This window comes from Meriones unguiculatus, chromosome 5, assembly GCF_030254825.1.
Source record: "Meriones unguiculatus strain TT.TT164.6M chromosome 5, Bangor_MerUng_6.1, whole genome shotgun sequence".
NCBI lineage: Eukaryota > Metazoa > Chordata > Mammalia > Rodentia > Muridae > Meriones > Meriones unguiculatus.
This window is the reverse complement of record NC_083353.1, coordinates 42349212-42454658: the sequence shown is the minus strand read 5'-3', so window position 1 is coordinate 42454658 and position 105447 is coordinate 42349212. Positions and strand designations below refer to the sequence as shown.

The 105447-nt window shown below is 46.2% G+C and overlaps 2 protein-coding genes and 1 long non-coding RNA gene across 4 annotated transcripts; 2 read left to right on the top strand and 1 right to left on the bottom strand.

Moving 5' to 3' along the window:
* Positions 1–18768: 18768 nt before the first annotated feature.
* Positions 18769–72424, top strand: Rab7a (RAB7A, member RAS oncogene family). 2 transcript variants are annotated; one of them, XM_021638815.2, is made up of 6 exons: positions 18769–18967; positions 57927–57987; positions 60661–60787; positions 66410–66628; positions 67360–67488; positions 71009–72424. In XM_021638815.2, the coding sequence occupies exons 2-6, from the start codon at positions 57935–57937 to the stop codon at positions 71102–71104; spliced, it is 624 nt and encodes a 207-aa protein (XP_021494490.1). In that variant the 5' UTR covers positions 18769–18967; positions 57927–57934; the 3' UTR covers positions 71105–72424. The 2 variants fall into 2 exon arrangements, with proteins under 2 accessions (XP_021494490.1, XP_060239699.1); XM_060383716.1 differs by lacking the exon at positions 18769–18967 and adding an exon at positions 45188–45212.
* Positions 69405–77818, bottom strand: LOC132654220 (uncharacterized). Its single transcript, XR_009591874.1, has 5 exons — positions 77668–77818; positions 76157–76566; positions 74820–74994; positions 73821–73966; positions 69405–69742 (listed from the first exon to the last, which is right to left on the bottom strand). It is a non-coding gene; the product is annotated as an uncharacterized LOC132654220 (long non-coding RNA).
* Positions 77819–89136: 11318 nt separating this feature from the next.
* LOC110549562 (histone H1.10) lies at positions 89137–90323 on the top strand. Its single transcript, XM_021638792.2, has one exon. The coding sequence runs from the start codon at positions 89409–89411 to the stop codon at positions 89973–89975; it is 567 nt and encodes a 188-aa protein (XP_021494467.1). The 5' UTR covers positions 89137–89408; the 3' UTR covers positions 89976–90323.
* Positions 90324–105447: the final 15124 nt, after the last annotated feature.

The window sequence follows — 105447 nt, the reverse complement described above, 5'->3', positions numbered from 1 at the left end:
ATGCCCTTGAACTCACAGAGATCCATCTGCTTCTGTCCCTCCCCGCACCACACCAGGTGAGAATATAATACTTAATTAGCCTATGGGTGGGGGAAAATCTCCAGATACAACTGAAGGTCATTTGTTTAAAGCTAAGATCTTAGCATAGGGTGGGGTATTTCCAGAATATTCCCAGGTGTTTGATGAGTAGGTTTCTTCTTCTTCTTCTTTAAATGATTTATTTAATTTTATTTTATGTGCATCAGTGTGAAGGTGTCAGGTCCCTTGGAAATGGAGTTACATACAGTTGTGAGCTGCTATGTGGATGCTGGGAATTGAACTCAGGTCCTTTGGAAGAACAGACAGTGCTCTTAACCACTGATCCATCTCTCCAGCCCTGAGCAGGTTTCTTATCAGGAAAGAGACAGCCCCATAATTTTCCCTGAGGGCTATGTGTTGCTCCTTGGAGGTTTGAAGGTTCAGGTAGAGAGGGCACCCTGCTGGGAAAGGGAGGCTGCTGTTATTGACCTGAGCTCAGAAGCTATCCAGAAACATTAGACTTCGACCTTAACCAGCAGAGCCCCACAACTTTTATTTCACATTCCTGGAAATGGAACTCTGGGCGCCCTCCATGTTAGGTAGAACTATTTGTGCACACTTAGCCTGCTGTGTTTTCCGTTTCTTCCACAAGAACATAGATCCCAGTAGAGCAGGGATTTTTTAACGTTCTTATTCACTGAGGTCTCCTAACAGGTTCTACCTTGAGTTGTCTGTGCCTGCCAGGCAGTAATGTTCAAGCTATGCTTGCTGAATGGATACATGAAAGATGTGCACAAGCTAGATTGGACTAGAACCTTCAAGGCTCCACGGTCTTTCTAGGCAAAGGGTATCTGAGATGCTCACAGAGAGAATAAGACCGGCAACCCTCAGTCTGGTGAGGGTACAACCAGAGCAGGGATTCAGCCCACAGTGTGGACATAATGGATAAATGGAAGCAACTCTGTTATTTATGAATCGGAAGTGAAAGGCTGGAAGGAGGTAGGTGCAGAAGTCAGGTAAAGTAGAGTTAAGGGGATACGGGCTGTGCAAAATGCCGAAAGCAACCCACATTCAAGGTGTTCTTCACATTAGCTCTGAGCAGCAGGGGCAGCTCTGGGACCATGTTTCTGCCTTCTGGGGTGTTGGGTACTGAGTGTTGAAGGCTCAGGTGTCGAAGGTTTGGTCCCCAGCTGGTGAATCAGCAGAGGTGATTAGATAGCAGCTGGATTCAATGGGTTGCTCCTTTGGACAGTTCATTTTCAGGGGGTGTTGGGAATGAACACAAATGTCAGGTTGGTAGCAAGTGCTGCCTGGTTGGAGGGGTCACTGGGTGTGCGGGTTTGAAAGGTCACCTGTCTATGGTCTCTTCTGCTTCTTGCCAATCATTAGGTGAGCAGCCTTCTTCCACCCTACCCTTCCGCCATAATGTTCCAGCAGACTGTGGACTGAAACCTCCCAGGCTGTCAGCCAAATTTTATTCTTCTCCCTTCATTATATTTGTCTCAGGTACTTAGTTGAAGGTACTGGAAAGTGACTAGCACATAGGAATATGGCAGCCTAGTGACTCTGGAGTTGACACCATGTAGGCATGGGGCAGGAATTGTCATCCTCAGCCCATAAAAGCAGGAGTTGAGGTTAAAGGTCATGTTGAGGACTCTCGGAGGCAAGAGGTGGAAATCCTGTTTGAATTAGCATGTGTTTCTTGGCAGCCCAGGACAGAGCCCGAGAGCAAAGCTCAACCTGATGTTGCTGACTGTGGCCTTCAGTTCTGGGCAGCAAGATCTTTACAGGAGAGAAGAGAAGAAAGAGGTGTGTTCATAAACTGTTCACAGCAGCGCCCACAGAGGACTGCCGGATCAAACATGGGACGCACAGTTAAGCATGAGTCACAGATGGCTATGAATAAAGTTTTAGCACAAGCATTCACATTTGCTAATTCAGACAGCCCTGGTCCCAGGAGCTACCTCTAGAGAAGTTGGTCATAGGAAGGCTTTACCTCTCAGCCCCTCTTCCAATTCTGTGTAGTGGAAGTTTTGGTTCCTTTAAAAACTTAGTCACGTTATGTAGATCTGTTTTTGTTTTAATCTCAAGTGTGGGATATAGGACTGCCTTAGTTCGTCCACAGCTGATGACGGTCTTGTACAGGGGTGTGGTCCTTAGTCTAAATCTGAGGGTATAAATATGAGAGCCAGAGAGAGAAGGCGGCGACTGGGAGGGAACAGTGAGAACACTTGGAAAACGCCTCGAAGAAAGAAGAAAACAGCTTGCTGCGTTTGCTGGTTAACTGGGATGCTAGATATTCTGACAACTGAGATTGGTACTGCCCCAAAAAGAACAACCGGAAGAAGGAAGGAGGTCGACGTCCCTTGTTCCTTCTAACCTTCTCTCTCTCCTACCTAGGGTTGGGGGGTTGGGAGGTAGGTGGAGATTTTAGGAACCTCAAAGAAAGCAGAGTCTAAAAACAGGGCCTACATGCCAGGCATGGTATCTCACACCTGTGATCCCAGCACTTTGAGAGGCAGAAGCAGGTGGATCTCTGTGAGTTCGAGGCCAGCCTGATCTACATGGCGAGTCCAGGACAGACAAGGCTACACAGAGAAACCCTGTCTCAAAAAACCAGAAAACTAACAAACAAAAACCAGTGGAGTTCTTCAGTTTTCCCTGGGGAATTGTGTTAGTTAGAACACTGTAACAAATGCCTGACAAAATTTATGAAGAAAAGAGGATCATCTTTTGGCCTAAGATTATCTGCAGTTTCAAGAAAAAAAAAAAAAAAAAGGCTTATTTTGGCTGATGAGTTTGGAGGTTCTAAACCACGTGCCTGTCCACACATATACACTCCACAGCACAGGGACAGCACCCCCTCCCCACATGCACCTCCAGGCATATATGTACACATACACACTAGTAAATTAAACAAACAACCCCCTCACACACAGTTTGGAGGTTCCTGTCTGTGCTAATTAAGTTTTTGTCAACTTGACACCAGCTAGGGCCATCTGAGAAGAAGGCACTTCATGCCTTCATCAGATTGGCCCCTAGGCAAGTCTGTGGGGGTATTTTCTTAATTAATAAATGATACGGGAGGGCCCTACCCACTGTGGGCAGTTCCGCCCGGGGAAGTTGGTCCTGGGAAGTGTAAGAAAGTCTAATGTGAGCTTGAAGCACACCAGAGGACCAGAGTTAGTTTCCCAGCACCCACATCACTGTTCACAACCATTTCTAACTCCCGTCTTAAGGCATCTGAGGTCCTCTTCTGGCCTCCAAGAGTACCATGCATGCAATTAGTGCACAGACATGCATGCAGGGGGGGAAACATCCATACACATAAAATAAAAATTAAATTTCATTTAATTTAAAAAGAGCGCCAGGGCAGACACGGTGCACAAGCCTTTAATTCCAGCACCCAGGTGGCTGAGGCAGGCAGATCTCTGAGTTTGAGGACAACCTGGTCTAGAGAGGGAGTTTCAGGACAGGTTTTAAGCGCTGGGTCCTCGGGAGGTGATTAATTTGTTTATGAGGGCCCTACGTCATGAATGGGGTTAGTGGCCTTCAATAATTGCTCAGGGAGCCTGGTCATTCTTTTGCCTGTTTCTGCCAAGTGAGGATACAGCAAGAAGGCTCCATGTTGGAAGCAGAAAGCAACAGTCCTCAAGTAGACTCTATGCTGAGGCCTTGAACTTGGACTTCCCAACATCGGGAGTTTTAAGAAATAAACCTCTATTGATATACATTTCCTTATGTAAGGTGTTTTGTCTTGTGTGTTTAGTTTTGTTTGTTTGTTGCTATTTTAAGGACAGGGTCTTCTGTAGCACAGGCTTATCTTTGAACTCTATATAGCTGAGGATGAGGATGTTCTTGAACTTTTGATCCTCCTGCCTTTCCCACCTCCTGGATTGCAGGTGTGTGACACCACACTTGGTTACAGTTGAAATATCAAAACCAGGGGCTGGAGGGTAACTCAGTTTCTGTGGTGCTAAGGATCAAATCCTACGTCCCATTTCCTCAACAACTTAACATCCCCTTTCACTGGTTTGTTGTTGAACTCTTAACCCAATGTGTCCAATTGGTGCCGCCCTCTATGAGCATGGGAATAGTGGCCATGACCACTGGGCCTTGGTCAGATTAGTAGCTTCTTAATGAATGCATGAGCAAACCTTCATTTCCTTAGATCCCAGCAGACAATAGCCCCAAGCCACTGCTCATGCTTTCCCTTACCTGGCAACTGACAAGCTCCAGTCACTCCATGTTGTGGGATGGAGTGTGCTCTTCATGTTCACACACTCCCACCATGCTTTGGGTGGTAAAGGAGTGCAGAGGGTCAGGGAGTTCGGAATTGCAGCAAGACACAGAGTTGGCATGGAAGCTGGAGGAGGTAGCCAAAGATGAAGAGGAGGGTGCAGCTGGATTTGTGGACACAGCCTGCCAGAGACTCAGGACCGATAACCAACTGTCTAGGGAAGAATCCTGGTCAAAAATGGCTATGGTATTACAGTAATTCTCTCTCCTTTGGTTTTTCATTATTGTTTGTTGTTTGTTTACAGACAGACCAGCTTGCACTACAAAGAGAATCCCAGGACAATGAGGAGTGAGGACTGCACACAGAGACCTTGTCTCCAAAAACAAAACAAAACAAAACAAAATCAGGGCTAGGGTGTAGCTCGGTTGATAGAGCAATTGCTTGGATGCAGTATAAAACAGAGATGGTGCTGCATGGAAGGCAGTGGAAGCAGGAGGAGCCCCAGCTGGGACAAAACCAAACCTTAGAGGAAAAAGGAGGAAAGGGAGGTGGTGAAGACAGGCTCTGCTGTGCAAGTGACCTACGGGACATCTCTCATTGCCTTCTCCGTCTCTCTCTGTCTCTGCCTCTTCTCTGTCTCTCTTTCTATGCATACCTCATCTATACCTTCAGGGCTTCTTTCACATGTGGTATGAAGGCCATGACTTAGAACCTACTGTAGAATCTGGCTCTGCCCCTGTCTCCCAATTTCTTCTCCTCACTCACCTGCTCTGCTTCAACCACACTGGCTGCTGTTGTTCCCTGGACGATGATGCTCTCTCCACACAGAACTTTTGCTCTGTTGTTCTGGCTGCATGCAACACTTTCTGCTCACATTGGCTGGCTGTGTCAATTGGTCTTCCTCAAATGTCACCTCCTCAGAGAGAACTTTCGGGACACCCAAGCCTGGTATTACCTATCCTCCATCACTGTTCCTTAGCATTTGATTTGTTTATTGATAGGTTTTCTATATGTAGCCCAGACCAGCCTCCAACGTTCAGTGATCCTCTGGTGCCTGTTTCCTGATTTTTAGGATTATAGGCTATGCCTACCATTTCTGGCGGCATAACACCATTTAATCACCTTCATCTCACTAATCATTTAATGGATTTGTTTACATTCTTTATACTTGTGTAGGGGTGGGGGGGTATGTGCATATATAGAGAGGTCAGAGGTTAATGTATCTTCTTAAATTATTTCCACCTTTTTTTTTTTTTTGAGACAGGGTTTCTTTGTGTATTCACGAGTGCTGGGGCTAAAGGCGTGTGCCATCACTTGCAAGCAGTGTTTGTTTTCTCTATTTTGTAAGCTCTGGCTGACCTGGAACTCACTCTGTAGACCAGACTGGCCTTGAACTCACAGAGTGCTACCAGCCCCTGCCTCCCAAGCACTAGGATTAAAGGTGTGTGCTGCCACACCTGGACACTGTCTACCTAATTTTTTAAAAATAATAATTATTTTCCGTGTGTGAAAGTTTTGCTTGCGCGTGTGTAGGTACGTGTGCCATGTGCATGCAGTGCCCATGGAGGTTAGAAGAGAGCGTTGGTTCCTCTGCAACTTACTCCAGAGGAGCCAAAGTCAGAGGAGATGAAAAGCATCGTTCCCTCCCACCATCCTCCTAGTGTTAAGCATGTCACTGCCCTCAGCCACATCCAGCTTTGCTTCCTGGCCGCTGGTCTTACTGTCGTGTGGAGGCTGATGCTATGCCCAGCACTCGTGCAGAGACAGAGGCCTGCACCAACGTCCCACACCCCTACAACTGTGGAAAGTTTAATTCCAGCACTGCATCATAAGGGTCCTACTTCCCTGTCAAATTTTAATAGATCAACCAGATAACCACTTTTACTAGTTGCTAAAGCATGTGTTCATTCTACCCTGCCACAAGAAAGGTCTCACACACACACACACACACACACACACACACACAGTTGCACCCTGCTCTGTCACATACTATCTCTTGAAGATTTCAGTTTGCATATGAATATACATGGGCTTCCTTTGTTTTTTTTCTTAGTTTCAAAGTATTCAGTTGAATGACCAAACAATACCTGATCAATGATTGAAATCTGAGCAAAATTCTCACTATGTGTGTGCTTATTTAAACATGGTCTATTATATCAAGTGGTGGATGTCTTGGCAGCAAGGCCTTGTTTTTCCCTTTCCCTCAGGACCTACAAATGTGTAGCATGTATGTACTAGTGTTTTGGGGTATTCACCAGAGAAGATTGCTCAGACATGGGTTTAAAAAATCGTTATTAGCTGGCTAGTGACTACACAGGTGTTAAGGATCCCGGTGTAGCTCAGAGCCTTTCCCAAGCACGAAAACCATGTGGGATTTTAGTTTGGGCTTTAGTGTGCCCCCATAATAACTACCTCCTGCTGGGCGTGGTCTCTGCCACCTGGTAACAGCCTTCCTCATGCATCACAGAGAGGGCCGTGGTCTAGGACTCTGAGGGATATAAATACTAGAGCCCAGAAAGAGAAGGGGTGGCAGTTTGGAGAGACCAGAGACAGACAGTGTAGGGTGTGGGGGTTTAGAGAGATGCCCCATGGAGCAGCCGCTTGAAGGAGATAGACAGAGGAGACTGCTGGCTGCCTTTGATCTTGAAGGAAATTGGTAGAGCCCAAAAAAACCCATTGACCCTAAACAGCCGGGAGAAGTAAAGGGGTCTGTACCCCCTCTCTCCACTAATCTCTTTCTTACCTAGGATTAGAGGGTTGGTGGAAGGAAGGTAAGTCTTAAATTCCCCAGAGAAAATAAAGTCTAAAAACAAGTGCAACGGGCCTTTGTTTTAGTTTTGGCCAGTGGTGCTCTCTATATGCTGAGTTGTGTAGACTACATGGCACTCCCATGGTGGAGTCAGTTGTGCTAAGGTCTCAGAGCCTACTAAGGCCTGGGCTGTGTTACACAAGGTTCTCAATCAACAGTTTGCTGGAAGGACACTTTTTTTTTTTTTTTCGAGACAATGTTTCTTTGTGTGTATCCCTGGCTGTCCTGGAACTCCCTTTGTACAGTAGGCTGGCCTCAAACTCACAGAGTTCCTCCTGCCTCTGCCTCCCAAGGGCTGGGATTAAAGGGGTGCACCACCATGCCCAGCTGAAGGACACACTTCTATACATTCTCTGTAATTGTTTTCATCAAAGGCACTCCAACCCATCTACCCCATCTGTACCTCAGTCCAAACCATATGTCACATCCACATCTCACGGGGATGTTCCATCTCAGTGTTTCTATACTGGAGCTATTTCTGGTCTTGAACCTCTTTTTTTCTCTGGATTCTCCAGTTCCTTTAGTGGCATTCCAGAGAGCAGAATCATGACCCATCCCTGTGACAAGCTTTTTTTTTTTTCTTCTGTCTCCCCCGCCCCCTCTTTTTGGCAGTGCTGTGGATACGACCTAGAGCTTGGCAAATGTAAGATAAGTGTTCTAGCAATGAGCCACATTCCATAGCAAACTTTCTTAAATGGGTTGCATGGACCAGTGTTGCACTTTCCACTTGTCTCTCCCTATCCAAATCCCTCACTGACTCACTGGGTTTCTGAGTCTTCAGATTTACCTCTTGCAGGATATCTATTAGTCACGAGAGATTAGATTATATCACATTATATTTGTTTACTTTTGAGATAGAGTCTCATTATGTAATCTTGGCTGGCCTAGTTATGCAGGCCAGGCTGGCCTTGAACTCATGCAGCTTTACTTGCCTCTGCCTCCCAACTATTGGGATGAAAGGAGTGTGCCCCAAAGGCCAGCTTATTTTTATTTTTATTTTAGGCTCTCACTTGGTAGCTCAGGCTGATCTTGAGTTCAAGGTAATACTCATGCTTCATCCTCCTAAGTGCTAGATTATAGGCAAGAGCTACTGCAGGCCCCGGAAATGTACATGGGTATGTGCTAGGGTTCGAAACCAGGCCCTCAGCAATGCCAGGTAAGCGGGTTGTATTACTGAGCTACATTCAACTCTTACTAGAGAACTTCTAAAGTTGCTGTGATGACTGTCATTCCCCAACACCTGTGAGGCACAGTCCCACCTCAACCTGTTCTAGGAATTTTTATACAACTCTTCCCTTCCAGTATATAAGTCCTGTCCTGTTTGTCTGCTGGCAGACAAACCAGGCACCTGATGTGGTTTGGATATGGCTTGAGTGAATCCACCTAGAATCCTATGTAGGAGTCTTTTTCCTCAGCCTAGAGGTGAAGGAAAATGACAGAACCTTTGAGGGGGTATCTTAGCACAAATGTGTGGAGAGCTGCTTATTTGTCAAGATGCTTTGTTATTGAGAATTCAGGGAAAAACATGTTTTCACCCTGGCCTTCACCTTGAGACAGACATAAGAGGATGCTTCACCAAGTTCCTTTAAAACTTGTTTGTGTGACCTTGGACCATATCTGCTACAGAGGGATAGTTTAAGAAAACAAGTTTGTCAGTTCCATGAACTTCTTTCTTGTATTGATGTGACTTGTTTTTTGTTTTTCCTATAAAAAGGAATTGTGGTATAAACTGGTGGCTGCAGTCTTACTGATGGCCCTCTCCAGCTGATCCTGTGTGTAGTGTGAATGGCTTTAATTATTTCAGTCCTCACTCCCCACTCAGGTACTGTTTGACTCTGCCAGTGGGCTGTGGCAGTTTGTCGCCTGAACCCGGGACTTGAGATATGGGGAGGCAATGAAGTACATGTTGGTGTTGGTGAGCTCGGATCATAAACTGAAAAGAAAAGGGGCACAGTGAGTAAAACTCAAGAGTGAAAATAGGACATGGCAATAGTTTCTTTTTTTTTTTTTTTTTTGGTATGGTCTTTAATTAGAGACAATCTATCTGTGGCATGAGACAAAGAAAGTGAAACTTTCAGGGTTAGAGAGAAAGAGGAAAGACAAACAGGAGGCCTCGGGATAAATAAGACAAAACCATTGGCTCCTCCTGAAGAGTTCTGTCTCTCTTGATGACGTTGATGATGACTTAGATCCTGACAGGGCTGCAGAGCTGGAGGATTCTGAGAGAGAACCCTCTGATCCAGGCTATGAATGTTAAACAAACAAACATAAAACAAAACAAAAAACAAACAAACAAAAAAAACAGCCTTGGCAACAAGAAATGAAAAAAAGTTGGAATGGGGCTTGGAGGAAATAAACAGAAAAATTGGAAAATTAAATGAGGCTCAATGCCCTACTCCAGCTCCCTCATTGATTACAGGTGTGGACCCTCCTCCTGAGATGGCTGCAGTTGCTTTTAGCTCTAAAGACAAATGGGCCTTTTCCTTTGTCCACTTCAGGAGCAAGCTTCTTTACAACAAACTAGGCAGAACAGAGAAGATATAACTGAGTTTTATGGTTTTCCAGTTCTAGAGCAACCAGATGAACAGGGTAATATGGTGAGAGTTCACGCTCCTATGCCTTTTAAACAATTAAACAATTAAAAGAATTGAAAACTGCATGGTCCTACAACACCTTTTACTCAAGCTCTTGTTAGAGTCATTGTCTGCTGAGGCCCTCTGCCAGGGGACTGGAAGCAATTAGCAAGAGCATGTTTATCAGGAGGAGAACATTTATTATGGAAGTCAGAATTTGTGGAGCACTGTCAAGGAGTTCCCATAACTTATGACATGCTTGCTGGGGAGGAATCTACAGGGAAACAAGACAGCAATTGGATTTTGATGTGGTCATTTATGCTCAAGTAAATGCTGCTGCCCAAAAGGACTGGAATAAACTTCTGCAAAGACAGGTGGAATCTGTCAGGGACCTGCTGATTATTTCAAGATTTTGTAGCAAGATTAATGCAGGCATAAAGCAGACTTATAGGCAATGCAGCTTCTGGATTATTATTAGTAAAACAATTGGCTTATGAAAATGCTAACAGTGTCTGCCAAGCAGCTTTGAGGCCCTTTAGGAAGAAAGGAAATATTTATGACTTATATTAGGTTATGTTCTGACATTAGGGAGTCTTATACTCAAGGAGTGGCTATGGCCGCCATTCTACAAGGGAAGACTATTAAAGAGGTATTATATCAGCAACAGAAAGGCCTAAAGAATGGAGTATCTGGAAGTTGTTATGGTTGTGGGCAAATGAGACATTAAAGAAAAAATTGTCCTAATGCTAGTAAGAAAGAAGGGTGTCAAAAGGAATCTGATGTATGCCCAAGATATAAAAGAGGAAAGCATTGGGTTAATGAATGTAAGTCTAAAAAAGATGCTGCAGGAAAACTTAATGCAGGGAAATGGGAAAAGGAGCCAGTCCCAGGCCCCCAACAATGTTATGGGGCACTACAGAACTTCATCCTTCAGCAAGGAAATCCATTTAGGACCTCTGTAGAGCAATCACAGGTAACACAGGACTGGACCTCAGTTCCTCCACATACACAGTATTAATTCCTGAAATGGGGATGCAGACCCTACCTACAGGAGTTTATGATCAATTATCTAGAGGGACTGGAGGATTATTACTAGGAAGAAGTAATACGACTATGCAGGGAATTTTAGTAGCTTCTGGGGTAATTGATGCTGATTTTGAAGGAAGATAAAAATTATGACACATTCTCTAAATGGAATTTCTATAATAAAACAAGGTCAAAGATGAGCCCAATTAATATTGCTTCCCCAAGTTCAGGCAAAAAAAAAATGCAAGTAAGAAGGATAGGAAAGGAGATGTAGGTTTTGGATCCTGATACCTTTGGATACAAGCTATTGGTCCCAATTGATTTCATGTATGTTAAAATTAATGGAAAAAATTTACAGGGTTATTAGATACAGGAGCTGATGTCTCTGTCTTAACTGGTGATCAGTGGGCTATGCATTGGCCTAAACAATCCTCTATTACACAGTTACAAGGGATATGACAAAGCCAATGTCCTGAACAAAGTAGTGATGAATTAACTTGGAAAAATGAGGAAGGACATGAGGGAACTTTTAAACCTGGCCTTCCTGTTAATCTGTGGGGCAGAGATGTGTTGAGTAACATGGGAGTGTATCGTTACAGTCCTAGTATTGTAGTTACCAATCAGATGTTTAATCAAGGATATTTGCCAAATTCAGGATTAGAAAAATTCAGACAAGGCATAGCTCAGCCATTAATGCCTACCCCAAGAAATTTTTTTAAAAGGGTTGGGGAATTTTTAGGGGAGGTCACTGAATGGCCTGTACTCCATGCAGATCTGATAATGTGGAAAGCAGATATTCCTGTGCTGGTGAGAAAATTAAAGCCACTGGGAAGTTAGTACAGGAACAGCTTGATAGTGGCCATATTGCTCCATCAAACTCACCTTGGAACTCCCCTATTTTTGTTATAAAAAAGAAAGCAGGTCCACAAGGAGAGCAACAGAACCAAAAAAATCTGAGCACAGGGGTCTTTCCTGAGACTGATACCCCAAACAAGGACTATGCATGGAGATAACCTAAGACCCCTGCACAGATGTAGCCCATGGCAGCTCAGTATCCAAGTGGGTTCCTTTGTAGTAGGAACAGGGACTGCCTCTGACATGAACTGATTGGCCTGCTCTTTAATTACCTCCCCCTGAGGGGGAAGCAGCATTACCAGGCCACAGAAGAAGACAATGCAGCCACTACTGATGAGACCTAATTGACTAGGATCAGAAGGAAGGAAAAGAAGACCTCCCCTATCAGTGGACTTGGGGAGGGGCATACATTCAGAGGGTGGAGGAAGGGAGTGGTTGGGACAGGAGGAGGGAGGGAACCATAGGGGGGATACAAAGTGAATAAAGTGTAATTAATAAAGAATAAAAAAATGAAGATTAAATAAACACTTAAAAAGTCAAAAAAAAAAAAAAAGAAAGAAAGAAAGCAGGAAAATGGAGACTTTTATAAGATCTCAGAAAAGTAAATGAGACCATGGAGTTAATGGGGGCCTTGCAACCTGGACTACTTACCCCTTCTGTTATTCCCAAAGATACTTTAAAGATTATACTAGATTTAAAAGATTGTTTTTATACTATTCCTCTTGCTCCTCAAGACTGTAAAAGGTTTGCTTTTAGTGTACCATCAGTAAATTTTGAAGAACCTATGAAGAGGTATCATTGGCTTGTATTACCTCAAGGTATGTCAAAAATTTGTGGCTCAAGCTGTTGTTAAAGCGAGACAAGCATACCCTTCTGTATATATTGTTCACTATAAGGATATTTTATTGGCTCTTAAGAATGAAGGAATTTTATTGAGTGCTTTTGCACACTTACAACAAGCCTTGAAGGATCAAGGTTTAGTAGCTGCACCACAAAGGTGCAGACAGAGCCACCTTATTTGTATTTGGGACATAAATTATACCCTCAGACTATTATGCCTTAGAAAATTCAGTCAAGGAAAGACAACCTTAAAACCTTAAATGATTTTCAAAAGTTGTTAGGTGATATTAATTGGCTTAGACCTCATTTGAGACTTTAACTACAGGAGAACTAAAACCACTTTTTGACATTTTAAAAGGAGAGACTGATCCTTTGTCAAAAAGGGAATTTACCAAAGAAACTTTCGATGTTTTACAAAAGATAGAATTAGCTATTGAAAAACACCATATTCAATATATAGATTCTTCAAGAGAACAAGGTGTATATATTTTGGCTACTGTTCAAACTCCCACTGCTGTATTTCGGCAAGGAGGACCATTATTGTGGTTGCACCTGCCTGTGTCTCCTGTGAGAACTCTAATGCCGTATTATGAAGCAGTGACTAGTTTAGTTCAAATGGCTCACATAGAATCTCTCGCTAAGTATTTTGGTAGGGAGCCCTCCCTAACTGGATTTCCTTTTACCAAATGACAAGTAGGCAGGGACAGACTTTTGTTTTGCAAACATTACCAGCCTCAGCTCAAGTTGTAGACTTACAAGCTGTAGCTGCAGTCTTTAAAAATATGGCTTCTACCTCTTTCAGCTTGTACACTAATAGCTATTATATTGCTAAGGCTTTGCAAGTCCTAACATATATCGATACAGCTAATAAACAAATACAAGATCTATTTCAACAGATACAATAAAGTATCCAGAGCTGTGTGCAGCCTGGTTATATAGGGCATATTAGAGCTCATTCAAGACTTCCCGGACCTCTAACTTTAGGGAATGGTTTAGCAGATCAAGCCACATGCTTGGTTAGGTTAACTCATCAAGAATTAGCTCAACAATCTCATGCCTTACATCATCAAAATAGAGCTTAAGAAAGCAGTTTAATATTATCAGAGAAGCTGCTAGACAAATTGTAAGATTATGTTCTCCTTGTCCTGAACATTTTAATGTACCTCAATACAGGGTCAATCCTAAAGGTTTGACTCCTGATCATTTGTGGCAAATGTATGTAACTCATATTCTAGAATTTGGAAAACTAAAATATGTTCATGTAACAATTGATATGTTTTCAGGATTTATCAGGGCAACTCCCTTAGCAGGAGAAGCCACCAAACATGTTATAAGTCATTGCTTAAAATGTTTTGCTACAATTGGTATTCCTTCCATTATAAAGACTGATAATGGTAATAGTTCTGGACATAATGAATCAAGCTTTTCAGCATTTTTGTGCTCAAATGAATATGTCTTAAAACAGGTATTCCTCAAGGTCAAGGAATTGTGGAGCGTGCCCATGGATCTCTTAAGAACCAGTTACAAAAAATAAAAAGAGGGGAGTTTTATCCCCAAACACCACAGAATTATCTTAATCATGCTCTCTTTACTTTAAATTTTTTTGAATGTGGATTTACAAGGCCATTCTGCGACTGATCAATTGTGGTAACCTAATACCAAAGATAATTATGCTCAAGTGAAATGAAAAGATCTGATTATGAATATGGCAGGGCCCCAACCCTGTATTAATGTGGGGAAGAGGGCATGTTGTGTTTTTCCACAGGATGCTGAAGGAGCCAGGTGGATCCCAGAAAGGTTGATTCGATTTGTGGGAGGTGTTCCCCGGAAGGAGGATGTTCCTGCTGCTGACCATGGTGAATTCTGTCCTGATTGTGAATGGAGAGCTGTATGGGGCTTATGCTCCTGACTCACCTTTGTTTCATTCTGCTCCAAGAGAATGTTGTGTAAGGAAATCTTTTAGATACAATGTGACTGGACTTGATTGGTCTGGTAATCAGGACAATTCTCAGCCAAATCAGGAAGAATGGGAAAGAGGATTGACTATGGGACTTTGGTCTGATTCTGGTTTTCAGCAGACCTATATTTGGAAGCTTGCTGCAGAAACTTTCAGGAGGTCCTGTTGTTATGCCAGGATCAGAGATCACCAGGAGATGACTCGATGCAAGAGCAAGAGAGCTTTCTTACGTGAGCAATCAAACTCGGGACCCAAGTCTCACTGACGCAGCAGTAGAGAAGTGGGACCCCGAGCCCTGGATGAGCAGGGTTTTTAAAGGGAAAAACTGCAAACAGGGGGTTTCCATGACAGCAAGCAGGAGGTGGGGAGGGGTCATGCCTTGGCATTACAGGGTTGGGTAAAAGTCATAGGGGTGAGATGGCCTTCTAGCTGAAGCCTAACTTACAACTACATCTGGAACGTTGGGGAGAAATTTCCCAACTGATTCTCATTGATTGTTTCCAGGGAGATTGTCTCTATTTTCTATCAAGTATTTATCCTGTGATATTGCCTGGAGGCTGTTGCTAGGAGAGTTAACTTTGTTTTCTGCCAAGTGCACATTCTGTCATATTTTCTAGTACCTGAGTTCAGCTCCTGGTCAAGATGGCTCCTCATTTCAAAATGGAGTCACCCAGGCTAACTTAAACTCTTCACTTGTAACTGCCTTGTAAATCCTCCTTATGCTTTGTTGTTCGGAAATGTTGACATTTTTATGCAAAATTTAATGTTTCCTGCCATCAGCATAAACCAACAAACTATATTTCTAAGCTTTCAAATGGACAACAGGTTCTGGTTGTCCCACAGCCTTCTTTTATTATGGTTCCTGTGAATGTTTCTCAGGCTTGGATTCTGATAGGGGATTACAAATGCTAGAAGCAGACCTAAAAGAATGGTTGGGTTAATAATTGCAGGTATTATGGCCTTCATGGTCATCTTTTATGTCACTTTTATGGGGTGCTATTGGACTTGGCTTACTACTCTTATTAGGAGCATGTCTCCTATCAGTGATAATTAAAACCTTCATCAAGGCCTTCTGGAATGTTAAAGCTGATCTGCATAAGATTAAACTCCCATGGCTACCCTAGCGGAGGTTGGTAGTCAAAGATAGTAAGATCTCTCTGAGGAATATTCAACCTAAGACAGGGCATGAATGATGGAATTCAAGTACCAACAACGGGGAGGAATATATCAAGAGAGAAAACCTAAGACAGGCACACTCTTCTACTCCACAGCTCTGAAGCTGTGGTCTTTTAAAATATAAAAAAGGGAGACCTGTGGAGAGCTGCTTGTTTGTCAAGTTGCTTTGTTTTTCAGTATTCAGGGAAAAACATGTTTTCACCCTGGCCTTCACCTTGAGACAGACATAAGAGGATGTTTCACCAAGATCCTTAAAACTTGTTTGTGTGACCCTGGACCGGACCATATCTGCTACAGGGAGGTAGTTTAAGAAAACAAGCTTGGCAATTCCATGAACTTCTTTCTTATATTGATATGACTTGTTTTTGTTTTGCATATAAAAAGGAATTGTGGTATAAACTGGTGACTGCAGTCTTACTGATGGCCGTCTCCAGCTGATCCTATGTGTAGTATGAATGGCTTTAATTATTTCTGCCCTCACTCCCAACTCAGGTACTGTTTGTCTCTGCTGGTGGGTTCCAACACACAGGGATCCTATATTGACAATTTTAGAATTTTGGTTTCTTTAAAAAAGCACAAATATTATAAGGATGTGTTTTCACTTTAATCCCAAGAGTGGAGATATGGAGCTGCTTCAGACTATCTGCAGCAGCTGACTATTAGTCTCTTGCTCTAGCAGAGGTGTGGTTTTGGCAGCTGCAAAGAGCTTTTGCAATTGTGTGAATTCTGGGAACTTTTCATAGGGTATATGTGTGAAAGTAACTTTTATTTGCCTGCTTCAATTGTCTCTGAGGCTTACTGCCTCTGTCTGCTAACCTAGGCTTAGTCCTGGAAACTTCTAGTCTCTTTACCATCTAACCTGGGCCTAGGATGTTTTCAAGCTCTGAGACTTAATGCTTAATTAGCTCACCCTTAGTTGTTCTTTCTGAGCTCATATTTGGCTGGTTCAACTCAGCTGTTCTGTCTCAAACTCTGTTCACAGCTAACTTATTCAATCTGCCTTCTCTCTCAGCCTCTGAATTGCTCTGCTTGGCCTCAAACTAACTCCAGCAATCTAATCTTCTGGCACCTTCTCATTCTCTGGCTTGCTCTGTCTTCACCTGTGTCTAGCTTGTTCTCTCATTCAACCTCTCTCTGTGAAACACTCTCAGTATTACTGCCTCCTCTCATTCTCGGTGTTGCCCCCTTCCGTACCTTCCCTTTCCTCTCTGTTCTCATGAGAGTTGGGTGTATCCTAGTTTTTCAAATCGTTCTCTGATTCATCACTTTTCCTGCCACTCAATTAAACATCACTTTCACACATGGTGTGTCCTTCTCAAAACTTTACCTTCATTGCTGGTTGTAGTTTGTTGGTGGTCCTGCTCTAAAACTGTAAGGACTTTCTATGTCCACTCAGTTTTGAACAATGACATAGAGACTTACATTTACTTATAATAGCTTTAGACCTTAGCTTTCTTTTGTTCTCAATTAGCTCTTTTCTGTTGTTGTTTGATCGTTTTTTTTGGGTTTTTTGTTGTTGTTGTTTTTTGAGACCAGTGCCCTGGCTGCCCTGGACTCTTTGTAGACCAGGCTGGCCTCAAAGTCACAGAGCTCCACCAGCCTCTTCTGCCCAAGTGGTGGGATTAAAGGTATATGCCACCATGCCCAGCCCCAATTAGCTGTTATAACCTATGTTAACCCATTTATATTAATCTAAGTTCCTACACATGGTTTGTTACCTATGCTTCATTTCATATGTCCAACTTCCTCTGTGCCTCAGAGGCAAATCTTCTAATGCATAGCTCTTTTCCAGAGTTTCTGTCTCTTAGGAAGTCCTGCCTAGTCTCTCCTGCCTTTTCTATAGGCTATTTAGCTCTTTATTAAACCAATTAGAAAGTGTTGGAGAACAATGTTTACAAAATACTAATGCATAATAAAAATGACAATACCAAAGTTTGGCCTATATCCAGGTAAAGAAATCAGGAATTGAATAATACAAGGACAATCTTTACACAGAGCATAAAAAAAATCACTCCAACAAGAAACAAGAAGAATTTAGATTCAGGGATATCTCCCCTTTATCCTTTCTCTCCCATCTAGTGTTAAGGGGTGAAACTGATGGGATAAAGGGTGGGAAAAAGAGGAACCCGCAAGTAGCAAAGACCCACTACAAGCAAAGAAGAAACAGGAAGAAAGAAATTAGATTCAAGGATCTCCCCCTCCATCTGGTGATAGGGGATGAAATCGGGAGTTTGGAGTTGGGAGTGGATAAAGGGTGGGAAAAAGAATCATAAAATATCGAAGGTTGGCTACAGGATCCATTGATACTGGTCCTGCAGAATGAGTTAGTAGTCCCTTAGAAAGCAAATTATTAGAAAATTTACTAGAAAAATTCAGCGACAGAGCCTATAATCCTAGAATTCTGAAGGCTGGAAGCTAATTGGAGTTCAGGAATTTTTTGTTGTGGTGGTTTTAATTTTTCTCTGTGTAGCCTTGGCTGTCCTGGACTGGCTTTGTAGACCAGGCTGGCCTCGAACTTACAGAGATCTGCCTACCTCTGCTTCTCTGAGTACTGGGACTACAGGCATGCACCACCACACCCGGCTGAGTTTAGGAATTTTAGTTCAGGTCCAATCTCCAAAAAAGAAAACAAAAGAAATAGTAGGGCTGGTCCTTTGCTCTTAGGAGTGTATTTGATTCGTCTTTATAGGCTTTTTAAATTAAATGATTTTTAGACCTAGCTTTTCCATCCTTTTGCCTCTATGTCCTTAGGCCGAGTTTCATGCCTGTATCACACAATCAGCCTTTTGTGTCTCTCTTTTCAGTTCAGCAACCCTTTAGTTCTTCTCCGGTTTTTCTGGATCATGTACACTGCTCCGGTATTCAGTAGTTTAGTTCACCTCTGGGTCTCCACCACTGAGGACACTAACTGAGTATTTCTCTCCACCTTAGAGATTGCACCCAGTGGTATCAGAAGAATCTGGATCACACCCTGCCTGACACATGGCTGACTGACCAGTGTCATTGGGAGGGGCACACTCTCAGAAAGGCCAACTGACTATCTCTCTTTCAGCGTTCTTTATGTGAACGGGGTAGGGGTGTAAACGGGGACGACTGAATTAGCAGTTCTCGGCCCAATATGGCGCGCTCCATCTTCCGACAACTGTCAGAGATGGCAGCCCCTAAATGGAGACCGCCATCTTTACCCCTCTAGCCGCTGGGCCAGGGCCTGACGCGACCGGAACGTGACGCAAGGTGGAGGCGGGGCTCCTCCCACTCCAACCAGGGCGTCGAGAGTCTCGTGACAGGCACTTCCGCTCGGGGCGGCGGCGGTGGCGGAAGTAGGAGCAAGGCCGGAGCTTTGGCCATAAAGCCCGAGGCAGCGACGTTGGCTACGGTGTTTGGGGCTGGGCAGCTGCGAGGAGCTTGCTGGAGCCGGAGTCTGATCTCTCTTTCGCGGCCTGCGTTGTGTCTCCTCCTCGGCTGACCCCGCGGTGAGTGTTGGGCCCCGGCCGCCCTTCCTCCGCCCTAGCCGGGGCCTCCCGGCCTGGCGTCCTCGGCGAGCGCCGGGCCGGGCCAGGCGGGGCGGCGCCCGGCGGGCGGAGGTCGGAGAGCGCGGGGTGACCCGGTGGGTGGCGGGTACGGGGATCCTCGGGTTGGGCGCGTTCCCGGCGGCAGCCTGCTGGGTGGAAAGAGGTACTAGCCGGCCGCCGAGGCAGCGCTGCCGGGCGCGTCCTATGCCCCGGCGCGTCGCGGACACTGGGAGACAGGAGCTTTCGGGGTCTTGCACGGTAAATCCTAGTTCCGAAGTTCCAGGAGGAAGGTCCCCCTGACTGCCTTTCAAATAGCCTGGTGTCCTCCTTGTTCATAGCCGTGCGCGTGTTGAGAGTAACGTTGTGAAGGTTTGAGATTTCTCGTTTGCTGGGCTGCGTGGCAAGACCGCACAGGTTGCCCTGTTCTCAGAGCAGCCCTCCGAAGCATCGAAGCAGTGCCCACTTACAGAGAAATCGCAGAACAGAGAGGTTAAGTCACTCGACCAAGGTCACATCGCTGATAAGTTTTAGAAGGAGAGATTGAAGCAGTCTGAATCAGGCACTCCGACTACTTAGCACTCTACTGGCCTCTGGCCTCTTCTGCTCTAGATGCTCCCAAAACTTGCCACCTGTTATCTGTCCGTCAGCAACCCCCTCCACCTCCTGTCTAGTGATGTCATTTGAGAGCCTCTTGGCCCTACCTGAAAGCCAAGTTGCATTTGCAGTTGTGCCTTACAAGGCATTTTACGGTAGTGTAGTGTCACCGAATCAGAAGATCTTGAATTCTGCCAAGATACGTATTGGAGTTGAATAGTTTTCCTAGCCAGCTCTTTTCTTTGAGTCAGGTCTCCGAATATCTACCATGTGCACTTTCCTTTCTGCAAGAGCTGACAGGTGCCGATGTTGTTAGTTCTTCACTGTTGAAAATACTGTCTTTGGCTTCCCAAAGAATAAACTCCTGTTTCCTCCTTATGACTTCAGCAGCCGATTACTCGCATGATTGGGTTAATAAAATCTCCTGTTGGTATGTGTCTCTTCGAGCTTGACAAGATTGGTTCAGAATTGAATGTAAGAGCTGGAAAGCGAGTTATAGCTACTGGCCAAGCTAAAGTTTGGTGTTCAGAGCCCTGTGGTATCCTGGATTGTCTGTTGCTTACTTTGCTAACTAGCCTGATACACTTCTGGGCTGTAACCTTATGTAGGACAGCAGTGACTGGCACCTTCGTTCATGTATGTGTCAGGCATTACTGGGGCCTGACTCAGGGAGACAAACATGGATCCTGAATTGTAAAAGTGGTGAGTGTCACAGCCAGGGATTCTGTTTTGGAATGACTGGGCTATATAATGTGGGACTTCTGCAAAAAGTAATGTTTTGTTGTTGTTGTTTGTTTGTTTTTGTTTTTTAATCTCCTTGGATGAATTGGTCGTCCAGATGTGTAGTGTTCCAGCTAACAACTTGCAGTATTTGCTAATGTTTTGTGTGTGGTGTACAAATATGTATATGTGTGTAGGCTGGAGTGGGTATTGTGCTTGCCTTCATTGCCTAACTTTTTTTTGAGACAGCTCATCCACTCTAAGCAGGATAGCCAGTGAGCTCCACCCACCCACTCCCAGGCTGGTGTTAGCCCGACTGGCCTCTGCACCCAGCCTTTCCTTTTTCTTAATTTAAAGTGGTTCCTAGGGATCTGAACTCAAGTTTTCATACTTGCACAGCAACGGAGCCATCCTGAGCTCCCATTTTTTGTCGGCTTTAGGAACAGTTTTTATATGGTTTGCTCCTAAAAGAGGATCATCTTACAGTTATTACTGATCACTTCTTTTGGAGAGTAGCCATCTACACTAAACTTGATCCTTTTCCCCTTCCCCTCCCCCCCCTTGAGACAGTTTCTCTTTGTAACAGCCCTGGCTGTCCTGGGACTCTCTTTGTAGATCAGGCTGGCCTTGAACTCACAGTGATCCACCTGCCTCTGCTTGGGATTAAACCTCATCCCCTTTTTGTTGTGATATTTTTTGTCCTGCCTGCAGGAGAAATGGATGCCACTTGGTACAGTATACTGTAATGTGTGAGCAGAGGCACATTGACATGCTGGATTTTCCTTTTATAGCTGACAAGAAAGCTTTAATGTTGTTCCACCTAGACTTAGTGATGCATTCTTGATTTAAAAATCCGTGCCCTCTGTTTCCCAGGGCTTTCTGGTTTTCTGCTTTAAAGTTCCCAGGTTTTACACTGAAGGTAGACCTACAGCAGTGAACACAGGAGGGTGGGACTGAGAAGGCGCTCTAAAAATAGTTTTATTAGTGTAATCTTCCAGGTAGTTGTTGGAACCACATGGGTGACTTTTCTAGTTTTCTTTTTTTCGTGTCAGCTGTGCCTCATATTCAGAGGCCCTAACCGTATAAGAGAACAGTCCTTGTAGGAAAGGGTTTGTGAATCAGTTTCTGGCTCCACCACCAAGTGAGGCCAGAAAGGCTAGTCATTGGATTTGCTGTTACAAATTTGCTTTGTTTTCAAAGAGATCTGCACTAATAATACTTTTACTGTACATTTGTCAGTAACCGTTCAATGAAAATGTGGTACAGACCCAGACCCAAGTTTCTGTAGTTGCCTTCTGCATCTGTCCTCCTTAGGGTCTGACATCAATCTTTCATTTTTTTTTAAATGATGAATTATCTTAACTTTGCATCCAGGTTGGCAGAAGTGACTGAGATAGATGATGGCTTCTGGGGAATTAACTAGGAGATGGCCTCCCCATCTGAGCTCCTCTTGGAGCTGGGGTCTTCAGAAGGGTTCTGAAACGCCCTTATGTTGTGGCTCTTGCTTTCTGTTACATTTGGTCTTGCTATTGTATTCTCATTGTGTTACCAAGACCCTGTGCTGGCCTGTGTTCTTGCTCCTTGGTCTGAGTGCTGCACTGCCTGCAGTTGCTAAAAGATGTTTTGTAGAGTGTTTTCTTGCTTGTTGTCCTCATATTTTTCACCTTTTAGGGGACATTAAAGACTGGAGACAATTTGCGTTTGGCTTAAAGTTTAAATATAAAAACAAGCACAAAACCAGGATTTAAATAGTGATTGTGGGCAGTGATTTGTAAACCAAAGGTAAAACTGACATGATGGGTAAAATCAAAACAGGCTTTAGAAGTCTCCTGACCAGTTTCAGTTTTAGTAATGCAGACTCTGATTCCAAAACCAAATTTAAGAATAGCTACTTGCAAAGTGTTCCCTTAGGGAAGGAAGAAAGCTTGGGATTTGGCTCCATTGGTCACATGACATGCAGTATTAGCCGTTTTCATCTGCTTAAAGATGCAGTAATTAATGCACAGGGTGGGAGTCCAGCCAGAGCTCTGTTTTGGTGATGTCATCGCTGCTTTGGAGATCTGTTTGATCCTGTTGTCTGTCCTGGTCTCCTAGGATTGCCTGTGTTGGCATAGAGCAGATTTGAGGCTGCCTGAGGACCTGAACGATCTATAGGGACTGCACAGCCTGCCCTGCTTCTTTGTCAGCCTTACTGATGATGCTGCCAGGCAGCGTGAAGAAGAGTCTTGATGCTCCCCAGCATCAAGATGGCTTGATGTAAAGATGGCTTCTGCTAAGAGTTAACTCACTTCAGGAGCCCTGTAACAGTTAACTGTACATGAGCAAAGTGCACTATATACATATATGAAAATGTCATAAAAATGTGTGCTAATAAAAATTAAAATAGGTAACACCATTTGTTCTACTCTTGTATCAGTGTGATTTTAAAAATTGATTTCAGTTTAGTAAACTTTACTTTGAATTGAACACACAGTGACAAAGCTACTATAAATTCATCTTTAAAAACTTCAGCCTAGACTTTATGAAAAATAGTGGCCCCTTGCATGTGCACACACTCCCTTCTTTTGAAATAGGGTCTTCTGTAGTCCAGGCTGCCAAAAATGCTCTATACACTTGCAGATCTTGAGACCTTGAAGTAGCTCTAGGTCATCTTTACAGCTCCTAGTAGAACTGTTTCTAGGGTATGCCTTTTGAAAGGCAGAGACACATGGAGCTCTGAGTTTTGAGGCAAGCCTGGGCTAATAAGTGAGTTACAGGCAGGCCAAAACAACATAGTAAGACCCTGCTTTTAAAAAGAAAAAAAAAAAAGCAGGTCAGATGTGTTGGCATATACCTCTAACTGCAGCACGTGGATCTCTGTGAGTGAGGACAGCCTTTGTGATATATGAAGTTATGGCACCACACAACATGTATAGTATAAGATTGTAGAAGGGGAAGGGAAAAAGAATGGGGGGGTAAAGAAGAGGGGGTACACCAAGGAGAGAGAGAGGGAACCGATGAAGTGATAGAGAGTGAGATGGATGCAGGAGATGGCATAGGCCACAGGTTGTTAGGACCCTGAAGGTCCCTGAAGGTCCCTGAGGGCAGACCAGTTGAATTGCCCGCACACATAACATTCCTCCCTTTTTGTTTAATTAAAAAAATGATATATTTTAAAATTCCACACACTCAACAGATCTTGTATGAAGAGAGAAAGGGGAATGGGTAGGCTCACCGAGAGAGAAAGTCAGAGAGGGGTAGAGAAAGGGAGGCAGAGAGGAGTAAGAGAGGGGGCAGGACTTTTATCCAGGGCCCCTGGCAGGCACATGATGGCATCACAGGTTGCTAAGCAACCGAGAGGTAAGCTGCCTATATGCTAACAGCCTGGTCTAGGACAGCCAGAGTTACATAGACCCTGTCTAAGAAACAACAAGAACTTTGGTCTGATTCAGTGATTGTAGAAACCCTCCAACCCAGCATTTCCTACAGGTGCCTTCTAGTATTTGTTACTTTCAGTTCCAGGGAATGTAATTTTATGCTCACTTTCTTGAGATGGTTGTGACAAGTTATTGTGGCCCAGCTGGAATGGAGTGCCATTCTGCCTTTTCTATCATGCATGTGTTCCCTGAAGGCCTCAGTAGTTAATTCCTTATGCAAATACGTCTTTCTTCCATTAACTTAAAGTTACCTCTTTGTTTTTTCGATGAGTATTAAAATAATTAGCTTTTTTGAAAAAAGGTAGGAAGTAGAAAGAGTTAAGTGATTTGATACCTAATAGTTTTTTTTTTCCTTCAAGTATGTAACTTACTTTTTTATTTTTCGAGACAGAGTTTCTCTGTATGGCCTTGGCTGTCCTTGATAGAGATCTACCTGCCTCTGCCTCCTGAGTACGGGGATTAAAGGTGTGTCCAGTTACCACCTGCCCTGCATTATGCCCCACTTTTAAATAGACACATATTTGTATGGAAATAAATACACAAATAGATGAGCAGTTTAAAGAATTTTCACAAACTTAAAAGACTCTGTATGCCTCTTTCAAGCCATTATCTTCTTAACTGCTGCTGTTAACTCAAGAGTAGACTCTTTTTTTCATCTTTGTAAAGCTATTTATTGAACATCTCCTCCAGCCCTAGTCCCATCCCACTCCCACGCTCAGGACATGAAGCTAGCTGCAGCTGATTTCTAACACAGTGACTAATTTTGCTTAGTTTGGATTTCTTTGTATAAATGGAATGATCCACTGTGTAGTCATTCCTCTGTATCTGGTTTCCTTGATGTTTCTGAACCCTTGTGTAATGTGTGGTTTTAATTCCATTTTCATTGCACTATAATATTCCATTTTGTGACTATAATGTTTAAAATTAAGTAGAGGTGTTGGTGTGGTGTGCATCTATAGTCCCTGTTAATCCAGAAGCTGACGCAGGACAATCTCTTGAGTCCAAGGATTAAAGATCAGCCTGGATAACATAGGAAGACCTCTGTTTCAAAATATAAATGAATAAATGAAAAGTATAAAGGCTGGGTTTAGGTTATGTGGCTGCTTTTATGCTTTGAACCCAGTAGTTTAAATAGCTGCAGTATTTTCCCTTATGGTTCTGGAAGGTATGTACCTGAGCTGCAGATGAATAGAAACCTCTTCCTGCCCTTCACATTATTGTCCTCATTTGTGTGGTGTCCTGACCGCCTCCTTTTAGTCATGCTGAATGAGGGCCAACTCTAATGACCTCATCTAACCTGTAACCCCGTTAAAGATCCTACCCTGCAGAAAGTCCCATGCTTGCAGGGATTGAATGGGCAGTGATGGGGAGGGTTGGGGGTGGGTTACAATTAGGCTATCGGTTTCACTTTAATGGACAGGAACACTGCTCACAGAACTTCACTCTTTTGGCCCCCTTTTCCCAGAGACCTGTAGTGGGCAAGAGGTAGTTTTAGAGCAAAGCCTGCCCTAGTTTGAGACTACTAACAATACTACTTACCTGTGTTAGAGGTGACATCTGAGGAGTGCTTGATCAGTTGGCCAGGACCTGGGCTTGAGCTCGTTGCTCCTCAGAAAGGAAAACAAGTAATGTTCTGAGGTTAGAAAGCAGGATGACTTCAGTGTGGGGAGTGAAGAGAAGCTTTTCATGGCCACCATTGTGGCCTCTTTGCTTTTATGATCTTTGATCTTGGCCCATTTCTGTTAGGCTTAGCCCAAAGAGTCATCTGTGGAGCCCACAGCTCACCATAGCAGAGGGTGTTTGCATTCAGACTCTGGTGATCGTACATTGCTTCCTTAAAGTGCTGGAGTTCCTCGGGCACATGTTGGAAGCTAGGCTCTTGTTGTTCCCATTGGTGTTCAGTAGGTATTCGCTGGCATCAGACTCTCAGCTTTTTGGCTCAATGACTTTGAGCTTTGAACCTCAGATCTTAGTTTGAAGTATTCTATTGCTTTGCTTCTTTCCACATCTTAGCCCTCTTTAAAGCTTTAAAACTCTGTACCTGTAAAGCTGCTGTAAAACTTTCTTTTGGTAGCCTGTGAATAGTTTCTGGACCAGTAGTTAACTTGCTAGATTTTTATTGTCTACTATAAGAAAAAGATGCCAGCAGCTGTGGGGAATGTAAAATTAAGAGTTCTGAAGATTCAGGAAGTTGTAGACTCTTGGAAGGTGAGAGTCCTAACTATATATAGCTTAAAGAAAATGTTAAAGTTCTTTGATGACTAAAGTAGGGAGAGGGTTTCTTAGTGGATTTTTTGATAACTTTGACATGGAAGTGTGACTTTAGTGGGAAGGTAGGTATTGCAGCTTAGGGGTGCCAGTATTGTTAATGCCACCTTGTTAAATGCTGTACCAGGTAGACGTTTCTCTGTTAAACTTTATGCCTGTTGAAGAAGCTGGTATGTCCCAGTGCTGGGAGAGGAATGACTTTGTTGTGCTAATTTATTGTCATGTGGAACTTACAGCCTCACATGAGCTAGGCAAGCATGCTGCTACTGAACTATAATCCTACTCCAGAATTGCCTTTAAGAATAGCTTAAAATGGGAGGAATAGAGGTGATGGAAGAGACTTTATTTAATTTTCCTCTTCAACAAGCAGGGCATGTAGGTTCCTCTGAGGGGCTTATGGCCAGGCTGTCATTCATTGAGATGTATCTATTATATCTGGAGTTAGATTCAAAGCTTACCAGCTATCTGCTTTTTAGCCTGCCTGCCTAACCAAAAAGCAAAACAAGGCACTATCACCTTTGTCTCTTTTTTAGTCCTAGGTTTAAAAAGCTTAGAACAGCTTGGAGGTACAGCTACGAGTTAGAGATCAGCTGACTCCTCCCTTCCCATTCACCCCACCAACACCAAAAAAAAAAAAAAGTTGAATTGCTTTCTGAGGAACTGCTTTTTGGAAGTTGCCTTCCTCCCTTTCTGGAACAGTGTGTGACAGTCTGTACAGTCCATCTTTTAAGCTTCACAAATTCAAGTGAAACTTTTGACATGTCGCTTTATTCTTCCAGTGAGGAAGCAAGGAGGCCCTAAGTATTGTGAGCTACCACCTAGAGGGGCTGGGACTAGCACCTAGTCTCTGAGTTTGCAGAGAGAATAGCATCTTCAGTGAAGGTATGCCTTCCTTAATTTCATGCTTTGTGTTATTTAGAAGTCAGCATTATTTAGAAGTCAGATACAAGCTGTTCTGTATCTGTGGTGTGTAAATTTCCAGGTAGTGATCTTTGAAGCATTATCAGACTTACTTCACAGGTGAGGCTATGCTTGATGATAACCTCTGAATGGGTACAATAGCGCAGAGGTTCTTGGCTTGCCTCTAGGCTTTCTGTTGTTTTGTTTTGGGAGATGTTTGCCATGTTAGCACAAGAGTGGCCTTGAATTTGAGATACAGGCCCACCCTTTCCTGTACTTCCCTTCCCCATTTGTTCTTCAGGTAGAACCCAGAGCCTTCTGCATACTCAGCAAGTGGATGGGCCTGCATCTTCCCTATTCCTGAAGGAGCATTCATGTTATGGAAAAGAAGAAACAAACTGCTAAAGGCTCTTGAACCTTGAGGGAATTGTTCTAGGCCAGAAATGACACATCACTTCTGGCTCATTGGCTAGAATAAGTCACATCATAGAAGGCATCCTGAAGTGTGATCCTACTGTTATCCAGGAGGCCCAGGACTTGAAGCACTAGTGTCAGCCGAAATGGCTGAGGGAAACAAGTCCTCTTTAGAGATTCTTGTTCAAGGCAGGTAGTTAATTTAAAAGCTGAAAAGAGCTTAGTTCTGTAGTATATATGTGTGCGTTGTTTGAACCCAGGTTTCCCTGTGTGTCCCAAGCTTGGCAGTCCTCATGCTTCAGCTTCCTGAGTGTTAGGAGTACAGGTGCCCCCAGGCCTGGTTTGGAAGTTTAGCTCTGTTTCTGATGTGGCTATGCTGCCAGGCCTGGTTTGGAGTTTAGCTCTGTTTCTGACGTAGCCTGTAACTCCAGTTCCAGGGGATCTGACACCCTCTCTGGCCTCTGCTTGCACCAGGCATGGGTGTGGTACATGTGCATCCATATAGACAAACACCCATATATATAAATCAGTGTTTATCTTTTATCATTTATCCAATCATTTTCTTAAGATATGGTGGCTATACAACACTTAAAATTTCATTTTCATATGGGCAGTAGTGGCACATGCCCTTAATCCCAGCACTGGAGAGCCAGAGGCAGGCAGATCTCTGAATTCAAAGCCATCCTGGTCTACAGAGCAACTTCTAGTACAGCCAGAGTTATAGAGAGAAACCTTGTCTCAAAATACAAAACAAACCAATTTGTTTTCAAGCCAGGCAGTGGTAGCACACACCTTTGATCCTAGCACTTGGGAGGTGATCTCTGAGTTTGAGTTCAGCCTGGTCTACAAGTAAGTTCCAGGACAGCCAGGGCCACACAGAGAAACCCTGTCTCCAAAATAAACCAAAAGAACAAAAAAACAAAAAAAGGTTTTCAAAGGGCCTCAGGAAGGTTTGTATTTAACATTTATAGTTTGAGAATTGTGTTTAGATAGGTGACAGCTATCAATGTAAACATTTTTGCCCATTTAATAGGAAAAATGTTAAATGATATTTTAAGCTTTGAATTTTGATGGATTAAATGTAGTTTGAGATGTCACATAGTCTTAGGCATTTGAAAGTCTCAAGTTGGTGCTGTTTGGGGAGACTTACAGGTGTGGCCTTGCTGGAGGAAATACGGTCACTAGGATCTGGCTTTGAAACCTAAAGACTTCTGCTCTCTGTTTCCTGCTTGTGAGCTCTGTTGCTCCAGTTACTTTGCCTTACTGATGCCAAGCCTCCCTGCTTTGATGGTGATGGGATTTTATCCCTCTGCAACTGTAAGCCCAAACAAACCCTTAGATTAATTGCCTTGATCGTGGCATTTTAACCCAGCAATAGGAAAGTAACTATTTAAAAATATATATTAGTTATTTATTTTTGGTTGTGAGCCTAGCCTTTAACGGCTGAGCTGTCTCTCTAGCCCGCAATGTAAGTTATTTATGTTCTGTAAATTTGCTCTTATGGGCCAAAGCTCAAGTGAGCCCCTTTTCTCCTCCATCTGTAAATGGCTCAGCTAACAGAGTTTTGATTCTTTTCTTTCTTGGCTTGTTTTCTTGGTAAACTTTATCTGGTCATGTGTTTTTGTAGAACTAAGATTTTTCTGGGTCAGATCTACCAGTTTGTTTTCTTCTCTGGGTTTTATGTCATACTTAGCCCCTCTGTCTCTCTATAAAGACAAGGTGTTTGGTTTTTTTGTTTGTTTGTTTTTGTTTTTTTCCTCTCTTTTTTGTTTTTTTCAAGATTGGGTTTCTCTGTGTAGCCTTGGCAGTCCTGGACTAGACTGGCCTCACAGCGATTTGCCTGCCTCTGCCTCCCTGAGTGCGGAGATTAAAGGCATGTGCCACCATGCCCAGGTAAAACAGGGTTTCTTTGTGTAGCCTGGCTGTCCTGGAACTCAGTCTATAGACTAGGCTGCCCTTGAACTCTAGAGATCTGCCTGCCTCTGCCTTCAAGTGCTTGGATTAAAGGCATGCACTACCACTGCTCAGCTCTTTTAGCCCTTGGCCCATGGTTGATTTTTTTGGAAGGGGTCGGGAGGAGATGACCAGGATCTTCCTCCAGATCTCTGTTCAGTGCTTAATTGTATTGTCTGTTCCATCACAAGAATTATCACATGAATTCCCACCTACACATGGCTTCCCCATTCTCCCCTCCCCTTGCTTTCTGCTCACATGCCTTTTCTTCTGTCTTTGGGGCAATTTTCTTCTGCTTTATATAAGTCAAGCAGGGTTTTTTTTTTTTGTTTTGTTTTGTTCTTTTGTTCTTCGTAGAACTCCATTGAAATTGCTTCAAATACTTGTCATTTGTTTTAGTCCTTTAATCAGTTTGAGCAGCAGACTCAGTCATCTAGATATTGAGAGGAAGCTTTTTTTAAGGTTCCTCAAAGAGTGAAGGAGCTAAATACTTTCCCTGTTAATGTGTCTGGGACATTTGCTGTGTAGTTGCCCATTAGATACAGCTGTACAGTGTTAGAAGACCTGTTTTTAACCACCAGAAGCCCTGAATTTGCTGGGGCAGTGATGGACTACTGTCGAAGTGTTAGATTTAAATTATGCTCATGACGCTCCTAAGCATTTCCTGCTCTGCCTTTTTACCCATGTGTTGTAAGTGACGATTAATATTTACTAATAACTGTCTTTTAATAAAGCTGCTGTTAATCCTAAACAGCTGTATAACCAAATCACCACACAGAGACTGGGATTATTTAGTTAACCTAGAACACAATGCTGGGCAATAGTTATTCTCTCTTAAACCTTCAGGCCCTCATAGTTTCCTAACATTTAGATTATACTTGCTTTTTGTGATATATTAGGGGCACTCCATCTCTCCGTGCCCTTCCAAGGATCCTCCAGCTCTGCTCTTTTAGCTCTCCTCTCACCCTTTCTCCTCCCATGCATTTCCTGCCCTCTGGCTCCTCCCATCACTCAACATTGTGGCTAGTTACTTTATTTTGGCCTGTTTACACAAAATTGAGACAGGATGCTTAGAATAAGTATCACAATGCAATATCCAAATTGAAACGGGGGGGGGGGAGAAATCAGCCTTTGAATGAACAAGGGTAAGGTGTATACATTTCAGAAGAACACTGTACCAACACTCATGGCATTTGAAAACAGTCTTGGGAGGTGGCTCATCGGTCTGTAAAGTGCTTACTGTGCAAGCTGGAGGACCTGAGTTTGGATCCAAGATACCTACAGAAAAGCTAGGTATGGTGGCACACTCCCGTGACTCCAGCACAGGTAGGGAGGTATGGAGTTGAGGAGGCATAGGTAGATAGATCCCAGGGACTTGCTGGCCAGCAAGGGTAGCTGAAATGATGAGCCTCAGGCTCAGGGAGAGACTGTTTGAAATACAAGTTGGAGAGCAATGGAGAGGACACCTCTGTCAACCTCTGGCTTACACTTCTACTCACTCAGGAGCATGCACTCAACAACAACAAATTCACAAGTAGTTCATAATCTATGTTGTAGGTGGATTAGTTACTGTTTGCTAATTGTCTTTGAACTGAATTTCTTTATCACTCCTCTGGGGAGGTCTTAATGGTGGATTTTCTGTTTTATTAATGAAATTTTTAAAAATTTTATGTGTGTGGATATTTTACCTGTGTCTGTGAAGGATGCCTGTGCCTGGTTCCTTGAGGAGGCCTGAAGAAGGTGTACACTTGCCTGGAATTGGAGTTACAGATGGCTGTGAGCCACCATGTAGGTGCTGGGATTCAAACTCAGGTCCTTTGGAAGAGCAGCCAGTACCCTTAACTGCTGAGCTACCTCTTGTTTTGACGGATTGAGAGACAGTTAATTAGTCTACACAGAGAGTAGACCATTGGTCCAGTTTTTCTTTTCAGAACTTTTAAAGGAGTATTAGCTATCGGAATTGAGAAAAATGATTACCTTCTAAACAGGAAGACAGAGTTCATGGGTCAGGCAGGTCTTCCCATTTTTTATTGTTGTCCTTTGGAGGCTAAGCTGATCACCTATACCTGTCATGTGTGCTCTGTACCTACCCAGCTGTCCCTGCCAAATGGAACAGCTTTGTGCCTTGCAGTGAACTCACAAAGTTGTCTGAAGTTGCAGAGGACCCACAATCTGCTTGTTGACTCTGAAGGACGGAGCCTTCTGGTCAAGGGTTTTTTTGTTGCCTGTTTTGTTTGTTTGAGACAGGGTTTCTCTGTGTAGCCTTGGCTGTCCTGGACTTGCTTTGTAGACCAGATCTGCCTGCCTCTGCCTCTCAGGGAGTGATAGGATTACAGGCATACATCACCACTCCCAGCCTGGTCAAGGTTTTTAAAAGCCAATTAAGGTTTTAAAGTAGACCAGGCTAGAATGATTTCACTTACTTACTCTTCTTAGAATGAGAGAGAGAGCGAGAGCGCTGGACAGATGGCAGGTATAGTTAATTAGTAACTTGTTCAAACAGTGCTGGTCAGAAACTGAGCAGTGAGTTGGTTTTTTTCTGTTTCTCATTGCTGCTGTAGAGAACACTCGGGAAGTGAAAGTGTAGTCAACATGCAGGCAGCCTCAGGATGCATGATGCTGAGCACTGTGCTAGAGAAAGGCCTGTAGAGGTCAATTTTTCTGCACCAAAGAATTTATGTGAAAGAAGAACTTAATCAAGAAGGTCCATCAACAGAAGGATGATTTGAAGATATTATATGCTATGCTAAAAGTTAAGTTTTCAGTGGTGTTAGTATTACTAGTGGCTTTTTGTATCACTTTGTAGTTTGGGCTGCTGAACCCTTGGCTGTGTTCAAGGTAGACAAGCATTTACCACCAAGCTACAACCTCAGCTTCACCTTTGTGAACAGACAATTGCAGTATTCATTTTTTAAACTTTTATTTGGTGTTACTTAAAGCCTCTCTCTTCCATTAACCCCTCAACTCTAGGTTGGAGAGAGAAAGTTTGTAGGGAGAGGGGGCACAGACCCCATTTTCTCCTGGCTGTTGATCCAGGGTTGATGGGTTTTTTTAAGGGCTATACAAATCTCTGTCAACAGCAAATGTAGCCAGCAGTCTCCTCCAAGCCGCTGCTTCCTGAAGCATCTTTCTCTTGCTTGTTCCAAATCACCAGCCATATCAACTGTCTCTGGTCTCTCCAAACTGCTACATTCCATATGCCATCATTGCATGCCATACTGTCTCTTCTTTCTGGGCTTTCATATTTATATCCTAAGAGCCCTAGATCACGCCCCTCTCCATGCCCCACAAGAAAGGCCATTACCAGCTGGCAAAAGCCATACCCTGCACGAGACAATTAACAGCTGTGGACAAACTAAAGCCCAACTAAATTTCCATATTTGGGATTAAAACAAAAACATATTTACATAACATAACTGAGTTTACAAAAAAAAAAAAACCAAAACCTTCATTACAGACAATAATGTTGTTGTTGTGTTAGTTATTTTTTTTGTGATAGGGTCTCTGTGTAGTCCTGGATGTTCTGACCTTCCCTGTGTAGACCAGGCTGGTCCCAAAGTTACATAGATCCTCCTGCCTCTGCCTCGCTGAGGCTTGTGCTGCAATGCTTGGACAACAGTGATTATTTATTTTTATAGATGTAGCTGTACAGAAAGAATTCTCCCACTGCACAGACTACAAGGCATTTACTCAGAAGTGAAATTTCAAGGTAGATACAGTACAGATGCACAGTGGGTGCAGGCAAGATTGCCTAGACATCTTGGTTTGTTTGAGGTCTTTAATTGTGTGTGTGTGTGTGTGTGTGTGTGTGTGTGTGGTTTTTTGAGTGTTACAGAGTCCTGGCTGTCCTTGACTCCCCTTGTAGACCAGGCAGGCCTTGAACTCACAGAGATCTGCATGCCTCTGTCTTCTGAGTGCTGGGATTAAAGTCATGCACTACCACCTCCCGGCTTTAAATTTTTTTAAATTAATTCTTTTTTTTTTTTTTTTTTTTTGAGACATTTTTTCTCTGTGTAGCCTTGGATGTCCTGGACTTGATTTGTAGACCAGGCTGGCCTTGAACTCACAGAGATCCACCTGCCTCTGCCTCACCAAGTGCTGGGACTACAGGCGTGTGCCACATGCCCAGCAATCTTTAAAAAAAGTTTTATGTGTATGGGTGTTTTGACTGTGTGTATGGCTGTGCACATATGTGCAGTACATGCAAAGGCCAGAAGAGGGTATTGGACTCCCTGAAACCAGAGTTACAGATGGTTATTATCTGCCATGTTGGTGCTGAGACTTGAACCTGGTTCCTTTGGAAAAGCAGTTAGTGCTCTTAAATGTTAAGCAATCGCTCCAGCCACTTGATTTTTGTTTTTGTTTTGTTTTGTTTTTGTTTTTGAGAGGTAAGCTAGCCTGGCCCTTAACTTTATGTTTCAGTCTTACCACTAACTTCCAGCAATCCTCCTGCCTCAACTTCAGGAATACTGGTATTACAGGTTTGAGCTGCCTTGTCACAAAGGAAATCTTGAAAATAAACTCCTTGTCCTACTTCAACTGAGATTCTATTAAGAGACAGTGTTGAGCCAGGTATAGTGGCAGACCTTTAATTCCAGCACTGGGCTAGCAGAGAGGCAGGGGGATCTCTGTACATTTGAGGGCAGCCTGGTCTACAGAGTTAGTTCCAGGACAATATGGAGAGACCATGTCTCAGAAAGAAAAAAGGAAAGAAAGAAAAGAAAATGTAGAGCTATATCTAGTTATGGGTTTTTTAACCTGCAAAATGAGGGCTTTATAGTGTAATCACAGAGAGTACTGTACTGAAGTAATATGTAATACATTTCTTCACATATTACTCACATATGTGCACGTGCGCACACAAATTAAGAGTGTTGGCTAGTGATGCATTTAAGTTTACCTTATCTGAACTAGATATTGAGGTAGGTTGGAGATTTCTTTCCCATCTGGATTTTTTTTAACTGGGCAAATATATCCAGGGAAGGAAGAAGTGTTGGTTTCACTTTCTACTTTCGTTAATCGAAGAGTCCAGAGATGCCTTGTAGCTAGGCAGCCACCACGAGGCAGAAGTTTGTTCCTGAGTCTTTCCAGTTCTAAGAAAATATGGGATCTTACATATTCTGAATGGTATCTGCTCTTACAGCTCTACAGAGCCTGTCCAACATGGTCATTCATCATGGGGCGCTCCTACTTTGAGGATATTACCACTAACTGCAGAAATCAAAGAATTTATAGCATTACTGTGAACAATTGTATACCTGTTAACCAGATAACCTAGATGACTAGACAGATTCCTAGAACTACCAAACCTATAGCTGAATTACAAAGAAACAGGACATCAATTGAATCAGTTGTCTCCAGTCTCTTTTACAGCGTAAAGCCTTGGGCCTGGGAAGTGAAGTGAAGTAAAGAATTTACCTCAGTCAGGGCACTGTGCTTGTGTCTTTAATCCCAGTGCTCTGGAGGCTGAGACAGGTGGATCTTTCTTAGTTCGAGGACAGCAAGAGCTGCACAGAAAAACCAAAAAGAATTTACACCAGTCCTTCTCAAACTCTTAAAAGTCTTCAACACTTGGAACAGGAGACAGTGCTTTCTAGCTTACTCTGTGAGGCTAGCCTCACAAGGACACTACAGATGCAGAAGTCTTTAGCACAGTACTAGCAACCTTGATTCAGCAGTGTGCTACAGGGTTATAATGACCATGAGGGATTTAGGCCTGTGATGTAAAGGTGGCTCCAAATTCAAAATTATTCAGCCTAGTGAATTAATACCATTGGCAGAATCATCTTTAAAAATTTTAAATGATTTATTTTTTATTTTATGCCCATTTGTGTTTTGCCTGCATGTATCTCTCTGTGAGGGTGTCAGATTGCCCAGAACTTGAGTTACAGACAGTTGTGAGCTGCCATGTAGATGCTAGGAACTGAACCTGGGTCCTCAGGAAGAGCAGCCAGTGCTGTTAACTGCTGAGCTATCTCTGAGCATGGGGGAATCCTCTTATTGACATAGAAAATGTATTTGATAAAATTTATAATAAAGCTGGGTAGAGGTGGTGCGATCCTTTAATCTCAGCACTCAGGAGGCAGAGGCAGGCGATCTCTGAGTTCAAGGCCAACAGAATGAGTTCTAGGATAGAAAAAAAACCCCTGTCTTAAAACAAAACAAAACAAAAAACACACCTTAAAAATATATATAGCTTTAATGTCTTCAGAATAATAAAGACTATATATGAAAAACCCTTAGCATGTACTATTCATTGGCAAAGGACTTCCTCTAAGATGAACAAGACAAGGATGTCCAGGCTTTCTTTTATTCAGAAAAATCTACTACTGGAAATTGTAGGCACGGGGAACCACAGACACTCACACTTAAAAAGGCAAAATCATCTCTGCAGCTGACATGATCTTATTTGTAAAGAATCTAAGGATTTCTTCTTCTTCTTCTTCTTCTTCTTCTTCTTCTTCTTCTTCTTCTTCTTCTTCTTCTTCTTTTGTGTGTGTGCGGGCACACACACAGTTTTTTAAAAGAATTTTTTTTAATGTGTATAAGTGTTTGCTATATGTATGTGTAATGTGTATGTGCCTGGTGCTTGAGGAGGTCAGAAGAGGGTGTTGGATCACCAGAAAATGAAGTATCAGAGGGTTATGAGCCACCATTTGGTGTGCTGGGAACCAAACCCCTGCCCTCTGCAAGAGCAGCAAGTGCTTTTACCTCCGTTACCCCTCTTCACAGAAAAGAAATTGAAGAGGACTGTGATCAACTGCTGCAGGTAATCAACTAAAGGAAGGAGTGTTTGGTGTACAGTTTGAGAGTGGACAGCTTAGCATAGTGGGCAACACACAGCAGCAGGAGGGTAGAAGTGGCCACCGTGTATCTGTGACATTGAGAAGCAAAGATTGATGCATACTGGCAGTTAACTCTGGTTTTGCTTCAGACCTGGCCTGACTCCTGCCTGAGTTTGCTCTCATTTAGTGGGGCTTCCCAGTTTGGTTAAAAGGTAGCAAACACTAAGCCCAGCACTAGCCTGGCATGGTAACAGGTGCCTTTAATTCCAGCACTGAGGAGGCTCTGTGTTCCAGACAACCAGGGCCATCTGAAAAACAAACCAACTAACAAACAAATAAATAACCAGAAACAAACAAGTTCTCAGCAAACAGCCTCATAGACCCATCTAGAGGCATGATTCTATGGTGATTCTAGACTCTTTTAGATCGTGTCTCACTCTGTAGCCCTGGCTAGTTTGGAACTTGCTGTGTAGACTTGGCCGGCATTGAACAAAGATTATCTTCTGTCTCCTGAGTGCTCTGTCGATTTGTTTGCTTTGTTTTGTTTTTATCAGTCTCAGTGTAGTAGCCCTGCCTGGACTAGAGCTTACTCTGTAGACCAGGCTGGGCTCAGACTCAAGAGAACCCACTTGCCTCTGCCCCTGTGCCTCCTGCCCCTCTGTCTCTGCCTCTGCCTCAAGGCTTGTGTCACTAGGTCCAGCTTAATGGTAATTGTAGATCCTATTAAATTGACAAGATTAATCACTGCAATCAGAATGAAATTCACTGGAAGAGCATGTGGGAACCATCATTAGACTGCGAAAAGGGGAGGGAGGAAGGCTGAATGAAAGAAGACAACTTGTGTTCATTGATTAGTAAATTCACTGTCTTAGGGAGTCACAGCCCTACCCAAAGTAGCAGATTCATTGCAGTCCTTACAACAGCCCCAATTTCTTTTTTTTTTTAAACTTCTGTGTAGTCTTAGCAGTCCTGGAATTAACTCTGTAGACCAGGCTGTCCTCAAACTCACAGAGATCCACCTGCCTCTGCCTCCCGAGTCCTGGGATTAGAGGAGTGTGGTACCACCACCTGGTGGAACATTCCCAATTTTAGTTATCTACCTTTTTTGGGTATTGTGGTGTACACCTGTAACCTCAGCATTCGGCTAGCAGAGGCATAGGGATCTAGAATTCAAGGCCAGCCTGGGACTACAGCATAATAAATTTCTGTTTTAAAAAGAAAAGGAAATTATTACCTACCCAAAATTTATGTGGAATTCATGAAGTTCTGAATGTCTAAATTGTCTTGCCTTTTCAGAGTTAGGTTGTGGTGGGGTCACAGTTTGTGATTTTAAATTTTACATCAGAGTAAGCCAGACATCACAGAAAACCACACCTGAAATTCCAGTCCTCTGGAGGCTGAGGCAGGCAGATGACAAGTTCCAGACCAAGCCCTACCTACTTTCCTTAAACACAGTAAAACTTCCTCTCTGTAGAGCTGTTCTAGTCACAGCAGCCTAATGTTGGCACAAATTCAGATTTTGAAGTCCCCTCCTTTTTTAGTAAATTGATAATAGCAATAACATAGTAACAAACATATAATTGACATATTTTTAAAATTAATTTTTATTGTGATACAATGTATGTGGTGTAAAATTTGCCATTACACACACACACACACACACACACACACACACACATTTTTTGCTTATTTTGTGCCATTGAAGGCACATTTTTGGCTTGTGTATTCTGTATGCCGTGTGTGTGTGTGTGTGTGTGTGTGTGTGTATGGGTATGAGTGCTGCTGTGGGCCAGAGGCTCATGCTGAGTGTCTTTTATCATTGTCCACCTGATATGTTGAGAGGCAGTGTCTCAGAGCTTACGCTTGCTCAGTTAGTCTTGAGTTGCTAGCTTGCTGTAAAGGGTGTTTGCTTTCTGCTAGAATCACTGGCAGACGACCATGCCCAGCTGCTGCTCACATGAGTGTTGGAGACCCAGACTCACTTAGTCCTCATGCTTGCTTGGCACATGCTTATCTACCTCGCCAATTCTCTAGCAGAGTACACTTTTATTTTTATTTATTTTGGGGTTACCTTGGGCTAACTTTGAACTTAAACTCTTCCTGCCTCAGGTTCCCTGTCTTGACCTTACATGGCTCTGGGGTTGATATGACTGGGAATGGAAGAATGAAAAAAGGACAAAGAGATAAAAGCTGGGATCAGGGTGGAGGTGAACAATGAACTCTGATGGAACCACACCAACAACAGCCCGGAAGCTCACTTTTGAGTGAGGTTTAGCTAATCTTGACAGGTGGTCTCTCTAAGGAAGCAACTTTATACTGTAAAACATCTGGGAGAAGGAAACTTTTGGTCTGTACTTTTTACACACACTGTCAACATCCATACACAGACCAGAAGAAGGCTTTGCTATTTTCATGGGTGTAGGGCATTGGGGTCCTTGAGATGGCTGTGCTTGTGTCAGTACATGCATTCGGGACTTGAGCCATTCCTTACACATTCACACAAGGCATCCTCTGATCCCCACAGTCCCCTAGTGTTGAAATTACAGGTGTGTGCCAAACCCTGTTCATTGTATTCAATCTTAAGTGAACATATTCAGCACCATTAGGAACAATTTCATTGTTGTGCAGCCATCACAACTACCTATTTATAAAACTTGTCCATCATTAGCCAGGGGTTGTGCATGGCTGTGTTTCCAACAGTTAGGCCAAGACAGGAGAAAGGGAAATTGAGGCAACCTTGGGGTGCATGAGGACCTTGTCTCAGAAAAGAAGAGCAGAGCTTAGATTCCAAGAAGCCCACATAAAGTGTCAGATGGGTGTGGCAGCCTGCCTGCAAATCCAGCCTTGGAAGAGAGAGTCAGGATTCCAGTAGCAAAGCTGGCTCACAAGACTAGACCTATCTGGGAGCTCTGAGTTTGATTGAGAAGCCCTGCTTCATTGAATAAGGTAGAAGAGTAATCAAGATGACTCTTGGCACCAACTTTAGGCTTCCACACGAAAAGGTGCACACACCATACACAAAAAAGAAAAAGATCTTGAGCATCGTAGCACCCCATATTACTTGAAACCTCAAAAGGGTGCTTGTTTCGGGTTTCATATCTATCCAGGTGTGATAGCTGATTGCTGTGTCAACTTGATTAGACCTAGGATGCCCAGGCAATTAACTCAGAATTGTTTTGGCTGTCTGTGAGGGTGCTTATGAGGGAAGCCTTTGAATGGGCAGAAGGCTGAGGGAGAAAATAAGCATGCACTGAGTCTGTCTTGTCTCGTGGACTGCAGCTCTAGTTAAGCTAGTAGAGGGCCTGTCTAGAATGAACAAGGCCCCAAGGTTCTACTTAGCACCACACTAACTGGACTTGGTAGTGCATATATCTGTGATCCACTATTGAAGTGGAGATCAGAAATTTAATGTTACTCTTGGCAATGGAGTACATTTGAGGCCAGGCTAGGATATATGAGGAACTATCCCCAAAACAAAACAATGCTCTTTATATCATCTCTTGATCTGTTGTTTTGTTTTGTCTGGGGGAATCCTACATACTTGGCATTGATAAAGTCCCTTTTTCTTAGAGGCCTGTTTTGTCTGGAACATCCTTACATGGATCTTTTCTGTACTCTGTCCAAAAGCTGTGTTCATTCTCCTAACCAGGAGGAAATTCATTCAGTAGCCACACCACATCTTCTGTCTCCCTGGTGCTGCACCTTTTGTTTTCACTGTGGCACCCTGGCTGGCCTAGACTCCACCTCTCACTGCCTTTGCCTCCCAAGTACTTCACAGAGTATAATAGTCAACCTCACAGTTAAACTCTGTTAAAAATGGACTGGATTAGTGGGTGTCTCGATACTTTCTAGTTTAGTCCTTTGCTTAGAATAGCACTTCTATCCAGTTGAGAATTCAACATGCAGATCTTTTTTTATTTTCCTAATTTATATGTTTGTTTATTTTTATTGTATGAATGTTTGCCTGCATGTATGTCTGTTTGCCACGTGTACCTGGTCCCTGTGGAAATCAGAAAAGGGCACAGAGCTCCTGGAACAGGAGATATATATATATATATATATATATATATATATATATATATATATATGCAGCTGTAAGCTACTCTGGGTGCTGAGAATCAAACCCAGGTCCTCTGCAAAAGCAGCCAGTGCTCCTAACCTCTGAGCAATCTTTCCTGCCCTAATAGATAACTTGGTCGCTTGCAGCACTTGTTTTTTGTAGAGGGTCTCTTGATTGTACTGTTCATTATTTTGAAGTGTGTGTCTGTGTCTGTGTCTCCATGCATGTGGAGATCAAAGGTCAACTTTTTGGATTCTAGGACTGGAACTCAGATCCACAGGCTTGCACAGAAAACTTGATTATCTCCTGAGCCACCTTACTGGCTGTGCTTGTTATCTTAGAACTTCAACTGTGCTGAGATGGGTAACCTTAATTCTCAATTTAATCAGTTAGAATCAATTTAATCAGTTAGGAATGTGTCTGAGAGGGTGTTTCCAGAGGTTCCACTGAGGAGTGAAGGCCCTCCCTGAATGTGGACATCACTATCCCATGACCTAGAGTCCTAGATTAATGAAAGAGGAGAAGGTGGGGTTGAGCCCAGTAAACCACACAGTCTTGGGGGTCATGGTGTGATCAGATATTCTGCAGCAGTAGTGACAGACTTGAGATAAGACTAGTTTTAAACTGAGTTCATGTCACAGGTACACAGGAGGGCCTCTTCATTAACCTTCATGAACTTTCTCACTTGATTCCAGAAAGTAAACAGTTGGGAAGAGGAATAAAAAAGCCAGTCACAAAAGTAGGTTGCTTGAGGGCTATACACATGTTGCCTCCAGTTGTCCAGCTCTACAGTGTAAGGGACTTTTCATTCCCATCTGCCTCTCTGGCCTATACATTGTTCTTTCTGCCCAAGTGAGAAATGGGATGCCAGTGCTAATCGCTTAAGGAAAACAAATTTAAGAAAGTTAATTTCTCACCATTTTCTTCTTGAAAAACATGCAAGTTGAAATGATCTTGTTTTTTATTGTTGTTTGCAGGGATGAGATTAGTTTTGTTTTGTTTGAGAAAGATCTTTCTATACTGCTAGTGTGAAGGCTTTTTGACCTAGGCATGTTCCACTGTGCCAGGCTTCTGCAGTTGCTGTTTTTTGTTTTTGTACAGATAGAGCAAGTGATTTTTAAAATTGTTTATTTGTAAATGTTTTTCTTCTATGTATATATACTATTGCCAGAACTGGAACTGGAATTACAGATGGTTGTAAGCCATCATAAAAATTTTTTTGAGAGTTAGCAACTTACTAAAGGAAACAGAAAGCTCTGCTGCTCTTTCCTAATCTGTAAATATTCAGAGAGAAAAACACCTCCAGTCTGTGGCACATACCTGTAATCCTCAGCACTGGGGCAGAAGCAGGACAGGTGGGGTTCAAAATGCAAGACCAGCCTTGGCTATTTCGGGGACTGTGTCTCAAAACAAAATAGCATAAAACAAGGCAAGGAAGGGCACCAGCACTAATGGAAGCATGGTAGGTGTGAGGGTGGCCTGTAGAGAGCTGCCCTGGATTTAGGAAGTAGCTGCTGGGCGTGCCAGTCAGGAAGCATTGCTTATCTGTGCTTATTTATATGTCCACGGGAGTTCATAGACACAATGCCTTATGCTTTCTGTACATTTAGAAATGCAGTGTTAAGCCCAGGAAGGCCAAATTGTGCAGCCTCTGCTTGCACAGAATAACAAGTTTCAGAGCTCTCATTTGAGCCCTGGTCACTCAAATCCTAAGGCCTTAGTAAATTTTGTTCTACCAGAGCACCTCTGTACATCCTTGAACCTAAGTTCTGTGTTACACTTTTGGTATAGTTTGCTAATGTGCCTTAGGGTTTGGGGATGTGTGTGTTTATTACTTTAGGGACTGGTGTGAGACTCAGGGTCTTACAGGGAGTACCATGGAGTCCCATTTCCACTTTGATACTTAAAACGGTCATACTTAGAAATTTTTTATGCTTCAGACCTCTGCCCAGGGTGAAGCTATATTGTGTTCTTCTGACAAATGTCACACTTGGAGTTTAGTAGTCTTTACTTATCTTTTTATTTTATTTTATATTTTATTTTTTAGGCAGGGTTTTTCTGTATAGCCTTGGCTGTCGTGGAACTCACTTTGTAGACCATGCTCTTGAACTTAGGAGATCCTCCTGCCTCTGCCTCCCACATGTGGGGATTAAATGGGTATACCACCACTGTCCAGCTTACTTTTATTTTATTTTATTATATGTATGGCTGTTTTGCCTGCAATGTATATGCATCCCGTGTCTGCCTGGTGCCTTTGGAGACTGAAAGGGGGCTTTGGGTCCCTGAGAACTGGGGTTACAGGTGTTTGGGCACCACCATGTGGGTGCTGAGAACTGAATCGTCCTCTTCAGCTCCTCACTTCTAAGATCTCTGGGTCATGGCATAGGAGGTAGGGTTTTACAAGTTTGACTTTACATTTTCCATCATTTGCTACATTTGGGGTTTTTTTGGAGCTTTTGTTTTGAGACAGGAGCTCATGTAATCCATACTGTCCTCAGCTTTGCTGTGTAGCCTGAGTCTGACCTTTAATTCTTGATCCTTCTGACTCCATCTGCCTACCAGCTCTAGCTGTGTGACTATGTGTGCTACCATAGTCAGCCCTGATTTTGGAATTTTAAAACTTCCAAGTGCGAATATAGATTATTTTATACCTGACTGCTTTTACTTTCTAGGAAATAAACAATATTTTTTTTTTATAAGAAATGTAGTAGCTACATGAAGCACCTTAGTTTTTTAAACTTTTAGGCTTCTTTGGGTTTGAGGTCAAGCTGAATGTATCTTCCTGTATCTGGCTTATTTCATGTCACATAGTGTTCTCCGATTCAGCTATGTTTCTTCAGAGTACAGAATTTTTTAAAGGCTGAATGTTATTCTGTTGCAAACATAAACCACATCTTTTTCACCTGTTGAGGTATACCTAGTTTGATTTCCACATCTGGGTATTGCTGGAATGATAGGACATGCAAATGTTTGACATGCTCCTGTTATTTTCATGTGTACCTACTGATGGGATTTATAGATCATGATCTAGTTCTTTTTATTTTGTGGGGACATCACCTCCAAATGATCCCTATAATGGCTCTTAACAGAATGCCCCCATCCCCCTGAGGGGGGAGCAGCCTTACCAGGCACAGAGGAAGACAATGCAGCCAGTCCTGATGAGACCTGATAGGTTAGGGTCAGAGGGAAGAGGAGGAGGTCCTCCCCTATCAGTGGACTGTGGGAGGGGCATGGGAGGAGATGAGAGAGGAAGGGTGAAATTGGGCTATAGCTAAGATACAAAGTGAATAAACTGTAATTAATTTAAAAAATTAATTTAAAAACCAGATTGCCCCCAGCAGTGTACAAAGAGCTTGCTTTCTGTGCATACCATTGCCACTGCTTATTTTGATCTTTTGGTAACAGCCATTCCAACATGTGAGATGTTTCACTGTAGCTGTTATTTGAAATATTCTGAGTATCAATAATAGTGAGCATTTCTTACCAGCCATTGCTACCTGCTAGCTATTTTGTATATTTTTTTTTAAAAAAAGAATGTTCATTAATAGTATTAGTTGTATTAATGGAATTTGTGGAATTATTTTTGGTGTGATAAGCATATATATCAGATTCAGCCTCCTTTTCCCACCCTCCCCTATATCTTTCCCACCCCACCCCCCACATCTTTCCCAATCTCTAGAGACCATTATTCTACCTTGTGAAGGGTTTTCTTTAACCTCATGCACATGGTACATTTGTGTGTGTCTAACTTACTCACTTAATGTACTATCCTACATTCCACTTGTGTTGCAGCACATGACAGTTTTTATTCTTTATGGCTGGATAAATGTTGTATATATGGGGTTTTTAAATTTTTTATGTTTTGGTTTTTTGAGACAGGGTTTCTCTGTGTAGCCTTGGCTGTCCTGGACTCACTTTGTAGACCAGGCTAGCCTCAGACAGTGATCCGCCTGCCTCTGCCCTGAGTGCTGGGATTACAGGTGTGTGCCACCACACGCATTTTTGTATATATGTGTATTTCCCTCCTTTTTTTTTTTTCTGGCTTAAAAATGACTTCATGCATGTGTGCACCCTGTTGGAGGTCATCTTTCAGAGTCAGTTCTTTCTGTCTACATATGGGTTTTAAGAGTTGAACTCAGTTCAGCAGGCTTGCTCAGCAAGTGCCATCTCACAGGCCCCTCTTGGTGCGCACATTGTGTGTTTTAATTTTTTAAGACATTCTCAAGTCAGACTCTCTGTGTAGCGGAGGGCGGCCTGAGGCTCCTGCTTCTCTTTAATTGTGACCTTACGATTGTGCCACCTAGCTCCTGGGATTTCAGGTGTGTTCCAAGAGCCTCTCTCTCCATCCCATTTAATCAGTTTACCTCTTGGTGGACACCTGGCTGATCTCGTGTTGAACATGGGTGTGCGCGTGTCCGTGTGTGCTGGAGTGGTGAGGCCTTCTTTTGAGAAAGATTTGTTAGCTTCCCTGCTCGCTTTTACAAATGTTTTAAAATCATTTTTAAGGTGTGCGTGCGTGTGCACACAGGTGAGTGCAGTTGCTCACAGAGACCAAAGGTCTTGGGTCCCTTGGACTGTAATTAGATGTGGTTGTGAACTGCCTGATGTGAATGGTGGGAATTGAACCTGGGTTCTGAGTCATCTTTCCAAGCCCATCTTTGCCTACTTTTGATTGGGTTGTTTTTATTCTGAGTTGTTTTTATGTTTTGGCTCTTAATTCTTTTATTGAGTTATGTGGGTTGCATATCTAATTTTCTCATTCTAGGTTGATTTATTTTTCTGTTAATAGTTTCACATCTTGGATTTTTTTACTTGATAATAAGCTATTTGTGAACCATGTGATTGCCTTACAAAATAGCATAAAATTCCTTCAGAGGCTCTTCTCCTATTTGTCCAGACTGTGTGGACTGTGGTGACATTTTTAAGAATTCTAGAATTTTGGATTCTTTAAAATCCTGTAAGACTATGCTTTCATCTTAATCCCAGGTATGGGGATGTGGGGCTGCTTTGGACTGATCTCCAGACGTGTGGTTTTGCCAGCTGCAGATAATTTCTGAGATTGTGTGACATTTGAAATTCTGGGAACTTGTCAAAGGGTACGTAAATGCCAGGGTCCAGAAGGCAGCAGGGGTGGTGGCTGTGGTGTTTAGGCAGTTGGTTGTGGTTTGTTAGTAGCTACAGTCAAAGAAACGACAGTAAAGAAATGAGATTCAGAGATTTTCTAAATCTTCTCTTCTCTCCTCTCTATCCTTGCTTCTTTCCTATCTAGTGTTAGGGAGGGAAACGGGGTGGGGGTGGGAAATAAAGTGTGGGAAAAAGAAGAACCCACAAAGTAGCAAAGGTGAGCTGCATTGAGGCTTCTAGTCTGGCACTTGGTGTTACGCAGGGTTTTTAGGGCTGTTAACTGAAGCTTAGTCTTGGTGGATTCCAGACTTTCAGATAGTGTTTGGGTATCTGTGGTCTCCTGAGACAATGGTCAAAAAATATTTTTTTTCAAAGATTTATTTATTTATTATATACAGTGCTCTGCCTGCATGTATGCCTGCGTGCCAGAAGAGGGCATTAGATCACATTCTAGATGGTTGTGAGCCACCATGTCGTTGCAGTGAATTGAACTCAGTCATGGCTCTTAACCCCTTAGCCATCTCTGTATGTAGCCCAGGCCACAAATATTTTGAAATGTACAGTGTATTGTTCTCATGAAGAACTCAAATATCAGATATTACTAAGTGTTTGTCATTGAAAAGCCAAGACTAATGCTGTGCCTTTTCAAGAGCAGGAGAAATGGGTTAGGTACTGGGTAATGAAACAAGAAGTGATTATAGATAGGTTGAAATTTGAGGTGGCACGCTATCTAGTAATCTAAGTAAAATACCCTCAAATGTTTATTTCCACACTGTGCAGCAGAACTTTCTGACATGTTGGAACTGTCCATATCTGCCTTTTATTGCTGGTGGTAATTAAGCACTTTGAAAAAATGGAGTTAGTGTTGCTAAAGAAGTGTTTAATTTATTGAATTGATTTCATTAAATATAGCCAGCTGTGGCTAGTATTGACTATTGTAGATTCAAATCTTGGCCAGTGTTCCTCAAGCTTTTTCCATTTTCTTCCTTCCTACTTGTATCTCTAGACATTTTCCCACAGCATCTTCCCAGGTCCAGCAATCTACCTAGCAACATTCCCCAGCACCCAGTGAAGATGTTAATTCCATAGATGTACTAATGTGTATACTGTGCCTATCAGCTCTGAAGTCACTGGTCACTGACTAACACCCCTTAGGGGAAGCTTGATGGAGACTAATGGTGGGTGGTAGCACACTAAAGGCTAACCGGTGTCAGAGTGGCTGTTATTGTGACCATTAAGGCTCATCATATTTGTGACTGGGATAGTTCAGAACTTGAAGATAAGTTTTGGAGGAGCTGTAAAATTCTCTCAGTCCTCTTTTTTCTTTAAGTAACATTCTTATATCATCAATCTGGTTTTTGTTTGTTTTTTTGTTGTTATTGTTTGAGAAAGGGTCTCATTATGTACCCTGGCTGGCTTGAAGCTCACTATGTGGACCAGACTATCCTCACACTCACTGAGATCTGCCTGCCTCTGCCTCCTTGGTGCTGGGATTAGAGGCATGGGCTACCATACCTAGCAGTCTGTCCTATAGTGGATAACACTTGCATATAGAAGCAGATAATAGTGTGTACACACTTTTCATGAGACATAGTGTCTTGCATATAGAAGCAGATAATAGTGTGTACACATAGTGTCTTGCATATAGAAGCAGATAATAGTGTGTACACTTTTCATGAGACATAGTGACTTGCATATAGAAGCAGATAATAGTGTGTACACACTTTTCGGACACCTAGGACATTGGAAGTCTAGACTACCTTTCATGAAGAGTTGGAAGAACCAAGAGTGTTCCGCTTGGTTCCTGAGAGACTATTGCTGGAAGGATGTCATGTGGTGAAGGGTGGTCATGGTACCAAGCTGCCTTACAAAAGAAGGCAGTAGAAGAATAATAGGTAGTTTCAGCTCATTAGAAACTGTACAAGAGATGTTGGGCTGTTGTTGTGGATCTTAACTGATGACAGATTTAGATGAAATAATGTGTTTGTTGGGGATTGCTGGAGCATGTATGTGAGGAGTGCACACACAGAGACCAGAAGAGGACATTAGATGTCCTGCTCTCTCACTCTTTACCTTACTTCCATGACACAGGACCTCTCACTCCTGGAGCTAGGCTGATGTTCCCCACAGCACTGAGGTTATATTCCTGTGTGCCCACTCCTAGCATTTTATGTGGGCGCTAGGATCTAAACTCGGGTTTCATGCTTACAGGACAAGTGCTCCTACCTACTGAACCATTTCTTTGGCCTTGAGGTAAACGACTTTTAAGGATCCTTTATGACTAAGTTTAAGGAACTTTGGCTTTGTTTTATAACTGGCCTGATTATTTAAAATTGCATAGATTCCCTGATCCAGTAAAGAACTATGAAGTAACCATTGAATGTGGCCTTTGCGGGTTTCTACTTTCTACTTTCTACTTTGACATTTGCAGAAGCCATAGAGCTACTTAGTGCTGTGCTTACTGTCTGGTAGGAGACTCAGGTGGCCCTTTTGATAGATGTCAGGACTGAACTTGGAGGGTTGTCTGAAACTAAACTAGGTTTACTGCTACTAGATTACACTAAATGCAACTGGAATTTATAACACGGGCATCTGGAAGTCTGATTAGTTGGGCCTAGAGGAAGAATGTCAGAGCATGGAATATTTTAGTCTGGGTAACTAGGATCATGTGAGCAGTAGTAAACTTACCGTTAAGGAGTCAGGAGCCTATAGCAAGGATTCAGATTGGTCTGTGGGAGTGGGTCACTTGGAGACAAGGCTCCATGATTTCAGTATTGCTTTTTTTTTTCCTTCCTGTTGATGTTAGCCAGTTAGATTCATAAAGATCTCTTTAGCTTTTAAGATGGACAATAACCCTGTATGGAACATGAGTATCCACTGAAGTGTTTGTTAAAAGCATATTATTACAATGGGAAGTATACAGATGAATGTTTAATACATATTAGAGTAAGATGCCAGTCAGCAGACGTGTGCAGTGAGTCTGCGTGTGGATAGAGCGGAAACCATAAAGTTGGTATGGGCACCCACAGCAGCGGTTATAGAGGATTTTTTTTTAAAGATTTATTATATATATAGTGCTCTGCCTACATGTATGCCTGCGTGCCAGAAGAGGGCACCAGATCTCGCTATAGATGGTGTGAGCCACCATGTGGTTGTTGGGAATTGAACTCAGAACCTCTGGAAGAATAACCAGTGCTCTTAACTGCCGAGCCATCTCTCCAGCCCAAGAGATATATTATGTATGTCAGGTGACATAATAGCAATTTTCTCTGCACATCTTACTTGTATCTTTGTTTTTCACATGAAAGCACAGACGTTTTTGAGTTCATGCAGTAGAATGTGTTGAAGAGGGTGGGGTTTCCATTGCTGTAGTGCCTCCCCTCAAGGCTAGACCTGAATGGCCTTGTCTCTTGTCTCACTCACTACTCCTGGTTCATTTGTTTGTTTGTTCTTTTGTTCTTTCTTCTTTCTTTTTCTATAAATGTTATTATTTGTATGTGTCTGCACATACAGGGCAGGGGTGTGTCCTGCATGTGCTTGCTATGACATGCGTGTAGAAGTCAGAGGGGAACTGTGGTGGAATAGATTGTCTTTGCATTTGTCAGTCTTGTGCAGCAAGTACTAACAAATCTGTTGAGCATTCTCACAGGTCCTAGCACTGGTCTTTCTCCAGTGATCAATCTAGACATTAAGTCATTTCTCTTAAAGAGTTTGGTAGTCTCTGGTTTTCATCTGTAGTATGGGATATGATCTGAAGTTCTCTAAGAACTTTTCTTTAAACAGGGCAGTAAAGACAACTGTAAAGTCAGGCGTGGTGGAGCGTGCCTCCCAGCATTTGGCAGAAGGAGGCAAAACAGGAAGAATTCAAGGCCTCTAGCCTGAAATCCATAAGGAACATAAGGTCAGCTTAGGATACACGAATATTCCAAATAAAAAATGCAGACATTTACATTAACATGTAATGCAGAGCCTGGCCTGGTGTTGGACATTTTGATACCTATGAAAATTGAGTGTTTCTTTGTTTCTTGAAGAGTGGGACTTGAGCTATGTTGTCTGAGGTCACGTGCTGGCTTTTCATAGTCTCTAGCTGTCACCATTCAACCTTACTATTCTCTGTAGGGCTGAAGTTCGAAGCAACACATTGGCACTTAGGAAGTAGTAGAGAGAACGTGTGCCATGCGGGTCAAAGCAGCTCTTCCTGATGGTGTGGCCTGCTCTCACAGGGCTGGGGAGCTTCCTGTTACTTGCCTTGCGAGCAGTGTGCCACCGGTCACCTCTGAGAGTGCCCCACGAGCTCCCTGGGCCTGCAGAGGAGCAGGAGTGTTTACAGGCACCAAGACTGGCTTGTGGGCACTAACAGCAAACGCCTCCTTATACTTGGCTCTCTTGTCTGATAAATACATGCCCCTTGCCTCTGCTCTCCATCATGGTGATAAAATACAGAGCCATGGACACAATTTGTTGGAATTTGATCTCATTATATAAGAAATTTGCTTTCTTCTCTAGTCAATCCTTTAAGGATCACAGGTCACTGAGCAAAAAGAGCTATTCTTTCTAACTGAGGGGTTTGGGCAGTGGTGGGGTACCTGCCTAGCATGTGTAAGGTCCTGCTATGTTTGATCGCTAGCGTCTCCAGAAATAAAATTGGTTTCTACTTTTTAAGGGAGAGCACAGGGAATACTGTTAATATTATCTTGCTATTTCAGAGACCTTTTTTTGTTCTTTTGGTTTTTTTTTTTTTTTTTTTTTAAATCCCATCACTTTACTAGCACCCAGACTTTTTTCTTCTTCTTCAGACATCTCAGCCTTTTCTCATGATGACTAATATGGCTTAAGCTCTTCATTTGAGTAAGGGTAGGCAGCGTCACAGTCCCTAGGAAAGCTGGAAGCACACAGGCAGGCACCTAAAAATGGGTGTCTACAGGAAGAAGGTTCTTTAAAGGAAGATAGCACAGGAGGCCTGTAAAGTGTCCACAGTGTTTCCCACCCTTTCTTCCCCCAGCACTGCCGAGCTTGGAAAGTTAGTATGAAAGAAAGAAGCATTTTAGGATAGTGTGTGCCCATCCTGTGCTCCTCTCTCCTGGCAGAACAGGTAGTCATGAATCCAACATGCTAAAAGTGGAGTGGCTTGGTGTCCAGAGAACATGACCACTGAGGAGAGCAAACTTACTCCAGGGCATGTGGTGGGTAGGGGTTAGGGAGGTGTTGCATGCTTACCTGACAGTAAGTACTTCGGGTTGGGAGTGAGGCTTAGTTGAGAAAAGGGGGCTTGACTATTTCTCAACATGGTCACGTTCCTGTGCCATGGCAAGAAGATGGATCTGCATCCTCGAGTCTCCATCTACCAGTTCTCTCTCCTACTCTCCTGACAGCCAGCTGCTCTCTGGACTTGACCTGTTAATCTTGCTTGTTTTCATTACAGACCCCACTCTCTTCCCACTTTGTTCTGCTTTCTGGGAATGTCCTAATGCTTGAGATGGATTAATGACAAGTAGAATGTCTTGAAGCCACCAACCATTTAAAACAAAACAAAACAACAGACTGTATGGAAAAGCCAGAGGACAGCCTGGGGTGTTGGTCATATTCCCTGTTTGCATGGGTTGGGACAGCCTGTCAGAGAGTGTTTGAGAGTCTCCTGTCTCTGCTTCCCATCTCACCATAGGAACACTGGGATCACAGTTGTGCTCTGGCTTCACCTGGGCTACCGTCACATGGGTTTAGGGGATTTGTACTCAGGTCTCCACAGTTACACAGTACTTAACCACTGAGCCTCTAAAACTCACCTTTGAGAGTGTCAAGGAAGGAATGCCTCTTTTCAGGCATTGCATATTCAGTGTTGAGTTGGTCTCTGCAGGCGTGTCCCCCACCTTTGCCATGTTTTGCTTCTACTGCCTGGAGTTGTGAACAGTATCATTTGATTTCCCAGATAGCAAGCCTCCAGAAGGCCGCTCTTTTCATTTGTTTTCTTTTATATTGCATTGTATAATTGAGGAGTGCTGGTGTTTCCATTTTAGCATAAAGTGGTAAAATCCCAGCACAAATAAGCATTTTCTTGGGTGAAATTTAAGTCCCAAATAATCACATTGTTTTTATTTTATTTTGAGACACAGTCTTAATAATACCACAGCCTAGGCAGCCTTGACCTTGCCATGTGCACAGGCTAGCCTCAAACTCATGACCCTCTTGGTTCAGCTTCTGTTTTTATATGCCAAGCTAGCTGCTCTGCTAGCCGGATCTTACACCTCTTGTGCTCTTCCTGTCCAGCTCGCAATAAGGGTGCTGTCCAAATCTCTCTTGCCCCTGGATGCTGTTTTCTCCCAGGCTCATCTCCATTCCAGTGTCGTCATCTCTTGCTTTCATAGCTGCAACATTCCCCATCATTGGGTCTTCATGTGGTGGGCTTCTTTAGATTCTGGTGTCAGGACTTTCTCATGGCCTGCAAGGGCCCCTATAATGTATTTGAGGCCCATGCACATGCTGTTCTCTCTGCCTGACACTCACTGTTATCTTTTTGTACTTTATACAGAAGCTCAGCTGGCTTTTCTATAGGAATTGTTCCCAGTTCCTGAAGCTGTCATAACTGCCTTCAGCATAGCTTGATCTTAGTATTCTCCATATGAACATACAGTTAGCACACAAAGTAACAGGTTTCATTGTGACAACTTCCTATATTGTTTTATTTGGTGTCGCCTTTCCACCCCCAGTATTTTACTTGCGGTTGGTATGATTTCTGCCTGTTGTCTGGTGCCAGTTTTTGCTTTTGAAATTTGTTAGTGAATGTACTAAGATTATTATGTCACTGATTGGTGGTCCTGGGCTGAAGAGTTTTGTGAGTAGCATTACTCAGAAGTCACATAGTAGAGCTTCTACACGCCGTGCATATACACATGCAAGCAGAACACTTACACACACAAAAACAAATATCAGAGTAGAGCTTCCAGAATCCGTAGGAGAGAGAACGGAAAATATAAGACTTGGGGCTGCAGAGAAGGCTCAGAGGTTACACGTGCTTGATGCTTTTTCAGAGGACCCAGGTTTGATTCCCAGCATCCACATGGTGGCTCACAACTCTATAACTTTAGTGCCAGGGGATCCAACAAACAGCCTCTTTTACCTCTGCAGCAGTCTGACACACATTTGGTTCACAGACACCCATGTGAATAAAAAAACACTCTTATGAATAAATCCAGGGTTGGGTGAAGACATTTGAGCAACTCCTCATTGTTCTCATCCTAGATATTTTCATCTTTAGCATTTCCTCCTAGACGCCTTCAAGTTTCTTTTGAAGGTGTTTAGTAGCATTTTCCTCTTAAATTTCCTCAGAGAAGGTAGTTCTAAATTAAACTACAGATACATAAAAAGTCCTGGAACATACAAATTAGGCCTGAGCACTACTGTGCTGTGTGTTTCAAGTCTTGATACATTCTAGCATCTCAAAAGCAAATGAAAAACAAAATCATGTGTAGGTGGAGGCCACAGCTTCATTAGGAGGATCATGATTTGGTAACTGTTTCCATCAGGATTGGCAACGCAGCAGGCTTATCTTTCAGGGAGACTCGACCTTTGTGCTATTCCGTTTCTCCTCGCAAGCTAGCAGAGTGTCACTGATCATATGTGGAACCCCAGTTGTCCAGGTAGTGCAGGAAAAGTCATGGGCACTAGAGAATTGGAGGTTGGAGGCTAGCTTGGGATTTTTAAACATCTCAGAATTGGCAGGCATCTCAGGCACAATTTGACCAGAAGAAAAACAATGGACAGGCCCTCGTGCCCTGGGAGTCCTCTGGGAACCTGGGTTTGGAGTTAAGTAGGTATATTGCCAAGGAGACTGCTGCAGTAAGAGAGAGGTGCACAAACTCAGTGCAGCCAATTGCTAAATCCTTCCAAGCTCTCCTCACCACATGACTTTATTATTTTTACAGCAGTGATCTGGCCAGAGCCACTCACTCGTTCTTTCTTCTTCCTCACCTGGCTAGTGTTGTTTTATTCTTGCCCTCTCAGAACCAGCTATCAGTATGTCTTTCAATTTTTCTAGAAAGTATAGCTGAGTCACTAGTTGGCCTTTTTTTTTTTTTTTTAATATTTTATTTTATTTGGGTTTTCAAAACAGGGTTTCCCTGGATAGCCTCGGCTGTCCTGAATTGCTTTGTAGACCAAGCTGGCCCTGAACTCACAGAGATCCACCTGCCTCTGCCTCCCTGTGCCACCACGCCCAGCTTGGGTGGTCTTTTTTTGTTTTAACCAGTGAGAAGTTTTCACTACCATTCCCAGTCCCTTAGCTTCCTGTTGTTTAATAATACTGTATTTCTGGCTTCTACCTATTTTAGAAACTTTATTTCATTTATATTTATTGTCTGGAGTGTATTTTGGGGGCTGGGAGGCATTCCTGTGACTTGAGGTATCTGCTGAGGTCAGTAGACAGCTGGGGTTGGGGGGACGACTGCAGGTTCCCTGCACCAGGTTGGTCCCAGGCCCCGAGTTCAGGCTGTCAGACTTGATGGCAAGAGCTCTTACCCACTGAGCCATCTTGCCAGCCTGAGTCTGCCATTCTGTTCCCATCCTCTTCTGTGTGTAAGTTAATCTTACATAAGTGGCTAAACAGTAAGAAAGTAAAGAAAGTAAATGGAATTGAATGTGGTCTCACCTGCCCTGAGGGAGGTGTGCTTGATTTGGAATGGCGATTGCTAAGTCCAGTAGCCAGCTAGCCACAGTAGCCACAGGTCTGCGGTGACTTTGGGTCAGTACCCTTTCTCCAGATACAATGCTTCTGGTCTCCTAGCTCCACAGGCAGCCTCCCCTCCCCCACTGTTCTGGACTACTTTATAGACCAGGCTGACCTTGAACTCACAGAGATTACACAGCCAGGTCTTAAGGTCCATAAAAACAAATTTCAGAATTGAAGTGTGCCCTTCTCCCAGCTTCGGGATAGAGTTCTTTCACTATAGTTCTTTCAAGGTTATATCCTTCTAAATATAAATCAGCAGCTCTCTTGAGACCAGGTATGTTTCGGAGGGAGAACTCAATATTTAGTGGCAGTGGTGACCATTACTGTGGTGAAGACACAGTAGCAATGGGCATGTCTTCTCTAGATTGATTAGCTTCTTGGTTTCTTTCTTAATTTCCTCTTTTTTTCTTCTTAATTAATTTCCTCTTAAGGAATGCACAGTACCATGCCATCATCATCCTTCTTTTCCCACCCCTCCAACAAGCTGGTGTTGCCTGTGCCTCCTGAGCTGCAAAAACATACCCTTGTTAGTAAATAAGTTATGTGGGATGTTGAAGCCTACCATGGGCCCCTTGGGGAGCCTGAGCAGCTGGAACGTCTTCCTTTGAAAGAGTGACTCTCATGTCCTTGCACATACACCATATGTTGAATGAACTCTGGCAAGAACTCCCACTGTTGATGCCCACTGCTGCTTGCTGGCCACGTGTGAATGCTATGAGTCTGAGTGGAAGATCTCTCCCTCCCTCAATCCTTCTTCAGCTCTTGCTGCCTCCCAAATTGTCCCACAGACAGAAAGAATCAGAGAAGTTTCTTTCTCTTTTCCTTCTTCCTCTCTCTTTCGTTCCCTCTCTCCTCTCCTTGTGGTGCTGCCAATCAGACCTGGGGCCTTGTATGGGCTGGACAGTTCCTCTTACCACAGAGCAGCATCCTTAGCCCCAGAGATGTTTCTCACAACATTCCTTCCTCCATATTTTTTATGTATTAACAACATGGGGGAATGAAAGTAACCAACTTGTATGCTGGAAATACTGTCTACTGTTGTGGGAATTTGATGGCATTGGGGCAGCATCCCTGTATAGGTCCCATAGTTTGCAGATGAAGAGAGGGACTCCGGTGTCTCGCTTCACTGCTGCAGATTTAGCATGTTGGGCTTTCTGGGGGCAGACACGCTGGGAAGGAAACAGGTGTGGTCAGCATGCCTGAGTGTGGTGCTTCCCTTCTGATACTCAGAGAGGCTACTAAGCAGTCAAGCTATGTGGTACCAGAGGCAGGAGGTGGGTCTCTTGAGTTTTAGGCCACCATGGTCTACACAGTGAGACCCTATGTCTCACCCCCTACCCCACCATCACAATCTCCATCTCAAAGGTGATAGATACTTAGCTTAGATGACCTTGCTTAGTTGACACAGTTCCTGCAGGGACTAGGAAGAGTAAGGCTCCATATGTAATGTATGGTGTAGGATATGAGGAAAATCTCCTAGGTGGCTAAAGGAAACAGTCTGACGGTTCAGCTTCCTTGCACTGAGCAGTGCCACTGAGCTTGAGAGGTGCTGTGGTCATAGACCACAGTGTGAACATGGCTTCGAGCATGAGTATAGCCAGACCTTCTCTGGTGGTTTATCTTGATTGAGAGGCATTGAAATGTGCACGGCTTGTCTTTGGTGTCTGTGATGGCATTTCCACAAGTTACATATTACATATTTATTTTATTGTGTGTGTATGTGTCTGCATGTCCCAGCGTACATGTGGAGGTCAGAGGACAACTTTTAGGAGTAGTGTCTCTCTTCCAAGCTTGTAGGACCGGGGATTCGACTCTGGTCATTAGGCTTGGAAGCAAGTACCTGCACCTGCTGAGCCATCTCACTGACTCCAGAGACATTCTTTGAATGTTGGTAGTACCATCCCATACCCATACCTTGGGAGCCCAGTGGAATAAAAGGAAGAAGCCCAGTGGTACAGGCTTGCTTACTGTATGCTTTCTGAGTATCATGAAGTAACAAGTTTCATTCCACACCCTCCCCACCATAATGTTCTATGTCACTGTGGGCCCACAGTCCTTGCAACTGCCCTGATGCCTTTGAAACTGTGATCTAGAATAAATCATGTCAAGGGGTTCTTCATTTTTGTCACAGCAAATAGCTTTTCATTAGTTCACAAAACACCACTCCTATTTGCACACTGTCCTCCTAGTCAGAAACAATGGAAAACAGTCAGTTTGAGGGGTGAAGGAGTCCGCTTCCTTCTAGGCCAGTACAGTGTCTCCTGTGTGTTCTTGGGTCCACTATCGCCTGTTGAAAAAGCAGCTGGCTCTGGCACTGTGGCCTGCTGCTTTTTTCCTGGCCTGTTGAACTATATTTTGTTAGTCACCTGGTGTATGGGATATACGTCAAAATAATAGGAGCCAGTAGTTAACCAGTTTACATACAGTGCTCAGCTGGCAAGTAGTATTTTTCAAATCCATTCATTTTCTGATAAGTTACTGACTCAGGGGGCTTTTTGTTGTTGTTAAGGTTTGACAAGTGCTGGAAGAGTGAATTGAGTGAGATTCGGCATTTTACATATTGTATGGTAAGGGGAAACAAAGGCTGCCTAGTTTTTTTGGGGAAAGATTGTCCCTAGAGTTTCACTTTGAAGCATTGTTCATCTATACTAACCCCATGCTTGGTAATTCACTTGACACCAGGCACATAGAAAGTAAAACTGTCCTCGTGGAGACTGTTAGAAAAGGGAGACTATAGATAGCATGTGTACTGATGAATATAAGTGTTTTCCTTTAATGTATTTTTATTTTATATACTTCCAGTGGTTTGACTTCGTGTATGTCTGTGTGAGGGTGTCAGATCCCCAGCAACTAGAGCTATTGGCAGTTGTGAGCTGCCATGTGGGTAGCTGGAAATTGAACCCCAGTCTTCTGGAAGAGCAGCCAGTGCTCTTCCAGAGCGTTGAGCCATCTCTCCAACCCCGAATATAAGTGTTTTTAAAGCAGCAAACAGTAGTTGGGGAAGAAGAGTTGGTATGTCTTAGTTTATAATTGCTGTGATGAAGTGCTGTGACCAGAAACATCTTGGGGAGGAAAGGACTTATTTGGCCCACACATCCCAAGGCACAGTTCATTTAGAGAAGCCAAGGCAGGAACTCAGACCAGATGGGAACATGGAAGCAGGAGCTGATGCAGAAGCCATGGAAGATTGTTATTTACTCGATTGCTCTTCGTGGCTTGCTCAGCCTGCTTTCTTATAGAACCCAGGACCAATAGCTCAGGCAGGGATAGCATCACAATGGGCTGGGGGCTGGGCCCTCACTTTTCCTGTTAATCACTAATTAAGAAAATGGCCTACAGACCTGCCTACAGCCTGATCTTATGGAGATATTTTCTCATTTGAGACTCCCTCCTCTCTAAATGACTCTAGCTTGTGTCAAGTTAACATAAAACTATCCAGCACAGGATACTGCTTTAATAAAGTGGTTACTAGCCAGGCATGATGGCACATGCTTTTAATTACAGCACCCAGGAGGCAGAGGCAGACAGATTTCTAAGTTTGAGCCCAGTCTCATCTGCAGAATGAGTTCCAGGGCAGCTGGAGCTACACAAAGAAACCCTGTCTTGGAAAAACAAAAGAAAGAAATATGGAGGGGATATTGGAGAAAGGAAGGAAGGAAAAAAAGAACGAAAGGTTCTTTTACTGAGAGAGTAATGCTTAAGCAGTGAGGCAAATCTTCACTCTTTTTGAGTCTGGAGTGTTAATCCTAGCTGCTGATGCCAGTACTGGATCCAGCACTCCTGCAGTCTAAAGCAGCTCAAGGGTTCACAGTTCTACAAAGGTTGCTGTTCTTTTCATCAGGACCCAAGGGCAATCTGAGTTAAAGCTGAGGCTCTGTCCTTGATGGAGTAATGGCAGTGTAGGAGACAGTGTCTGCCTTGCTGTTTCCTCAGCTCACCTGTGCTCCTCTCCTTCTTTCTACAGCTTAAAGGATGACCTCTAGGAAGAAAGTGTTGCTGAAAGTCATCATCCTGGGAGATTCTGGGTAAGTGTTTCTCACGAATTTGAGCTCACAGATGGATTGGCTTGGAGCCTCATCATTTCTGATCCCAATATCAGCAGTTTCAAATTCTGCTCTTGGCCTGTCCTCTATCCTTTACTGTTGGAATGTAGTAGAAATTTGAATATTGCTTTGGTGTATATTTTTGTTCCTTGCCTTTAGCATGCGTGTGTGTATGTCCTGTGTGAGCATGTGTTTTCCTGGAAATAACCCAGGATCTTAAGCACGTTAGGCATTGATTCTACTACAGCTATATCACCATCTCTTTAGGGTGTGGGTTTTTGGGGGCTTGGGGATCTGAACCCAGTAAATGAAGGTCATTTTTTATGGCTTCTCTTCTGTACCAACTGGCCAGACTAGGAAGTGCTCTTCTCATGATCTGTTGTTGTTAGTACCTTGCCAGTGCAGATGTGGCTTGTGCACACGTGTGTTCCCTTCCTTCTGCTGTGCCTCTGTGTGTGTGTGCGTGTGTGTGTGTGTGTGTGTGTGTGTGTGTGTGTGTGTGTTAGGAAATTTAGGGGGGAGTCAAGACAGGGTTCTCACCATGTAGCTCTGTCTGTTCTGGAACTCTTTGTGTAGACCAAGCTGGCCTTGAAATCACAGAGATCTGCCCGTCTCTGCCTTGTTTTTGTTTGTTTTTTGTACTATAGTTTTCAGACATGGTTTCTTATGTGACTCATGATGGCCTTGCTTCACTGAGTGCTTGTGTATAAAAATAGTAACGTAGGACAGTGGCACATGCCTGTCATCCCAGCTGCTTGAAAGGCTGAGATGGGAAGATCCATTAAGCCTGAAATGTTGAAGCTAGCCTGGACTGTATAGACCTGCCTCAGGAAAAGAAGGCAATAAGAACAATAATGAAAGTGGGCGTGTCCTGTATGCCAACGTTCTTTCCTTCAGAGCCAGTGGTTTTCCTGTCTGTTTGGCCTATTTGAATTGCTTAAAGAACCCTCCAACAAGCATTTTCTTGTTTTTGAAACTGCATACACACGTGGTGCGGAGTCTAAGGTTAGTGTCCCCTGCCCAGTGCTGTCAGAAACAACACACTGTCTGTGCTGCCCAAACTTGTTTGAGAGGAGGCTCTGGCCTTTGATGCATTACAGATCACACTGCTATTTCCCTGTAAATCCTAATTGTGCTGCAGTGCTGGAGATGCAACCCAAGCCCTGACACGCTAGGCCAGTGGTCAGCCATTGAGCTACACCCCAGCCGGCACAATTGCCTTCGGCTGTGTGTAGGTCCAGGTTCTCTGAATACGAATTTGATTGTTTGTGGAAAGTCATGGACAAGAAAGGCTTTAGGTTGTGTTGCCTTGACGCTACCCTTACTTTACTGAACATTTGGTTGTTGAGTTTTCTTGGTGAAAAACTTCCTTGGAGCAATTTCTTTGAATTTTTGGAAATTACATTTTATTATTATGTGTGTGCATATGTATGTCTATACGAAGGTCAGAAGACAGTGTGCAAGAGTTGTTTTTCCTTCCTACTATGGAGTCCAGGAGATTGAATTAAGGCTCTCAGGCTGGCAGCAGGTACCTTTACCTTTAGCTCTATCACTGAACACCTAGGAGTACAGTGATGGTTTGGAATGGCAGAGTGAGCTGCTCATAAGATTGTTTTTAGGAGTATATATCTTTCTGCCTTCTAGAAGGAAAAATGTGCTAAGTTCTACCACCTGAGTTCTCTGTACTGAAGTGTGTGGACTGTGTTCCGTGTATGATAGATATCTGCACTGTGGTTTCTTGTTTTATGGGTTTTTGGTGGTGGTGTTGTTTTTGGTGTGTGTGTGTTTTAATGCTATGCTAGAATCAAAGGGGCTCTGCTACAGAGCTAATCCTTTTTTCCCCTGTATCGTTTTAATTATTTATTTATTCTGCATATTGTGGGGGCATTTATTTTGTGTTTGTGTATGTGTGGGGATTGCACATGTCTTGGTACATGTGTGGAGGTCAGACTATAATTTGCAAGAACCCTCAACCCTCAGTGGATCCTGGGATTGAACTCATGTCGCTGGGCTTGGCAGTGCTGTCTTAGTTAAGTCTCTGCTGTTGGGATGAGACACAATGGCAAAGGCATTTACATAAGAAAGAGTTTATTGGGGTTTACAGTTTCAGAGGATAAGTCCATGACCATGTGGTGGGAACCATGTGTCTTGATTCACAGACTAAGGGAGAATAGAGGGTGGGAGTATGCACTGCAAATGGGTAAGAATCTTTTGAAATCTTACAGCCCACCCCCAGTGACACACCTCCCCAACAAGAGATCAAGTTCAGATACATGAGCCTGTGGGGGCATGCTCATTCAAAACACCACACCTGCCGAGCCACCCTGTCGGGCCCCTCCTCCTGCACCATCCCAGGAAAACACAAGTCTTTTAGTATGCGATGCTAGCTAGGGTGATTGTTGGTGCTATCCTTGGCAGAGAGGGAGATGCCCATTCTCAATTATGGCAGGCAAGTTCCTTGGATAAAATGCTTTGTTTGGTTTTTTTAAACTGTTGCAGTACTAGGGATTGAACCCAGGGCCTTATGTGTGTCAGGCAAGCACTCTACCAAGTAAAGTATCTCCCTAGCCCAGACAAATTGCTTTTAAAATTGTAGACGCAGGTTGGTTTCAGCCCCTTATTTGACTTAGACTTACGGTTTTTCTCCAATTTCAGTGTTGGAAAGACATCTCTCATGAACCAGTATGTGAATAAGAAGTTCAGTAACCAGTACAAAGCCACAATAGGAGCAGACTTTCTGACCAAGGAGGTGATGGTAGACGACAGACTTGTTACCATGCAGGTAAGCCACTGCTCAGCTGCCAGCCAGACCGCTAGCTTAATTAATCTTTTAAAATGTATTGTGTGTATGTTTGTATGTATACTGTTTCATTTACCCTTTTGTGGGTCTGGGGGAACAACGGGGTGTCAGGCTAGGCTGGCCTCAAACTCTGTAACAGAGTTCTCCTGCCTTTGCCTCCTGAGTGGTAGAATTACAGGCTTCTGCCTCCACACCTGGCACAAAGATAAGAACTCTTAATTGGCTTGAATTTTAGGATGGAGCTAATAGAAGTCAACCTTCCCTAGCCCACCTACACATACACACATACATCTGAAGATTTTCAAAATACCAGAAAGTTAGTCATTAAATTAGAGAAAAGCAAATTTCTAGAACAAAGGGGGAAGTGAAATTGTGATACACTCAGAGGCTTCTGCCATGATATTGGATGATTTTTAAGTTTCAGCTGTGAAAGGACAGGAGCTGTAAGCCACTGCCATGTGGGGAGCTAAAACTGACCCCCCTGACTTCTCACTCCCCCCCCCCATACACATATTGGATGATTTTTCAGTTTCAGCTGTGAAAGGACAGGAACTGTAAACTACTGCCCATGTGGGGAGCTAAAACTGAAACATCCCCCTCAAACCCTTACTCCCCACCCTCCCATGTCCAGTCCCCAGAAAGAATGTAAAAGCAAGACAGGGAGACAGGCCAAAGATGTGGCAATGCTGTGGGACTCGTGGGCTTGAGGCAGTGCCCCACTGTGCCCTGTCCCCATGTATGGTGGTTGCTTTGGTGGTGTGTGTTTGGGGGATGGCGAACTTGAAACTGAACCTAGGATCCCTTAAGTGCTAGTAGACAAATGCTCTGCTGTCAGGCTTTGTCCCCAGACCTTTTAAAACTAGTGTCTGGAGACAAGGTATCATGTCACTGCCCAGGCACTGACCTTGAATCTGTAAATCTCCGTTCAGCCTCCCCCAGGAGCTGAAGTTAAAAGATGGTGTACCCAGATCCAGCTTCATGTGTATAATATCTAACTAAGTTTATACTCTTCAGAGAACAGGAATCTATCTTGAAGAATTTAACAGAAACTCCTATCATTCTTGAAAAAAACAAAATTAGTGTGTGGGACACTTAAAATTGGAAGGAGAGGCCATTTGAGGAAATCATATGTCACAAGTTATCTTCACAATGACTACTTAAGGGGGGGGCTGCTATAAAAAAATGAGGATATGGAAACTTTAGAACTTCAAAAACTGGAACAAAACATCAAAATAAATGAAAGGCATTCTTAAACTGTTATGCTGCAAGGGTTGGGCAGGGTTTCAAAAAGAACCTGATACTGGCCAGGCTTAGTGGAGCCCACCTTCAATCCCAGTACTTGAGAGGAAGAAGCAAGTGCACCTTTGTGAGTTCTGTGGACCCCTGTGAGGCCAGCCTGGCCTACACAGTAAAAGACATCCAGAGCTACACGAGACCCTGTCTTGGAAAAACAACAAAAACAGACAAACAAAAAGGACCCTGAGACTGCAGGAGACCAGAGAGAACAGGTGATTTGCAGGAAGAGCAGATAAGCTGGGGTTGTCCACAGCAGCAGAAGTGGGAAGGAACAGGTGCTGGGCAAACACCAGAACCGGGCTGTGATTTTGGGCGTCACAGAGTGGAGAAGTGAGGTCCCTGCCACACTCACTGCTGTAGTCCATCCCACCAGGTAGCATCAAATGAGCCACAGTGAAGACCCACGGGCCAGAAGGGTCTAGAAGAGAATGGGATGAGGTGGCAGCTTCTGAGTGATGGGGCAGAGTCTGGAGGGATCCCCACATACTCCTCAAGAGTTTTAGCAGCTTGGAGTAAAAGATAAGTAAGAGAAGAAGGCATCACAGAAAAAGAAGCCCATGCTGACCACCTTGGTCTTTGAGAGTGCTTTTTACGAAGGAGTGGGGTCTGGTTTCACAGGCTGTAATCCCAGCTAGTTCAGGGCCGTCCAGGATAAAGGGTTTCTTTTCACAGGTGGGCAGTCACTCTATATAGCCCAGGCTGCAATTGTTTTGCCTCTGTTTCCCAAAGTGCTAGGAGTACAGGCATTAACTATTAGACCCAGTTAACATATTAGAACCCTCCCCTCTCTGAGGGGTGGGTGGGCAGTGTTAGGGACTGAGCCTGGAACCTCCAAATGATAAGGTGTTCTCACACAAGCTCTCACTACAGCCCTGTTCACTGATTCTAATTTAAAAGAAAAACAATCTTACATCTACAGAGAAGAAAACAGGCAGTGTAGACTTGAGAAAAAAAATTAATAGAGCTTGTAAAACTTTGGAAATTTCAGTTTACAGTAGAATGGGCATAGAAGAAAGGATCTGCAACAAAGAAATGGGAGAAAAGCAGGCGCAGTGAGCTCACACACACGTGAGTTTTATTTTTGTCCTAGGGTTTACACATGCCCAGCAAGCACCCTTCTACTGAGCTATATTCCAGCACAGACCTGCTTTTAATCAGTTACAGGAGGAATAAAAAGAAGAATTGACATTGCACCAATTCAGAGATCCAGAAAGCTCAACTTCCAGGAAAGATACATAAAAAATATACCTGAATGGCAATGATAGCCACCCTGAAAAGACTAAAGAGGAGCCAAGGAAAGGATGGACATGGAAGCCAAGAAAGGAGCAGCCATGAGGCTGCCAACTAACCACAGCACTACAACAGTGGCTGCAGTGGGTGGTGCCCAAAAGGCGTGGCCAGCAGATTGTTTTTAGATTAGAACTCTGAGCCAGGACTCAGGAGGCAGAGCCAGGCTGATCTGCGTTCAAGGACAGGCTGCTCTCTCTAAAGCAAGTCCAGGACAGCCAGGGCTACACAGAGAAACCCTGTCTCAAAAAAATCAAATAAATAAACTCAGGCACATAGAGCTAGAAGAGTCGTTCCACAATAGAATACTTGCTATGATGCATCAGGCCCTGGGTTCCATCTTCAGAACTGTGGAGCAAAGAAAGCATGCATGTTTACTCGGGATTGGTTGAGACACTTCCTCACCGAGATGTAACCTTTATGTCGTGTCCTGGGTTTCAGGTTTGTGTCGTTGAGGTGGTCAGGCACTTGCATGGCATGCATATAATCCTGGATTCAGTCCCCAGCACCACATAAAACAATGTGCTAGTGCATGCTTGTCACAGCTTGAGAGAGTTCAGGGTAGTATGGGCTACTTTAGACCCTATCTTTAAAAAGATAAACATAAGGGCCGGAGGGGTGGCTCAGTGTTTAAGGACACTGTTTACTCTTTTCCAGAGTACCCTGGAGTTCTAGCATGCATCCTGGTACTCAACAACCATTTGTAACTATAGTCCCAGAGAATCTGACATCCTTGTCTGGCTTCCTTGATACCAGGCATGCAGGTGGTACACAGACTTACATGCAGACAGAACACTCATAGGATAAAATAATTAAAAAATTTAAATCAAAAATGTTTTATAAATAAAATCAATTGGTCATGTCTATGTAGAATGTGAGGACATTACCCTACAGAACTTTAACCTTCCAAATTACTTACAATACCTGCTTCTATGTGAGCAGTTATTAGACTGTCTAGGAATAATGACAAGGAGAGAGATCCATGAATGCCTACTCAAGGCCTGGCGTGCTGTTAGTTGAGTCTTCAGGTGTGAATTCCACATTAGGTCCTGCTGTAAGGAAACCAGGATTGGAGTTCCCCATTGTAATGTCCAGTGGATTAGAGATGGCTGTGTTTTACCGCTCACATTTCTGATAGCGTTGAAGAAGCTAAGAGTCAGTATGCAGTGCTAGCTTCAGCCAGCCATGCGTTAGCACTCAGGAACATGGTCAACTGAAGTCACTGAAGCAGTGGTGTCTGCACAAGCATGCCCATGGGACAGGACACAGGCATGGGCCCTTGCTGGGAACTCTGAGGGACACAGATCCCGCTTGGACAGCTGGAGCAGGGCCTTCGGGACCTGAAGTGGGGGGGGGGGGGGAGAGCACAAGTTAAAACATACAAATAGAAAAGAGAGGCTATTTTTTTACCTTGAGCACTTAAAGTGGACCGAGAAAGTGGACCGAGAACAAGTCATAAGGTCAAGATTGTATGAGAGCACATTAAATCTAACACCTAAACAGGGTGATTCCCAAATAGCCAAAGAAGTCACTGAACAGGAGCACGTGCTGACAGGCAGCTCGGGGTTACAGGGGTGGAGTATAGCAAATGGCAGGTCCTGAAACCTTAATGGCCTCAAAGTCTGATATCAGGGAATTAGAGTAATATTGAGATGGATGCTCTTCTGCAAGGTGGACACATGCGTGCCTACCATTCTAGGAGATTCTTTGTCTGTCTATGGCTTAAAACTAACGTTTGGCTTGAGGAGAGCAGCGTGAGAGTGTTCATGCAGCCCTGCATATAAGGATGCATGACCAGGGGATAAAGTGCAGCATAACAAGGACTGTTAGCTGTTCATTTTGGATATGAGAAAAGGCAAGTTGAAAGAGATTTACAGCAGAGCGCTACTGGTATAAGACATTTCTCCAGGCACCATTTTACTTCTGGGGTGTGGGGGGGGAAGTGTCATGGGGGATAGTGTTCTATGTGCATGTGTCTCTGCACCGCATTCCCGCCTGGAGCCCACGCACACCCAGAAGAAGGTGCCAGATCTCCTGGAATTGGAATTAGAGCCACCATGTGGTGCTGAGATTCAAACCCAGGGAAGAGCAGCTGCTGAACCATCTCCCTGGCCATAGGTTTGCTCTTTAAGTACAGTGGCGTAGTAATACCTGTCAGGTAGTAGATTGTGTACTTAGCATTTATGAGGCCATATGTTCCACCGACCCGAATTATCAAGAGACTGATAGACAAATATATGGGTATAAGTTGGGATATAAAAAAATATTTGGGAAATATATAGGTGAGCAGTAGAGCTTACTCAGAGTTTACAGTGCCCTGGGTTCTGCTCCCACCACTAACCCTCCAAAAAAATTCAGTTAGAAAATTTTAAAGTACCATTTAACATAGGGCTGTATTTTTTGTTCTCATTGACAAATACGAATTGTACTTTTTAAAGTTTGAAGTGAAGGTGATTTTAGAAACTTTCTAGGAACAATGACTCAATTTTCTTGAGTTTTTTCAAAAATTTGTGTGTTTGAATTGCATATACCATTTGCCACTGAGTTGAACATGGCCCCTAGGACACTGTCTATGCTCAACCAGTGGGACTTGCTGCAGATCTACTCTAGATCTTTTTGTCAGGAGTTTTGGATAATTTGGGTTTTGAGTTACAAACAAAGCTTTTTCATTAAAGAAATGACATTGTTAAAAATATATAGATACATCATTTTAGTCAGTAGTCTTTTATTTCTAAAACTTGTGGTAGTACATGTCTGTAATCTCAACACTGAGGAAGCTGAGGCAGAAGGACTGCAAGTTGAGGCCTGCCTATGCTGCATCTAGTTTATTATGCATCAAATAAAGCATAATAAACAAGCCCTTGGAAAGTTCCCAGGACACGTAAGTCTTGAGGCTGTGTATGTTCATGCTCCATGTACATACCTGGGGGAAGAAAGAGGAGACTCATGTACTCCTCCTGTACATGTGCACACACACACACACCAGCACCTCCTGAAGACCAGGTGTTTTGTTGCTTGCAGATCTGGGACACAGCCGGTCAAGAGCGGTTCCAGTCTCTGGGTGTGGCCTTTTACAGAGGTGCAGATTGCTGTGTTCTGGTGTTTGATGTGACTGCCCCCAACACATTCAAAACCCTCGACAGCTGGAGAGACGAGTTTCTCATCCAGGCCAGCCCCCGGGATCCTGAGAACTTCCCTTTTGTTGTGTTGGGAAACAAGATTGACCTCGAGAACAGACAAGTAAGCACTAACAGTGGCAGTCACCGTCACAGCCTTGCTCCTCTGCTGCCTGGGAGGAATGTGGGGGGTCTTGTTGCATGCTCAGAATAACCTGGGAAGGTTCTGGTGGGAGTGCTTGTCCCCCAGTACCCCAGCTGTCCCTAGCCAGCTTTGATGCAGAGCTATCTTCGTTCTCAGAGCTTCCGTTCTCCTGATGCACCATAAAGGAAGGAATTGGTTTTCTCATTTCAAGGGTGGGAGAATGCTATGGGCTTGAGTCATCTTGCTCTGCTGTAATTCTACACAGCATTTCTGTTGGAACAAAGCTTTGTTAATTATAGCTCAACTTATTTCTGACATCTCCTTCTCTTTCCTTGGCTGGGGTAGGGGAAGGAAAGAGCTAACTGGGGAGCACTTCGAAATCTGTACCAGTGGCATTCTGCACAGGTAGCCCTAGATGAGTGAGGGAGAGAGGGTTCATACCAGAAATCAGCTGTGGACTGGGACCCCAGGAGAATCGCTCTCCACCTCCTGTGCTTGGCTCTTGGTCCATAGCACAAGGGCCACAAGGTCTGGCTATGGACAGATGTACCTCCAGTTTGGATCCTTCAGATGGGCAGCTGAGTGAGCTGACATGTAGGTCTCTATGCCACACTCGTCCTCATTACCAGATTCTGTTTTCACCAGTATACTTGTCCTGGGGAGAATTGTGTCTTCTGTTCATGTCACTAGTGTCCTCCTTCCTCCTGTAGGTGGCCACAAAGAGAGCACAAGCCTGGTGCTACAGCAAAAACAACATTCCCTACTTCGAGACCAGTGCCAAGGAGGCCATCAATGTGGAGCAGGCCTTCCAGACAATTGCTCGGAATGCCCTTAAACAGGTGGGTCTCCAGGGCCCCGGAGCTGTATGGTGCCCTCTGGTGCTGTCTGCTGTCCCTTCCTTGATGCCTCTCCTCTCTAAGCTATAGCTAGGAAAACATAAAGTGCTTCTCTGGATGGGTAGGTCATGACCGATTCTGCCTCTGTCCCCAGGGGATCCACAGCTTTATTAGTCATCAGAACCATTCAGGGCAGAGCTGCACTGTGGCACTGTGGCTTGGTGATCGAACACTTACCTAAAATACAGAGCATTGAGGGCAGCCTCATCCTTCAATAGTGAGTTCCAGACATAGTGTAAGCATCAGGGAACAAAACAGGGACATCCTTGTGAAGGAGGTGTGGGCTCAATTATTCCTGAGTGGGTTAGTTGGTTGGTTGGTTTTTGGGCCATTTAGGGGTCCACTCCTACCAGATCAGTGTTTGTATTTATTGAGATAAGCTTGACTCAGCATCCCAGCTATCATTTAGTCATTGGCATCTGAGCTTCTCCCCTCTCCTGCAAGACGGAATGCCAGCTTCAAAGGATGATAGTGATTACCTGACTCAGCTCTCAGTACAGGAAATTGCTTTTTCCTGAGAGTACACACATGCACACGCACGCACAAGTAAGAAAGACAAGAAAACCACATCAAGGAACCCAGAGCTCCCACTCTTTGAGAAGATACCATCGTGTGCTAAGCGAGTAAAGAGGCTAGTCCTATGAATCAGGCCTGTAATCCCAACTATTGGGGCAGCCAAGGCAGTTCAAGGCAAGTTCAAGGCCAGCTAGGACAACATAGTAGGACTGGAAGTGTAGCACTCAATCTAGTGTGTTAGCCTAGCATATGCAAGGTCCTGGGTTTGTCACAGCATTGTGGCTGGTACTTAATTTTTAAAAAGTATGGGCTTGGGGAACTCAACTAGCAGTCTGTGGGTGTCAGCTCTAACTGCTGGCTCTTTCAAGTTGCGACCTTCGCATTCATAGCACTGTCCTGTTGAGCCTCTAACCTCTTAGGCTGGCTACTGTGCTCTTCTCTATGAATGGCCAGCATGTTCCCATGACATTTGTTGTACATCTTAGTATTTCATATTACTAAGAGAACTAAGAGAAACTAGGGGTCCTCTTGAATTCTAAGAATGGGGCTCTCAAGTTCCCTGACTCACCAAGGGCCCATATGTACCACATGTGGTCCTTTCAGAGGTACCTTGGGAATGTGCCCAGAGTGACCTTTCGATCTCGTCGAGTAGATGCCACCTTCACCTACCTTCCAACTTCCTTTCCTCCTCTCCAACTCTTGTCTTTAATAGCCTTTGGCCATAGATAGAAAAGGCCATCTTAGCTGGGTGTGGTGGTGCCTGTGATAATTTCAGCACTTAGGAAGCGTGAGGTAAGAAGAAAGGAAGATGGCAAGTTCCAGGACAGCCTGGGCTATACAGAAAAGATGTGGAAGAACACACTATAATCCCAAAGCTTGGGAGGTGGGGACAGGAGGATCAGGAGTTTAAGGCCGCTCTGGGATATGGAAGACTTGTATCTAACAACAAAAACTCATCTTCCTGTCAGATGCATTCTGAAGGTCTGGCTGTAACTTGGTCCCTTTTCCCTTCAGAAAACTGAGGTTCCCAGTGAGAGTGAGAGTGTTGGGAAGTAGCCATTGTCCCCTTCAAGTGGTCCAGGCTGTCTGGGTTCCTTTACCTCATTGGTTCTCAACTTTCCTAAGGCTACAACCCTTTAATACAGTTCATCATGTTGTGATCCAAAACTATAATTTTACTGCTATTATGAATCACGATGTAAGTGACCTTGAGGGTGTTGACAACCACTGCTTTATTCGCACCACCTTTCTTTCAGTGTCTACCCAGCCCTCCCCAGCCAAGTTGAAGCCCTGCTGGTTCTTGTTGGAATTGTATTAGCCATAAAAGAACACAAGATCAGACAGCTTACACATGAGACATTTTATTTTGTTGTCACAATTTGGAGTCTGGGACCAGGGTGTTAACATACTGGGGTTGGGATGGAAGACTCTTAGTGTGTAGAGATGGCTGTTGTCTTGCTGTGTCCACACAGGGCTGCCTTGCTCAGACAGCACATGTGATCAGCCCTCCGGGTATCTCAGTAACAGCATATATAATAAGCCCTGGAGCTTGAGCTCAGTTGGATAGTGTGTTCTGGCATGTGTGAGACGCTGGGATGGGATCCATCTCTAGTACCCATAAACCCAGTATGGTAATACATGCCAGGTTCAAGGTCAGCCTGGGGTACAGGTGAGATCCTTTCTGAAAAGGAAAATTGGAAGTCCTGTGAGAGCAGATGCCACAGATAAAACCTGGTCTAATCTGAGTAGTCTAGGCATAGGCACACTGGGGTTAGGACTCAGGATAGCATGTGAACTTTGGGTTGACACCCGTTCTATCCAAGGCTGCATTCATATTTTTTGCCTTTTGTGTTATTAGTGCTGACAGGAATATAAATTTATTGCTGTTTATAATAATCAAAAAGTCAAGATAGAACAAACAAGATGCTCACAAACTGATGCGTCTAAACAATGTGGTTCATCTAATACAGATGCCATTCAGCCCCAACACAAAGTAGTAAGGTCAAGGCTGTAATACAGAGGCTGAAATGGAGCCTGTTTCAAACTAAGACTCTTAAAGTCCACTAAAAGGAAACTTCATTCTGAAGTGGGATATGGTATGCACACCTATCATCCTTATAGAAGCAGAAAGATTGCCAAGATTGCCAAGGCTAGGCTGGGCCCATGTCTAACAGCAGTAACAAGACAGGTCTAGGGGAAGTGCTCATTGGCAGAGGGCTTACTTGGCATATGTAAAGCCCTGCTTGCACTCCTGCCTTTGGAGGGGGAAGGTGAGAAAAAAAATTGGTTTCTGGGGAAAGAGCAGCCGCTTGGCACACTCATCTTTTTGGGTGATGACTGTTGTGAACGGCAGTTGATGGTGTCCAGTTCTGTAGTAAGTCATTCCATTTTTTTTTTTAAACTGTTGTGAATAAAATAAAAATATACTGCTAGGGATGTGCCCTAGCGCTTGGTGTGTGGGCACTCAGTCACTCCTCACAAGAAGGGTTAATCCAGCAAGTGGACTGCAGGGACTGAAGTCCCATCCTACTTTCTCATGCAGCGCAGGCGACGGTATCACCCACAGCTGTGCCCTCACTGCAACATGTGGGTGGCATGGGGAATGTATCCTGGGACCATCAGTGAAAGAAAGCCAGGCTCAGGAGCAAATGCCTGTAATCAGGAGGCAGATTTCTGTGAGTTTGGGGCTAGCCTGGTCTACAGAGTTGAGTCCAGAACAGCCAAGACTACACTGAGAAATCTGTCTCAGCACAAATGAACAAAGGAATGAACCAGTGTGAACCCCACAGAAAGCACCTTAGCTGACTGTGGTCCACAGTGGCCAGCAAGCATTCTGTGACCACCCTTTTGTGTGGACACGTAGTCAGCGACTGTCCCTGTGACCCATGTCATCAACCTCTCTCTCTCTCCCTCCCTCCCTCCCTCCCCTCTCCGCCCCCTCATCCAGGAAACAGAAGTGGAGTTGTACAATGAATTCCCTGAACCCATCAAACTGGACAAGAATGACCGGGCCAAGGCCTCCGCAGAGAGCTGCAGTTGTTGAAGGGGCAGTGAGCACAGAGCACAGAGTCTTTCAGACCAAGAACACACACGTAGGCCTTCAATATGCGTCCCTCCTCCTCTAAACAGAACAGAACGTCATCTCTCACATCCAGCTGCCAAAAGAAACTCCACCACACAGCTGTCCACCACACACACACACACACACACACACACACACAGCAAGCAAACTCCAGCCTATGCCGGTCAGGGCTCCTGGGGCAGCTGTCCACCATGAGCCCTGTGTATGGCCTATGGCGGAGACCCTGGGTGCTCTGGGGTGCAGTGGGCATGGAAGCATACTCTTTTTGTCCACTGGAAAGTGAGAGAACTGTTCACAGTTCATCTGTATCTAATTATCTGAAGAAAAAAAAAATTTTTTTTTTTTTTTTAACGGTCTTGTGGTCTTTTGCCCTTACCCCTCCTTGAAGGTCCTGTGGGAAGGCTGGTGCCCACGCTCCATTCTGAACAGGCTGTTTTGTATGTATCTGTTAATGCTTGTTACTTTTAACTAATCAGATCTTTTTACAGTATCCATTTATTATGTAATGCTTCTTAGAAAAGAATCTTATAGTACATGTTAATATATGCAACCAATTAAAATGTATAAATTAGTGTAAGGAATTCCTGGATTGTGTGTTTAAGTCCTCTAACGCAGGCGTGCATGGTGGAGGGTTGAGCCCTGTCTGGGTTACAGAGTGTTAGACTCAAATCTGGAAGTTCAGCTAGCGGCAGTATTCTGTACAGTAGACACAAGAATTATGTACGCCTTTTATCACAGACTTAAGAGCCAAAAAGCTTTTCATCTCTCCAGAGGGGAAACTGAACTAGACAGTTCTCTTCTGTGTCTAAATTTTCCAAAAGGTTGATTTGCATAATACAGTAGTATAATGGATAAATTGCTGTTACTTCAGAAATTGAAATTCTCATTTTCCCCCTTTGTTTTTTTTCCCTTATGTTCAACACTTTATGATGCCCTTTAGATCACTATCCTACTCGAAGAAGAAAGGAGAACCCCACCAGACCTGTCCTAGTGACTCTACCTTTGTTCTAGAAGGCGCTCCTTTCAGGGTTGTGGTACCTGTAGGCTAGCAGACCCTTCCTCCTTTCCCCACCTCACCCCACCCAAGTGTGGCCCAGCACTAACCCACCGTCTCTTGGGTTGAGCCCTGGCAGTTCTGTCCCCTCCCGAGGTCCTGCCCTGCATCATGGCTTGCTTCCCGGAGCACTTCCCCTCCAAAGGTCTACACTCTAGGGTGTAGGCTGAGTTCTTCTGTAAAGAGACGAACGTGATGCCAATAAAATTTAACAAGAACAAAGAAAAGCTGCCCTGTCTTTTTTTCTTGAAGACTTCGGCAGTGTGGGGACATTCTCTGTTGTTGGAACCTCATGGTGCTCAGAGGCAAGAGTGCCTTTCAGCTTAACCCTAGAATACCTACCCTAGTGTGGCTCTTTTCGTTACCACAGTGGTGGGGCAAAGAATGGAAAACACTTTCCCTAAGGGCAATAGCTCCAAACTTCTGGTGACTTTGGGCCATTTGTTGCTATCTAACCTGACCATGGGGTGTGTGAGAAAGAGACAGATAGGTCTGACCCTGGGGCCAAATCACAGTTGTCACTTTTCACAGATCTCTTCTGCTAACCTGTTTCCCAGGATGGCTGCCACCTAGAAGCCCTTTAAACAGTAGACTCCTACTGTGTTCCCTGGGGTTTTACTAACCTGTTCCGCAGAAACTTCAAGCTTTTTTCTTCCTTCTCCTGCCTCTTGGCACAGACTTCATTGTTTAACTACACTCTTTGGGGCATTGTGATATACTTGAAGGCAGATGAATCAGAAGGCTGAGGCAGGAGGATTGCTTGAGCCTAGGCATTTGAGGTCAGCCCTGTGTCTCTCAGAAATGTAGGCAGACTTGAACTGACAAAAACATTTTCCTAAGACAGACTTGACAGTACACCAAGGAGGCTAGGGCTAGAGGAGGGGGGGAGTTCAGGGTCAGCCCGGGCCACATAGTTTGGTGAAACCTCTCCAAAATTTACAGTATACGGCTGGAGCAGGTGTTACAGTCTTTAATCTTGGGAGGCAGAGGTAGGTGGCACTCTGAATTCTAGGCCAGCCTGGTCTACAATAATAAGTTCCAGGACAGCCAGGACTATCTCAGAATAACTAAGTAAAATAAATAAAAATTTAAATTAAAAAAATCAAATACATTCCCCTACATGCATCCATCTTTCTACTTTCCCGTTAAAAACCTGGACTACTTCACTGGCCACATTCCTGACTTCTAGGAGTGACTTAGGACCAACCTCAGGGCTCAGGTTGTGACTCGGAGGCTCAGTATTTGCCTGGTGAGGCCCTGGACTACACCCACTACCACAGAAACTCCCAACACCACCCGCAACTCTGAGTGGTCTTTCCTGTAACCTGGTTTGTGGGTATGGCCTCTGCCATATGCTGAGTTCTAGAAGGTGACTGGGGGCTCTGTTCCTGCCCCTTCCTTCGGAGGGGCCTCACTGCCCCTTCACTCTGGCAGCACTGCCTCAGTTTCCATCACAGGATTCAGAATGTTCTTGTTGCTGAGTATATCTTCTCCCAAGCACATGCTGTACCACTGGCTGAGCGCCACCACGTCGCCTGGAGTTTGTTCACTTCCCAGGGCTTAGTTACACTCCACTGTTTCTCCTTCCTGTGTGCCAGGGAAGACCTGTGGCAGACTACTTACCAGCATGCCCAAGATCCTGGGCTCCTCCTCAGCGAGAGGCATGTCTTAACTGCAGCCTTGCAGGCAGCCTGCTGAGCTGGTTGGGTTCTAGCTGTGTCTGTAGCCTGTTCAGGACAGACTTGCGTCTACCACTGTGGCTTCTCTGCCTAGAAAGCAAGAAAGGTTTGAAAACAACATAGCACAACCCATTGATAGAAAGCTGAAACAATGTGTGTGATAACAGGGAAGTCTCAGCATCACAAGCTGCATCGGCAGAGCTGGCATTGTAATGGTGAGAGACTGAGCACCATAGCTCAGATCGTGAGCAAGATGGGCATCACTACTTTGCCACCATCAACAAAGCAAAGCAAAGGCATCCAAGTTGGAAAGGAAGACATCAGCATGTCTTCCCCAGATAGCACACTCACGTAAGCTGTTAGAGCTGATGAAGTCAGTAAGGAACAATCCCAAAAGCAAGAACATGATAAGATCATCAGAAATCAAAGGTTTTTCTGTTTCGAGACAGGATCTACTGCCTCAGGCTGGCCTCACACACTGTACCTGAGGAAGGCCTTAGGCTTCAGGTGCTCCTGCCTGGCCTTTGCACAGCTGTGCTTACACTGGGATTACAGGTGAGAGCTGCTGTGCTTGGTTCAGGCAGTGCTGGGAGTCAAACCCGGGGCTTCATTCATGCCAGGTAAACACCACCAACTGAGCTACACAGCTCAGCACCACAAACGAAGTATTTAAAAATGACAAGAAGCTAAACGATTGCTCACTGGAAACCTAAAACATGGCTGAAGCCAAGTATGGTGAGTCATGACCTTACCACAGCCTAGAAGCTGTCACCAGTTCAAAGCCAACCAGGGCTAGAGTGAGACACTGGCTCAAAAACTTTAAAAAATCTCAGAAAAAAAAATCTCAGAATAGTTTATACCCACAATCCCAAAACCAGGGAAATGGAGGCAGAAGGGTTGGAAGCCTTGGCTCCATACAGTATCACTGACACCCAGGCCCTACCTTCAGGGCAGGAGGTCAGTGTGTAGGTTGGATCACCGGAGGGACCTGGCCTTCCTGCACTTAAAGCCATTCCCAGGAAAGTCCCATGTCCATGACTGGTGTTGATCCATAACCCCAGGATCTGCTTTCAGCTATCAGAGTAGATGGAATCGCTGAGGTCCCTCCCAGATGGCTTCTAGAGAGGCAGAGAGAGGAGAAAGTTAACTATTATTTGCTTTTCCTATTTTTTTTTAAAGGCCTACCTCTTTTGGCTCCAGATGGCTGCTGCAGTGTTGAACTGAGGAAGTCAGGCAAGGTCATGATGTTCTATCATGGCACCATTTTTTCTCAGCAAGAAGAAAACCGTTAGAATGGTGTAAACATCTCGTGGATTTAAGCCTAATGTGCAGGGAGTGTAATGCCCTTAAACCAGCAGCTCTTAACCTGTGGGTGGCAACCATTGGAAAGTGTGTATTTCCGATGGGCCTAGGAACCCCCAACCATAAATTCAATTTTCGTAGCTACTTCATAACCGTAATTTGCTCGTAAGTGGTGTCTCAGTTCCTAACATTGGAACTGAGCAGTTTTTCAATGGTCACAACCCACAGGTTGAGAACTGCTGCCTTAAACTGCTGAATAAACATGCCAGCGGGCCTTCTCAGCCCTGTTTTCCTGCTGGGTGTTCAATGCTGTAGATGTGGCCATAGTTAATCGTGTCTTTTTATTTGTTTGTTTGTTTACTGTCAAGTCCACTGGAGGATCCGGTCCTTGGAGATCACAGGCTTGACAGGAGCCTCTGGCTCCTCTAGGCTTCCTTTTACCAATTGTTCCATCTGCAGGTGGACGAGTCAAGGGCCTCGCTTGACCATGGCCTTGCTTGGAAGCAGGGAGGGCAATTTTTCTCTATATTGTGTCTCCTCTTTGTAGACTGGGCACTTGGTAGAGCCCACCATGCAGGGTCTCCATGACCTTGAACACAGGAATAGGAGACACTCCCTCCCAACACACACACAGTTAACATTTTGAGAGATGCCCTCCATCTCCTGAAACCTAGTTGGCAGTGGAGGGTAAAGGGAAAGAGTCTGCCTTTTTATCCCTCTGACCACATTAGTATAGACTCCAGCCGCGCAGACCAAGAGATCCCAGGGGTTAAGGGCAGGGTCCAGGAGAGCCTTTGCTGGTGACTGCCCATCTGTAAGACACAGATATACTGGACTGTCCTCCAGACCAGGCGCCAAGAAGCAAGCATAGCTTCCCACAGCCAGTCTAGCCCCGCATGTCTCCACTTACCATTCTCAGCTCAGCTGAGAGGCTCAAGAGCCACGTGAGGTAAGGCACGTGAGGTAAGGCAGTCCTACCTGGCAGAGGAGCCATCTTCCTTCCCCCGTGAATCTTTCCCAGGTATACTGAGTAAGGAATCTGCCTTCCCTGCACCTTTCTTCATTTGAAAACGATCAGTTCCTTGGTGTCCAGTCTCTTGGCTTAGGAACGGCTGGTTCTCCTTCCTGCCATAAAAGGTCAGAGCACCCCACTCCATCAGAGCGGGAGCCCCGACTCTTCCTGCTCCTGGTGGAGGTGCGGGCTTGCTGGGTCTCACCACGCTGGCTGTGCTTGGCTGCTGTATCCATTTGCTTCTGGGGCCCTCGGGATACTGGATGGCTCACAGCCACCTCTGAGTCCTCTGAGATAGTCAGTCAGGTATACGACCTCATAGGCCTTCTCAAATCCTGGTAAACCCTCAAGAAACGTAATGGCTGAAAGTATTGACCTAGGAAAGAGAGAAAAGCAACACCTTTATACACTCAGAAGGGGAGAAACCCAAGGCTGGGATTGACGCTGCCTCAGGTATTTTGTAGGGCCCGGGTCCTCCCTTTTTCCCCCGCCAGTTGTCTAGGCAGGCTCTGACCTTCTGGGAACTGGAAGCCTGCCTTCGGCTCTCTGAGCTTCAGCTGGGAGGAGCTGCAGCCACACAACTTCCTTTTGCTTTAATCCGAGGGTTTTGTTTTGAAACAAGGCTTTAGCCTCCTGAGTGTGGGTGATAACAAGTGTGTACTGGCAGGCTGGGTGAGAGCCAGTGTTTTGAAAGGGTATTGCTGCTCTTCCAGAAGACCTGGGCGTAATTTCCAGCACCCACCTGGCTGCTCACAACCGCCTTCACTCCAGCCCCAGGAGACGAGGCACCTTTTCTGACATGCCCCTCCCAGTAAGCTAGAACTTTAAAAAACAAAACCAAAAGATGATAAAACCGCACAAAAAAGACTACCGAGCATGGCACCTAGCCTGAGGTCCACATCCCGTCCCCTCCAGCTCTAATCCCCATGAAGAGCTTTGTTCACTTGAACTTTCTCGCTGGCCAGCCCTGAGCAGGATCTGACCAGTACTCTGTTTCATTTAGTTTTTTTGTTTGTTTGGTTGGTTGGTTGGTTGGTTTGTTGTCGTTTAATCGGTTTGTTTTTAATTTCCTGAAATAAAATTTAGCAGAAAAAAAAATTCCAGACTAGACTTGTGAACACAAGGAAAAGAGACCTTAGCGGTTGCTGTATGTGGCTGCTTGTGTGTTCCTGACTACAGGGACCAGTGCGCTGCACGTGAGCTAATGAGCCAGAAGATGCTGGAAGACAGAAATGCGAGGCGAGCTCTGCCAGGTGGTGTCAAGGAGCTGGCACCCCGGAGATCTGCTGGCAGGTTGGTCAGCCTCATCATGAAGACAGTAGAACCCTTTGGATCTAGTGCTGGGTGATTACAGACCCTCTGTCTGCGTGCGCGTGTCACTCACTCACCCTCAAGTCTCCCTGACAGGCGTCAGCCTACCCAGAGGTGCTGGAGAATGTTCTTTTAGCTTTCTGGCCAAAGAGTCAAGAGGACGCACCTTAACCTGCTGTGTGAGAGGGACGCAGTCCCCAAAGAAATGACCTCCGGCTCCCTGGAATATGGTCCCAAGGAGAAACCCCTGAGCTCTCTCTGGCTTCCGCTGGGAAACGTCTCACCAGCTCCATCTGAAAAGGGCAGGGCTGCAGCGCTGCCGGGCACCAAACATTGCAAGGTTTCGTTCAGACCCCGCGCTGCTAGTTCTACCAGCGCTTCGCTGGAGAAGGCCCGAGAGTAGACACTGTGACTGGCTGCTGCACAGGGGCGGCGCTCCGGCGGCCCAGTGACTGGTTGGGGGGGGGAGTGTGGGTCGCCATGGAGATGGGGTGGGGGCGCAGGGGGATGGGAGCTCCCAACGTTCACCCAACTGCCAACCGCTGAGCTGGGAGGCAGTCGGGAAGTAGGTGCTGCGGCCTGCTGTAGCGCGGCCTGAGCGGCAGGGAAGCTGCAGCCTCTTTGGAAGAGCTGGCCATCCTCTTCTCTTCGGGCCAGTACAATGGCAGCAACAAGCCCTTCCTTTGTCCCTGCTAGCCTGAGCTGGGCAGCAGCCTTGTGGGTCGCTTGACACACCACTGGTGGCACTTAGGACACTCAGGATGGGGCTGGCTGCCCTGCACCCACGCCCAGAACCGAGGTCCTTCCTAGCTCACTTAAGCAAATGAACACTGATGAGCAGGGATGCAAGTTATGGAGGACTTGGTTCCACAGACTGGCCGATAGGGCCAGAAGAGACCAGCTGGAACAGAAATGCACAGAACTGAAAGCGCCCTGGAGGAAAGATCTGTAAAAGTCACAGGAATGGGGCCGGGCAACCCTACTTCAGATGGGGTGTTTGGAGAGGGCTTTCTGTGGAGACCAGCAGGGCATAGGGAAATGCTTGGGAACACTAGTGCAAAGCGGAAACCATGGAAGGGTCCCTAGGTAGAAACGAGTGATCAAGGCAGGCCGGGTCCTGACACTGCTCCAGGCTATGGGAGACATTGGCTTCCCACAGGGGCAGGACTTATGGAAGTTAAAAAAAAAAAAAAAAAAAAAAGCCCAGGGCCTCTGATTTTGGCAACAGTAAACCCACTTAGATGGAGGGCACAGACACTTCATCAGATCAATGCCTCTGTGGACGAGATACTTCCAGGAATCCGATCACCCTCCCCTTTTTTTGGGGGGGGTGGTTTTCTAAGACATGGTCTCTCTGTGTAGCCCTGACTGTCCTGGAACTCACTATATAGACCAGGCTGGCCTCAAACTCAGAGAGATCCTCCTGCCTCTGCCTCGCCGTTGCTGAGACTAAAAGCATGGGCCACCACGTCTGGCTTTCTAGAGGTCTTATTCTTGAGGTTTTACAAATGTGCCCAAAGGTGTCACCCATGGAGTTGATCCCGGCCCAGGCCACCCAGGAGTTTGTACCATGTATCCCAGATAAGAACTCTGACCCTTGCTTCCAGATGAATAGCGAACACTATTCTGAAACCACAAGCCACAGTGCCGTGACAGCGTGGCCCAGAGACAGGAACCTCCAGCCTTGGCTGCGTCGTGCTGAGCTCTGGCCTTGTCTGTCAGAGGCTCCTCACCTTCTGGGTCAGTCCAAGGCACTAGGTGGCCCCACAACCAGCTCATGGCTCTGGCCAATGCTTTTACATGAGGGCTACATCTCCTCTCCTGAACTGTAAAATAAACCTCGCTTAAACCTAATTGGAAAACTTCTAAGGGAGAAAACCCAAGCCTACTAATCTTAGGAGCTGGTGATGAGTGGTGACCTTTCTTTTTTGGTGGCTGGACGGGACCCGGGCCCTCAGGACTACTAGGCAAGTGCTTAGCGCTGAGCTGGCTCCGTCCTCTTTGAGAAAGAGAATATAAAGTACAGTTGTTAGAGTCTAGCTGGGTTATAGAACTGAAAATTCCTCTGTCTAGGTGAGGGCCTGAAACGTCTCGGTGGGGGGACGTGGAAGAATTCAAAATTGTTGTAAAATAAGCACACCCCCATGTGTGTTTTATTCCTTAGGCAGCACACACTGAGAAACGACAGAAATGGTCTTTTTACCTCCCATAGTGGACATGTCTCAAATACTTGCTTGCTGGTTTTTACTGGGGCAATGTTTACATAGGAGTTGACCTTATATAAAGACCCAGAGTCTAGAATTATCAGGAAAATTAATGTTTCTTCTGTTACACATCAGTAACAAAAAGGTGTGGGAGGGGGATCTTGCAGCCTTATTAAGGGTCACAGTGCAGGCAGACAAAGGAGTTGAGGCCAGTGTGCTCCTTAAGCAACAAATAGCACTTAATCCCCTCTCTCTGGGAGCTCTCCTGGAGGCTGGACAGTTTCTGGGACTGTTGCCAGCGACACATATGCAGAGCCCCTTGGCTCTGATGGTTGTCTTTGAGCAGAGTCCCAGGTGGCTGAGTGAACCCATTCTGCACTCTGTCCAACCCTGTGGCTTCTCATCTCCCAAGACGGGACCTGCCAAGTGTCTCTACAACCCTGCTGGACAGTTACAAGGGCAAGAACAGGAGCTGGGAAAATTTGCTTGGACTATATTCCAGGTCCGTCTCCCAGGCCCCACCTCTTCGCTGAACCTCAGCTTCATCATGTAAGATAGAAGCTGGGACAAGACACAGGCGTGTTAAGGTCCATGACCACCTCCTCCTAAAGGCTACCTCTTCAGAACACGCGTGTCTGAGGAGAACAGACAAAGTCTCTCCCGAGGGTGCTTCCCAGCAGGTGCTAGATGACAGGCTGGTTTGGGAAGGCTCACTTTTTTTTTTTTTTTTAAATCTTTCACATATATAAGTCTAAGGTAGATTGTCATTTCTAGATTTCTATCACTCAGTGTCATAAAGACCAAGTCTCTGACACGGGAGGGAGATGGATGTTGTAATTAGTAAAAGATAATTAAGCCAGAAAAGGCTTAAATGGAATCAGGGTGGCCTTGTTAAGGAATGGCAAAGAAGGGGCGTGGGAACTGGGGTTGAAGAGGTCAGCAGGGACCAGGGTCCCAGAGCACCCGGATCTGCAGCGGGTCAGACCTGCAGAGGCGCCAACTAACGGGCAGCCTAACGGGGAGCCAGATGCGCTGAGTGCTTGTGACTCAGCCCATGGCTGTATCTGTGACGGCAGTGAAGAAGCAATGGAGGGGCCCTGGCAGCTGCTGACTGGCCCCTGATTTGGGGAGGTCTCTGTATTAAAAAGTTTTGTGCCCCTCACAGAGACACAGCTAGCTCTCTACTAGGCTCTGAGGCAAGGTACCTACATCTGCACTGTCAGGGGACCTAGACCCCATGAAGATCTTGCAGCTGGTTCCCTGTGAAGATGGGGACATGAAAGATTCAGACACACCCAAAATCTATTCTTGGTTTTGAATCCCATCTCATTTATTCAACAAATATTTATTGAGGGCCTACTATGTGCTGGGCTATGTAGCAGTGAGCTACAGAGTTTTCCTCTAGCTAATATCAAGATCCCAGAAGATGGTGGACGAGTGAGAGGGCTGCTTAAATGGATCCAACATTAAAGATTTGCTACCTGACACTAGCCGATCTCTCAGGCCTTAGTCTCCTCTCCCAGCTACCTGATGCTGCTCTCAGAAACCCCTGTCAGGGGCTGCCCTGCTCTCCGAGGTTGAGGTTTTTTCCTCCTTCCCCCACTAAAGTGAGATCAGTGGCCCAGTGACGGTAGCCTAGGTGGCAAGTCTTGTATCATTCTGATTACCTAGGCCCCTTCACAGTGGCCTCTCCTCCCACCCCAGCTCCTTAAGGGCCTATCGCTTCTTCAGGGACAGAAGAAGTGACTAGAAGGGATGAGGAGTCTACTGGGAGAGTTCAAACAGGACTAAGAGCCCCCACCAAAGCGGTAAACCAGCACTGGGTGAAGAGGGACCCTGTCTCCAAAGCAACTGGATTTAGTAGGAAGGCTGAGGACCTCCAGCTCTGGCACAGGACATCTAGTTTGAGGCTCAGGACCCAGCCTTTCTTTGATATACCCCAATCAACCCTTTTTAAGCCAGGATACAGAAAACAGCAATTCCAAACCAAGAGTCATGGGACAGGTGTCAGGGCCCTGGGTGGATAGCAAGCACAAAAGGCAGGGACAGCACCAAGCAGGAAGCTGGGCCTTCTAGTGAAAATATAAAGCAGGGAATGGAAGTATACAGTGTGGGGAAGGGTCGGCAGAGGCGGCCACTAGGCTGGTCTTCCCAAGAGTCTGAGGAGACTGAAGAACTATGGTGCTGTACCAGTAAAGGAGGAATATGGAGAACGAGGCATCAAAACTGACATGCACAAAAGTCAGTTAGCAAAGAAAGCTTGACCCTTCCCTACCTGGGCATGCTAAAGAAAGGCCCACAACACACAGAGAAGGCAATTGCCATGTCAATATTGTGTAAAGGATCAGAAATCCCTGGTGCCGGGCGGCTTTTCCCAGCTCACTAGCCTGTCTGTACCCTCAGGAGTGCCCTTTTTTTCTTAATAAACTGCCTCTGTTTCTATCACTATTCATGTGTCTCTTGTTAGGTCTCAAACACTGGACAAATGGCTGAGGAGCCTATTAACATATCAAATTGGATGCTGGTCAGCATTCCCAGTATCACTCAGTACCTGTGTCTCCTCCCAGCACTTCTCACCCTGCCCCACCCTAACTCCCTTCAGGGACTGGGCTCCTCCTCCTCCTCTCCATCCCCATCCCCATAACTCAGCCATTTTGGATACGCTTGTCTCTTGGTCACCTGGCCTTAGCCACCTCCCTTCCTCTCCCTCCCCCTTGCTCCTCTCATGGTCTCATTTAGTCTGCTGGCCTTGTTAAGCCTGGACTCTTCCCTCTGCCAGCTTTTCTCCCTTCTATCTAAAATAAAAATCTTCTCCACACTTTGGGAGTAGTCATGTCCTCCTCCTTTTATTTCATTTTTTTTCATTGCTCTGGTGCTGAAACCCAGAAGTGGCCTAAATGAGCTCCCTTCCAAAGGACTCAGTTTCCGAAAACCAAGCTGCTGAGTTGACCCTCCTAAGGTATCATTTGTTTCTGTTGGCATCTGCCACCCACCACATTTGAGTCCAGAGTCTGATTAACCAGCTGCCTCTCCCGCGGCCTGTTCTAACCATCCCCTCCCTCTCTCTTCCATAAGGCCAGTTCACATATCAAAAATCAACAGAAATCCCAGAAATGTGAGCAAGTGCCCTCCAAATTCAGACCTGTGCACGTCACAGCAACAGAGACTGAACTGGGGCTCACGTGCGCAAGCAAACCAGAAGGCAATGAAAAAGGAATCTGAGACATGGCCTAGGCTGCTGGTGTGACTGGCCAAGACGCAGAGCATAGCAGGCTGGTGCCTCCATTTTCACCCCCGAATCTCTGCGTGGTCCTGCACAGCTTCTGGAGAAGGGCAGGTGGGGTCACCTCCTTTGCTGGACCAGTGGTTCTTGTAAGGCTCAAGCCCAGAGCCCTAGAATGAGAACTCTCCACTCCTAGGCTTCCAGATCTCCATGGTGAAGTCCTAGCCTGCTGGCTCTCCATCCTTCCCACAGGGCCTCCTTAGGACATGTTTGCCCAAACCACAGAGGACCCCTGCTAGGTCCCAGGCAAACCAGGACTGTCTGCAACTGGGGTCTGGCCCTATCTGGAGGCCCACTGCAGCCCCTCTACTGTTCTCCAGCAGATAGGTCACTCTGGCCTGCGTACTCCAGCTTCCACTGACCAACAACAAGGCACTCTGGTAGCTCACTGCCAAACAGAGGGTGGAGCCAAAATGAGTCCCAGTCTAGTCACAAGGCTCTATTTTGGCTTCACAATACTCATTTCATCTGAAAGGCACCTTCCTCCCATCCTAGCAACTGAGACTTTTCCTTTGTGCTCCCTTCTGGCCACAAAGCCACCTGAAATTCCTAAAGTGGGAACACCCTTTCCTCACCCCACTCCAGGCTCTGGCCCAGAACTTCAGGACACCACAGGCCCTCCATTCCAGAGCCCCGAGGCCAAGCCAGACTGCCGCTTAGCCACCACAGCTGCAGCAGCCACACTCACACCCCACTCCAGATTCTGACAGGCATCCTCTGACAGCACTGTCTGAATCTAGCTAGCAGATGTCCAAGTACCCAGATTTCTCACTTGGAGGAGTAGCTGTGGCTACATGTCCGTAGATCTCAGGCCTCTCCCTCTTCCCTGCAGCTTGCTGCAGAATGGAAGCCTGGCTGCAGGCTGCCTCCCCACCCCCCACCCCGCCCTTGGGGCGGATAAGGGACCCAGACTCTGCAGACCTGAACTCTCCTCAGAGCCCCAGCGGTGCTGCTGTCTGTCTGTCCATGGCATTAATAACTCTTCTAATAAACTCCTTGCCCCCACAATCCACCTCTGTCCTCTTTGAAGCCCACCATTCAAGGCCATTCAGCTTGCAGGCACAGGTACTGAGTCCTGGGCCTCCTTCCGAGTCTGTGTGTCACTTCAACCAGGTTGCACCTTGGTTCCTGTCAATTATTTTCTGAAGCTACCTTCTGCACATGGGTATGAGACTGGCACTCGAGCAGTTTGGACCGGGGACCAGACCCTCACAGCCTGAGAAGTCTGACCACCAATCCTCAACAGGTCTATTAAACAACAGAGAAAAGGGAACTTACTGGCCTCCCAGGGAAGAGGAACAAATAGAGACCCAGCAACGTCTCCAACACTATTCTGTCTATCATCTCGTCCAGCAGTGTGGTCAGAAAAGTGGTCAGAATCCTGTGGAATCTCTTTCCAGGAAACAAGCTCCGCTCTGTCCTCAGCCTTTTTCTTTCCCCCAAAAGAGATTCTTGGGAACATTCATTCCTATGTATAGAAATGTGTTGAGAGCCAACAGGAGGGGCGTATAAGTGGGTCTTTAGAACCGTGGCTCTCAACCTGGGGGCCTCGACCCCTTGAGAAGGTTGAATGACCCTTTCATAGGGGTCACCGGTAGTCACTGGTCAGAAAACACAGATATTTACATTATGATTCATAACAGTAGAAAAATTAGAGTTATAAAGTAGCAACAAAATAATTTTATGGTTGGAGAGTCACCACAACATGAGGAACTGTGTTAAAAGTCGCAGCCTTAGGAAGGCTGAGGACCACTGCACTAGAAGGTCTTCATCCTTGTCAGGACAGTGAGATAAGGTTTCAAGATGAGGAGCTAATCAGGATGTGCCCGCCTGCAGCAGCCTCTTACCGCTGCTAAGAGGGAAGGAACTGGCCAGCCCTCTACAAGAGCCTGTGTGTCTGTAGACCCCTGACAGACTGTCTGTTGAAACCCTCTTTCCAAGAGAATGGCAGGCCCACTATTCCCTGAGGGGAGTTTGCAGACCTCAGACTGCCAGACTCCATGAGAGGGCTGAGTGTAACAGACTCAACCCAGCTTCTGAGCGCAAGCCAGTGCTGCGCCTGCTCAACTGCGAGGTAGAAAACCTCCCCTTCGGAAACCGCTAAGAAGGGACTCCCACCTTGCCTCATGGGCCTGACCTCTCTCCTCCGAGCCTCCATCATGCTCTTTTGCCATGGCGTTAATATGCAAATAAATTCCCTACCCAAAATGTCAGTCTGCCTCAGTGTGTCTCCCTTGAACTCGGTCCCTAAAATCTTCCAGTTACAAGGCTGCCAAGGAGAAGGGCCACTCACTTCAGATGCCATCTGACTGGGTGTGGGGAGTACCACAGACACGGCTCTGCTCTTGGGAGCTCACTTGAGGCTGCCAACCTTGACACAGAGCGGGAAGAAAGCACTGGCTTTTACTGGTTGCCCTCTGACCTACACATGCATGTGGTGGCATGTAGCCCTTTCCACCCCACTAAATATAATTTTAAAAAATTTAAATATCAAGGTTCCGTCTAGACAAAAAGACAACAGAAAACACAGGCCAGAGCCAAGCTCACGTGTAAACAGAAGCGGCAGCACCTGATGATGGAAAGTGCTATGAAGGAAATAATGCTGGGAGGCAGCCTGCTGACCAGAGGGGAAAACCAGCCAGTGCCCAAAGCCTGAGGCACCGAGGCCTTGAGCAGGAGCTCTCAGTGAAGTATAAGGAAAAAGAAGGCTAGTATTGCTGAAGCTGAAGCCAGGGCAGAGCCTAGACCCGGCTGCTGCAGGGCTCACTGATGAGTCCATTAGCGAAGGCTGGCACCTCGCCTCTCACAAACCCCCGGTGAGGGGAGGCTGGGGGTTTGGACCGAGGTGGGGAAGTTAATTTGGGGCAGACTTGGCAGTGTCAGCAGGAAAACACAGCCCAGCACAGCTAGCAGCAGCCTAAAGTCCCTGTCCCTTAGGGACCACCGCTTAGGTGAAGCGAGGCCCTCACCTGCTTCTCAGAAAACATTTCAGGAGGACCCAGAGCGAAGCAAAGCTAGTGAGGTTCAATATTCAGAGAGTAAAAGTGAGGCAGAAGAGAAGGACACAGGAAAGTTATGGGGCATGAGGAAAGAGGGGAGCTTATCCAGGAAGCTGGCTGAAGCCTCTCAACAGCACAGAAGCAAGAATTCCAACAGAGTAACTGAGTAAGGCTGTTTCCTTACCCCAGCCAAAAGCCTGCAACTTTCTAGGACTCTCGCCAGAAACCCTATTTACAAGGACAGGACATTCCCTGCACCCCTCTGCAGTCCTAATGGTCCTGGTTTCAGCTACGCGGGTAACTGCATCCAAGGCAGCTCTGAAGGCCTGTGATCGAAAAACATGAGGATCTGAGTTCAAATTCTCAGCACCTGCATAAAAGCCCAGGAAGTCAGCAGGCCCCTAAAATCCCAATAATGGAACTGGAAACAGGCAGGCCCTGGAATATCACTGGCCAGCCAGTCTAGCATAATTGCTCTAGGTTCAGTGAGAAACCCTGTCTCAAAAAACAAAGTAGTGGGGCTAGAGAGGCGGCTCAATGGTTAAGAGCACCGAGTTAACTCAGTTCTTGCAGAGAAGCCAAATTCAGTTCCTAGCACCCACATGGTGGTTTGCAGCCATTGATAACTCAAGTTCCTGAAGATCCGGCACTTTCTTCCAACTTCTGCACATACGTGGTGCACAGACATACATGCAGGCAAAACTCACATACACAAAATATCTAAGAAATAAGGTGGAGGGTGACAGAGGAAGACATCCCATTTCGTCCTCTGAACATGCATGAGTGAAAGGTGGAAGGGAACAGAGAAGGGTTCTTAGCAATCTTTAGAGATGTAACTTGAGAGCCAGCAAATGGGACCTACAGCCAATGCTAAGAAACTCATCTTGACTCCCTTACCGAAGCCCACATCCATGGTTCTGAGTGTGCTTTCCTTCTCTTGAGCATCATCAGAACACGCCCCCAGCTCTGCTTCATTCTGGCTAGTCGTGAAATTCTTTTTCTGCATCAAAACCGCAAATGAGTTGTGCCTGAACAGAGGTCTCTATAAAATTAAGGGAACTCTGAGTGTGAGAGCAGTGTCTGTGTATCTTCACCACTGACAAACAGATCAAACATAATTCCAAGACAGGGGTATGTGTGGGAAAGAAGAGGGGAAGAAAGGGGAAGGAAAGGGAAGAAAACGAGGGAAAGGAAAAAAGCAGAGGGGGGAGGGGGAGGCGGTGTCGGGAGGCCGATGCTCAAGCATGAGTTCGGGAGTGCCAGTCCCTGGTACCCACCTGGGATTGTCTACACACACCTGTAACTAGGACTACTAAAGCAGACACAAGATCCCTGAAATCCTGTCTGGGAAAATAAGGTATAGAGTGACTGAGAAAGACACCCAAGCCCAACAGTACCTTTGTTCTACACATGCATGCGCGCGCGCACACACACACACACACACACAACACACACACACACACACACACACACGGTGCTCACACACTAGAGAAGTCATGCTCTGGTGTGAGATGCATTCTTGACTATTAGGAAGTACAGAGTGCTAATATGGTAAAAATTCATGCTATAGGCTCATTTGATGGCTAGATGTCTTAGGAAATGGTATCTCTGTTGTATTAAATTTGACTCAGCAAAAAAGACAAACTAGATCCAAGAGTGAGGGCCTCTCCTCCTGTCACCGTAACTTTCCCTGTCTATCCTACCTCAGAGTGACAAGACCAATAGGCTGGGCCAGTGCACAGGCAGCCGGCTCCTACTTGGCTGGAGAAAGAAATGGGTGTCGTCAGTCCATGGACAGTGTTTGAAACCATCAGGATGAGCTACTCTAAAAGAGAGGGTAGTGAGTCCAGGAGAGCCTGCGCCCACACACTGTGCCCCAATGCTCCACAGGCCCATAGGCCCTCCTCCTGATGACTGAGGCCAAAGAAGGGGTGACTCAGGCTCTGGTCTCTACTAAACCCAGGCACTTCCTGATGCTCTTTACCACCCGGACACTGATGGGGGGAGGGGGCAGGTGCACCCCGAGTGCTGAGTTTGAAAGGCATCTGACGGCTGAGAATCTTGCGTCTCCGTCTCCTCATTTATGAGACCAGTGGAGTTCGTTAGGGCCTTCCTGATCTACAGGCAAAGGCTCCCTTCACCCAAGGGGCCAGGAAACTGCCTGCCACCGATCCTCCCCAAAGCTGGCATGGGCTCTAAGTGGTATCTGTGTCCTCCACAAGCTGGCCACTGCCTGAACCAGCCCCTTCTCCACTGTCATCCTGACGTCCTATGCTTCAGGTCTTTCCCTGAACCACCACCTCCTTCAAGCCCTCCGTCACCAAATGTTGTAGTATTCGGCCCCCAGCCCCCGCCACACCCTCTAAGGGACGTGCCTCGGGTTCATAACCTTACACCTGTCCATCCTGGAGCCCCCATTTGATTTTTAAGGGACCAAGGATGGTTACTTAAGCATCAAAAAAAAAGGGGTATTTGGAACCCGGGAATGGTGGTGGATTGTCTGGGGAGAGGACCCCGTGGTCGTGCCTGCACTGACGCATCCTTGAGACGCCAGGCACCAAAAGCCCAAGATCCCGAGTGAGTGTGCAACCTCTGGGCACTTCCCTTCTGCTGTGCCCTTAGGATCTGGAGGAGACCCCCGCCCCAGCACCTTCGTTCTTCCGAGTTGCTCCTGTCGGCCGCGTGAGGGCGTACCCTGTGTTAGTTGGGACAAATTAATGCCCTTCCTGCGGGTAGGCCTGTGGTCCCCTGGGCCCAGACCTAACTCAGGTGCCTGAGGAACACTCTTGGCTGCCGCCTGCAAAGCTCTGGACTTTGGGGTCTCGACCGGGGCCCGAGCTAATCGTTTCCAAACCGGGCGCCCCCCTCCTCTAGGCTCGTGTAGCCTGGGGTACACAGCTCTGTGCCCCTCCGCCGAGCCCTCCTAGGCGCAGGCCGCCTCTGTGAGGTGCAGTGGGCTCGGACCCTGGCCAGGGCACACTGCTGAGGGTGCACCCGCGTCCGGGAGCCGCGGGCGGCGGAGCCAGTGGCCGCGGAAGGCGCTCCAAGAAGCACAAGTTGGCGCTGGCCTGGGCCCAGGCTGTTGTTGTTCTCAACGTGGTCCGCCACGGGGAAATAAAAGCGGAGTGGGGCGCGCTCTCCGCCAGAGCGCAGCGCGCACGCCCAGAGTTCCGGAGCCGGCGCAGCCCCGCCGCGCTCCCCGCAGGCTCTCCGCATCCCACCCCCCAGCCCCGCCGCGGCCGGCCCGGCCCCCGCCCGCACCCCAGCCCTGCCGCCCGGTCCCAGGCCAGGCCGCGGCCGCTCCCGCCTGGAGCCGCCGCGCGCCCCCAGCCCCCCGGCGCCGCCGCGGCCCCTCGCCTTCCTCTTCCCGGCGCGGCCCCCCGGCTACCGCGCGCCGCCGGTCACCAACCCGCTGGCCACCATGTCGGTGGAGCTTGAGGAGGCCCTGCCGCCGACGAGCGCCGACGGGACGGCCCGCAAGACGGCCAAGGCGAGCGGCCCCGCGGCGCCCGCGCAGCCCAAGAGGAGGAAGAACCGCAAGAAGAACCAGCCGGGCAAGTACAGCCAGCTGGTGGTGGAGACCATCCGCAAGCTGGGCGAGCGCGGCGGCTCCTCCCTGGCGCGCATCTACGCCGAGGCCAGGAAGGTGGCGTGGTTCGACCAGCAGAACGGACGCACCTACCTCAAGTACTCGATCCGGGCGCTGGTGCAGAACGACACGCTGCTGCAGGTGAAGGGCACCGGCGCCAACGGCTCCTTCAAGCTGAACCGCAAGAAGCTGGAGGGCGGCGCGGAGCGGCGCGGAACCTCGGCGGCCAGCAGCCCCGCGCCCAAGGCGCGCACGGCCGCGGCGGACAGGACGCCGGCCAGGCCGCAGCCCGAGCGGCGCGCGCACAAGAGCAAGAAGGCGGCGGCGGCTGCCGGCGCGAAGAAGGTGAAGAAGGCGGCCAAACCCAGCGTGCCCAAGGTGCCCAAGGGCCGCAAGTGACGCCCCCCGCGTTCTGTCGACGTTGTCGAGTTTTCCGTCTCTCCACCCCCGGGGTACCGGTTCCATAGGGTTCGGCCTGGCCCAGGTCCCTGCTCCCTGTCCCCTCCCTGCCCCTCCCCCAGCGATGCTGCGTTCTGTTTGCTTTAGGTTTTTGAAACGGCCCTGGCGACGCCTCCATTGGCTCTCACCCTTGGCAACGGCCGTCGTCATGGTTACCGGCCCGGCGGCGCCAATGGCCTGGCGGCGCCTGCCTGCCTTGCCCGCCGCTGGCCACCCCGCGCTCCGGTTGCGCGGTGCCTTGCTCCGCCCGTCGCTCTCCTGGGGCGCAATAAACGGTTCCAACCTTGACCCTTGTCGTTGTTTTGTGAGCGCGGGGGAGGGGAGGGGGTTCGGCCGAGGTTCTTAAGATCAGCCAGGCAACTAGCAGCCCGCGCTGGCAGAGGGGGGTCAGGGCTTCCCTGAGACAGCTTCCCAGTGGAACGCTCTTAAGAAATGAGTAGGTTCCCAGCCTCTGGTCACCGCAGTGTCCAGCACGTGCAGGGTAGTCGTGCACATGTTGGGAATTGAACCTCGGGATCTAGCCTAACAGTGGACACGTTTGCCAGATGGAAGACCTTTAAAGTTCTGCGGGAGTATGTACGCATACAAGGTGGGTGAGCTGGGGCCAGGCTTACAGGAGCGATACAGGGTGCTTTCTCTGTATCACTTTTTAAAAGTGGGGAAGGGCCTTGGAATTGGCTGAGGGTGGGAAGGGAGCAGCTTTTTTTGGCAGGTGTGATCATGAGGCTGACTCACCCACCTGAGCAGAGTGGCCCCTTCACTGCTTCTTGGAGTCTGGTACCTGGCTGAAAGTTCCCTGCGAAGGGCATGGCCAGGTACCATGCTAAATTGGACTCTACTAGACATCGCCAATCTGGCCGCTGAGATAAGGACTCCCAGACGACACAGACCCTGTCCACAGGGTCATGATGAGCCTAGGAAACAGCCTTGCCGGCCTCCACGGTGACTTTGGAGGTTTCCCGAAGGCTGTGAGTGCCCAGTGCTCCACAGGCGGCTCTATGGCCCTTCCTTCTCCGAATGCTGGTGAAAGCTGCGCGGCTAACTCTCTGGAGACTTTTCCTGAGCTCTGGAACCCCTCAATGCCTCTCAGGCTGGCATTCCCCATTGCCGTTCCATTGACTCCCAGCTCTGTGCACCTGCCTTGCGTGGGCTTATCCATCACGTGATGCTCAATGGGCTGTCCTCTGTCACCCATCTTCCTTTGGCTTCTGGCTTCCACCCCAGGCCCAGCCTAGGCTCTCCTAAACGCTGACAACTCGGGCAGCTCTTCAATAGGTGTCTTAGGGTTTCTATTGCTGTGATGAAATACCATGACCAAAGCAACTTGGGAGGAAAGGGTTTATTTGGCTCCCATATCCTAAGTCACAGTCCATTGAGGGAAGCCAAGGCAGGAGCTGATGACGAGGCCGTAGAGGGTGCTACCTCCTGGCTTGCTCAGCCTGCTTTCTTTGTAGAACCCAGGACCACCAGCTCAGGGGTGGCCCCACCCGCAACAGTCTGGGCCCTCCCCTGCCCATCACTAATTTAAAAACTGTCCTGTCACTTGCCTACACCAGGATCGTAGGGAGGCACTTTCCCAGTTGAGGTCCCCCCTTCTCAGATGACTCCGGCTTGTGTCAAGTTGACATAAAACTAGCCAGCACAGCAGGGCAGGGCCCCTGCTCATTGTAATTGTCCTTTAGGGACCCAGCCCACTCCAATGTCAGGTTACAGGGTTTACAGGAATTACTGAACTTCTCCAGCCGCTGCCCCTCCACCCCCCCCAGTCATGTGACCTAAGACCTGGCCTCAGCTTCAGAGGCTGAGAACAGAGATGGCTTCTTGCTGCCAGTGGTTTCAATGCCAAGCAACTGGCGGTCTTCTCTGGGGGACACTGAGAAACAGCTGCCCTCTCCTCAGGCTCACTAAACAGCAGGAATATAAGGCCAGACTTGCCAGTGGGAAGGGCTGCCTGAAAAGGAGTCAAGATTGAGAAGTTGGAGGCAAGAAATGGACACATGTCCAGAGACCTGAATGGAGCCCGCGGCCCCGCCACCCCGCGGTTACCGCGCTGCTCTGTAGATTAGCCTGTTAGAACTGGTTGCTATCAGTTGCATCCTGGTCTCCAAAACTTCAATTTACCTTCTTCCTCTACAGTTCTGGACATGGTTATTTCTTCGAATGGGTGTTTTTCCAAACCATCTACCCAGGGTCTCCAGACTCACCTCTTGACCTCTTGACCTCTACTTCCTTGCTGAGTTTATCTCCGAGAGGCATCCCAAGTGAAAGCTGTGTGACCCTAGCCAGCCAGCCCTCACTATTTGCTGGGAGGATCACCCTACAACTTGGTCTCCTCCAACTCAGAGAAGAATGTGTGCAAAAGGCGCACCTGTTGACGTTCCCCGCTTGAAGAGGGTTAAGAAGTCCAGCATCAATTTCTTTACCATGTCCTGGTCTTGGTGCCGACGACCCTGGATTCCAGCTGAACACAAATGACACCTGACTGCAGAAAAAGGCTTTCTGGGAAAGGTAGCCTGAGGGCTCATCTGTAAAGCAGCCCAGTTCCGAAGGCTGCCTGTCTGCACCCACTAATGGGAAGGGCTGGGGGGAGGCTGAGGGTCAGGATGCTGGCCTGGCTCCATGGGGACTTTTGATTGGGAAACAAAGGTTTCCCTCTCCAAGCCAGTTTCCTCACTTGTAAGTAGTGTCAAGACCAATTTACTTATGATTAATGCACCTGTAAATAGGCTGCCAGCTCCTTGTGAACCCCCAGATCTCAGGTCTGCTTTGGGGATCTTCAGGTCTGCCTTCTTTCTGGCCTTGGGTCAGCACCAAAGACACTACCAAGCTCCTGTCCTGGACACTGAAGCCACAGTGGCCACAGGCTGGGGTCTCCATGTCTGGACCAACCTGGCCTGGACTTGTCCCTCTCTGTTAGGTATGGCTCAGACCTGAACATGAGCTTTGGGAGGGGTCCTGCTGGGGCACCTGTCTCACCTGTCCAGGTCATGAGCTCTTGTGTGGTGTAGCCCAGTGCACATGAGGCGCTCTGGCTGCGCTGCCAGTCCTGAGGCAGCAGCATGGCCCGCATTCTTTGTTGTTGTTCATATTTTTATTATTTGGGAATTTCACATCATGCACCCCCATCACTTCCCAGTCCTTCCAGAATTGCTCCCCAACCTTGTGACCTCCACCTCCCAAAGAAGAGGAGAAGGTAGAGGCGGAGGAGGAGACCACCCAAGCCCACTCTGTGTTGCCTATACACTCACTGATGGCTCTGATTCTTAACAGCAACTGCCATTCTGGCCACTTGGCCACAAGATGGAGGCTGCAGCACTGGCGGGGGTGTTGAAGAATGGTGAATCTCCCGCGTCAGCCTCACCTGTGGTCCTGCTGTCAGCCCTTTACTGGATGCCCTTCTGGGCGGAGTCAGGCTGGGGACAGGACAGAGAAGCCAGCAACTTCTTGGTAGGGACTGTGAAGCCTGAAGACTTGGGACTAACTTGGGGCCTGATGTCTGGAAGGTGCTTCTGGGGAATGGAAAGGCGTGTGGGGTACAGGAGCAGGGGCTGGCAGAACTCAGGTCTCTGGGCCTCCCAGAGCTCGAGGGAGGCAGGAGTTGAGGGGACACAGGGGCAAGTGTGGGAGTCTGACATGTGTGGACATTCTGTAAGGTTGTCTTCCTGACAGCTGGGGCTCGAGGCCACAGCAGGCAGGAACGCCATGGCCCGAAATGGGATTCCAGGGCAGACTGACACCTGTCTGTCCTTGTTGCCTCCAAGCACGACATGGGAAGATCTTGTAGAAGCTGAGGCACTTGTTCATGTTCCTCGCATCAGGGAGCCTGGGAGAAATGGCGCAGGCTTGGACTCGAGGCAAACCAGCAGATCATCACCCGACATGGCTACTTCCCTCCGAATCCGGCAGGAATCTGGCCAGCAGCCCACCCAGACAAAAAACAGGCAAACAAGGTTGTTCTGGGGACTGAAAATGGAGCATGTGGATGAGGGGAAGGAGGGTGTATCATTAGTCAGAGTTCTCCAGAGGAACAAAACTTATAGGATAAATCTCTGTAATAAATCCCACATATATGCACACATAAATATACAGACAAATGTCTTCCATATGTGTGTATATATACTTACATAATATATATATACACACACAAATGGCATTTATTTAAATGGCTTATGGGCTGTGGTCCAAGCAATCCAACAATGGCTGCCTATAAATGGAAGGTCCAATAATCCAGTAGTTGTTCAGTCCACAAAGCTAGATGTCTTAGCTGGTCTTTAGTAAATGCTGGGATCCTAAAAGTAGGCTTTCTAATGCTAGTGAAGGAATGGACTTGCATCAGAGAGCAAACATGTAAAAAAGTTTCCTTCTATATCTGTTATATTGGCTGTCAGCAGAAGGTGTGGCTCAGACATGGCACACTAGTCCTGTTCTCTAAAGAACAGAACAGATAGAATACATACACACACACACACACACACACACACACATAGACACGCATAGACACACATACCCATATGTATATATACTATACATTGGGTGTATTAGGTTGGCTACTGGATGCAGTCCAAGTAGTTCAAGGTCTTGTTAGGGCTTCTGTTGCTGGTAAAATGCCAGGATCAAAAGGAACTTGGGAGGAAAGGGTGTAGCAGGAAGCCACCTGTAGCAGCCATTTTTAAACTCTACTTTAATTGGGGTGTTTAGGCCTCTACCTCCCTTCCACCAACACCGCCCCCTAACCTTAAGCAGGAAAGAGAAAAGGTTAGTGGGTAGAGGGAGCCCCAGACCCCTTTACTTCTCCTGGCTAGTTAGGGTCAAGGGGTTCTTTTACACACTATACCAGTCTCTGGCAACCAGAGGCCGCTAGCAGGCTCCTCCACGCTGCTGCACCCCAAAGAGTTTCAGGCTGTCTGCTCCAAACAACCCCACTGTCTTTGGTCTCTGGTCTCTCCAAACTGCTACGGCCTACATGTCACATGCCAACGCTGAAACCCGCCACCTTGGCTCTCATAGTTATACTCTCAGAGCCCTACACCAGCCCTCTTCATGCTGCTCATCGGCAAAGATCACGCCCTGCACGTGACAATTAAAAGGAGTGGACAAACTATAGCCCAACTAAAATCCCTCATTTGGGATTAAAACAAAAACATATTTACATAACTGAGTTTACAAAGAAACCAAAACTTCAAACTCAAGATAGAAACCATGCAGAAGCCATGGAGGAACATTGCTTCCTGGCTTGCTCAGCCTGCTTTCTTATAGCACCCAGGGACCCTCCCCCCTCCCCCGCCTCAGGGTGGCCCTGCCCACGATAAACTGGGCTCCCCCACAGTGCTCCCATAGGCCAGTCTGGTGGCCGTATTGTCTTCATTCCTTCTTCCAAGATGGCTCCTGCTTGTGTCAAATTGATATAAAACTAGCCGGCACACGCAGTAATAGCTGTCTCACACGGGAGAGGCTGAGAACCCAGCAGTTGTTCAGTCTGTGAGTGTAATGTCTCTGCTGTCCCAGTCTGACACTGGAGGCCTGGAGGACCCCTGGAGCTGCTGGTCTTCAGTCTCTGCTAGAACCCCAGAGAGTGGTTCTAGTACTCCATGGGCAGGAGGGATGGACTTGCAGAGCGAAATAACCTGACCACAAGAGGGCTGGAGAGATGGCTCAGAGGTTAAGAACACTCGCTGTTCTTCCAAATGTCCTGAGTTTAATTCCCAGCAACCACATGGTGGCTCATAACCATCTATAGTAAGATCTGGTGTGCAGGCAGAATGTTGTATAAATAATAAATAAATCCTTAAAAGGGGGAGGGGCTGGTCACAACTGTAACTCCAGCTCCATGGGATCTGACACCCTCACACAGACATACATTCAGGCAAAACACCAATGCACATGAAATAAAAATAAATTACAAAACAAAACAAAAAAAAAAACAACAAAAAATCAGCTCACACAGGAGTGCCCAGCAGCTTGGATTTTAGTTCATTCTAAACTCAGACCAAGCTAAGCCACCGCAGGAGATGAATTTAAGAGCAACTGGAGCTAGAGCTGGAGAGTGAAAATGACAGTGGGAGTCCAACAGTGGGAATCAGAAACAGGAGGGAGCAGGAAGCCCAGCAAACTGGATTAGAACAGCCTCCAGTGGGATGGGCGTCCACCAGGGGGGAGTCGGGTTGTTTTAGGACCCTGCCCCCTCCCTCTTTTGCCTGTGCCTGGGGTATCTTTCTTTGGGGGAGCTCTCTCCCTCCCACCTGCTGGCTTTTTCTTCAGCTGGCCAATTGTAACATGCAGGGGATGGAGAGACACGCAACCCCGCTCCAAAGGTGTTTTCCTGCTCTCCTGATCAGCCTCAGTTTCCCCTGACCCCTTCTCATTCACCCCTCTCAAAAACAGACGCTGACTGCCATTGGGAATGGGGACATCAGGGCAATGCCTGTTTCCTGTTGAGACAGGGGAGGGTGTTTTTAGGGTGCTGGCTGGAGAGAAGTAAGGGTTCTCAGAGAAGGCCTTTTCTAAAAGGATTGGTCATTTGGAGCCACCCAGAGGGCTGCTGTAGAGCTCAGCTGGCTGTATAGCACCGCCTTTTGGTGACAATGCTATACAGGTGAGGTGACACCTGTGACATGCAAAGTGAAACTGTTAGAGTAACTATAATCCTACCAGAAATGTGAAAAAAAAAAAAACAAAAAAAAAAAAACAACCAGCTGCAGCAGGGCGAGGTAGCACAGGCCTTTAATCCCAGCACTTGAAAAGCAGAGGCAGATGGATCTCTGTGAGTTTGAGGCTGGCCTGCTCTACAGAGTGAGTTCCAGGTTAGCCAAGGCTATACAGTGAGACCCTGTCTTAATAAAACCAAACCAACCAACCAACAACAACAAGAAAACAAAGTGCAGCAGTTTCATCCTTCTTAGAGGAGGAGAAGCAAGAAAACCATCTAAAAAAACCCTTCCATAGGGTATTTCACAAGTGCCGGTGGGACTGGGTGATTTCCATGGGGAAGCTGCTCACCAGCTCAGAGGTGGCCCCGCCTGATGGGGAAGACCAGGAGAGAAGGCAACAGAAAGAGGGCGTGGTCAATATAAGAACCTCCTTGGCCTCACCACCAGTGCCTTGTTCAGCGAGGTGAAGGCACCTGTGCAAAGGCTGAGGCACACACCTGTGTTGTCCGGGGCCCTGCAGTGTACAGTACAGACTGTTCACATGAGAGATCAGTGAGAAATGGTAGCGTTACGCACTCCCTCCCAGCAGTGAACGGCACCCCCCACGGATCAGGCAAGCTTTTTGGTGGGATTGGGCACTAGCAGCCATATCTGGGTGAAGCCAGGGTCCCCATTCTCTAGCTTACAGTTTAGGAGGGAAATAAAATTCCCTCGGGTTTTATTTTGTATAATCACCCAGCGATATCCCATGGCCACAAGAATGGTCTTCTAGACAACCATACCTAATGCTGATTTCTGCACCCTAAAATCTGGTTACAGTCTGGACATGGGCATTGTCATTTCAATCAAAAAATCCTCTGTATCAGTGTTGTGTAAAGAATGCTCACCAAAGCCAGGAGCAGTGTCCCATGCCTGTAATCCCAGCACTCAGAGAGGGATGAAGCCAGCCTGGTCTACAAAGGGTGTCCAGCACCGCCAAGGCTACACAGAGAAACCCTGTCTTGAAACAAAACAAAGCAAAAAAGAATGCTTCCTAAAAGCTGGGCAGTGGTGGTGAACACCTTTAATCTTAGCACTTGGGAGGCAGAGAGGTAGGTAGATAACTGTGAAGCTGAGGCCAGCCTGGTCTACAAATCAAGTTCCAGGACAGCTAAGATTGCTACACAGAGAAACCCTGTCTCAAAAACAAACAAAATAAAAAAAGAATGCTCCCCAAAAATCTCTGGTTAATAAAGAAGCTGGTCAGCCTATAGCTGGGCTAGAGGATAGGATGCAGGATTTCCAATCCCAGTCTTGGGGTCTGAGGTAGAGTGCATGAGAGGGAGACAAAAGATGAGGTCATGAGGACTGACCAGATGGAGCAGAAGCAGCCCAGGCAGGACCAATATGGCAAGTAATTTGGTTTACTTGTGGGTGAAAAGTAGCCAGACTAGCATAGAGGATCAGAATAGATGAGTATCTGCCCAGCTCTAGTGCTTTACTTAAAGGTTGTCAAATCTATAGTTCTGTTTCATTATTTGTGAACTAGAACTGGTAATTAGAAAAGGTCCCCTCCCCCCAAATTATAGTATCTTTACAACTTTAAGTAGAGTTTTAATGTAATCATTTCTTTGTGCACTGGGAATGTATTACACCAGGAAAGGTTTTTTATTTTTGTTTTTCCCACATTGTATTGTGTTTAAATATGCTTGCAATAAACCAGCTGGGTCAGACTTTCTAAAAGTCTGAACCAACACCAACTAAATCAGGCTGAACTGACTTACACTTAGCCAATCACCTCTTCCTCCTCCTCCTCTTCTTCTTCTCCTCCTCCCTTCCTCCTCCTTCTCCTCCTTCTTCTTGCATGCCGGAAGAGGGCCCTAGATCTCATTATAGATGCTTGGCAGCCACCATGTGGTTGCTGGGAATTGAACTTTGGACCTCTGGAGGAGCAGCTAGTGCTCTTAACCCCCCTCCCCCCCCCCGCCTGCCATCTCTCCAGCCCCAATCACCACCTTTTAAGAGCCAGAGTAATAGGCTTGGGTCCCTCTGTTGTTTTGGGTTTGAGTGGCTACTGTTTTTAATTGGGACAATATATATGATCTTTAAATACATCAGGATTGCTGAAGCAGTTGGACCTCAGTCTATAGTTTCCCTATCTGTCCATATAGTGGAGTCTATATTAGTATGCACCAGGTGCAGGCATAAATTTCCCCCTGCCTCGCATTTGGAAAGGATGGCACTGCTCAACAGAGGGGCAGCAGTATCTGTTACTGTGAGGAAAGAGCACTCCCTCCTCTACTGGCAGGCAAGCGATTGCATAAAATAGCATTGTGAGTGTTGGCCATAAATACTCAGAAAGGCTGGAGTGCGGCTGGACTGTGGGCCAGAAGAGAAAGGCAATGCCACTGAGAAATTGACTGCATGCTGTCCTACTGGTTGGGCTAGCCTGGGCTCCTTGAAAGTTAGACTGGGACCCTACAGAGTGTCTCCCAGGACCCATCAATATTCAAACAAGGGAGAGTGTATCAGGGCCTTAGAGCTACAGGGACAGCTGGCCTTCTGTTGATCACCTCCAGAATTGGGGTAGAGTCTGAGAGAGCCTAGCCTTTCCCCCGAGGCCCAACCTTTCTGAGGACATTCATTCCAGAAGTGCCTTCTACGGAAGAAGCACGTCCCATAGGAGACATTTGGGATGGCGCCTCCCTGTGCAACTCTCATTTCTTCCTCTTCTTCTTCTTCTTCTTCTTCTTCTTCTTCCTCCTCCTCCTCCTTCTTCCTCCTCCTCCTCTTCCTCCTTCTTCTTCTTCCTTCTTCTTCTTCTTCTTTCTTCTTCTTCTTCCTCAAGAATTTACGTATTGAAGTGTTTTGCCTGCAGGTATGTCTGCACACCACGTTTGTGCCTGGTTTCTGCGGAGGTCAACAATATCATGTCCTCTGGAGCTGCAGTTAGGAGTGGCTCTACCCAGCCTGTGGGCTTCAGAAACCAAACCTGCTCTGTCGACAAGAGCACAGTGCTCTTAACTACTAAGCCAGCTCTCAGTCCAACGTGTGTCTTTGTTTCTTTCCTTTTCCAGGTCTCTCTCAGTTGTAATACACAGAATTATATGTTAGACCAATTGCCTGGTTCGGCAAAATTTCGGTTCTGTAGATAATGGATGACTTGGGACAGAAATTTGTCTCAGAAGAACCTCTTCCCCAAACCCTAGGATCTAATGTGCATCCTAATTGCCTCATTAAGTCTCCAGCGGAAAGCAGCAGCATGCCCCTTCTCCTGCTGGCAGGCAGTGGCCAGATGGGAGCGCTGAGGGCCTTTACTCTTGCCCATCGTTGTCCCTCCATTATGCACTAGGTAAAATACTTCCTATGCCAAGCCTTTGCCCAATTCGAATTATTTCAAGAGCAGTTCCACTAAGGGTGCCAGGGGAGCTGGTGTTCCAGTCCAGTTCACGGCGTCACAATGTTTGCTATGGGGCACAGGAAGTTATTGCCTTCCTACCACCCTCTGTTTCTCCGCTGACACAAGAATAGGATCCAGAATTGGATAGCATCCCTCCAAGTTAAGTCATAGGGAGTGTTTAGCTGTTGCACATCTTCTAAATATTTGTCCAAATTTTCAGTGAAGGCCCTTAGTTCCTTTTTTATGTCTTAGCTTAGTAAAGTAAAGTATAAATGCCCTGAAGACAAAGTCAGGGTCTTCTGCTCTGGTCTAACCTGCCAGAGGGGCACCCTTGGCATTTAGGAGGGGTCTAAGAGCCTCTCGTTGATCCTGGAGTTTTTCAGAATACAGGAGTAGGTAATGTGTGATGTAGAATCTTGGGGGCATCTAGAATAAGAAGAGGGAACCAGAGGTTTATAAAAAGATAGGTGGGACAGGAAAGCATGCCTAGCCTTTTAGGAAGAGAGATTCCACCTGCTGACAACATCCAACAAAAGCGTTTCCTGACTAATTGAGGGTAGACCCAGAGGGAGACAGATTATACAAATAGGGTACCTTTAACCATTTTTCTTCTCTTTTTGCAAAACATCTAATTGCAAGACGGTATAACTGAGCTCCCACTCTTCTTTAGGGAATACTGAGGCCCAGCTTCCTGGCAGAAATTTTAAAGTTTTGGGTTTCAGCTGGGCAATGGTGGCTGGGGCACACTTTTAATCCCAGAACTCAGGAGGCAGGGTCCTGCGCATCTCTGAATTAGAGGTCAGCCTGATCTGCATAGTGAGTTCCAGGACAGACACGGCTACACAGTGAAACCCTGTCTGGGAAAAACAAAACAGAAAAAGGTGTCGGGGTTCTGGTTCTGCCCAGGAGGCAGCTGGCGGATTGTAGAGGAATCTTGGAATTGGTTTGTCCCCTCCATAAGGAAACAGAGGAGAAGGTGCTGGAGCCAGCCAGCGGAGCCAGCCAGCGGAGCCAGCCAGCCAGCGGAGCCAGCCAGCAGAGTCGGTTCTTGAGTCGGGAGTGAGGATTAATATTATTTAAATAAACACACAGCACACAGGAAAATTTTTTTAAAGGTCCAGACTCCACAGCCACAGCAAAAGGCAGGCTGCTGCAGCAAGCAGTGCAAGCAGCAAGTCTCAAGTCTCTGCCTCCTCCTCTGCCTCCAGGTCTCTGTTTCCTAACATTTAGATTTCCCACATTATACTTGCTTTTTGTGAAATCTTAGGTCTGGTTCATGCTCCACGCTCTCCTCGTGCTCTGCTGCTCGCTCCTTCTCCCACTCATCTCCTGCCTTCTGGCTCCTCCCCTCTTTCCTGTCCTATGGCTCCTCCCATTGCACAACATTGTATCTAGTTGCTTTATTTGTGTCCTGTTTACACAAGAGTTGAGACAGGATGCTTGGAGCATCATCTTCAGCCTTCTTCTGCAGTAACTGTCGGCCTTTTATTGTAGAGTTTCTAAGCCAGAGTAGAAACATTTCAGAACAATGGTTTAAATTCCACAAGGAGCCCGAGGAAGAGGTGTGATCCTCACAAGCAATCCTACCTGCTGTCACAAACAAAAGGAGATGGACTTGCAAATTCTACCCTGCCTTTAGAGAAGGTCCTGTAAAAGCAGTCTCTCTGCTGAGATTTAAATATCAAAGCAGCTGCCAGAGGCACTGCTCCGGACAAGAAGGGAAGAAGTTAGGTGGGGGTTGCCCCTCTCTCGCCCGCATCCCTACGGTGGTTTGACTGAGAATGACCCCCTTAGGCTCATAGATGCAAAAGCTCGGATTTGGAGGTGTGGCTTTAGTGGAGGAGGTGCGTCACTGGAGGTGGGCTTGGAGGTTTCAAAAGCCCAACAGTTCCCAGCGAATGCTCTTGACTTCCAGTACTGTACTGTAGCTAATTGAACTCGCTCTACTACAAATTTTTAAGTTATAAACATTTTATTAATTTTATATAAAATCGTCGTCCTTTTCTTGTTGATGACTTCTAATGAAAATTCAAATCCTGGGCACTGTGGAGCTGTCTCAGTCATAAAGTGCTTGCTACACAAACATAAGGGATCTGAGTTGGGATCCTGAGAACCGTGTAAAAAGCCAGACCAGCAGTGCACACACACACGATTTCGGGAGTGTCACAGCAGAGAGAGATTTCAGTAGTGGAACTCACGGGGCAGCCAGCCAGGGTCCATGAGCGCCGAATTCAGTGACAGAGCCTATCTCATATGAGAGCAACTGATCAAGAGACCAAACATCTCTGAGCTGCACACACACGTATGTGCGTGTACACAGACAGGAACACACACACAAAACTCAAAGCATAAGGAACAACAGTGCAAATCATAGTGTGTTTGGAACGGCGCTAACAATGCACAGCTGACGTGGAGCGCGTGCATTCTGGGTCTCCCTCCCAGCCACCAATCAGCTCGCCATGCCCTGTGCATGGCCTCCTGCGTGGCACTGACCCCGCTGGGTTCTTACTGGCACGCCTTGCTTTCAGACAGCTTTTTGGTTTTTGTAGGCACATAGGACACTGCTCGGTCAGGATACAAGGCTACTGCTCCAGCGGCATGTCTGCCTGCTTCCCTCCTTGATGAAGTTGCCTTGTCGTGGTGTCTTTTCATAGCCGTGGAGCAGTGACCAAGACAATTCTGTAGCTGGTCCACGTAGAGGACCAGCGCCAGCCTATGACAGGGAGCAGCTAGTGCTGTGCAGTCTGTCGAGGGGGGGCGCCCACTTAGTGGTGCTTCCCTCTTTCCCATGGCTTGGCTCCTCCCGAAGTCTCCTGATTGTCTCTCTTTCCACCCGTGAAGCCCTTTCCTGCAAGGACCTAGGTCCTGGCCCCTGATCATTCCTCTTACAGCCCAAAATGTAGCTGGTAGTGCTGCCTGTGGTGGTTTGAATGAAAATGGCCCAGGTAGGTCCATCTGCTTGACCTCTTGTTTGGGAAGGATTAGGAGGCGTGGCCTTGTTGAAGGAGGTGTGTCACTGGGGGTGGCTTTGAGACTTCAAAATCCCACACTGTCTCCCAGTTAGCACTGCTCCCTTGTGCTTGTGGATCACTCTTCATCCCTGAAGGAAGTCAGGACAGGAAGGAACCTGGAATTCCACAGGAGCTGACACAGAGGCCATGGAGGGGTGCTGCTTGCTAGCTTGCTCCTCCTCATAGCTTGCTCAGCCTGCTTTCTTATAGAACTTTCTGTAAATTGCAGGCCTTTGACTCCTGTAATAGCAACTGATTAGGAGTCTAGTTAGAAAACTTTTGGAGGGGCTGGAGAGATGGCTCAGCAGTTAAGAGCACTGTCTGCTCTTCCAAAGGTGCTGAGTTCAATTGCTGGCAACCACATGGTGGCTCACAACCATCTATAACGTGAACTAATTCCCTCTTCTGACAGATATAAATGCAGATAGAACACTCATGTACATAAAATAAATCTTTAAAAAAAGTTTTGGATCTGTTGTTGAAGAAATCTAGACAAGAACTTTAGAAGCCAGGGTGCAGCTAGTAGGATTAAGAAAAGGAAAGGGGGTATTAAGAAGGGTAGTATCCAGTTCCATCCTGGACTGTCAATGAGCCACTGGCCAGAAGCATCGAGCTATTTCTTCTATTTTTGGAGATCCATCTGGAGTTCTCTGATGTTGTCTTTTACTATACTGGTTAGTCAGGAAGCAACATTCTCCCTGAGGAAGAGACAAAGACCATCTTTCTCTGCCATCTTTCTCTGGAGGAGAAGGAGGAGGGAAACGGTTGGTGAGCCTGGGGTTGGATGGGTGGTGGATGGTGGAAGGAAATAGAGGCTCCCATTTTGGCGAAGAGGTCTCTTTCCAGCAAGGGGACAGGACAGGAAGGTGCCATCAGGAAGGAGTGGGGAAAGTGAACACTCCTAAAGATAGAGCTACTTGGTGGGGTTTGGTGGAACTGGTAAGCCTGTCTCTCTACCCCGACAATAGGGGAACAAGAAGGAGAGACAGGTCCCCAAAACTCCATCAGGACTGCGTGGGCCACAGGGACAGTCAGAAGCCCAATGTCCCTCTTGATGGCACCTTGGACATGGTTGGTGGGGTTTGCAAGAGTCTGGGCTGACTCAGGCCCAGTGACCCTCCTGACCACAGGAGGGACCTGAAGGTTCTCTGGGAGACCAGGGAGCCTGGGTAGTCACTATGGCTGGCTGAAAGGCCTTAGGCAACCTCAGGTATTTTTTTTTTTCTGGCTTTTTTCTTGTTCTGTTTGTTTGTTTGGTTGGTTGGTTTTTTTTCAAGATAAGGTTTCTCTGTGTAGCCCTGGCTGTCCTGGACTCAGTTTGTAGATCAAGCTGGCCTCTGCCTCCCTGAGTGCTGGGATTACAGGCGTGCACCACTGAGGCTTGTTTTCAGACTTTTCATCTCTCCCATGCTACACCTTAAAGACCACCACGAAGATTCCTACCTGTGTAGTTACAAGAGTTACTACCCAGAGTTTCCCTGATATTAGGGCCAAACTTAAACATACAGAGAAAACACCTGAGGGCAAGTTTACCGACAGTCCAATCTTATGTAGGCATCTTCTCAGCTGAGAGTCCCTCCTCTCTGATGACTCTAGCTTGTGTCACCTTACCATAAAACTAGTCAGGACACTGAGCAAGCAGGGAGCATGAGCTGGCAAGCAGGGCGCCTCCACAGTGGTGGCCCACCGCTGCCCTGCTGCAGCTCTCAAGCTCTCAGGTCCCTCAGCCTGACCTACGATTTTCTCTTCCGGTGTGTGGCTCTGCGGCTAGAAGTGCTTGCTGCAAAGCAGGATGACCTGAGTTCAATACCCAGGAGTTGCATCATGGAAGGAGTGAATCAACTCCCTTGGGTTGTCCTCTTTCACGTACACACTGTGCCATGTCTTTGTATACATATGCGCGCGCGTACACACACACACACACACACACACACACACGCATGCACACACAGGAACCCGCAGGCGCACATGTGCACACACAACTTCAAAATGAAAGAAGTCCCTATGGTGATGTCCTGAAGGAGCTGCAGGCTGTTGATGGCCACGGTCTCAACAGTATTTGTACCTCAGTGACACTTTCTCCTTACAGGGTGCTCCTGAGGACCCAAGAGCACACTGTATTTATGACTGCAGACACTCCTGATTATACAGCCCCATCAGGATGGCCCTGCACTTCTGACCCGTCCTTCAGCTTGAGGGCCCACTCACTGCCTTTACAACAGCTTGTCCCTCCAAAGCAGCAGCTTCTGCTGCGGGCCGAGAGCACCGTCTACACAGCCTGCAGCGTGGCCTCGCCTCTCTGCTGGCTGCAGGAAGTTCTCAGCCAGCTTCATGAGAGGCAGGCCACTCTGAACGTAGGTCCTGAATCTCAAGGG

Excerpts from the sequence above, each read along its gene's own strand:
- Rab7a (XM_021638815.2), top strand. The coding sequence starts at position 57,935 with ATGACCTCTAGGAAGAAAGTGTTGCTGAAAGTCATCATCCTGGGAGAT. Across the intron at positions 60,788-66,409 it reads ACAGACTTGTTACCATGCAG|ATCTGGGACACAGCCGGTCA; the intron begins GTAAGCCACTGC and ends TGTTGCTTGCAG. Across the intron at positions 66,629-67,359 it reads TTGACCTCGAGAACAGACAA|GTGGCCACAAAGAGAGCACA; the intron begins GTAAGCACTAAC and ends TTCCTCCTGTAG.
- LOC110549562 (XM_021638792.2), top strand. The coding sequence starts at position 89,409 with ATGTCGGTGGAGCTTGAGGAGGCCCTGCCGCCGACGAGCGCCGACGGG.